This window comes from Eleutherodactylus coqui, chromosome 2 (assembly GCF_035609145.1).
Source record: "Eleutherodactylus coqui strain aEleCoq1 chromosome 2, aEleCoq1.hap1, whole genome shotgun sequence".
NCBI classification, from domain to species: domain Eukaryota; kingdom Metazoa; phylum Chordata; class Amphibia; order Anura; family Eleutherodactylidae; genus Eleutherodactylus; species Eleutherodactylus coqui.
Genome location: NC_089838.1, coordinates 253,836,031 through 253,980,209, shown reverse-complemented (window position 1 = coordinate 253,980,209; position 144,179 = coordinate 253,836,031). Strand labels below are relative to the sequence as shown.

Genomic DNA, 144,179 nt, shown 5'->3' with positions numbered 1-144,179 from the left:
ATGATTGTTATGCCATTGGCAGAAATCCATGCATTACTGCTGTGGATTTGCATTTAAATGTTCTGGAATCCATGTTGGGTTTTTGTACACGGGTTAGATCCATTGAACAAGGCAATCAATGGCACATTTCAATGCATGTCATAGGCTTCAATGATGATTTTACAATGAATAACACGTGACCAATGAAGCTTATGATTGGCACGTGACTACCACAGTTTTTTGGGGAACTGAAGTTGCGGAGGCTGAGGCTCCTGCACTGGAAGATGGAGCCACTTAAGGAGGTGTGTATGACATATTTCTTTATTTTACACCATTTCCTGTCACTAAAATTGTAGTTTTTAGACCCCTTTAAAACCCAATATGCATAAAGTCTACCAAACACGGATTTGCTAATCTTTTCAATGAAAACACCATTTTAGGTAATAAATCATTATTGAATTTTTAGCAACCAAAATTGTACAATTGAAGTGTCAAATGTTGTATTTACTGACTAAACAAGAATATCCACAGGATGTGGAGAGACAAGTTTAGCCTGTTTTTTTTTCCCCCTTCAGTGTACTTTATCATTACCCAAAGTGTACAGAAGGAGAGGACTGTGTTGTAATATAATTTTACAGATTTAGTAAAATCGTCAAATGAATTTCTTTCTGTTGTTCACTAAGTCGTTTTAAAACGCAACATGACCGACTATTAGAGGAAGCATAGGAGCTTACCGCATACTGATTTATTAAAGTATACGGACACCTTTTGAGGAGGGCAATGTTTTTCACTTAAATGCAGTTATTTGGGGCTGGCAATCATTTTTGCAATAGGGTTTCATTAAAAATGTTGCTTTGTTTGTTTTTTGCAACTTCTGCATATCATTATATACAGAAACTGCAACCTAAAGTCTGAAAATGAGATGATTAGTCAGTTTCCAACTGCTCTCTCTTCTTCTGATTATTCTTATTGACTAATGTTGTGATCATAAATTAACTACTAACGAAAGCAGAGAGATAAAGGCTGAAAACCAAGCTGCAGACTTATGGCCTTTTTACACGCGGGCGCTCCAAGCAGAGAACAGCTGGATGTAGAGGACAAGCGAGGCCACCCCGCTTGTCTTCTGCATCCTCCACTTGGAGCGCTTGGCTGTATAACAGCCGGGCGCTCTCTGAGCAGAGAACAGCTGGATGCAGAAGACAAGTGGCCCGCTTGTCTACTGCATCTTTGATTAGAGTGCAAGGTGATGCATCCAGCTGTTCTCTGCTCGGAGCGCCCTCGTGGTATGTAGAACAGAGCTGGACAGCTCTGTTCTTCATACCCCGTCTGTGTTCAGGGAGCAGGACACAGCTGAAACAATAGTATCAGCTGTATCCCGCTGTGAATCCCTGATAAGGTTCATTGTTGTCTTTCAGCATGCTAAAAGACAGCGATCAGCGACTGCTTAACGAAAGCTGCAGGATGTAAGTGCAGTTAGACACAACGGTTATCGCTCAAAAGACGGCTTTTGAGCAATAATCGTTGAGTCTAAATGGGCCTTTATTTAATCACTATTGCAGCCCAAAATACAGGCAAGTAATTAGGAGAAAAAAATTTACTTCCCGACCCCAAAAGATGTCCATAGGCGTTATCCAGATAGGTTGCTGTGTGTTATCCAGCTCCCATAGGTTGCTGTGTGTTATCCAGCTCCCATAGGAGTCTATGGAAACTCCTTCGCAGCACGCACCAAGGATAGGTCAGGTCCTATCTTTTCACACAGCACACACCTTAGATGTGAGCTTTGCAGTCACATGTCCTATCTTTGTTTGGTGCAAGTTTTTCATGCGTCTAAAATTCCTTCATGTGAACATTTCTATTGGAAACCATTGGTTCTGTTAGATGTGATGTTTTCACATGCCTATACTGTGCTAAAACCATGCCCGTGTTAATGAGGCTTAAAACACAATAAAAGGGGACTTAGGTCCAATGTCCACAGACGGTTTTTATTTATAAAATCCGCTCGTGGCCCCCGCATGGGAGATCCGTGCGTCTTGCTGCCCATAGGGATGCATTAGCATCCATAGGGCAACTAAAAGCATGCAAATGAGATTTCTTCCCCACGTAAAGAAATCGCAGCATGCTCCATTTTCCTGCGGGTCTGCCGCACAGACGGCTCCCATTGAAGCCTATGAAAGCCGTCCATATCCGTAGCACACCCGCAGCTGAATTTCTGCTCTGCTGCGGAACCACGGGAAAGCAGGAATTAAAAAAAAAATGTGCACGGCGCCGGCGTGCCGAGCACATCCGCCGGGCGGAAGAAGGAAGATCTGGCCGCGACGTAGGGGAGATACACAGCGTCCGGACAGGTAAGTAATAAGGATTTTCTTGCCTCATGTCTGCGCGAAAGGAGGGATCTGCGGCGGGATTCTGCATGGAAAATCCGTGTGGGCCCAAATTTTCCCATGGACATTAGGCCTTACTATTAATTTGCAGGCAGTGTCCGTATGAGAACCCCCGCTTGGATCTGCTCACCTATACAACTTAATGAGCATGATGACTCCTCTAATGTCTCCATGATTCCTGTCAATTAAATTTATATCAAGCAGTGGCCTGCAAGCTAGTAGGAAAGCAGACTACACTTTAGGCTGCCTTCACACGAGCGTATATACGCAGCTATTTACCTGCAGAAATACACCGGCCATCAGAAAGAATGAATTGGATTCAGCTCACCCAACGTATTTACGCGGATAAATAGCTGCGTATATACGCTCCTGTGAAAGCAGCCCGAGGGCTCCTTCACACAAGTGTATGTGTTTTAACGGTCACCTGCACATGCCGTTAAATCGTGTTAATGAAGAAATTACACAAACAAGTCCCGAGTTTAATTAGCATTTTCTCGTCCATTTACACAGCTGGGAGCGACGTATTAGCGAAAAAATACGCCACAGCCCGGAAATCCTTCGCTCTGCATGAATCCTTGGAATGACTTCAAATGCCTAAATAGAGGTACCTGCAAGTTTTTTCCTGTGTTGGGCACAGCTAAACTGTCTCCCCCCTTCCTTATTTTTCCAGCTCCCATAGGAGTCTATAGGAGCCCCCAGCATATTCCGGCCTCAAGATAGAACGAGAACTATCTTTTCCGGCGATGTGTAAAAGCGCCCGCTGGAATCAGCAGCGTATGTGCTATTTTTCCCCGCCGGGTGATTGTTTGCGCCGCAAAATCGCCTTTGTGAACAAATGCATCGGAATGTAATGTCTCAGATGGTCGCGATATTTGGCAGGGCGTGAAAACGCTTGTGTGAATAGAGCAAAAGCATGATTTTAGGTAAATAAAGTAAATGGCAGTTTTGCTAGTTCCCACACTAGCTATCCTATAAGTACAAGTTCATTGAAACATTAGTGTCCATTTAAGGTCAATGTATATATTTTATGCAAAAATATTGTGAGCGCCCTCTAGTGTTGGCCTCAGAAAACAAGAATTTTATCCTTTAACGACATGTTTTTGCAGCTAATACTGATCTCAGTTTAGGGGACTATAAAGCTATAATAATCCCTTCAAATGGCACGTTGTACATATAGGGCATGAGAAGGAGGTAGTGCCCGCACAGTGCCATACATGCATGGCATGGGGATGGTGCGGGCACGGTTTCTGACACTCTCAGCACTGATCATTGTGTATGGTGACAAGTCCTGTCTACTAGGGGAATGATCATGCCCAATAGCAAAATTATTTATACATTTCCAGGGATAATAAGAAAGACGCAGAGTGTTATTTTAAGGGGAAATACAAGTCATTCCTAAAGCAGACAAGGCAGGAGAGCTGGCATGGTCTCATTAAACAGAAGACGTACTTCTAGCAGGGCTGAGAAATTAAAAATATGCTTAATTTATAAAATCTATTCCTTAAATAAATGTGGTATTTTTCACTGTTCCCTTTAAATTCCTCATTCTCAGGCTACAATGTATGCGTGATGCAAGTGTATTAAAAATAACAGTAATTATACCAACAGGAAAATATGGCGCAGCCACATGAAAGGACAAGTGAGCTATTTTAAAAGTTGTTTTATGAGCTGTGTCATGTAGCAGATTGTCTAATACATTATGTCGCTGAAATATGCCATAAACCACATTTAAATGAAAGCAGTGTGAAGATGTCTGTCTCCAGAACATTCACTCATTATTGGTCTTGCTACAATTGTTTTCTATAAAAAGTTTGTATTGTTGTGATATTATCTGTGAATTAGTATGGTATGACTGTCTCATTCTTATATAATGTACCATTTACTAAACCCTCTCACTGCCAGACCGCTGTGCTGGGTCCAGTGTATTGAGAATGAGGGTCTGTTCCCATGTGGCAGGTTGGGTGCAGAAAGTTGTGTGACTGAAAAATCAACTCCAGACATCCAAATGTTTTTGTTTTTTTTGTCATGCAGCATGTTCATGGATATCGCATGGGGGAATTCCAATGAAAAGGGCAGTCTCGAGAATTTCTGCAACACATCGGACTGTGCGAGCCACTGTGGCCATATACAGCACAAACAGTAGTAGAATCCAATTTGCAACAAAGGGGGATGATCGTGGCACAAAAAACCCCCCATAAACCTGCAGTATGAATTTTTCAACAGGATTGGCATACAGTTACATACATCTAGTACATATGCTTGGCAGCACACTTTGTTTATGTTTGTTTATGTAACTTGGTTGACCCGATGTTCACTACACAAACATAAAAAGTTTAGGAAAACAGTTGTTGTGAAGCTTCCTGTCACCCACTCCCTCTCCATGCCGTTCTCTCTCTCCATGCTGCTTCTCTCTCTCTCCCCCTCCCTCTATGCCGCTTCTATCTCCCTCTCTATCCATGATACTTCTCTTTCCTTCTCACATTCTCTCTCCATGCTGCTTCTCTCCCCCTTCCATGCTGCTTCTCTCTCTCTCCATGCTGCTTCTCTCTCTCTCCATGTTGGTTCTCCCCCCCCCCTCTGTGCCGCTTCTCTCCCCCTCTCTCCATGCTGTTACTCTCCCTCTGCAGTCTGTGTGTCTGTGTGTCTCTCTGTATGTGTGCCTCTGTGTATCTGTGTGTGTTTGTTTCTCTCTCCGGTGCTTCTCTCTGTCTTTCCGGTGCTTCAGTCAGCAGGGATGTTCATAGTCTCGCGACGGTGAGGAAGAGTAATGTCGCGAGACTATGAACGTCACTTAGCAATGTTTGAATCTCCATAACGGCGCTCGCCGCTATGTGTAAGATGGAAAACTGTGACATGGCCAAACGGGTCACTAAATGTACCCACCTCAAATTTGGGAATCTTACGGCGGTGGTGAGGATCTAAGGAATCGAATGACACCAAAATCATCCTCCTAAGGCCTCCTGCAGACAGGCGGAAATTCCACGGTGGGATTTCCCGCAGAATTTCCGCCACATTACATAATGCAATCCTATACACACAGCCGCGATTTGTCAGCATGAAAATATGCCGAATATGTTGGTCATATATAAATAAAGATTATTATCTTTACAGAAAAGTTGATTCAGCTATGAAAATTAATACCCTAACTAAAGTGTTCTTTTAGCTATCTGTGAGTTGAATTAGATTTTCACTACTGGTCTATTACTGCTCTAGAACTTCTTTCTAGTTATCTTTGCCTTAAAACCTGAAAAAACTTATACCTAGAATTTTCCAATAATCCTATTATAGAGGTAGCCCCTTTTCATATAAAGCCAGCCGGTAAAAAAGGCCTGTGTCAATGAGCTGGAGAGCATGTAATACATGGTTGTGTTCTAAATGTTAATTTGCAATAAGAATTTATTAAAGAGTAAAAGAGCATGTATACAAGAAATGTGAAGGGAGGCTCTAGTACTCTGTTGTACAATCTCTAGCTTGGATACAAGATGGGATGCAGGTGGGCATGGAGGCTCTAGTACCCTGTTGTACCGTCTCTAGCTTGGATGCAAGATGTGATAAGGGTGGGCAAGGAGGCCTACAGGTTATGTATGGTATCCTGCGCCATATTGGTCCACATTTGCTGTAACTGAGCCTCTAGATCGTAAAAAGTTGTTGGCTGTCGAAGTTGGCTTCCAAGATGGTCCCATACATGTTCTATTGGCGATAGATCTGACAAACAGGCCACGGATGGTAATGATGTGGAGACATTCATGTGACACATTTGCTGTGTGCAGCCAAACATTATACTGCTGGAAAATACCTCTAGGTAGCCCTGTCATGAGAGACAACATGTGGCTGCAGGATGTTCTCAACATATTGCTGAGCTGTCATTGTCCCTCGTATCACCACTAGGGGTGACCAACTGTTGTATGCGATGGCCCCCCCAGAGTGCTGCCTCACAGTAAAGCTGCTCATTCCTAGGTCTCCAGACACGAACATGGTTGTTGTAGTACCCAAACTAAACCTGGATTTGTCCCTGAAGACAACCCAGTTTCACTCCATAGCAGTCCAGTTTCGTCATTCATGATACCTTGCAAACGGAGGTGACAGTTGGTGTCAGAGGCAGTACATGTAATGGGCACCGTGCGACCAAATGTCCTTCAGCCAAGCCCTTGGAATGGTTCTGACAGACACAATGGCCTTTAACAATAGTGCCACCTGTCTCTGGATGGCAGACAATTAAACAGTTTAAGCTGCTCGTGCTTGGCGGGCATTCAGACGATCCTCTCTACTGGTGGTCTATTAAAGGTGTCCTGAGCCCAAACATCTTGTGTGCATGCCCTCATCCACTGGTCCCAACACCTAAGAATCTGGTCAGAATGGCTCATCTGAGGGGCAGTTTGTCGAAAGGACCATCCAGCTTATCGCATTCTAATAATGCCTCCTCTCCCAAACTTTGTTAACTTGACAAAATTACTTTGATTGCATTTGTAGAGGCATCTACTGGTCCAGAAGCTCTACACAAGCCGAAAAAGAGGTCTACTCATTTACATATCTGCCTGAAATGTAACCGGATGCCGAGTGTTGCAACAAACAACAGCTCCTTCTAGGTGCTTAATATTTTTTTTTAGAAAGAATGTATATTCCTATTATTTCATAAGTACCCATATGTCTCCATATTTATTTATAATTACTATTTATTCATAATTACCCAAATATCTCCATATTTATTCATAGCTGCCCAAATAACTGTATTTATTCAAAATCACCAATATAGCTCCATATTTAATCAGTTATCCAGAAATTTCCATAATTATTCATAATCACTAAACATAGCAGAAATGTGCTAGCCAAAAAAGCTTTGTGGATGGCATAAGATAAGTAACAGAGAAAAATACAGAAAAAGGAAAAAAAAACTAAGTTCAGCTTACCACCCTGCTGCCAATTAGACAGACAAGGAATCCTTCACTTGCTTGAAAAAGTAAGATATATATAGAATAACGCTGGGCTGGATCTCAGGGGCAATCCACAGGAAAAGCGTGTATGGGAAATCCAGCACTGTAAAAAAGGTGGAAAACTTTATTATAGATCCATAAAACAGGTGGTGAGCCGCAGAATTTTGTTTCCACTTGTAAGATGGACTTGTATCAAACCTTAACTTCCAAGGACATGGCCTATTTTGCGCTTAAGATTTTGACCATTTTTGGGGGATTTTCAGGTCCACTTTTCAGAACCCAGAGCTTTTTTAGTTTTTGGGTACATGTAATGTATTATAGAACTTTATTACATTTTTTTGGAGGGGAGGGAGAAACCCCCCCCCATCAATTCTGTCATTGTTTTCTGTGTGTTTTTTACAGCCATAATCGTGCACTATAAATGATCAATTTTTTTCTGCGTGTTGGTATGATAACGATAATACCAAAATTAAATATTTTTTTAAACGTTTTCCACTTTTGCACAATTGGCGTCCCATAACTTTTTAATTTTTCTATCAACATTGGCTTGTTTTTTTGATCACTTTTATTGCATATTTTTTTATAAGGCAAAATGGTTTTTGCTGTGTAGGATAAATAGTGTGTTCCATTTATTGTACAAGTTGTCACAAATGCGGCAGTCCCAAAAGTGCATTTTTTTTTTCATTTTAATGTGAAAGGTGAATGTGGGCAAAAACATTTTTCGATTTCTATTTGAGACTTTTTCTTTCACGGTTTTCATTTTTTTAAAATTTCTCTGTAGGAGACTTGAGCCAACGATTGTATGTTCGCTGTGGTAATACATTGCATTAGGTCTATACTGCATTATATTATCACTATTGCTAGCTACTAGAGATGAGCGAGCATACTCGCTAAGGGCAATTACTCGAGCGAGCATTGCCCTTAGCGAGTAGCTGCCCGCTCGGAAGAAAAGATTCGGCTGCCAATGCAGGGGAGCGGTGAGTTGCGGGAGTGAGCAGGAGGGAGCGGGAGGGGAAAGAGATCTCCCCTCCGTTCCTCCCCGCTCTCCCCCCGCCCCCGATGGCACCCAAATCTTTTCTTCTGAGCGGGCAGGTACTCGCTAAGGGCAATGCTCCCTTGAGTAATTGCCCGTAGCGAGTATGCTCGCTCATCTCTACTAGCAATCTTATGCCATGGCAGACTTGGATACCAGACAATGGTGCCTGGTCGCCATGGCAATCCAACGTTCCTCTGCGATGACATTGCGGTAAGCCAATTACGTTACAAAGGGAGCTCGCTCCCTCTGTGAATCCTTTACATGCCGCAATCAACATTGATCTCGGCATGTACGAGGTTAATAGCTGGGATCAGTGTTTTCAACGATCCCCCTTGTGCAGCCGGAGGCGGGCTGTCACTTACATCCAGCTCCCTTTGCAGATGGTGCGTGCTCAGCTTCTGAGCCTATGCCATGCACAGGATGTACATTTACATCCTGCTGCCTTAAGTAGCAGGCAGCCAGGACAAAAGTTTACGTCATATAGCATTAAATTGTTAAAGGACATTAATGTATCCATTTGTTAAACATTTTTTGAATACAGGTTTTGAGATGAACAGGCTTTTGTATTCCGCACCCTAATAATCAAGTTCTTGATTTTGTGGGTCAGAGCCAAGTATCTTTGAACATGGCTTTCAGAGATAAACTTGCTACATTCTTATGAATCTCCATAGAGAGTCCTTATCAGACTTTGAATCTATACTTAATACTACTGATACAGATAAAAGTCCAAGCCCTGAATTTTATCCCCTACAATCAAGGGTTCCTGCTGTGCATCAGTTCCAAGTTCAAGTAGAAAAAGAACTTGCGTTACTAGATTCCCAGCAATGCCAATTCAAGCTTACCATTACAGAAAGGCAAGCATGAACTCGAACTGAACTGTCGACTAATCTCACATAACTACTGTATTTGACCAGCTGATAAAAGGGGCAGGATTGTAGTCCTGGATAAATTGCTTTATGAGCACAAGATCAATTTTATGTTATTTGAAACAGATACTTATCATCGATTTTTAAAAACCCTTGCATCAATTACTCTAAAAAGAGTTTACACTGTCTGACGTCTTCGGACATTCTAATTGAAGGCTGTACAGCTCCGATGTCAGAAGATGTCCGGCAGGGTATTCTTACTGTATATTGCTGGCCGCTCTGTTGTCGGGGGCCTCTCCAGCATGTCCCATACCGCAGTACTGGCTTTAGCAGGCAGATGGCGCTATTGTATAATGGCAGAAAGAGAACCCCCCCTAGGAAACCCTTATTCCAAAATTGGATTGCAAAGGGTTAAAACAATTTTCAGTAGATTCTCTGATTTGCCCTATTTTTCATGGGCTACCTGAAACACATAAGAATTCACTTCCACCCCTTTCCGACCCATCATTGCCAACAACGGCTCATTGAATGAAAAGCTATGCATGTGGCTTGACAGACTACTCCAACCATCGGTTACTGAAATGCCTGGCGTATTAAAGGCACCAAATCGTTGATAGAAACTATGGATAAACTACCATGGCAAGAACATTTTTCTTTGTTCACAATTGACATGATGTGATAAAAAGGAAGAAATAGCGACACAATATAGAAGGAGCGCACAGCCAAAATATCTCTGGTCAAGCTTTATATGGTTTGGTCGGAGGACCGTTATCGTAGACCGGTTTTAGGAGCTCGTGCTTGAATAAAGTAGTAGGAGCCAAGTCCTGATAAATGTGAATATTTGCCCCTTCCCACTGGAGCAGACCCCGTTCTCGTGCTTTTGTCAGCAACAATGCAGTGTCTGTGTAGCGCACGAGGCCACAAATCACCTCTCCTGGAGGGTGAGATGGGGCTGGTAGTGGTCTCAGAGCTCTGTGAGCCCTTTCCATATGGATCTCCTTTGCACGCTGTTGGCCCACTAGATCTGCAAAAATGGCTCCCACATTCGTGAGCAGGGCAGAATGATCACCCCCCTCAGGTAGGCCTCTGATTCTTACATTACTCCTTCTGCTCCGATTCTTCTGATCCTCCAGGAGTAGGAATGATTGATTTATTTGAGAGCGTTGCAGCATGACGTGGACCTTTAGCACGCCACAGAATTGGGCTAGTGATTGTTGGGATTACTCCACCCTTCCCCCAATCTGGCGTACATCCGCTTTAATGTCTGCTTAATTATTAACAATAGGGACTAAGGCAGAAGACAGAGTCTTTTAAAGAAATTCACGATATGGTATGAGAAACTGTACCTTTTGCTCCTTCTGTTGCAGTGTCCTCCTCAGAGTCTTCAGAAGTGTAGTTGGTCAGTTCCTCTGCCGGCGCCATCTTGGGACCACGAGGTGCAGCTGTTTCTCTCGGCTTTTTAAAGAATTTATCCATCTCTGGATGCTGTTTTGATGGTGGTGGGAGCTGGGATTGTCTTTAGATTGTGCTTCCTCATCTTATGTTGCTCAAGTAATAGCTAGGCAAGTTCAATGCCAGGAGCTCAGAGCTCACACGTCTTGCATCTACCCGGTCAGGCTCGGTGCCCCCGGAGGACTATTATCTATATACCTCCCATAACCCTTACCTTTCCTGTATTGTGTCGTAGGGGAAGGATACAGATGACTTTCTCCTCATCTGGCAGGTGGCTCTCACCAAACCTTCTGATTTTACTTCTTAACTCAACAACAATGGGGCCAATTTGGTATTTAATTTGGAACATCAGAATTTGTCCACTCCTTTTTTGGATGTGTGCCTTATCGGAGATCAAGATTTTCGCAAAGTTTTTACTAGGATATACTGAAAATTTACTGTAGGAAATACACATTTTCATAGCACTAGTTTTCGTCCTCCACACACTATTAGGCTGCATTCCCACGAACATATATCGGCTCGGTTTTCACACCCAGCCGATATACGTCGTCCTCCTCTGCAGAGGGGGGGGGGGGGGGAGGATGGCAGAGCCAGGAGCAGGAACTGAGCTCCGCCCCCTCTCTGCTTCCTCTCCGCCCCTCTGCACTATTAGCAATGGGGAGAGGCGGGACGGGGCGGGGCTAATTCTCAGAGCTTAGCCCCGTCCCCATCCCACCTCCTTTCATTGCAAATAGTGCAGAGGGGCGGAGAGGAGGCAGAGAGGGGGCAGGAGCTCAGTTCCTGCTCCTGGCTCTTCTATCCTCCCCCCCCCCCCTGCACATGAAGACAACGTATATCAGCTCGGCATGAAAACCGAGCCGATATACGTTCGTGGGAATGCAGCCTTAGGCCACCTGCACACAGGCGGATTTACATTGCTGAATTCGGGGCGGGCGTCCGCCTCCGGGTTCCACAGCACATACCACTTATAGCATGCTATGGAAAAGTGATTTTTCATGTAGACAGGTGGAAACCAATTGCAGTTTACACTCGCAGAGGAAAAATCACAGTATGCTCCATTTTTATGCAGATTCCGCGTGGACGGCTTCCATTGAAGTCAAAATAGGAGTTAAAAAAAAAAATCTGTACTGCGCATGTCTGATGGCGAGCCGCGCGGATCATCCACAGTACAGTTCGAAAGCAGGTACGCGCAGATGCCGCTGCTGCCAGAGCCAGATTCTGCTGCAGAATTCAGCATGCCGAATCCAACCCTCCCATGTGCATGCAGCCTTAAAAATCTTCCGATCCGTTAGTTCGTTATGGCCAAGCATGCGTGTTCCCTTATTTCACATTACAGTCATGAATCCCAAATTATATCTCACTTAACCAACAAGTTAAACCATAGATCCTAAAAATCTTATTGATTCTAAGTTGAGACACATTATTTGTCTGATTCTAATAGACAAATTAGTAATGTGGAATCGGTTTTCATTAGAGTTGAGTGAACATACTCTGTCGAACTTGATGCTCGTTCGAGTATTAGCATACTCGATGGTGCTCATTACTCGGACGAGCATCAAGCCGTGTTCGACCCCGTCCCAGTTTTTGGCTCCTCCCCACTGTGACGTGCCTGTTTTGGCCCCTCCCCGCCGCGACGCAGTGCGTGTCAATGGCAATGACCCGAGCAATTGGGTGCTCGCTCATCTCTATTTTTCACCTTTTCCATTTTAATGATGATGTTTGCATTATTTGTAAAAATATTCCTTTATTACAACAAGATGATCCCCTTCCCTAAATACTTATTCAAGTGTGAGATTTGTTAGGAAAAAGTACTAAGCTAACTTCTAGAAGAATCTTTTCCTTTATTTATACATTCGTTAGAACATCATGATAAAAAGTATCCGCACATATTTTCCTGTGAGATTTGCTACAAGAAGATATCGTACAACTGGCGATATTATAGTCTCTAGTTTCTATTCCCGCAGTATAACTCCTCCAGGTAATTCGCTTAGTATAAAAGGTTTTTACTCTGTGTACTCGCATTATCCAAACCAAAACATTTCATTCCCATGTTACCAATAACATCTTTAATAGAGATGAGCGAACGTACTCGTAATGAGTACTTACGCACCCGAGTACCGCCATTTTCGAGTACTTCAGTACTCGCGCGTAAAGATTCGGGGGGCGCCGGGGGGGCGGGGAGAGGCGTGGCGGTGCGGGGGGGTAGCAGCGGGGAACCGGGGGGAGCCCTCTCTCTCTCCCTCTCCCCCCCACTCCCCGCTGCAACCCCCCGCGCCGCCACGGCGCCCCCCGAATTTTTTCGCCCGAGTACGGAAGTACTCGAAAATCGCGGTATTCGGGCGAAAAAGGGGCGGGGCCGAGCACGTTCGCTCATCTCTAATCTTTAACATACATTTCTTAATTGTAATACTAATTATTCAGTGTTTCTAATAGTTCGTCCTGTTGTCTGCAATACATAGGATGTACTTCCCGCTAACTTAAAATATGTGTAAAAGAATATATATCAGCCGCTATGTACTCTAGTGATATTTCAAATAAATGCATCTTATCTGGTGCATTGTGTCACTTCCTTAACGCTCATCAGGGTGATTTATTTTCTTTTAGGGAATTCTCACTTGAACGTATTTTAATTGCAGAATTACTGATCGCTGTCCGCAAGGAGGATCCGCGGTAAAAGGCGGGCATTGAAAGGCATGTAGTTTTTAATTTTCTTTTTAATTAAACACATCAAAAAGTCCATCGTCTACAGCCAGGCCATCACATACAACCAGATCTGCTCCAACCCAACAGACAGAGAGGAACACTTATACCACCTTAAAAGGACATTTTTGTCCCTTTCCAATCCACTGTCTGACGTCTAAAGACATTCTGTTTGAAGGCTGTACAGCTCCGGTGTCGGAAGACGTCTGGCAGGGTATTCTTACTGTAGATTACTGGTCGCTCTGTTGTCGGGGGCCTCTCCAGCATGTCACATACCGCAGTACTGGCTCTAGCCAGCAGATGGCGCCATTGCATAACAACAGAATAGGAAGCCCCCTAGGAAACCCTGAATCCAAAATTGGATTGCAAAGGGTTAAACCAGGGCTACCATCCCACCTCAATTGATGACCAAATAACCAGGATACCCAGAAATCAACTACTCCAATACACAGAGAAGGAAGAAAAAGGCTATGTACCTATAGTAGTGACCTATAATTCCCAACTAGAGGTCCTAAGGAAAACCACAAACAAACTCCACCATACCCTACACAAGGATGACCGTCTGAGAATCATATTCTCGGACTCTCCGCTTCTGTGTTACAAGCAACCTCCAAATTTGAGAAACTTTCTAATCAAGAATGTATTGCCCTCTGACACACAAAAAGGAACTTATCCCTGCAATGTAAGCAGCTGTAAGACCTGCTCACATATACTGACTGCAGACAGGATACAAATCTCCAACACACAGCAGGACTATAAGATCCCGGGGACATTCACATGTTCCACGTCCAATGTTGTGTACCTGATCATGTAAATGTCCTGTTGGGGGTCTTTATGTCAGAGAAACAGGGCAAAAACTGAAAGCCAGCATGAGGTCTCATCGCCACACAATTAAAGAAAGAAAGACAGAATTACCTGTGGTGGAGCACTTTTCTAGTCACAGACACAACATAGAACAGATGGAAGTTATTATACTTAAAAGCAATTTTAAGTCCCAACAACACAGAAGAATTTGGGAATATAAGTTTATAACCATCTTTGGTACTATCAGAAACGGTATGAATCTCGGTGGGGGTGGGGGTGGGGGGTGGGAAGGGGTTAAATCAGTGCAGATTATGAGATATGAGAAACCCGGAGCAGAGGTAACACGTTGGCCTCGTGGTGACTCCCTAACATCAATTTAGAGTCCATAAGACTTTCACATTCCTTGTCACTGGACTAATTATTTACTGTTATGCTCATCCCTCTTTGGTATTTATCAACATGCTATTAAACGCATCATGTCTGTACCCTCTTATCCTGTTTTAAAATTCGCTTCAAGCGCAAATTAATCAGAGCATGCTTTTGCCCTTTTATGTGATCATGTGTATATGTTTTTATAAAACTATGTCTTTAGATCTGTTCCATTATGCCTAAGGAAGAACCCGCTGTAGGTCTGAAAGCTCGTTATAACATCATGCATTTTTGTTAGCCATTAAAAAGTATCATATCTACAAGTTTGCTTGGCTTCTCTTACTGAGAACAATCACATTTTAATTTTCCTTCACACTTGTGGGTATGAATTGCGTATTCCGCAAGCAGAAGAAAAATTGCAGCATGCTCTATTTTAGTGTATATTCTGTATGGTCCGCCTCATTGGATGTCTATAGATATGAGCGATTCGCAGCCCATATGCAATTAACATTGCGCAAATGCTTGCTGGAGGGGTGAGAGAGATCTGTTTTCCATGCGGACAATACCCTGTGCATACACATACATCTGCGTGGAAAATCGCACGTATCCCCGGTCTTCCATGATCATTCGCAATTACTTTCCACGAAGGATCGGAGGTCTTCCGCTGCGAAAATCTGCTTGCGGAATCTGACCTATTTGTGTGAGCCTGGCCTTAAAGCTATAGGTTTCAGAAAAAGTCATCTGTTCCCCAAGAGGTGGAGACGGGTTCCATAAGCTTCTCTCAAGAGAGGCTTGTTGGGTCTTGAAACTTCATACTAGATATCCTGCAGGTCTAAATGATCGCATTGACCCCATGTATATTTTATCCCCCCTCACCCTCTTTTTTCCCCTTTTTTATTTATTTAATATTTGCAACTAACCATATCAGTGATTGCATCTAACAGTCATGCTGTTTCTCTCTATCTTCTGATTATTTTCCTTCTGGCGTCAGGGTTCTACTGCTGCGCTGCATTGACACCTATTGAATCCATATTTCGGGATGTTTCCATGGCTATGCTTGCTGTGATTGCTTGTGATACTATTGTTAGTATTTATTTTCAAGTGCCCCTAATTCCAGGGTGCTGTACAAAATGGAGTTTAACTTTATTACAGTACCTATATAAGCACATTACATATATAAAACGATGACAATGGTACACATCCACTAAAGGAGTAACAAACTGATAGAGGAGAGGGAACCCTGCTGCGAGGGCTTATAGTCTACAGGGGAAGGACACAGTAGGTGGGGGTAGAAGACGCTCCTGGTGTGGTGGCAGCAGGGTTACTGTAGGTTGTAGGCTTGTCGGAAGAGATGGGTTTTCAGGTGGTTGAACGTCTGATACGTTCAGATAGCAAGTTCCAAAGTATGGCTGGGCTCACACGGCTGTAAGCATAAAGCGCTGCGGGGCTCCCGCAGCATTTTACAGCTGTGAACCCGGCTGTGACCCTGCGTACGGCAGAAAAATTGTACTGCAAGCGGTCATGCCCAGTACTCCTGTTTTTTGGGGGTTTATATGTCTTGCGCCATCGCGTAGCATTACACATATACCCCAATGTAATGGCGTATGGGCTGCGGGCATATACACGACAATAGAAAACAATGGACTCTATTTCACATATATAAACAGCAAAATAGAACATGCTGCGTTCTATTTTGCGCTAGCGGATTATGCAATTCTGACATGCTAATGTGAGCGGAACTCCGTAAGGCAGCGTTATTGATTGCCTGCGAGCTACAGCGTATCACACGGGCGTACAGAGCACGCGTAATACGCAACTCCTATATAGTCGTGTGAGCCCGGTCTAAAGGTGATGCACATGAGTAGTATGTTTCTGGTGACGATGTTCTGCTGCTACAGATGTTCAATTCGTAAAATTCATTCTTCATGATAGTTATGTTACTGATTTAATAGGTATTGAGATATTGTTTGCAAGTTATTCTAATTCTCTTAATACATGCTGGTACTGGTATATCTTGACGCCACCGGAAGCTAGGGGTGTGACAGCTGTCACCAGCTGTCACCAGGAGTGAACACCCCTGTCACGCCCCTAGCTTTGCATTGGCTCACAAGATACAGTAGTACCTTGTGAGCAGCAGGGCTGCAGGGAGGAAGGCAGTAGCGCAGAAGGGAGGCCGGGGCCTCCACTCTCCGTCCCCTGCTGTTAATCTCACCTAAATGTCCGCTCTTTGGCCGATGCAGTGGAATCTCCCCTGCGGGTTCGCCGCTCTCCGTCCCCCGCTGTCAATCAGCCCTGCCACTATGCAAACGGCCAATGTGGAAGTGGGAGCGTCACCTGGCTGTCAAGCAGCCTAACCCTGGTGTACATCCACCATTTCGGTGGCGTCAAGGTGCACCAGTACCATACATGCCTTTATGCTATTCTGCAGAACATTGCTCCCTAGTGATTGGCAGATAACTATGTTGGTTCTTTCCCTTGTCTTTGGTGTCAGGGTGCTGCTGTTGAATATTGCTCACCTGCTGAATTTATACTTCAGAATGTTTCTGTTAACCGTCATTGTTTATGGTGATTTTTTTTCTTGTCTTTTGTATATATCTGCTGGCATTATACTACAGTATTTCATCTCATATTGCTCATGATCACTTTGTTCTAAGTCCATTGACTTGGAAATACTCTATATTGTTTACACACAGTTAATATCATATCTTGATATTAACTATGCTAAGATTAACCCTTTTCAATCCACTGTCTGACGTCTTCCTACATTCTGATTGAAGCTTGTGCAGTTCCAATGTCAGAAGACATTCGACAGGGTATTCTTACCGTCTATTGCCAGCCACTCCGCTGTCTGAGCCTCTGTGGCGCACACACACTGGTTTTAGCCAGCAGATGGCACTGTTGTATAACAGCAAAAAGAGAAAGCCTTTTCGGAAACCCTGAATCCCAAATTGGATTGGAAAGGGTTAAGGGTCTGTTCACACAGAAAGGAATATTCTGCAACAGTGTTGGCAAACACGTCCTCCTGCGGAATATTCATCCACAAAATCGGTACTGCCAGTGTGCAGATTTTAGTGTACAACTGAAAATAAGTAGAATCCTGACAGTGAATCCGCATAAAAATCCATAGTTAGCAGTTTGTAGGCCACCTGCACACAGCAGGGCCGGATTCCACATGCAAAATCTGGCCGTGGGAGCAGCAGCGTGCGCGCGTACCTTTATTTTCAGTTTTCAATCTGTACTGCGGATGATCTGCACGGTGAGCCGTTGGACCTGCGCAATACAGATTTTTTTTTTAACTTCTGCATTTTTGCGTCATTGACCGAATGATGACGCAGAATCCGCAACCTTTCCACAATATGATTGCGGAAGGGCTGCAAATCAGACGCCTTCCATTGAGTTCAATAGAAGCCATCGGTGCGGAATCCCCACAAAAATGGAGCATGGTGCGATTTTTCCTCCATCTGCGGTAACCGCAATTGGTTTCCACTAGTGTGCAGGAAGAATCGATTTCCCATGGCATGCTTTGGGTGCTATTTGCTGCGGATTTGCTTTGCGGACTCCTGCCACGGATTCCGCTGTAAATATCTGTCCGGGGGCAGGAGCCCTAAATGTGGTTCAACTGTTCCTTTTTCTCTTTAATGGATTTATCATAAAGTTTTCAACATTTTATGGTGCTGGAGTTCTCATACACTTTTTGCTTTAACCTTCGAGTGGTTTAAAGTGCAGGACTTGAATGAAGAAGGCTGGGGTCAAACAGACCCCCTGGTACCACATGAGGGTTGAAAAATCTACAGCAGAGAATTGAAAATGAATGGAAATGTCATTTTTCTTAGTACAAAGTAAAGCAAACTAAATAAAAAAAGAGATACAAATGCAAAACAGGCAGACAACCCACACACAGAGTAACAAAGATGTAACCATTGTAAGAGAGCCTGCGAAAATGACAGTGCGGAGAATAGAAAGAAAGTTACAATACCAGACAAACCTCAAACTGCAGTATCCATGAGACCCAAAGTAATAAATCTACTTGCAAGTGATTGCGGGTATACAGGGTGGGAATCCTACCGCACCCGACGTGTTTCGCCACCCACTTTATATGAGGTGGTTGACAAAAACGATGCAGACCTATTATAGCATGTGAATATAATTGTCAGGGCTTATTCAGATGAGTGTATTTATCGTTAGTATTTTGGGAGCCAAAACCAGAAGTGGGTCCAAAATACGGAAGAAAGGCAAATCTTTCCATTATACTTTCTCTGCACTCCTGGTTTTAGCTCCCAAAATACTGATGTAAAATACGCTTGTCTGAATAAGCCCTCAGTAAGGGCTCATTCACACAGGCGTATTGTCACCGCATATTACGCACGTGTATTTCCTGTGCGTAACACACGCTGAATGGAGGCAATGAAAGTCTATGGACATTCATTCTTCCATTCACACCTGCGTTTGAACTGCGAGTGGACACTGCGTATGATATGCAGGAGAAATAAATTGCAGCATGCTCTATTCCTCCGCGTATCATACCACACAACCACGGGTCCTAGCCATTGAAACATCCAATTAGTGTAAGTAGTTCCATATGTGCTATTTCCCTGAGCAGGAATATGGAACATGTTTCTTACTTTTTCTGCACAACCAAACATAAAAAGCATTCATGTGAACAGACCCATTGAAATCAATGAGTTTCATTTTCTGCGTAATGCGCGAGCAAATACGCTCGTATGAATCTGCCCTAAAGTATAGTACACACCCACATTTACCCATTGAAGAACAGTGCAGAGTAATCACAGCCAAAAAAAGCATGTGACTAATTGCAAGTAGGACGCCATATGCAAACACATTATAATAACAGAAACGTATTTGCCTCTGATGCACAGCAACTCGAGTGTCCTAAAAGTCACATGACCAACGCGTCTAATGAGATGCCAACGCAAGTGCACAGTCATAAACCATGGCATGGGACATAGACCGGCTCATGCATGCGCGAAAAAAGAAATTCACAGATCAACATACTCCGATTTCGCTTGCACCACGCACTAGGAGGTCAGTGAGGCAGAGTTTGTAAAAATAAAAGACGACCATGTTGGAAACAGAGAGATATAAAATAATAGACGGTTAAAGAGGGTGCAAAAGGTTGATCACAAAATAAGTAAAGCAGGCGAGAGAATGTAGATGTAACACATTAATTCATAATTACCCAAATATCCCCATATTTATTCATCGTTACCCAAATATCTGCATTTCTTCAAAATCACCAATATACTGGAGCTCCGTGTTTATTCAGTCCGACGAAAATCTACATAATTATTCCTAGTCACCCAAAACGATCCATATTTATACATTGTCATACAAGCTTTGTCATATACTGGTTAAACCCACTGATCAGTTAGGGCTCAAACACACTGCCAGGGGCGCAACTACACTCGATAGTACGAACTGTAGCTGCGCCTGAACGAGGGAGATTTCTTTGAAAGAAGAAGCTGCAAGATAGCGGCTGCCTGATCTTCCCCGCGCCATGTGTTCACTACGTGCGGGGAAATTAGCAATGTTTTCCCGCATAGCACCGCGATGCTAAATGGGAAACAAATCGCTGCATGTTCTATCTTGCTGAGAGATCCCGCATCGCAGCCCCATTGTTCTCAACGGGGCTGGCGACACCAGCACCAGCTCCGTAGAAAGCAATGAGAAACTCCGCCATCCTCTGCCGCAGCTGACTACCGCACTGAAGGATCCTCAAAGTGATATGAGGCTGTTTTCCCGTGAAAACACCTTGCATCTCTGGGGATTTCACATGAATGGTGGGTGTCATATGGGGGCAAGATTCACAGCCCCATATTGCGCTCACCCATGTGAAGTTAGCTTTATCAAACTACTAACAACCACTTGTCAGTTAGTATGGGAGTACTTCTGATGCTCAGCCCCCTGGTGATGTCATTACATCATATATAAAACACAGAGCCTGACCAACAGAAGAAGAACACAATTAAGGCTCTTGAAAAGGGGAGGACAAAAATAACAAAATGAGAATACAACAAAGCCGTTATTATCTCAGCGGTCCTGACAGAAGACACCGACCTACTGCCACCACAGAGATCCGGTGGGCTGAAGGACCTGTAGTGACATCACTGCTGTGGGAGCAGACATTGTGCAGTCTGGTAGAAAGCACTGTATACTAGATAAACTGACAGCAGGACCTGTGATGACGTCATTAGGTGACCAGCAGGGTTGTTGATTCGGGTCTTGGGAGTCAGGTAGGAACTCAAACGTTGATCAGGGAATTATTCTGACTGCTCTTATGGAGTTGGGAAGGAACTTCTTTCTTCAAATGAGCTAAATTGGAATCTGTCTTGTTGTTTTTTTTTTGCCTTCCTCTGAATCAACAAGGGGGAGGGGGAACAGGCTGAACTAGATGGACATTGTCTTCATTCAGCCCAACATACTATGTGACATTTTGTGCAACACTCACATAGAAGTGCCTTTCTATGGGGCATAATTATTCTACGATTGCTTTCGTTCAGAAAAGTTTGTATTTTTTTGTAAAAATGTGCTACCTCTGCTCCGTCTGTTATAGCCGCGCCATAATACCACCCATCTGCTACAGTTACACAGATGGATTGTATGTGGAAAACTCCATAGCAGAAACTGTAGTGTAAACATGCCCTTAGGCTGCCTTCACACGGGCATCAAAATCACGTGAGATTTGTGCATTGCGAGACTCACAAATCTTACACAAATATGAACCCCATTCGTTTAAATTGGGTCATACACATTAGTGATGCTTTACTGCATGGCACGGCTATGCGGGAAATAAATCGCAGCATGTTCTATCTTCCTGCATGCTCTCGCATTGCACTGCCCATTGAAAGCAATGGGAGAAACCCCGCGACCCTTCTTCCCAGAAGTGATGCAAGGCTATTTTGACATGAAAACGGCTCGCATCCTTGGGAAGTCACATGTTGGGACACACAATATGGTGGCAGGATTCATGGCCTCATATTGCACTTGCCCTTGTGAAGTTAGCCTTAGGGCTTCTGCACACTGGCAAGAGCGATATCGGGATATGATTGACACCCCAATATCGCTCTCGCTATCCTTCTGAAGCCCTGGATGCTAGGCATTTTCGCATGGAAACAGCCTCCCATCCCAGCAGGGCTGAAGGAATCTCCTACTCTAGCTGTCACAGCCACGGCAGTAGATAGTGATCTTCTCCCATTGATTTCAATGGGGCCAGCGGCAGCAGCGCCGTTCCTATTGAAATCAATGGAACACAATCGCTGCAGGAATTCTGATGTTCTCCCAGCAGCAGCGCTAGCCCCATTGAAATCTATGGGAGATGATCTTGATCCTCTGCCACTGCTGTGACAACTGCAGCAGGGAAGTCCTTCAGCGCTGTGACCAATCAGAGGCTGCCTATCATAGCTGTGGCAGAAGTCCGCGATATACTTCCTATGTTTTCAATGGGGCTAGCGCTGCTGCCGCTAGCCCCATTGAAAACACTGAGCGATATCGCAGATTTCTTCTCTGCGATGCAAAGCTCTACTGAAAACTCAGAAATGAGTACGAAACCATTGAAAATCATTGTTTTCATAATCATCGCTGTTGCATCGCAGGAAAAAAATCGCTAGGGTGCCTACCCACTAGCGATATTTTTTTCAGCGCTGGGCCCATTGAAAACATAGGGAATACATTGCAGAATTCTGCCAGGGATGAAGAAATCCTCTGCCACAGCTGTGGCAGAAGTCTATGATGCTATCCCATTGCTTTTAATGAGGTCGGAGCTGCTGCAGCCTCATTGAAAGCAGTGGGTTGCAGGCAACACCCGCAGCAGTGATTTATGTGAATTCATGAATGGCTGAGCGCTGTGACCAATCACAGGCAGCGCTCAGCTCTCATTCAATGGCTGAGCGCTGACTGTGATTGGCTGAGTGCTCAGCCAATGACAACAGCGCTTTCTGGGGGTGGGGATTTTTCGATCCCCAGCCTCCAGAACACAGAAGAAGGCTGCCGTGCCGGAGAGAAGAGGCGGACGGCTCTTCTAGGTGAATATATATATATTTTTTTTTACAGCTATGGCTGATTTTCAGGGAAGGGCTTATATTTCAAGCCCTTCCCCGAAAACCATCGCTGCGGGGGTTGCCTGCAATCATCTGCTTTCAATGGGGCTACAGCAGTGCCGACTCCATTGAAAGCAATAAGATAGCATCGCGTACCTCTGCCACAGCGGTGACAGCTGTGGCAGAGGATTCTTTCATCCCTGCATGAATGAAGGAATTCTCTGCCATAGCTGTCACCACTGTGGCAGAAGTCTGCAAAGTATTCCCTGTGTTTTCAATGGGGCTGGCGCTGCTGCCGTTGATGTGCGATATCGCAGAGTTTTCTCTGCTCTGCGAGGTACTTGTTCTTGCAGCGCAATAAAAAATATTGCTAGCAGGTAGGCACCCTTAGGCCTCATGCCCACGGCCGTGTCATGCTCCGCCAGCGGAATATGCAGCGGAGTCAGACACGACGCCCCCCAAAGACTCCATACTCGCCTCTCCTGCTCCGCCGCACGAGTCCCGTCTGACGCACATGCACAATACAGCGTATGACGCACTGTTAATGGGCGATGACGCGGTGGGCGGTGAAGCGTAATCACGAGATACCTCCACTGTGCTCACAGCAGACGTATCGCGCGACAGACGGCTTCCATTGACTACAATGGAAGCCGGACACACGTTTTTTCTGTGGCAATTAGAACCTAATAGCTGCGGGATAATGCCGTGGATTTCTGCCGTGTAAAACAGCCCTTAGCGGAAAAATCTGCACCAAATGTGTCACTTTCTGCATCAAAATCTGTACCACTGGTGTGGGTTTTGATGTGGATCCGCAGCAGAATCCGCATTTTTGGGGGTTAAAGAGATGGAACATGATTTTGTCAGGTTCTGTAGATGTGAAAATCACGCCCGAAAAATGTGCCCTTTCTATGTAAAAAAAAAAAAAAGAATTTTAACTTGTCCATGCGCAAGTACGCTCTGTTTAAACCCTTAATTGAAGGGATAACGTCTGTAGTTAGAGATGAGCGAGTATACTCGCTAAAGGCAAGACGGGAGAATCGCCGCGGTTTAAGCCGCGGCGGCTTTGAAGCGGTCCGGCCGCATGCTTTTCTCTTGCGGACGGCTCTCCCATAGAGGAGAGCGCGGCCGTAACATAAATAAACAAAAAACCGACTGTAAACAGACATGCTCAATCTTGTGAAACCGCGGCTGCGGCGGCCGCAGCCGCGCTTTCAACCGGATTTACCGCAGCGGATTAGCCGTCCCGTGTGGACGAGGTTTCTGAGAAACCTCGTCCACATGGATGGCTAATCCTGAGATTAGCGGCCGCAGGTGGTTTGGCCGTGGGCAGATCTGCTGCGGCAGAACCGCGGCAAATCCGCCCTGTGTGAATGCAGCCTTAAATTTAGACATTCCTTAAAATGAAAAGATGAAGCCTGATGTGGATTCGTACAAAATCCGTAGCATTTGGATGCAGATTTGGGTGTGGATTTCCTGCTGTGGTGAATGCACACCACCTCTGCTATGTGTGACCTATATCATTATGTAATGTACTATGGCAGTCTGATCATAGAGGCTGGGACACTACGAAATACGAACATTAAAGCTACCTACACACAGCCGAGCGCGATATCAGGCAACGAAACTTGGCCCAATATATACGCAGCATTGGAAATTTGGGCAAAAATACAGAATAGGAAGACTGCGCATGACAGCGTGCATGAGATACGTGTACAGAGGTTGGGGAGGAGTGAAGAGCAATGTTCTCAGCTGATGCAGGTCCTCCTACTTCCAGGAGATTTATGAGCCACTGTGGGGGTCACCACTACAACTACTGGTGCCACTATTACTACTGAGGCCACTGTGGGGATCACTACGACTACTGGGGCCACTATTTCTAATAAGGCCACTGTGGGGGCCACTATGACTACTGGGGCCACTATTAGTACTGAGGCTACTATGGGGGCCACTATGACTACTGGGGCAACTATTTCTAATGAGGCCACTGTGGGGATCACTACGACTACTGGGGCCACTATTTCTAATGAGACCACTGTGGGGGCCACTATGACTACTGGGGCCACTATTAGTACTGAGGCTACTGTGGGGGCCACTATTGCTACTAAGGCCACTGTGGGGATCACTATGACCACTATTTCTAATGAGACCACTGTGGAGGCCACTATTACTACTGGAGCGACTATAACTACTGGGGTCACTATGACTACTGCTGCCACTATGAGAAACAACTGGGGGTATTATGACTATTGGGACCACTGTGGGGTTCACTATGCCTACTGGGGCACTATGGAGGACACTATTACTACTGGGACCACTGTGAGAGTCGCTATTACTAATGGGGCAACTAGCTGGGGCACTGTTACTACTGGAGCAACTAATGGGGGCTCTATTACTACTGGGGCTACTAGTGGGGCCACTATAACTATTGGGGATACTTAGGGCGGGGGGACTTACTATTGGGCCACTGTTATTTTTGGGGCTCTAAGGCAGGATCTTACTATTGGATATACTTATTTTGTGGAGTACTGTTACTACTGGGGCCACTGTGGTGGTCACTATGACTGCTGGTGCAACTATGGAGGACACTATTACTACTAGGGCCATTATCGGGGTCACTATGACTATTGGGGCTACTGTGGCATCACTATGAATAATAGGGCCACTGTGGGCGTCACTATGACTACTGGGGCCACTGTGAGGGTAACTATTATTGCTGGGGCAACTAATGGTGTCACTATGACTACTGGGGCCACTATGGGGGTCACTATTACTATTGGGGCCACTGATATTTTTGGGGCCACTAAGGAGAGATCTTACTACTGTGGCCAGTAAGAGAGAGACTCTGTTACTTCTGCAGTTACTAACGGGGTCACTATTACTACTAGGACCACTAAGGGAAGATCTTACTACTGGGGCCAGTAAGGGAGAGACACTGTTACTACTGCGGTCACTAACAGGGTCACTTACTACTGGGACCACTAAGGGAGGCACTTACTATTGTGGACACTATTTGGGACAAATACTTTTGGGGCCAGTAAGGGGGGCAATGTTACTACTAGAACCATTGTGGGGGTCACTATTAGTGCTGGGGCCACTATGTCTACTGGGGCCACTGGGGTCCCTATTACTATTGGGGCCACTAAGGGTGGAACTAACTATTGGGGCCACTGTTATTTTTAGGGCCACTAAAGGGAGATCTTTTGTATTGGGGATAATTATTTTTGGGGCCACTAAGGGAAGGCATCGTTACTGCTGTGGTCACTATTTGGGACAGTTACTTTTGGGCTCTTTAAGAGGGGCACTGTTACTACTGGACCACTTGGGGTCACTATTAGTGCTAGGGCCACTGGATTTGACCACATGGCTAGTGATAAGCTTTGTTAACCCTGTGTGCGCCGAGGGGCAGGCTTGTGATGCTGGCACAGGGTGGCAGCCCCCGGGCTCCTACCAGCGCTCCCTCCTCCCCTGTGCCCCTCATCAAATGATTCACTGCAACGTGGTGGAAAACCCTTCCGGGTTCCCGCCGCCTTGTTTCCTGCAGTGAGGAGCGCGGCGACACAAGATGCGAGCCGTCCTGCTGCTGCTGTGTGCCGCCCTGGGCAGCTCCATGCACCGGCGGGAGCAGGAGGACCCCCTCTCCCCGCTGGCCGCCAATGCCACCCTGCCGCCACCGCAGCGCAACGACACTGGCAGGGCGACCCTAAACAACATCGGCCAGTACATGCCCACCGTCAAGAGCGTCTTCATCTTCGTCTTCGGCTTCAGCACCTTCCTCATCGCCTGCCTCATCGTCAAGATCTTCAGGTAGGTCGCCTGCTGTCAGGGGGTGCAAACTTCTGCCCCAGGTGTTGGGGAGCCCTCTGGATCCAGCAGCAGCATGCCCTATCTTATGGCACCTGGTATGTTATGCCACACGGTGCCACCTGCATGCCAAGCTGGGAGCTCAGGGGCCACTTGCTAATGTGCTACATGCCAGGCAGTACGGAGGTGCTCAGAAGTCTGCCAACTCCTCTGTTCCTGTGGTCTAATCACCAAGGGGGCCCATAGCCTAACATGGCAGGGGTCTCAGGAGTGCCAGCTTGGGCAAAGGGGGCTCAGCATATGAGTCCTTTGGTCTCTCCTGCCTTTCGCTGGTCCTGCAGATCCTGGTGAGCTAAGACAGACTCCCATAGCAGCTGTTCTACCTGCTGTCAGTGGACTCTATTATTTTTTGGCGTTTTATTCCCCGCTGCTCACTGTACGATACAAATAACGCATTATGCTTATTCTACGGGTTGATACAAATAAGTTGATGCCAAATAAGTATCGTTTTCTTTAGGTTTTGATACTTTTGTGCAATAAAAACTTGTTTTAGAGAAAAAGTTATTTCTGTGAACTCCACATTCCGAGACTCAGAATAGTTCTTATTTTCTCGCTGCCACACGGGGGCTGTTCTTCTTTTTTTTTTTTTTTTTTTTGTTTTGCGGGACGAATCGCAGCTTTCACGATTCCCATTTTCAAGTGCACATAGTTATATATAATTATTATTTTTTTCCTTGCAGACGGATGGTCTGTATTATTGATAGGTTGTCAATATCACGTTGACTATTAGAAGGCTCTAGAGTTTAACTCTTCAGCTTCTTCCCCTTGTCTAACACACTGAACGTTGCAGCCACATATTCACACAGGCGTTTGCAGCCCCGCTCCTTACAAACCGGTCCAATTCTGCTTGTGATTTTTGTGACTTCTGAATATTTTTTTGTCTTTCTTTGTGGTGTTTTTTTATGGCCATCATGCCAAACGTGAGTTTAAAATGGATTGCTGTCGCATCATACAAGGGTAGCCATAAACCTAAATGGGTTTATATTCGTACAAAAAAATTGTACCAAAACAGAACAGGCTGCGATTTTATTTATTTTTACTTTTTTATTTATTTTTTTTTTACTTGAATTGTTTGAGTTAGAAAAAGAAAAACAAACGTGATTATAGCCATTTATTTCCATGCAATTTCGGACTGACTTTTGTTGGTACAGTATTCACATGGAACAATCCCCTGTGTGAATAGGTGTTAAACAACCAGGGTGAGTGGTTACTCTGATCTCGGCCATTACAGTGGGAGCGCAGTTAGCAATCATCACCAAGCTGCTGTGGTGATTGCATAGGTCCAGCACATGAACCGAAGAGAACAGTGTGACATGTCTACAGGTCACTTCCCAGCACTCTGCTTTAGGTGCCCATGGTAGGTCCCTTCTTTTGCATGTCTACAGGTCACTTCCCAGCACTCTGCTTTAGGTGCTCATGGCAGGTCCCTTCTTTTGCATGTCTACAGGTCACTTCCCGGCACTTTGCTTTAGGTGCTCATGGTAGGTCCCTTCTTTTGCATATCTATGTCACTTCCCAGCACTTTGCTTTAGGTGTCCATGGTAGGTCCCCTCTTTTGCATGTCTACATGTCAGTTCCCAGCACTCTGCTTTAGGTGCCCATGGTAGGTCCCTTGTTTTGCATGTCTACATGTCACTTCCCAGCACTCTGCTTTAGGTGCCCACGGTAGGTCCCTTCTTTTGCATGTCTACATGTCACTTCCTAGCACTCTGCTTTAGGTGCCCATGGTAGGTCCCCTCTTTTGCATGTCTACATGTCAGTTCCCAGCACTCTGCTTTAGGTGCCCATGGTAGGTCCCCTCTTTTGCATGTCTACATGTCAGTTCCCAGCACTCTGCTTTAGGTGCCCATGGTAGGTCCCCTCTTTTACATATCTACATGTCACTTCCCAGCACTCTGCTTTAGGTGCTCATGGTAGGTCCCCTCTTTTGCGTATCTATTTCATGCAGCCTATGTGTAAAGCAATCCATGACAAAGTTACTTCATGATACTTTGAGGGTTTAAACATTAATTTCCAGTTTATAGATATAATCTACATAAAAAGTTGAGCAACATTGTAAAAACATTCCATTATAGCCAGTCCTATACTCCAGAGCTGCTTTCACCATTCTGCTGGTTGGTATTGTAAACAGGCAACAAGTTTGTAGACAGTCATATTTCAGCTAATTCCACAATTCTAGCTGTACTCCAGTAGGATGAAAATTCCTTGCAGCCACCGAGCCAACAGGGACTGCTGCAAGAGTTTGCAGAATTGTGAATACTGCTCTGGAGTATAATGGAACTCAGGATCAATGCCGGATAAGTAATAGAATGTATTTTTAACCTTTCTCTCAACCTTCTACTTCTGCAGTCACTGATGTTGGATTTTTTGCGAATGTTCCCAATAATACAGGAATAATTGAATTTTAATGTACTTGTCCCACGATGGTCATATGAAAGTCACATGTACCTGCAACTGACAGGAGAATCCATGAATTCCTATGAAGTGCAGTCACAGATCTGACATTGATTTGCAAGAATGCTGCCTTCCAATAGGTGGCACTGCAGAAGTATTGTTCCATTGTTTCATTTGCATATTCTTAAAACTGACCCTCTGATTTCCGGACAAAATTCTTGTCTTGGGACTGGAAGGTGAGTGGCGGTATACTAGTTGCAGCTATTTTTTCTGCTGCCCCTCTGATCGGTTTTGGGGGGAGGGGTCCTATTTTCGGCTGTCCAAAGGTTCTGCAGCAATTTTCTATCTACCTAATGCACACTATGCATTGCTCTCTGATTGGCCAGTGTTGCTCACAAAAGCAGCTGTGGCCAATCGGTGAGCAGGTATAGTGTATTCGTAGTCTAAGGCTGCCTGCACACGAACGGGTCGGATTGCGTGAGCGGAAGCCCGCAGAGGAATGTAGCCATGTGCCCAGCCGGTGACTGCGTGTACCTGTCTTTTTCTTCTTTTCTCTGTACTGCGGGTGGCTGTGGCGAGCTGCCATCAGACATGCGCAGTAAAAATTTTTGAAAAAAATTGTTTATCTTTCCCGCGCCATCACTAGGCAATGACGCAGAATCCACCGCCTGTCCGCAATGTCAATTGTGGATGGGCCGTGGGACGGACGTCTTCCATTGACTTCAATAGAAGACGTCCGTGTGGACACTGTGGAGGACATCCGTGGACACAAGCAATTGGTTTCTCCAAGTGTGCAGGAAGAATCGATTTCCCATAGCATGCCATGCTATGAATTACATTTGCTGCGGATCCGCTGTGTAGACGCCGACCGTGGATTCCGCAATGCAGATCCGTTTGTGTGCAGGCGGCCTAACGTTACCAATACTCTTTGGGGATTAGGTAGTCTGAAGATTTCATCGGACATCTTGGATGGCCTAAAATAGGACTGAAATCCAAGTATCAGAGGAACAGAAGAGAGTAACTGCAGGTAAGATCTTCCCCCCTCCCTCTCTGATCTTGGAACCAAATTTTTTCCTAAAACTGGAGAGTCACTTTAAGGCAGTGTTCCCCAACTCCAGTCCTCAGGGACCGCCAACAGGTCATGTTTTCACTATTTCCTCAGTGTTGCACAGGTGATGTAATTATTGTCAGTGCCTCAGACATTGCCACAGGTGTTCTTACCATAGGAGATCCTGAAAACATGACCTGTTGGTGGTCCCTGAGGACTGGAGTTGGGGACCCCTGCTTTAAGGCATCCGGCACACTAGCGTATTTAGGTCCATGGGCTGTCCATGTTAACTCACGGACAGCACATAGACCCATTATAGCCTATGGGACTAGGCACACTAATGGTTTTCCATGCGGACCAAAGGTCCATCGCAATGTCCTTTTCTTGTTTGTACACACGGATGGGAATTAAGATAGGCCGTACAGCGACATATCTGTATTTTGGGCAGCACACACACAGGTGTCCAGTGCGAGTTGTGTCCAAGGCTCTCGGGTCCAGCTTAGACACATGACTAGTTTGACAGTAGCCTAATGGGGTATTCTGGGACTTAACTACTGATTAAATATCCTTGGGATAGGTCATCAGTAGTTGATCATAGGTCTCCTGCCGGTCGAGATCCTCATCGGACAGCTGATCGTTTGGCTTCCTGTCTGTGCAGTAGGGCCCAATGGCATCGGAAGCATAATAGCCAGCTTCACTCCCCCTGAAATGAATGGGAGAGCGGTCTCCGATTACACTTCTGGCTCCTCTTTATGGTCAGGGTTGGACGTCCTGTCCTGACTCCAACGAGGAGGCGGAAGTGTAAAAGGAGCCAGCACTCCCATTGGATTTCAGGGGGAGTGAAGTTGGCTATTACACAAACTAACGTTTGAGTTCTGTCCAATTTGCTATATGGACAAAACGCGCCCGGGAAAATAACCCATTGATTTTAGCAGGTCAAATTAAATAAGTGACTTTTCACTTGCACAATGGGAGCACAAAAATATTTCATCGCACTCGCTTGTAAATGTGATTTTTCACGCAAGTGCAATGTGATTTTTATATGTATAATTTTTTCTACATTATTCCTATTGATACATGTTATTTTTTATGGACGTGAAAATCTTGCAAACCACAATGCGTTCTTCTCACAAAACAAATCGCGCTTGCTTAGAAAATTGCTGCTTTGCAAGTGCGATTATCATTTCGAAATCACCTTCGCCCATGAAAATGCACACTGTCGACAACCGGGCCGCTGCACTGACAGCGGGCCGAGCAATCAGTTGATCGGCGGTGATCCCAAGCAGCGGAACTTTGTCGATCACTATTGATGACCCATCCTGAGGAAGTCCCAGAATACCCCTTCAATAGGACGTGTTCTGTGAAGATATTCTGCTTGCAAAGCAATAGAAAGCTAGCTATTGATTCTAGGAGTTCTTTAGTTTCCCTGCGGTGTTGCAGGAGGCAATACAATCCTATGACATCTGATAGCTGTGCCCCCTACCAGTGAGACCCCTTCCATTGTCACTGTGTTTCAATAAGATTTTTCTTCTGAAATGGGATCCTCCAAACCGGACAACCCTGTTCAGTTTGGAACCGTAGGGTTAACAGCTTTCTATAGATAGCCCCCATTCTACCCGCCTGGCTAGGTGATACAATGTATTTCCGGAGTGCTATTATGTTACTTGTCTCCACTTAAAGCTGAATGCGTTCCGATTGCCTCCATTCACCGCACAGAAGTCTTGTGATTTAGGGCTGTGCCGAGTCGAAACATCTGTTGGGTAAAGTTCCTCTAGTAACAGTGTGATCGTATCTTGTGCGCTCTGACTGATGCTTTTATTTGCCCATTGTCATGAGACGCACGCTGAATACTGTGACTTTCCTGCTATAATGTAGTGTATTCATGATCTGCCCTCGTTGACTTTCTCAGGTTATTCCCGAAGCCTTTTATGTAGCAGTGCACATGTAGAAAAGCGTTGCTGGTGCCAACTGTAGCTCATGGGCTGGCGTTATACAATGCGGCTAACATACTATTGTGTGTTTTGTGTCTTGACCAACTAGGGAGTGTGATGGGCATAGCAAGGATGCCACACCTTATTAATGGGATGGGAATATGTCTGTGCCAGTGCAGAACAGGCCGGAACAATGTGCACCCTAGCCTTACTTATACCCTTAAGAGGGCTGAAATACAAGTACCCGTATTCACTGCTTGACAAAGTCAGACTGTGATGTAATAATATACTGTTGTAAAATGTCAATGCTGATACTGTAATGTCTGAAGCTGTAATCTTTGTGCCAGCTGTATCTCCAGCACCCCTTGGTACATAGAGTTGGGGTTGGCATACACTTGTTTGAGTGGCATTGCCGTTCCTGTGTTAGTTGATGCCAATAGGAATGATGTGCCCTGTGTTTGATTTGATGGTGGATGTTGCAATACTTAGGTGCTGTGCCACAGCATGTGTAGGTGAGGTTTGTGGCGCGTCCACATAACTGTGTGTTTGGTGCTTTACGCCTGGGTGTAGCGAGTGCATAGAAGGCAGTGAGACCTGCTGTAAGGTTGGGCAGAAGTCTGGGTCTAGGCAGCCACCGAGGAACATACTTATGGACCATGGAAGACAGGGAGGCCGAGAAGTGATTGGAAAATGATGTCCATCTATTCTATGCAGGCATAACGTTATTTGCCATTCGTTTCGGGTAAAAGGCGATCGTGTATTTGTTCGCAGACCATCCCAGGGATTTCCAGACTTTCCTGCCAGACCAACAAGGGACGGAATGAGCCATGACGAAAAAATGTAAACTATTATTTACGTGGACGTTGTTTGACAGCAAATAATTTGGTCGTCATTTGCTCGTCGGCTCGTTTCAACGATTAATTGCTCCTTGGGAGAGAGATGAGTCTCGGTGAAAGAGACCCTCGGAGACGTCACTCGGCAATAGATAAACAGCAGCAGATGCTGGTGAGAGAACTACTGTAAGGGCGCAGGGGGCTGCTTATGGTGAGGAGCATCATAAGCGTCAACAAGTTTTAGTACGGTCTCGTTAAAGGTCATTGGAGATGAAGACTGGGAGAGAGTATGCGGTGACTGAAGGAGGAAAGGGTAGTGTCAGCAGGTGCGACAGGGGAGGATTAGCATCTGTATGATTTCTCCTCCTTCGGGTAAGGGTGAATGCACACGGGCAGATCTGAATTACGGAGTCCGAAGCGGGCGACCGCCTCCAGATACCGCAGCAAATACCGCCCATAGCATGCAATGCGAAAGTGATTCTTCATGGACATGAGCGGAAACCAATTGTGGATGAAAAAACGCAGCATGCTCTATTCTCCCACGGATTGCTTCCATTGAAGTAATTGGATGCCATCTGAGCTGCGCCCCGTCCGCAATTGACATTGCAGATGAGCCGTGGATTCCGCAGGAAAAGCAACAGTTTAAAAAAATCGGCACTGCGTGTGTCTAACGCCGAGCCGTGCAGACCATCCGCAGTACAGAAAGAAGAAAAAGTAAGCAAGTACACATAGACGCCACTGCTGCCAGGGCTGGCTTCCTCTGCAGGATTCCGCATGCAGAATCCGACCTGCCCGTGTGCATGCGGCCTAAGCAGTTGTGCAAGTGGCATCAGAGATAAAAAGTATAAATGCAAGGAGCTAACAAGTTGTGCTATTAAAGGGGTTGTGCAACATGTTTTTCTGCAGGAAGCAGACAGCTCCATACATTGCACTGTGGCCTGAGTTGGTACTGCAGCATGATTCAGCCTGCAGTTTCAACCTGGGCTACTGCGCAATGTACGGAGCTGTCTGCTGCCTGCAGCTGAACAGCTGGAAGCAGGACAGGAACTTTAAAGTGGAATTCTAAAAGATGCCGCATCTCAACTTGATGTTGTGGTTTTGAACTGACCAGTCTCTATTCACCTGCAATTGCATTTGGCATGCATGCTATAGGCACGCACTGGACACCCCTGGAGGCACATGGGCATAGTTATACAAGAGGCTGGTGCAACCCTGCAAACGGTGTCTAGATGGGCCATGCTGTAGTAGGGGGTAGCCTCCCTTGGACCCACAGTGGCACAGAAGGTTCAGACAAAAGCTGTCAGCTATCTTAAGGTGCAAGTTTATTTAAGCCCCTCGAGACTGTTGTTACCATTTAATAGACGGTGCCCACCAATTATGATAGAACTACTAAATTTTGTACCTCTTCTTGGGACTGTAACCATTATGCTTACTATCCACTTGAGGTGATAGTAACTGCTAAGAGCGTTGAGTCTCTGTGTGAAAATATAAGTTGTTCCTGTTTGCACCAGAAAGTGTTGGTAACATTCCACTGGGTACAGCATCCCCGTCCACAATTCAACCTTCTGTGTTACTTTAGTCACACTTGTAGTTTACTTGGAAAAGGAGGCAGTCAGTGGAGTGTGTGAAAATAGTGGAGTGGATGATTGGCTTACTGATGCCAAAGCACTGGTCATAGATGCCAGATTAATCCTTTCCAATCCACTGTCTGACGTCTGAAGAGATTATGATTTAGGGCTGTACAGCTGCAATGTTGGAAGACGTCCGTCGGAGTTCTCTTACTGTATATTGCCAGCCCCTCTGCTGTTGGAGCCTATCCAACATGTCACCTCATGCAGTACTGGCTTTAGCCAGCAGATAGCGCCGTTGTATAACCGCAGAAAAAGAGTAAGCCCCCCTAGGAAAACCAGGATACAATTTGGATTGGAAAGGGTTAAAGTAGCTCAGCATGCAGTGCTATTTGTCCTATAAAATCATGGACACCATGATGGAAATCCAACAGACCCCGCTGACTGTTGGTGTCCATCGTGTGACGGATCCTCTGCTGCCATCATATTAGTTTTTGTTTTCCTATGAGAAATGTGAACATAAATGGAAGCTCGGCCAAATTACACAAGTGTGAAGAAGCTGCCATGACATCCTCCGTAACGATTGTGCATGATAATGGCGTCATCGTTAACCATTTGCATTATTAGCTATCGTGTATATATACATATACATGCTGACCCTTGTTTTCATGTATGGTATATTGTAAGGGTAAAATTACAATTTGGCATTAATTTTGGCTTCATTTCCTGGAATTCTTCTGTTTCTTGTACCCAATCTCATGGTTTATATGTGCAGATTCCTATCCTCTGTGTATGGCTCCTAGGCGGCAGATAAAGGCAGGGTCCTGTGTGGGGTACATGGTCATACCCCCTACTTCACATACACGAGTGAAGACTGAGATGCCATGTGGGCAACACATTGGGAGAGGATAGTGTAACCTCTTCTTTAAAGACGTCAGTGTGCGTACATATGTTGTACCGCAGTCGGCTGCAGGAGGTCACAAAGTTTGGAGACTCTATTACTATTTTATTGAATTGTTATATTCGCAGCTTTAAACCGAGCTTTGGGGCAGTCTTGTCCTGATAATTGCCGGGCTGCGGATGTGTAGCCCAGCAATTAGTGCTATTACACATTAGTAGTACTAATTGCCTGCAGTTAGCACCTGCCAGCTAAGTTACTGACACTTTTCATTAACATTCCGGTTGATGGTAAGGTTACTGATGGTTGTCGGGAACGTTACAAGTGTCAGTGATGTCGCGGATAACTGTATTGTTCCTGACAATGCACAACTGTCAGTAACGTCACTTTACAGACACGCTCTGTACGAGGAGCAGAATAACAGCAGCCCCTGGCAGGGCGGATCTTATGATGGAACTAAACGGACCCCACTGATTATATAATGGGGTTTGTTGGGTTTCCAGCAGGCCATCCAGGATAAAATCGTGCTGCGCTATTTTGCCCTGTGTTTTTATTATATATCGGTGATGGATATACCGATGCTGATGTAAACGAGCCCTTACTTCATGATGCGGGGCCCACGTATAGCGCCACATCTGAAGATAAATGACTGCTGTGGATGATGTTGGAGAATGTAAATGTATTAAACTTTGACTATACGTTCTACACACGGCGCAGGGTGGATTCTTATGGTGATAAGGGGGGACTACTATCATCAGAAGGATCACTCGAATGAGAAAATGCAAATGACAGTCATTCCACGGCCACCAACAGAGTGATGAGAGATTTGCTAACTACCGTAATTGTTGGTCGTCTCTTTTCACCTCAACGAAAAAAATAGTCACCAGTTGATCAAAAGTCATCTGTGTAAAGTCAGTCGTCATTATTTGAACAACTGCACAAAAGAATTTGCCTGGAGATCCCCTCCGGGAGCGATGTTTCTGAGAACAACTCTCATTCATACGCTTCAGCGGCTTTTCTGAGCAACTGCTTGAATGCTAGCTCCTTGGGGTAAAGGTATGCAAAAAAAAAAAAAAAAATTTTTTTTTCACTTCAGTGGGCTCATTAGGCATGTTTTGGCTATGTGTGTGGTTTTTTCTTTTTTCTTTCCCTTTTTTAACTCTGAAAACCCCTTTAATTGAATCTTCGACCCCTTAGTGGCATAACTAATTTTAGCCCCAAGAGCCAGTAAATAATTTCCCTTTTTGTGTTTCAGTGGACATAACTTTATTTTTTTTCATCACTGTAGCTGTACGACACCGTTTATTTTGTGGGATGAGCTCTAGTTTTAATAGGAACCAATTTGATAATTGTAATGTTTTATAGGATGTGTTGCTATGGATATAGCGGTACCAATTATGGCTAGGGTTTTTTGTTCTTTTTGTTTTTTTTCAATATTTAAAGCCTTGTGTAAGGAAAAAAAAGTTTGTTTTTTTTGGCTTTTTTTTTTTGTAAAAATCTTAACACAGTATAGAGGAGGGATTTAGATGAGAAAGTTCTCGTCATTTCACTCCTTTTCTGGGAAAAACCCCATATATGACAATCTGAGGGCAAATATGCTCTCTTATTGATGATGGGGTGATGACATGAAGAAAAATTCATGTCATTCCTCCCCTGGGACAGGGAGACATACAGAAGAGTGACAGATTTTGCATGCAACCAACTCCTGTTCATAGGCTATATTTGGGCGTATGGATGTCAGAGGGAAATCCCTCGCCAGGATCCCCACTTTGTGCCAGGTTGGAGGGCAGTAACTTTAGTGGACTAGGCTTGTGTCCAACTGGCCAGGGACTAACCCAACTGTTTCCCAGGAGTCTTGGACTGATCCCACATTTAAAGGGACATTTCCAACTCGGCATTTCATGGCCGAGATGAAAACCCCACAGCTATTTCCTTACAACTTTGCCAGGTGTTACAGAAGCAGCCTTACGTTGCAGCCTTATGTTGCTTCTGTAACTCCCATTGAAGTGAATGGGAGTTATGGAAGCTGTGTAGTGTGCTGTGATACCCAGTTTCCTTAACTCTTGTGCTGTGCTACGCTGTTTCTGTAACTCTCTTTCACTTAAACGGGCGTTACAGAAATGGCGTAAGACTGCCGCTTTGGCTGTTTTTGTAACACGGGAACTCTGAAATGGGATAATCCATTTAAAGGGCAGCAACAGTATTGATAGATCTGCCGCTTTATGTGACTAAAACTAGAAAATGTGGCTTACATATGTGATACCATCATCCATTTGTCTGCCGTTAGATCTGCGAGGGGCGATTTATATTTGCAATGAATTCCCCTTTAAATCGATGCAGGTGCCTCAACTAACTGCATCTGATGAAGAACGCACTTTAAACTTTTTTTATGGGTCTAGAAGAGAAATTTCCAACCCCCAAAATGCTAGACAATGCCCTTCTATTAGTAAACATGTACAAGTTGGGGCTTCACATTCTCCGGCTCTTGTCTGATGATCCCGGAGGAGGGAGTATTTTATTTGTGTAGAACTCATTTGTAGGACAACAAAGCATGAAATTGCTCTTTGCTTTTGGCCACGGACCTCACCGGTTGGTGATTAGGAGTTGTTGCTTCCGCGGTTTGCAGCTGTTATATTTCACATTGTAAATGTTTCATTGTCCTAAAAACAAACAATTCTTATCTTCACGGGAAAAGTGTTTCTTCTACATCACTAGTTACAAAAGTTCCAGTTCACCTGTATTTACATTTGGGGGCAGTATGGAGTAGCAGCTCTATGTGCCACTTATGTGGCCGTCTGGTAATGCGCTACGTAAAAATGGCAGTGTTTTACTGGCATAGGAAGCTGCATATCTGTGCGTATTGCGCTTTTTTTTTCTTGTGCAGGCCTGCGCACGAACAGTGTATTTTATGCACGCAATTCTGCATCGGCTTTCTGTTTTTTTTCTTCTTTTTTTTTCTTATTTTATCAATTTCCTTCTCATGTCTCCTAGCAACTTGCATGAAAAAAAATGCCACACACGCAATGTAATTGCTCATGCACTGCATTTTGAACGTACCCATAGAAGACAATAGGGCTCTTATGTGTGGTAAAAGAGAAAATGCGGCGTTCTTTTTTTTTCTTTTTTTTTTTTTTTTTTTACGCGTGTAACATACGCAATAAATACACGCAAGTGTGAGTGGAACAATGAAAATCAACGTATCTGCATTGACTCCAAGGGAATCAAAAGTACTAATTAAGCTACACAGCCTTTTAAATCACATCGCCGGTGTGTCCTGCACCAATATGAACAGTCCTCAGCAGCACAGAAATCGGGGTAAAATGTGTAGACTTTTGGTGCAGTGACGTTTGCGCTATCACGTGCATTTTTTGAACTTGCGTTCGTCTGAAGCCGGCCTTAGCTTCCCTCTATACGCAACAATATGATCCCAATAACAAGTGCTGATCAATGAGATCAGCGTTCGTTTAACTGGCCTCACACAGGCCACGATCAGAATGATTGGGTGACGAATGATCATACATACAGTTGTTGATCCGCCCATACAGTTTCATCATGGTCGTCGGCAAATTCTCTGTTTATACAGGAAGGTGTGCTGCCAATAACAATGATTTTTGCAATTGCACAAAAGGTACGATCAACCGAGGAGCGAGCAGGTGCCGCTTCATGATCGGGTCATCCTAGCATTTGTGCCCATTCATTTGCCCTATGAAAAAGGGCTTTTAGCCAAAAACTTTATCAGTATCATGAAAGTCAGTTTATTCTGCAGCCCCCCGAGAGTAGCTGCCATTGTAACGTAAGCAAGTCTCCCCATATTATCCAGAGGATATGCCTACTACAGGATACATATGTAGTAAATGAAAGTACCACCTCTGGGACCACTACCTAGAATAGAGCAGCAGAATAAAATTAGAATACCAATCGAATTCAACAGAATCAGGAGGATGGCATAAAAATCCAACTGATGACAAAGGGGACCTCCGCTACAACGTTTGTCTATATTTTTCTGTTAACATACTGGAGGGACAAAACATAAAAAAAAGGCAACGTAAGCAAAATCTTAAATGGCTCCAAATTTCCTGTTTCTTTATCCATAGTCCTATAGTTAGACCGAACGCACACGACCGGGTCAGATCCCGCAGCAGAATCTGATCCTGTGCCTGGCCAGGGACCCCAGATTACCTGTCTGAATGCTTTTTCTTCTGTACTGCAGATTTCCAGGCCAGCGCGCCGGGGAACATGTGCAGTACAGATGTGACCACGTTGTCACTCGGTGATGGCGCGGCCTTTGTGGAAGGGCCCTGGGACGGAAGGCTTTGCATATGATTTCTGCTCGTGGGCCTGGAAACCCACTTTTACATTGCATGCTATGGTAGGCATTTGCTGTGGAATCCAGAGGCGGACGCCCTATCCGAATCTTGCAACTCAAATCCGGCTGTGTGCAAGTGGCCTAAGGGTAAGTATTCACCGGATGGATATGCTGTGGAAAAGCACCAAATCCAGACCAAATAATGTGGATTTTTTTTGCAGATTTTTCAGTGGCTCCTAAAAATAAGAGAAGTCAATGAGTTAGAAATCCTCAGATCATGGATTTTATGGCAAAAATCTGCAACAGTCCATTTCATTGCAGATTTTGACTTCACCAATGAAGTCAATGGGGAAAATCAATATCAAATTTGCAACATAAATTAATGTGTGCCACAGGCCAATGGAAGGTAGTATGTTTGTTACTAGACTTCATTAATGTATTGGAATAAGAATTATAAGAGAGAGAAAAATGTGGTACTGATTGTAGATTGACAGAGATCAGCGCCTATTCTCTGCCCCTCTATGTAATACATTCCAGGCCGCTGGAACTGCATGGTGCTGGTGCAGAGGTTGATGGAAGCCAGGATAGAGATAAAGTGGCAGATTCTCAGTGCAGAGACCCTCCTAACACTCCCTCCTCGGCCATCAAAGTGACAGCGCAACACATCAAAACTCTCTCTGAAGACTCTAATTAATCAGAGCACATAGGGATCTGACCCGTATATGTTAAATCCCCATAGGTTATATTGGTGCATGTAAAAAAAAAAAGTGAATATTTCCACGACCGTGCAAATTATAGTTTCGGAACCCTGTTTGTCAAAAGACCCTACTGTAGAAATGTCCATGGTTACTTCTTGATAGAAGCTCTAGTCCAATTTTCAGAGTATCAGTCTATGAATTGTTTGATCTTCCCTGATGAAGAAGATACATTGTAGCTATAAAGTTGCAGGTTGTGTAATCATTATTTTCCCATAGCATGGACTTTGATATAAGGTACAGACGTCTTTACTTGTAAACAGATGTGATGCTTTCTGTGCTACTGTGTAGACCCGCCATCTGTAAGACCGAAGAGGGTTAAAGCTGTGCTGTTTCATCCTGTGTTGTTGTAAACAGTAATTGCGGAGACGTCACCGGACATGAGGCCTCTCTTCTTGTCGGAGACCTCCTCTGTAACAGCAACATCATGGATTACTTAAACCAAGAATAACAACTGTGCCTCAGGAACAAACTTCTCCGCATTGTGGTTTGCAATTGGAATGAAAGCTGAAAGGGGGGAAAACACGAACACCTTATCTAAACTCCAGCCGAATTAATACAGAAATCATCAATCGGATGTAGCAGATGGGACTGTGACAACAGAATGTAATTTACTGTCGCTGTCTCTGCCGACTTTAATCATTGTACTGCTTGCATAAGGATTCCCAAGCTCCCAGTGTCAGCGTTAATTAAATTATAAGCCTTTCAAATAGTAAGGATTTGGCATTTGTTTTATTTTTATTTTGCACTATAAGAAGTGAGAGCAAAGTGAGGCTGGAGCCTAAGGAGTTATTGCGCTCTGTTGCCTTACCTTAATTGTTACTTTTGCCATAAATGTAACTGATCTAAATTCTTCAATACTTGTGAAGTATGTTTAAATAGTCACTGCACTTTGAGAGAACTTGTGCTAAAATGATAAGCAATTTGATGATTAGCAAAAGTGCATCTCATGTTATTTGCTGTGGCATGGTAGTACACAGAATAGCCTGCAGGGGTCTGTAAACAGGCCTTCTGTGTGCTAAAAATGAAAGAACACCTGTGGGTGTGGCAGGAATAAAGATAAAAGCATCATTTCCTGCCATACTCAGCGGGAAGAGGCTACTGAGGCAGCTACAGGAGCTGCAAGCCTGAGTTCAGGTGCGGACTAGACTGTGTCTGTCACGAGTCTGACAGGGAAGGACGCCCCCTAGATTTACTGGTTGTGTATAGCAACAAAGACACTAGGGATTGTCAACTTAGAAGTTATGTTGTGCTTTGGTGTATATGTAGTTTGTTGAGGTTGTAAACCCTTGCTGTGTGCAACAAAGCTGGCAGATGCCAGAGATTTAAAGAAATCCAGTTGTCCAGAGTCTCCGTGAGTGGTGCAGTTTATCTTGGGTGGAGAAGATGGCAATCCTATTTGGTGACTAATCCTCATGTTGTCACATTACCTAAAACTAAGTTTTTGTGCTGAAAAACGCTTTTTAAGCGCTGGCCATCAGGCATCTCTCTTTGTTGTAAGAGTACTTCAACAGGGGCCGATTTGCCCATGTGATTGCCCAAAAAAGCAATTACGGGGGACTGTCATCCAGTGTAAACATGAAACCCAACAGTTCCCATGTTCCCTCCATTATAGGCCTTGCCATGTGCCTTGCAAGTAGATTAAGGCCATAATGCATATGTTTCTGAACACAGGACAAACAGGGGGATCCATTGTGGGGTGCAAGTCTTCATTCATATGTGTGCTTTACAAAAAAAAAAAAACGTTTTTAAAATGACACAATTGCCAAAAAAGAGAAAATCGTAATTTTGCTACCTTACATGCTACCTTACATAGGCCCCCTGTCCACGACCGAGGCGGAATATCGCTAGCGATATTCCACTGCGGGGGGGGGGGGGGGCGGCACTGAGAGGTCTCTGAGGACCGTGGAGAATCGCGGCCATCGGAGCATTTATATCCTACAGAGAATCGCTATGATTCTCCGCTCGTAGACGCCAGCGCTGCGCTTTCCATAGCAACCCTATGGAAAGCTTCAGAGCGTGATGCGCAGGCGATTTATCGCCTGTGGATCATCGCCTGTGGACAGGCAGCCTTAGATTCATTCAAAAACTGTGGGGCCAAAATACGCAGTACACCCCTAGATGAATTTGTTCAGTTTTCAAAATGGGGTCCTTTGTGGTGGTTCTCCATCGTTTTGGACGCTCAAGGGCTCTACAAGTGTTCTGTGGGGCCTAAAACACCTTCAAGCAAAAATGTCTGTTCTGAAAGCCACCGGCTGCTCCTTTTCGTTTTGGGCCCCATTGTGTATACGGACATAAGACTAGGGCCACAATGTGTATGTTTCTGAACACAGGACAAACAGGGGTATCCATTTTGGGGTGAAATGTAAATCCTCATTTTCATGTGCACTATAGAAAAAAAATGCCTTTAAAATTACATATTTGCAAAAATATGAAATTTTATTTTTTTTCTCTTCTAAATTGCATTAACTCCTGGAAAAAACTGTGCGGTCAAAATACTTTTGACCCCCCCCCAGTGAATACATTAAGGGGTGTAGTTTTTAAAAAAGGGGTCATTTGTGGGGGTAGCTATCATTCTGACACCTATGAGCCTTTGCAGTCTTGGCTTGGTGCAGGAAAACAAAGTGTTCTTCAAAATGTTGATAATGTTAAATTTGTACGTCTCCTAAATGGTTAAAAAAACTAAAGTTTTTCAAATGTGCATCCAGAAAAAAATAAACAGATGGAAATATATATCTTGTCAAAAATTTGTACAGCATGTTTGCACATATTTGAGATTATGCAGTTGAAATTGTGAAAAAAATGACAATTTCTTTTTCAAAATGTTCCCAATTTTGGTGTTTTTAATAAATATATATCTTCTATTGGTCTATTTTCACCAGCTAAATGAAGTACAATATGTGGTGAAAAAAAAATGTAAGAATCACTTGGATATGCAAAGCCTTTATGGAGTTATTTTATGTTAAAGTGACACATGTCAGATTTCCAAAATTTGGCTTGGTCATTAAGGCGCAAACAGGCCTCGTCATTAAGGGGTTAAACCGGCAGTCTTTCATCTTTGAAAAATTGCCTGTTTATTCAGAATGCAAGCAGACAACCAGGATAAATCTCCGGCGCACTACACCTCCATTCAGAGTTCTTGTGTTAGGAGTGTAAAAGTATCCTAATTTGCCAGCAATAGTACCTTTACATGGGCTGATGGTTACCTGAATAATTGCTCAAGTTACACAGCAGCAAGTATCTTTGGCATCGCTCATAGCACTGTCAGAATGGAGGCGGATTGTCCGGAAAGTGTTCTCCCCCTCCCACCCGCCTCTATTCACAGTAAGCAATTCTCGTTCAGTCGCTGCGTGGATTTACACAGGATAATTACCATTCGAATTCTTATGGGAGCTTGAACGATTCTGATCAATGATGGTCTCATATAAAAAGGCCATTACCATATCAAAGTAATTTACCAGACATAACTGAGTAGAACACAAGACTTAGGTGTGGGTGTTATCTCATGCTGCCCATAGGAGTCTGCAGAGGGGGAAAGATGTACATGCTGCAGTGTGAGAAACTCATGCAATGTTGCTTCTTGAGCTAATAGTAGGCAATTTATTGTCTTACAACTACTGAAATCATTTCTACACTGCTCTGTACTGCTTTTTACACTGTCGTCTATGATGCTGTTATGCCTCTGTTTGCTGCATACAGTTAGGGATCAGAATCTGCAGTTTTTTTCTACATGCAGTATATAGAAAACAACGTAACGACTAGTCTATAGCCACCACCTTAGAGAAAATTGAAAATTAGGTATGCCGTCTGTAGAGAGGAAATCTGGTCACAAATGCAGGATACAGGTAATATAATGGCAGGAAATAGCGTTATTCTTCATGTGCACACATGGCAGCTTATTCTGAATATACAGGCATGCTTTTAAGTATTTTTATTTACATCTGGTAAAAAGGCTATCACTTTACTTGTATGGAATATCTAGCAAACAGTCTGAAATGCATGAAGAGAACTCACTCGGGCATTTATGGTAGACGTGGAAGGTACTGATTAAGGTAGTAAATTAGCTTTGTCTCCAGTGCTGATCACAATGGTGCAACACAATGTGATCACAAGGACAATCACACCAGTAATCTGTGTGACTGCTAGATGGTACATCATGTTGAGCGGTGGGTCACCCACTCTTTCCATGGAACTACATATGGTTGAAACTGTTGCTGTTGGCACTCCCCAGGAATTGTAGGACAGGGCTTATGCATGCAAAAAATGTCACAGGATTTCCTTTTCCTAACACCCTTTCTTTAAAAGTAAGCAAGTATCAGAAAATTTGGGCAAGTATGAGCTATACCAGAACACACTTTTTTTCTCTCTTTTTAAAGAAGTAGACCATTCTTAATGGATTATATTGCTGACATACCAATGAAGTTTGTGCATTCATGGTGTACACTCACTTTACTATGGCATTGGGGTGTCTGGACCTGCCTGGCATATGCTGGGCATCAGCAATAGTTAATGGGGTTGTCTAAGATAATTATATAGCTTTGGACCCCCTTGTGCCCTGAACTATGTGAACGCAATTTATTTACTGTGGTGCCGGAGTGCTGTTTTGACGACACAACATCTCACAGGTGACATCACTGAGCCAGAAAACCCAATGAGATCCCAAAAACCTAACGTAGAAACCCCTGACCGCTTTACAGGGCCTCCTATTGGCTGCAGTAGCCACATGGGTCCACCACCAACTGACCACTGCAGCCCGATGCAGATAGAAGACCGGAGCACCCAGCAGCAACGGAGAGGCAAATGGCATGTCTTTTACTACACATTTCAGCCCTCCACTGCCACTGATTGCCATCTTGGAAACCCTCTTTAAAGGAGTTTTCTGTTGCAAAATACTCATAATGGGTCATCGGTAGTTAATTGCTGTTCACCCACCACACTCGATTCCCAGTGATCGCTTCATCGCCGGCTGTCAGTGCAGCGTGGCGGATGTGCATCATAGGAGATGGGACCTGAAGTTACCTAGCTGGCTTCACCCTCATTGAAATCAGCAGGAGCTGGAGCAGCTATGTCACTTGCGCCTCTGGCACTGGAAATGGGTGCGGAAGTGTCATAGCTGCTCCAGCTCCTGCTGATTTCAATGGGAGTGAAACCAGCTAGGACACTTCAGGTTAGGATAGGTCATTGATATTTGTTTTGCCCGGAAAACCCCTTTAATGTTCCACATTGATGAGGAAAAATGAGAATTAAAGGGGTTGTCCCGCGCCGAAACGTTTTTTTTAATTTTTTTAACCCCCCCCCTTGTTCGGCGCGAGACAACCCCGATGCAGGGGTTAAAAAAACAAACCGCTCAGCGCTTACCTGAATCCCGGCGGTCCGGCGTCTTCATACTTACCTGCTGAAGATGGCCGCCGGGGTCTGCTCCCTCCGTGGACCGCAGCTCTTCTGTGCGGTCCATTGCCGATTCCAGCCTCCTGATTGGCTGGAATCGGCACGTGATGGGGCGGAGCTACACGGAGCCGGCATTCTGCACGAGCGGCTCCATTGAAGAGAGCAGAAGACCCGGACTGCGCAAGCGCGGCTAATTTGGCCATCGGAGGGCGAAAATTAGTCGGCTCCATGGGAACGAGGACGCTAGCAACGGAGCAGGTAAGTAAAAAACTTTTTATAACTTCTGTATGGCTCATAATTAATGCACAATGTACATTACAAAGTGCATTAATATGGCCATACAGAAGTGTATAGACCCACTTGCTGCCGCGGGACAACCCCTTTAACCATTTCTGCCAACTTGCTGGGACAGTCGTCTTGTAGCAGCGAAGCTGTTAACTTTTGGACTGCGTTCAGATCAAGTCTTGTGATGTCTAGTTAGCACGTACTTTGGCATACATGCAAAGCTGATCCCTAGTCTTCCATCAGCCTGACGTAGGCCTAAAGGTGGCCTTTTGACTTTTGCCTGGCCCATGTACGTCAGTAAACTGCAAAAATAGTGTGGAATTATGGAATAGCACTGTAAACTATGCTGTTCCATATAACTGTACTGCTATACTTTGTTTTCCTTTTTTTTTTTTTTTTTAATGATGGGAGCCTATGGGTAGCAGATGCCACTGTATTGCATCTGTCACCGGCCTCCATTTACATCTGTCAAAGAGAGGCTAAAAATGTGATGTGAACAGAAGCTTGTAAGTATGCCAGACATAAAGTATATAAGAAAGCCTCCTAGCATAAATAAAACTGAGAGGTTCCCCGTGGGACCTAAACTGCTCACTTATACTTTAACTGGGCAGCTCCTCTGGAGAGCAAGACAACTGACAGATTGTTACTTTGGCTATACTTTCACAGAAAGAGCAAAAATGCAACGTACATACAGTCAGAGAATAACCTTTCGCATTGCAACTTAAAGGAAGAGCAGATGATGTCTACCAGAGGAATAGCCACAGGGCTGCAGAGGTTGTATCTGGGCTTGGAGCTTGAAGGAGCCCAGAGAGAACATCAGTATTATAAATGCTAGGTAAGATAACCTGTTACAGATCTTACATTACAGCCCAAATGCTTTAAACTAAACTATACAACCTTTTCACAATGATAAATATGCAATAGCTGGGGGTGGGGCTCCCTTCTACATAGTTTCTTGGATTAAAAATAAAAATCTCCATAGGGCTCTATTCACACCGGCAGCATGGCTTCAATTCAAAATGAATGTGATAGCACTGTTCCAGCTGTCTGTTTATGGATTCTGGCTTGGCTTTCAGTTCCCAGTCATTGTTCCAAGGCTTGTATAAAGAGTCTAACATTGACTTGCAGGAATGCTGCCTTCAAATAGGTGGTGCTGAGCTATCATACGTCACAACCAGATAATACCCAACAGGACAAATGGCTTGTAACAGGGTGTATGAAAAAAGTTTTGGTATATGTTATATACACACTTTTTTTTTCCTTAGGTTTTAACGTGATAGTTTAACCCCTTGGTGACATCTGTGCATGTACGGAGGATGTGCGTGGGGATTGTATGTAGTGGGCTCGTGAGGCAAGCCCGTTCTATACATGGTGGGTTTAAACTGTCTTTGACACCTTACATCTGACCGCACAGCCACTATCAGACAACTCGGATCGCAGCTGTTAATAATTTAGATGCTACTGACAATTCTGACAGCAGTATTTAAATGTCCCAAAAGACTTCCCTGCATTAACATTGCGGGGGACCTTTCGAGAGTCACAGCAGTGTCTGACCGCTGTCTAGTATACTGTAGCATCCGTATACAGAACAGCTTCCGTCCTGCGTACTGTTAGAAACCTGTCGGCCCTTGTCCGACATCGGAGCTATGCAGGGAAATCTTAATGTTGGACGAGGGTCGACACAGGATTGGAAAGGGTTAATTAGTACATGAGTTTTCAACAAGTTTTTAAAATTACACCAGGTTCTTCTTGCCCACTCATTTGCTGCTGCTTGCACACTGTTTCATGCCTAAGTTCAGATTTTTTTTTTTTTGGTGGTCTTCCCCATTTTCTGCTGTTTGCAATCCACTTTCAAGGAGGCGGTGTGTAGCAAGCCTAGCATTGTGCCAGTAGTTCACTGTCCTGACTTCCCATGCTTTTTCTGGCAACGAAAAGTGAATCTTTTACATTTGGCAATGGACATGGGTTTTCAGTAGTTATTGCTCTCCTAGTGGGATTGCAGCAAAGGCTGCATGTAAAAATGTCTTTTTTTTTTTTTTGTGGTTGGATTGATTTTAGTTATAGTGCTGTTAGGAGATGTGACAGGGCGCTGCGTGATGCATTTTATATACTTGTCCGCGATCCAGCACTGTCTCCCTCTGGAGATTGTGCAGCGCTGGAAAATCTGATTTTTTTCAGAGTCCTGTGTGAGCGCATTTCTCCCATAGACTAGTATAGGATGGCCTGTACTATTAGAGATGCGGAACTCCATTCACAAAACTTTTAGATTTTTGTTTTAGCTTGAATTGTATGCATATTTATCAATATTATGTTTGTGATATTTATTTAAATGTTTTAGGATTTATGTTTTTATTTTAATTGGCTGCATGAGCAAACCTTGCACATTAAGGCCTCATGCCCGCGGCCGTGTTAGACTCCGCCAGTGGAATATCTCAGCGGAGTCTGACACGGTGCCCCACAAAGACCCCATACTCACCTCTCCGGATCCGCCGCGAGAGTCCCATCCGGTGTGCATGCGTAGTGCAGCGCTTGGCGCATATTCTCGTGATACTTCCGCTGTGCTCACATCGGAAGTATCGCGGGACGGCCGGCTTCCATTGACCACAATGGAAGCCGGCCGCTTGGTTTTCAGTGGCAAATAGAACATGCCGCGATTTCTTTCACGCTTTGGAAATCCATGGTAGAATTCTGCAGCGTGAACATTGAAAGGCAGAAAGCTATTAGGTTCAAGTGAACCTAATGGCTGCGGAATAACGCCGCAGATTTCTGCCGTGTGTCACACCGCAGAAATCCGTCCGTGGGCATTAGCCTAAAAACCCACTGGTGGCGTCTGTGTGCCATGCCCCAGATGAAGCTAACAGGCTAAACTCGAGTTGGATGGTCATTCGAACATTGCCTGTCACGTGGAACGGCAGCAGTTTTTACTTTACATGCCTGTTTTGCTATTTTGCTGCATATTTTGGACAGTCTGCGGCATTCTTTTTCTGCCCAAAAGACGGAAACCGGACAAAACCAGAAGCCTGTCCGTTTGCTTTTCATTTTTTTTGTAACCCCATAGAAATCAATGGGGAAAAAATTGATGCGTTTTTTCCGTTTTATTCAAGTTTCTCTCCTTCCAAAACGGAGCAGAGACAGAAGCCCTGAACTGAGCGCAGGTGTGAACGCAGCCTTCATCTTCCTTACATTGTTTCCTTCCAAGCTTATAATGAATAATACATGTTACATAACTTGTTACATTGCAGGATCGTAGATACAGATGTGTGGAACATTTCAGGTGTAGCAGAGTCGTATAGGTTTTACCACCATCTGGAGGGCTTGCTAAATTCTCCATAGTGTTTACAGCAGAGCCTATGGCAAGGTTGCACAACATGCTGCCTGGTCAGCACATGTAGCTATGTAATCCCGTGCGGCCCCCATGTGCTTGTTGTGTGCGGTCGCATACTTGTAGTTACCATGTCAGAACGAAAAGAAGCAGCGCACGATCAGGAGCAGGGATAGGCAAGTACTAATGGTGCACAACCCATTGTAGATTCTGGTATTTGTGTACCGCTGGGCTGTTACTGCAACACCCAGAATCTACAATGGAGGGAGCCGTAGTCATGTGTGGCTGTCTCTCTGCAGTACTAATTGGTGTGAAAGGGACTCCGTTCTCCTGATAGGTTCTACTTCCACCTAAGGGACAATTATATATTCACTCACTGCAGCAGTAGATCTGTGTTGGTCTCTCTCACTCAGCCCCTCCTTTCTCTATAGACTTCTATGGGGAGCATCTCTGTGTACATCTCTCTGTACCTCCTCCTCTTCCCCCTCAACTCTCCATAGATTTCTATGGGCAGCATGTAATTTCATCTTTCAGTGAGCTGACAGTCCTTTTGGGAAACGACGATGAGTTTTTAAAAAGATTTTCAGAGGAGGAAAGAATCCTAATTAGTGAAGAAAGAAGCATTTTTCTCTAATGGGATATTTTACAGAGGTTTTTTATTTTTTTAATATTTTCTTGAATTTCTGATTTGCACAGTGTTTTTTTTTTTTTTTTTCCCTTTTTTTAAAAAATGGTGACCATTCAATGCAAATATGCAACAAAATGTCATTTTAAGGGTGGCTTCACACAAACGTGTGCATACGCGTGTACAAAAGCACGCGTCTACGATAACCAATGCATTCCCTATGGTGTGTTCACATGTCCATGTTTTACAGGCGTGCGCCTGTAAAGATCGGACATGCGGGCACCATAGGGAATGCACGCATTGCCTTCAATGGAGCTGTGGCTGCTGCTGGCAACTCCATTGAAGGCAATGGTCTGTCAGCACCCCTTAATAGTTTTTCAGGGAAGAGCTTTAAATATAAGCTCACCCCTGAAAAACTACCATTTTAGTGTAAAATAAATATTTACCTGTCTGCCACTGCCGTGTCGCCCGCAGAATTCCCTACTGCAGCTGTAGACGGCTGCGGTAGAGGATCCAGCTGCCGGCAACCTGTAATTGTTTTTTAGGGAAGGGCTTTAAATATAAGCCCTTCCCTGAAAAACAAGGCAAACTAGTGTTAAAAAAACCCCCAAAAACACATACTCCCCTTTCTTCAGCTGCTGGGGCTGCAATTCAGTTCTTTGAGCAGCAGGGAATTAAAATCCCCGCTTGCTGAAAGAGCTGCTTCTGATTGGCTGAGGCGCTTAGCCGATCATAGGCAGCTCTCACCTATCATTCATTCAGTGAGAGCTGCCTGTGATTGGCTGAGCGCCTCAGCCAATGCGAAGCAGCTCTTTCAGCAGGCGGGGATTTTAATTCCCTGGCTGCTCAAAGAACTGCATTGCAGATCTAGTTTGCCTTGTTTTTCAGGGAAGGGGTTATATTTAAAACCCTTCCCTGAAAAACAATTACGGGGTGCCGGCAGACGATTGCCTTCAATGGAGCTGCCGGCGGCAGCTGCGGCTCCATTAAAGGAAACGCGCACCTGCATACACACGTATTTTTAGCGCGTACAAGGGTGCGCACTTATGTACGCTGAAACACACGCTCGTGTGAAGCCACCCTAAGTACTTAATCAAGTACTTAAAATGACGTCTTGCACATTTGCATTAAATAAAACTTCAGACACAAGCATTTGAGTGCAAATCTGAATTCTAGGAACACATGCTATATAAGCTGCACATTTCTGTAGTTTTATTGGTTTAAGCACCAGATTCTTTAGCTGTTTTATGCCTCTGGCACACTAGCGTATTTAGGTCTGTGTGCTGCTTGTTCTAATTCATTTGCAGCACACAGACCCATTATAGCCCATGGGGCTATGATCAGTCTGTTTTTTTTTTCACACGGACCCATTAAAAAACTCATCACATGTTCTATGCGTGTTCGTATTGTGGACGAGAATTAGGACATGCAAATGCATACAAATATGTGATCACTTCTGGTATTGGATGAGCGAGCATACTCGGTAAGGCGATTTACTCGAGAGAGCATTGCCTTCTTCGAGTAACTGCTGGCTCATCCATGAAGATACGGGGGGGGGGGGCGCGGGGGTAATTGCAGAGTTGCGGAGGGGATCAGGAGGGAGAGAGATCACTCCCCCGCGCCGCCCCCCGCCGCCCTTCCCCCTGAGTCTTCAGGGACGAGCCAGCAGTTACTCGAAAAAGTCGAGTAACTAGGTGAATCTTGTGCAATAGCTCAGGAGGGTTTAGATTACTTATAATAAACCTTTAAAATAGGCAGATGACAGGGAGTCTCATTGCTGTGACTACCAGCGATCAGCTGTGTGTAATCTATGGTTGAACTGTGCAGTAAGTGTTAAATTCCCCTGCAGTGCCATCACTGGGCAAATGAAGTATTACACGTTGCCAATTGAAACCAATAGGCTTTCCATCTAATGCATGGGTGCGCCACAATGGGAGACTCTTTTCTTAACTACTCTCAACTCCCGCTAACGGATAGATTTTTTAAAATCCATGTAACCAGTTAGCCGTCCTGATCAACACCAGTAGGCAAGTCAAACACACTGGAGATGCAGAACCGGTTGACTAGAGGTGAGTATACCAATAAGAGCACATGCTTAGTGTTATGGCCGCTGGTATAGGGGGGCACTTTGCAGGAGTCAATTATATGGACCTGCTACGAATCAATTGAATTTTAACTGCGGAAGGAAATCTCCGGCCCTGTCTAGGTTGGGGAAACGAGTGAGTGATGTTTAACTCTCGCGTACACCCTGTTCAGGATGTGCTGCCCATATTAATGAGAGAATTTGCACTATTTTCCATTGTACTGAAATATTTTGTTTTTCAATTCTCTTGCTCCTTTTTTTTTCTCCCGGATGTATTAAAGTAGTTTATTGATCTGTTCACAATTCTTTCTTATTGTTTATCCATATAACTTGTACATTAGCAGAAGCAAAAAAAAAGATAAAGTTCTCAATTTTCTTTTCTGGACACGGAACAAAGTACTCAATGCACAGCAATTTTCTGTAATTTATGTTTCTTGCTTCTGAAATGCATTGTGTTTTGGAATTTCCAGGCTGCGCAGCATTGGCAGTAATCAATGACTGCAGCTATAGAGTGATTTATATACATGCGAAGGAAGATCACTTGTCTAATTCTCTTTATGCTATTGGCTTTGAAGGTGTAAGCCACTTGAAGCCCTTTGTTGTTTTCTCCTCATTTCAGCTCTCCATAACCATAAGTGGAAGAAAGCTAATGGCATTAACACAGGTTATGTAATGTCTATGAATGTAGAATTCCGTTTAGTTTTTTTTCCTCAAACCCGATCATGCAGTAAGTTTTAGGCTTTGTTCACATTGCATTAAACTATCTCTCCCGAGGTTGTATCGGAATCCCGAAGGTGGGATATAGATGTAACCTAGGATGGCACCAAAGGCTTTCATGTTCAAACCAAAACTAATAAAGTCTATGTTTCAGCAGGTTTCTGTTCCTCCTGGCATTCATGTTGGACAGAATAATGCAGTTAACTATGCTATTCTGTCTTGCACAAATGCCGGAGAGCAACGGAAAAGCTGCCTAAATGGAGGCCTTATTGGTCCACGTTTGAGCAATGGTTCCTTTCCAATGATTCAGACAGAACCTAGAGGTTTTGCAATAAGTGGCCATTCTAAAGGAATTGGCGCAAAAATAACATTCATCCATAGTACAGAGAAAGCCAAAGGGCTCTTCTACAAATAGAAGAGCTAGGTGGTGAAAAATGCACCTGGAGTAACAAGTCCAAGGGCAAACAGGATTTTGTTTGTACATTTTCAGAAGAAGCTGGCCCATAGAACAGGTTTCACACCGGGGAAGCTGTTTCTGACCATACGGTACATTCAGGCCATACAACTGCTCCAGGGGTAATGTAGAATAACAAAAAATGTGGGAATCAGAGTAGCGCTCCTACAGACATAAGATGGGATAACAATAAAAGATACAATTGTATTGGATGGACTTACCCTGGTACTCAGTGAGGCCACTGGGGTGCCCCACCGGTACCTCCAAATCCAGAAAAGCCTATAAGAGTGGCGGTCCTCGGTCCCAATCCTAGATGGAGAGCAGCTCAGGTCTTTGTGTGCCCCTGGTGTAGGGGACCCAATGATGTGTAATCCAAGGATGAGAAAAAATGATCCAAGCGCTTCCCGGGAGAGAGGCAGGTCCACTCAAAAGTTATTTTGTCCTTTAAAGTTTTATTTGCAACGCGTTTCAGCCCTTAATGTGGGCCTTTTTCAAGCATGGATGCCTCTCTCCCGGGAAGCGCTTGAATCATTTTTTCTCATCCTTGGATTCCAGGGGAAATGTAGCATCACATGCCAGCCATTCCAGTGAATATCCAGTTATGTTGATGGGCCGTGTCTGCCAGCGGCTGAGTTGTCCTTTCTATAGTGACCATACGCCTCATGAAAAGGATTATCATTGTGAAAGAACCCCTTTGTTAGAACTGGAGATTGCAGACCTTCATCTATGTAGTAGCATAGTGGAGGTTGCACCAAGGTTCGAGCTACATTCGTGCAAATGGAGATGGGGATTTAATTAGAAATCATGGAATCCTTTGTACAGAGAAGGTAAAGGTTTCTTCTTCATCATGTATTACCATAAGGGAGGCTTGATCAATTCCATCTTCATTCTGACACTGGAGAGTAACCTATAACTAGTCAAACAGTAACCAGCAACTAAAGAAAGAGCAAGAGGTTATATAACTCATGTCAAGCCTGATGTTCACCTCCACGTGGCTTTGTATTGCGTTAGAAGATACCTGCTAAAAGCTGCAAAATTGTGATCTGTGGCTTAACCCTTAAAGGGCTTACCTATGTAATGGGTGCCAGCTTGCGGGGAGGGGGTCTCTATTGTTACTGGGGCCGCTGTGGGGGGGTCACTATTGTTACTGGGGTCGCTGTGGGGGGGTCACTATTTTTACTAGAGGCCGCTGTAGGGGAGGGGGGGTCACTATTGTTACTAGGGGCTGCTGTGGTGGGGGCACTATTGTTACTAGGGGCCGCAGTGGGGGATCACTATTGTTGCTAGGGGCTTCTGTAGGGATCACGATTACTACTGGGGCCGCTATTACTACTGAGGCCACTGGGGGGGGGGGGTTGCCATTTCTACTAATTGGATGGACATATGTATTTTTTCAGCCTAACATACTACGTTACTATGTTATCGAAAGGATCACACTCCCATTGTGCGGCCGTGGTTAGGTGAAATCGCAGCCGTTGCATGGGAACATGCCCTTATGGTATATTTGAGATTTATATATGTTTAATAATTTAATGTAGCGCACAAGGCATCATGAACTTTTTATGTGTCTCATTTATTTTCACTGATACTATATTTTTCTCCTCTTTACCCTTTAATCTGGATCTAAAAATGAGTTCAAGACAAATATGGCACAATCAGACCAGTCATTAATGTATTTATTTATTTATTTTCCTTTGTTGCCTATGTTTATTTGACCGCATGATGCTTTACAGATTACCCTGAAATGCTACATATGACTCTGAATTCATCAAAACACCCTCAGGTTAAAATTACACACTGCGGCTGGTAGTCTTGATGGCAGACTAGGCTTCATGTAAGAGAAGGAAGAGTTACATTAAAGCTGGAATTACACATAAAATGCGGCGTTTTCTAGAAGTAAAAACAAACTATGACTGACCTCTTTTATGTTGTGTTGCTTACGGCTACAGGCGTTGGTTACAGTAACTCCGCACAAAATACGCACCAACAGTTTAGTTTGTTTTTTAGTGAAAACTTTGGCATAGTTTCCTATTTTAGGCCATGTTGCCAATTTGATGTGACATGTTTGCACAAAAAATCTGCAGCATTTACAGTAGCATTTACAAAATCTCATTCTCAAGCTGCATAATGCAAAGGGTGATATCTATGGTAAAACCGCAGCATTCCTGCCCCATAAATTGCTGCGGACCTGCCGCTGAGAAAATCCGCAGCGGATCCATACATAATACCCTTTAAACCAGGGGTGTCAAACTCCTTTTTACCAAGGGCCGCATCCGCATTCTGGTTGACATCATAGGGCTGTTGGTAATTGTAAGACTGTATTTTAAAGCATATATTTAAAGAGTGGAGAACAGATGGACTAGAACAAGGTTCTAGTCCAGAAAAATTGTGGCACAAGTCCCCCAACACAGACACTTGATTTTAAACTGCCAGGTAATAAAAGAAAAGGACAAATTTGTGAAGCTAGCAGAATCTGGTGAAAGGTTCCCAAAAATGCCTTAGGGCAGAGCCTTAACCCTTTCCAATCCACTGTCTGACGTCTGAAGACATTATGATTTAAGGCTGCACAGCTGCGAAGTTGGAAGACGTCCGTTGGGGTTCTCTTACTGTATATTGCCAGCCTCCCTGCTGTCGGAGGCTATCCAACGTGTCACCTTATGCAGTACTGGCTTTAGCCAGCAGATAGCGCCATTATATTAAGGCAGGAAAAGAGTAAGCCCCCTAGGAAAACCAGGTTACAAATTGGATTCGAAAGGGTTAAATCACTGGGTTAAGCAGCAGTATAAGGCCAGGCTCACACGAACAAGTTAAACTTCACATGCGAGAGGCCTGGAGGTGTACGTGATTTGCAGGTGGTCATGCACAGTACATTTTTTTTTTCTTTTTCTTTATATTTCCCGCACTGTCACTTAGCAATGACATGGGTTGCCACTGCCCATACGCAGGGTTGCGAATGGGCTGCGGGCCAGACGCCCCCATTGACTTCAATGCTGGCCAACCCATACGGAGTCTGTGGCAAAAAAGAGCACGCTGCGATTTTTCTTCCTCTCGGAATATGCAATTGGTACCCATGAGTGTAAAGGAAAAATCAAAACTACATGCCTTTCAATTCCTGCGTTTTGCCGTAGAAAGTTCGCGTGGACAGCGATCGCGGATTCAGCAGTTAGAATGCATCTGTGTGACACCCCCCTAACAGAGCGTCCTCCCTGATCCGTGTAGCAGACTCACAGTATATGGACTGGCAGGCTGGAACAGACTGTCCTCTGCGGGATGGTAGTAAGTACAAGCCGCCTCAAGGTCCGAGCCCCGGCAAGCTGTGCTGTACTGCATGATGGGCTCAGAGGGAGAAGCAGACAAGCAAGTGCACACCAAAGGCTCCAAGGTCTGCCCTAAGGTCTTTAGTGTGACTCACGTGCCTTAAAATGTTCATTTTGCTTTGTAAAGTCCATTCTGGGTTAAATCCACGTTAGTCTTAGAAAATGCTGATTACAGCTGCAGCGCTAAACGTAGGGCTCTCTGGGCTATAGAAACACATTAAGAAGAACTACAGTTTAATGGCGCTTTCACAGACCGTTCTTTTTTTTTAAAATTAACATCGCCTTTTATAGACAAAGCCAGGAGTGCTCCAGAAAGGAGATCTATAGGTTGGTGCTTTTAGATTTCCCATTCCTTTGGAATCCACTTCTGGCTTTGGCTGTAAAAGCTGCACGAAAAAACTGTTGTGGCGGTTTTCCAAAAACCAATGTGTTTGTAAAACTAGACCTATAGTTCTATTCATATGTGTCAGGATGCCAATGAAGGGTTAAACTGGTGATTGCTAAGCGCTCCCAACATGCAGGAACCAGACTATACATGTCTGGGTGATGTATATGGGAGATCTTGCCATCTGTGGGTACAGTACAACCCTATATGGGCATTAATCTGGAGCTCTTAGAAGGGGTATTACCATTTCAGGAAGAAGTAGCAAAGCGCGGCGCTAGCTGGTGGGTGGGCCAAAAACTAGAGCACATGCACCCCTGGCCAGCAAATTTAGATGAAAGGAGTGCGCTGGTCTGCGCATCTATTTTTTTCCATAGAAAAGGCGGTTTGTTTCCCCTGCAACAAGTAGTAAACAACCAGATGGCAGAGGAATCAATATCTGTAATATCTGGAGAATGGAGCATTTTGGAAATAATGGGTGAGTGCGTTATTTTGCGCTATTGAACAAATTCCTGAAATGGAAATACCCCTTTAAGTTGGCTCTTCAGCTGTGTCAAGTCCCCTCTGATGTAGTAAAAAAAGCAATTTTTTTTGTTGTTGTATAATTTTAGAATTTCTTATGTAGCTATTCATGTTACAGAAAAATGATCCTTTTGAACATTTGTAAAGCCATAATACGGTATTACATCTATTACACTTCACTGGGATGTCTAGGGCCACCCAGTAAAATGTAATTCTGGCCTTTGCATGCTAAATATTATAGTGCAGCTCTGTCTCTACTGAAGTATATGGAAAATGCGATGGGTGGGAATTGGTGGCCCATTCACCCAATAGGCTTGGATCCCAAAGTTGGCATTTATAGCCTATTCAGTGTAGGGTGAGATCACACATAGATAAATTGTAGTATGGAACAATGCTTCTAGGGGCAAAAACACAGTGCATGGAGGACCATAATACCAGACCAGGGTATTATTGTATCTTGACGCCACCGGAAGTAGTGGTAGAGCAAAAATACAGGGAGTTTGACAGGGGGTTGCTGCCCCCTGCTCCTGATTGGCTGTCCGGCTGTCTCCCCGCCCTCCCTCTCACAGGTCCTGTAGGCACTGACGGCGGCCATGGAGGAAGGTGAGAGGCAGCGGTCGAGACTTAGGAGCATTGCTGGGCACGGGGCGACACCGTGGAGGAAGGTCATAGCGGCCGCTAGGGAGTGCAGAGTGCTGCTGTGGCGTAGAGCGCTGAGCGCCGGCTGTCGGGACTTTACATCGCTGCAGTGTGACGGATTGCTTTGCACTGCAGAGCGTTTGCAGTGGCTGTGGGGGGGGGGGGGGGTGTTCCTTAATGTCAGCGCTGGGTGTGCAGGAGCGGTGAGCGGCAGAGGAGCCCAGTTTCATTCGCGGAGCATTTTGCCGGAAAGAGAGGGGCATGACTGTATGGGCAGGAGACTTGAATGGTGCAGAGTCCCGGGGGGGTGGGGGGGGGGGGCGCGGTTTTCAATGAGCAGAGCACTTTAGCGGCAGCAGCGGCTTTGGGGTAGATGTGCAGCTGCGGTGAGCGGCTCTTATCGGCAGTGGGGCAATGCGAGGAAGGTGAGCGCCGGCGGTGGCCGTGGACCTAGGTGATTGCTGCCACTTGGCACATGTCAGCGCTGCAGTGGCACATGTGAGCAGTGCTGAGTGGCGGTGGGGCGCAGTGTGAAGAGCGGAGTAGTTTTCCAGCAGTGGCGCCCAGGTCTATGTTCCCCGACAAAAACTGTGGATAGCTTTTTGCTTTCCCTGAAGGGTTAGGTAGGGTTAGGGATTGGTGTTCGGTGAGGCTTACTTTAAAAGCTGTACCTTGTAACATGGAACCATTGACAGCTAATAAAGTAAGCCTCACCAGAACACCAATCCCTAACCCTCCAGGGAAAGCAAAATGCTATCCACACGCTGCTGCTAGGACCTTCTTATATGGGCGTTCCCACGTCAAACCCCTAGCTTCCGGTGGCATTAAGATACTATAATACCCCAGACCAGTGCAAACCGCATTGCCATGTGCATAAGCTCTGATAACGCATACATTTGTACATAGTTTACATAGATTGATCTATCAAATACAGTTGTTTGAGTAGTCTTTTTTTTGTTTTGTTTTTTCCTTTTATCCACTTTTTTTGTCAAGTAGGCAAAAAATGTCTGAATGTACCGCAACGCTCTGCATCCATATAAATGAAAGGCGGGTGGTTGTCTTTTCTCACCAGTACTGGTATTTGCCTATTTATGTGCAATTACTCCTGAACAAAATAATGCACACAGTGGAAGGTGACGGACATCTAAGTTAGATGCCATATAAGGTCTACAGCATTCCAGTAAGGTTGTAATCACACGGGCGAGTTTCATGCACGTGTTACGTCCGATAGCGATATAGACAGGACACATTGATACACATAAGTGATTTTTGTCTTGCTGCAAGTTTGAAAAATCACTGCATGTCCTATTTTTAAGGGAGTCCTCAAGAAATCGACCATTATTTCCTATCGGGTCTCTATTATCATTATTAAAATTAATCTTTATTAATCTAGTGCCAACAAAACAGGGGAGGACAGATATAAAAACCACTGTTACATGAAGTAATCAATTGATGGAAACAGTAGGGGTGAGGGTCCTGCTCCAACGGGCTTACATACTACAGATAATGGAGTGATACAGAAGGTAAAGGGTCTGGAGATGTGCATGGAGATATGCACAGTATGGCGAGCTGGAGAGTGTGGGATGCTATACACACAGACAATGGTCAGACTGTTTAGTGGCTGAATCGGTATGACTGTAGGAGGTGCAGTCACTAGGACAGGGAACATGTTATCAGGTGGAGTACATGAATGGATTCATGAATGGGTGAGTGCTGCCTCTGATTGGCTCAGCGCAGGGACCAATCAGGGGCAGCTCTCAGCTGTCATTCAGCTGAGAGCTGCCCCTAATTGGTCCCTGCGCTGAGTCAATCAGAGGCAGCACTCACTCACCCATTCATGAATTCATGAATGGGTGTGAGTGAGAGCTGCCTCTGGTGAGGGCTGTGACCAATCAGAGGCAGCTCATTCAGCAGGCGGGGATTTTAAAGCCCCGGCTGCTGAATACTACTCAGACCAGTTCAGGAGAACTGCCGGCCTGACGCGGCTGAACTCCGGCTGCAGCGAAAAGGTGAGTATACTTTTTTTTTTTTTTTTTACACATTTTAGGATGATTTTCAGGTAAGGGCTTATATTTTTAAGCCCTTCCCGAAAATTCATCCCGCGCTCGCCGGCAGCCCATTGCTTTCAATGGAGCCGGCTGTATTGCCGGCTCCATTGAATTCAATGGGCTAACATCGTTCTTCCCTGCCACAGCTGTTACAGCTGTGGCAGAGGAGAACGATCGTTATGCTGACAGTGCGGGGGGGGGGGGGGGTGTCTCACTCTTGCCACTATTGTGGCTTAATAGTGAGACCTCGGAGCCCGAAATGCAGCCCTGCATGTTGCTCCTCGCCTGCCCTATCCATTTCTGTGTTTTTTACATGACTGGTGATTTGCTAATATTTTCACAAATGAAAACCTTAGCGGAGCACCAGTCATATACAAAAATGCTCGAGTCGCCCATTGACTTCAATGGGGTTCGTTACTCGAAACGAACTCTCGAGCATCACTGAAAGTTCGACTCGAGTAACGAGCACTCGAGCATTTTGGTGCTCGCTCAGCTCTACTTCTGATATTTTTTTTCAACCACGTGAAAATTGCAAGTGCATGGATGTGATGCATTTCTTTTTGTTTGTTTTCTTTAAGCAAAAATGCATCTTGCTGGCATCCAGACTTGCCATTTTACAAGCGTGACATTCGTGTGAATGCACCCTTAATGTTCGACCTCTAGCAGGGTTATTTTATGCCTACTTTTTTTTTTCTACTTTCCCCCACAATAGAGAACTTTTACCATAAATATGTCTGTTAACTTTGTAAAAGTGGTTTCAAACGGCGTATTGCGTCCGCAAAATCTGTACGCGCAATGTGCAGAGAATAGAACCCGTTGTTTTGAATGAGTTCATTCACATTTTTGCTTCTGCGTGCACATTTTGTACACAGAAGACCACGCAGCATGCTCTGTTTTAGTGCATTTTTGCTCACCAAAGGCCCCATAGGAGACCCACGCGATTGCGCAATATGCTCCAGGGACTAATTATGTTAAATAGCCTTTTAACTCGTGTGTTCCGTAAAAAGTATAGTAAAATGCAAACGATGTTGCAATGTTCACAGCGCAAAAACGTCACGCTGTTGCATGCGTTTTCCATATACGCTCATGGGAAGCTGCCCTTAGTATGAAATTTCCTATTAAATAGGAAAAAAGGTTTTTGCCTTCTTGAGCTTTTAGCTGTACTTGGATTTCTGTTGCTCGTGACATCTTTGGGAGTTTTACATCTTCTGTAATCGTCCCAGTGACGAGATGGACGAGCTAATGAACAGATTGTCACGAACGGGACAATATTTAATCCATTTGCCCAAGGGAACATTTTTATATGCTTGATTTACACACGCTGTGTGACTACTTAACACTGGTTTTAAGAGCATTTGATTTTGCTTAAATGGCCTGGCATTTTTATGACCTAATTTAGAGAAGACGGAGATACAGAGCCTGTTGTGCAAGTGTGTTAACTATTCCGGCCCTAACTCTCTTCTCAAATCCTACCTTCAGTAATAATACATTATTTGTCTCGGGATCTAACATTGGTTTTGCATTCCTCATGAGTATATTACTATATACTGTACATTATATACTGTACAACCAATACTGAGTCCTTCTACCATGGAGGCTTGGGTAGAAAAATGGCAGAAGAAGTTCAATATTGATAAATGTAAGGTTATGCACATGGGTAGGAGAAACGGATGTCACAAATACACACTAAATGGGGTACTGCTAGGGAAAAGTGATATGGAAAAGGACCTGGGCGTACTAGTGGACTGTAGACTTAATTGCAGCAATCAATGCCAGACAGCTGCTGAAAAGGAAATAAAGTCTTGAGGTGCATTAAAAGAGATATAGGGACGAGAACATTATTCTCCCACTATATAAGGCCCTTGTCAGGCCTCACATGGAATACTGTGTACAGTTCTGGTCAGCGGTGCTCAAGAAGGATGTTGCAGTGCTTGAGGGGGTTCAAAGATGGGCAACTAAATTAATAAACTACAATACCCAGAGAGGCTATCAAAATTTGGATTATTTACTCTGGAAAAAAGACGGTTATGGGGCGACCAAATAACTATGTATAAATACATGAGGGAATGATACAAGGATCTCTCCCATGATCTGTTTATACCCAGGACTACGACGGTAACAAGAGGGCAGCCTCTATACGACGAGAGGAAAGCAGGTTTCATCACCAACAAAGAAGGGGATTCTTTACTGTAAGAGCAGTGAGACTATGGAACTCTCTGCCTGAGGACGTGGTGATGGCAAAATCCATAGAGGAGCTTAAGAGGGGACTCTTAAGTTGGAAACAGGCTGAACTAGATAGACAATGTCTCCCTTCAGCCTAGCATACTATGTTACTATGAGCATTGACTATCATTGTTGGGTTGCTATTACATGAGCTCTAGCAGCTGCCACTAATACTTGAGATTGGATATGAACTGCCAGGGAGTCCTATTGTCCTCACTGCGAGCTTGCACCTACCCCACAGTGAGGAGGAGACTGAATGAAGCGCTGGTCGAGTAAGAACGCCGACACTCCATATGCTTTCAATGGGACTGCACAGATAGCCCAGCGGCACTCAGGTATTCCCATCTGTCCATTGAAATGAATGGAGCGCTGACCATACATTATTGGCCAGTTCTCCATTTTTTTCTGATGTCACTGCGGGAAGAGAAGTAACATTCCCCCCAGCCCAGTCAGTAACAGGCAGAAGTAGACACTTGACCCAGATTCTCAAGATCAGTGATGGTCACATCAGTGAGACATCTACTGATCAGCGAGTTATGCCCTATCCTGTGGGTGCGAGATAACTTGTGATCTTGGTACAACTCCTTTTACCAAATTGGTCATAGATTTCGGTAGACAATCAAGTATGAAGATGTTGACATAAGTTGGGTTCCCTTATGGCACACTCGGCTATTCTAAAAGATCAAGAACATTATGTATGTGATTAGTTTGCAAATGCTGTATCCTTTTAAAGACAAAATGGCAACACTTGCAATAATTTCTCTTTTGCCAAAGCAAAATCATCTTTGCACTGAATTTTTGTTTTATTCTTTTAAGTTACATACATATGGGTGATTTAAAAGTTGGGCCCAACATTTTTTTTTAACTTCGACTAGCGATGTAAGTTAAATTTTGGCATGAAAAAAAAATCATGTTAAAGGTTTCCAATAGCTGTTGGTTCTCTTGAGTTGAAGCTCCCAATCCAAATAATAGAAACGTATAGGAAGAGCCCTCCATATGTGTAACAAGAGGCACGGACTATGCTCTCTCTCCACTGTTATAAATGAGGAGGCTTATGGATGGCGTTTACAGTTTTCCTGAAGCCTCCAACATTTCCACATTTTCTTCTAGAACACCAATTATAGACAAGCCCTCCTATTTTGGGTTCTAATTTGTTGGCTCGCAGCATACACTGGTACTATAAAGCTAGGCATCAACATTCCATCGATGAGGGTCCATTTGCTGTGACCCCACAAATTGTTAGAACGAGCAGTTTACCACCAATGTCTGCGGAAAGCCGATTCCTGTAGCAGTAGATTGGATTTATTGTTGTGTTTTATCAATTTACTAGTAATTACTATCCTGCATTGTGTTTGAGGTGTTTGTTGTGTAATTGTATGTTATTCATTACGAACTCCAATGTTTAGAGCTAATTATGGGCTTATTTCGTTTCACATCTAAAATTTAGTTGTTTATTCCTAGGTCTGGGAAGAGAATACGGAAAACTCGTAAATATGACATCATTACAACGCCAGCTGAGCGAGTAGAAATGGCTCCTCTCAATGAGGACAATTTTGAAGATGAAGACTCAACAGTGTTTGATGTGAAATATCGATATAGGTAAAAGACCTCATGACATTCTGATGCATTGCTACCTGCTGTAATTATTTTGGTTGGTGGAATCTTTGTGCTTCATTGTCTTTATAATGTCTCCTGTTTCTTAGCGCTTTTTCATGTAAAAGGCTTATCAACCCCTACCAGTCACATTAATATTGGAAAAACCCTCTTGAAAATGTTTTATTAAAGATTTCTAATTTTAAGTTTCAAGTAAATATAGTTGGCGCATAACTCTGTTACTCTAAATAGAGATGAGCAAGCATACTCGCTAAGGCAAACTACTCGAGCGAGTAGTGCCTTATTCGAGTACCTGTCCGCTCATCTCTAAAGATTCGGCAGCCGGTAGGGGGCGGGAAGCAGCGGGGTAGAGCGGGGAGGAACGGAGGGGAAATCTCTCACTTTCTTCCCCCCGCTCCTCCCTGCTCACTCCAGCAACTCACCTGTCACCCGCGCCGGCAGCCGAATCTTTAGAGACGATCGGGCAGCTACTCGCATAAGGCACTACTCGCTCTAGTAGTTTGCCTTAGCGAGTATGCTCGCTCATCTCTAACTCTAAATGCATTTTAACCTCCACTCTCCCCGTGTGTGTTTCAGCGGTCATAATTTATTTTTTTAATCTTTAATTCAATCTAGCAGTATGAGGCTTTATATTTTGCTGGATGAGTCGTAGTTTTTATAGGAGCATTTTGGGGTATGTATCATGTGCGTAAGTTGTATATTTCTGAATGAAATGCAAAAAAAAAAAACATTTTATCATTGCTTTTGAGATTTATTTTTTAAAAACCAGTGGAATAAAGTTATGACTATATCAAATTTATATAGTTCTTGTTATGTTTTACTACCATGATTTCCAAAAAATAAGACCCTGTCTTATAATAATTTTTGCCCCAACAGAGGCACAAGGTCTTATTTTCGGGGAAAGTTTTTAAATCCCCACCTCCAGCAAGCGATTACTCTGATTGGCTGAGCCGCGGCACTCGAGAACCAATCAGAGCCATGAATAGCTGTGATTGGTTCATCGTGCGCCACAGTGATTGGCTGAGCCGTGGCGCTCGAGAACCAGTCAAAGCAATCATTTGCTGGGGGTGGGGTTTACAAACCCCGTTACCAGCAAGCGATGTTCTGTTAGCGCTGAGAACTGCAAGCAAGCCTGCCCGGAACTGTGAAGACCAGCAGGAAGGACCTGGATGGCGCTTGCTAGGTAAGTATTGCTTTTTTTTCACATAGTGTAGCTAGGGATTATTATCAGGGTAGGGCTTATAATTCAAGACACCCACACCCCGAGAAAATCGGTGTAGGGCTTATATTAAGGGTAGGTCTTACTTTTGGGGAAACAGTACTTTTCTTTCTCTGTTCCCGTATTCCAAGGCCCACAATTTTTACTTTTTCACTTACATTGCTGTGTAAGGGTGTGATTTTTGCAGTTTTTATTGGTACCATTTTGGGGTACATATGATTCTTTTATTACTTTTTGATCCTGTTTTTGGGATGCAAAATGAACAGGTAATTGCTATTCTGGCAATTTTTTTATTCTATTTTCATTTTTTTCTTACAGTGTACTGTTAAATTTATAGTGCAGGTTGTTACAGATGCAGAGATAAGAAGGGCTTGTTCACATCTGAGTTAGGGTTCCATTAGAGCTTTCCTTCTGTCTGTTCTGGTTTTGAAATAAACATTTTTCTTTTTTCCCGATTGATATCAATAGAGCATAGAATCAAACAAAGTTTTAAAAAACACGCCAATGTTTACATTTTTTAACGGAACAAATAGGCACAGCCTGCAGCGCAATTTGTTCCATTAGAAAAATGGGATCCTAATGGGACAGAAGCAAACTGAAAGATTTCATTTTTTTTAAACCTGTTAAACAATAGGATAAAAAAAAACTAATTTTTATTTCCATTTTAATTCCATTTCTCTGCTCCAAAATCGGAGCAGAGGCAAAAAGCCTTAACAGATCTCTAAGGCCGGCTGCACACGGCTGTGACGGGCTCCACCGCGTGAATTCCGCGGCGGAGCCCGTCACGGCGCCCCCCAGACACCCCAAAGTGACCTGCGGATCCGGCGTCCTCGCTCCCGCATGACGCTTCGGCGTGACACGCCGCAGCGTCATGTGACAAGCCGGGCCACGTCACATGACACGCCCACCGCGTCACATTAAGCGGCCGGCCGCGTCATATGACGTGGCGGCGGTAGGCGATTTCACGCTATCTTCCGCTGTGCTACAGCGGAAGATAGCGTGAACGGACGGCTTCCATTGACTACAATGGAAGCCGTCCGCGCGTACACCCGCGGCAAATAGAGCATGCTGCGGGTGAGGAAGGGTGATTTCACGGTGCGGAAATCCGCTGCGGAATTACGCACCGTGAAATCTCCCGTCCTCACCCACGGCATGCTCTATTTGTCGTGGGTGTACGCGCGGACGGCTTCCATTGTAGTCAATGGAAGCCGTCCGTTCATGCTATCTTCCGCTGTAGCACAGCGGAAGATAGCGTGAAATCGCCTACCGCTGCCGCGGTGGGCGTGTTATGTGACGTGGCCGGCGTGTCACATGTCGCTGCGGCGCGTCATGCGGGAGCGAGGACGCCGGATCCGCAGGTAAGTTTGGGGTCTCTGGGGGTGCCGTGACAGGCTCCGCCGCAGAATTCACGCGGCGGAGCCCGTCACGGCTGTGTGCAGCCGGCCTTATGTGTAGTCTTTTATTTATTTATTTAATAAAACATTATGTGACAGAATAAATTACATTTTTTTCCCTGTAAAACCACTTTGGTGCCGCGTCAATAAAAAATGCGACTGAAAAACCACTGAGACACATAAACCAATGGCCACAAATCTTCCTAACCTTGACTCTTGGCTTTTAAATAAGACCTAAACCATGGCTGTAGTCCCCTTCTAGGCAGAGAGAGCCGTTAGAGTAGTGGCACCTTCCCGGACTAAACTGCAGGTACCTTTTTCTTCTAGTTCAAAACCGATGGTTGTTACTTTTTTATTATTGATCAGTTATGACTGATAATACACTGAGAAGGAATGGTTTAGCAGAATTCACTGGGGCAGAGGGAACTCAATTATCTATATAAAGCCCATTCCCGGATGAGTATCTTAAAACTTAACCTTTATTAAGAGTTTGAAATGTAAAAACTAAGGACTACAGACTAACAGAAAAACAGACAAAACAACATACCGGTATATGTTGACCAGGATAGGGACGAATATTGACTGTTATCCTTCCAAGATCATCAAGTTCACACAAAAGGAGTAGGGATCATAAAGCTCCAGATGTGTGAGGGCTCTGGTTAATAGCCAATATATAAAGCCAAGCATAGGGAACAAAGTACCAAAGGTCAGAATCCCTGGCTAGACTACCTCTATCTGATGCTATCATTCCCTGTTTACTGGATTGACCCAGTTTAGATGATATGTCCCTCCACTTTGAAGCAGTCGTAATTAATATAGACAGGACTCTCCAAAGGAGTCAGAATATGAAATAAAATCTGAGGAGGGTCAAAGAGGTTCGACGCGTTTCAGTTGGACCTCACAACTCATCAGGAACCAAAAGATCTTTGTAAATTACTATGCTCAGAGATTGCGGCACTCCTAATTGACTGCCCCCCCCCCCCCCGACTAGGGAAACTACTCTTAGGATTCTCCTAATCGACTGCCTCCCCAATAATGGAACGTAATCCTAGAGAGTAGAATCGTCCCTGCAATGTAGTCTCATCTAGCCTAAGGATGAAGCTGGTATAAATATACTAGATGCTCAAGATATGGTAGAAGCTACTACTAGATCCCTGAAACTATCTAAAAGGATCACCGAGGACCCAAGAGTCCCTGGATTCTATTCTAATCTCGATTTAGAGAGCAATCCCCTACTAACCAAAGCAGGCAAAATAAAAAAGTAAGGAGATAGAATAGAGAAGGAGTGGTTTAGAAGGGAGCCCTGTCATTATTACAGTTGGAGAACATGTCACAATGTTGGAGCACGCTTGTGGAGCACTGTCTGGACCTATGGGACCTGGTGATCATGTGACAGATCTCCTGATCATCCGGTGCTCTTCTCATGGCAGAAGAGCCATGCTTGTGGTTTCTGTCCTAGTGGAGCCTACATGCTCTGATTGGCTGTTTAGTAGCGCCTGTCTACATTACTGTGTAGTACTGCATGTTCTGTGCTGATCTTTATCTGTATCTGGATGAGCTGCTCCTTTTGTAGACCATGTGTATTGGTACAGGACCCTGAAGAAGCTCCTATCCTCAAATACAAAGCAATTTTCATTTTCTAACCACTATTTCTGGCTTCGATATATAAGTATTTGCTTTATTTGTGTTATTTACTCATCTGCTTCATCTCCATAATTTCTTCATTTCTCTCAAAACCAATAACCAGTTTTCCATAGTTATGGTCTCAAGTTTTCGACTTACAATGTTCATCCATGAACCACTAATCATTGTGACTTCAGGAATAAGTGTACGAAGCATTGAATGTTAATGGTTCCCCCATCCTGAACAGGAAACAGCTGATGGTTGAGAACAGAACATTATGTGATTTGTGGTTTCCCCTTTGACCCTCCCTTTGCACCTGATAATGTTGATATTGTTCCAGTTTTGTTTCACCCTCTCCAGTCGAAAACCGTTGATGTTTCCCTTTTTAAATCCAGCTATGTTATGTTATCAATGTGAGAATTTCTCTACAGCGCAAAGTGCAGAGGTACAAAACTAAAATATATATCCGCAGAGGTAATGTGTATTATGTCAATGGGGAAACTGCAAACCAAGAAGCATCAGAATATGCCAATGGAATAATTGTGTGTTGGTTAGGTTAAAAGTGGTGATTTCTATGGGTGCTGTATTAGGGATCCACTCAGCGGGAGGCCTAATTGGCTTTACAATGAATGGAGTACAGGTGCTGAGTCCATAAATCTCTCTGCAGTCTACATTTATGTACTGTGTACAGTATGGACTGTGGGAGGAAATCTGTTAGTTCACCCATATTATGCTTGTGTGAAAACCAGGGCCGTAGAGTCGGAGTCAGTAGAAATATAGGACATTTGGAAGTTTTGAAATGTCCTATTCATCAAAGCCCCTATTTATCAAAAACCATTGCCAAACCATAAGAAAAAAAACCATATATGAAAAAATCTTTGCGCTCATAAGAGGATTAAGGAATTGTTCATAAAATTCAATATTGCCATAATACGGCTGAAATGGCAATCCAATGTTACTTACTTAAAAGGATCAGCACTAATGAGGGTATTTTATTTAATTTCCTATATATACATCCATATGGTTCTATGAGATTTAGGGCTTATTTCCACGAGCATATATTGGCCAGTGTTTTCACGGCCCGTCGATAAACGCTTCCATCTGAGCAGTCCCCTCCCTTCCCTCCCCCTCACCAGCTCTCTGACTCCCTTCTCCAGTCCGACGTTTGCAATGGGAGGGGGCAGGACGGGGGCAGAGCTAAGCTCCGCTCTGTCACGCACACTCCCATTGCTGGCTACAGGGAAGGGGGCAGGAGCTTAGCTCCGCCCCGTTCCACCTACTCCTATTGCAAAGAGAAGCAAAGAGCCAGTGAGGGGGGACTGCTTAGATGAAAGTGTATATCGTCTGGCCATAAAAACACCGGCCGATAGACGCTCCTGTAAATAAGCCCTTAGGCTTGAGAAAGATGCAATTGGCAGCACCAAAACGCATTGCATGTATTTTTCAAAGTTTGTGTTTGTCTGTATAATTGTATCTGCCTGCATGTATCATTAAAAGGACCCTTCACAGACTGACTAAGATTATAACTTTTATTGATTTCTAATAAGAAAACACATATAGGGTACCCGAGACAAACACCAAAACCTTGATATCGCCATCTCACATAAATCTTGAGATAATAAAGAGATAACCACTATTAAATATTAGTGGGATAAGTATATCTAAGTATTCCCCAAAGGATATACCGAGGATACTTCTGATATACTTCAAAATTAGAGCAGTCCCTGGATGACAAAATAACTTCCTATTCCTGAGAGCGCTCTAGATTTAATGGGAATAGGATGGTAAATGACCATAATTGGATGTGGTCTTTAAGCCCAATAAGGACGATGTATCTATAGCAGTGGACCAACGTGTTTCTCCAGAGGCCACAGATAATCAGGGACCCAGATATCCATTTCACATGGAGTATTGTAGATCAGTACCATATCTTGATATCAGCCAGATCTGACCAACCCACAAACTTTTTCAGAAATATACTGTAAATATCCCACTATTGCTAATAGCTACTGTATCTTCTATCTAATATTTATTAGCTTTGGTCTAAATGAGATATCCTGCTGAAAGATACAGTCATTTGACCCAGACAAAATGAACACTGATCAGCCAGCAAGCCCAATTAAAAGAAAATCGTATAAACTTCAAAATGGTACCAATAAAAACTACAAGTCGCCCCACAAAAAACAGACCTGATACAGCTCTGTTGACTGAACAATAAACATACTCTGGTCCTAGAATATGGCACCACACAAATTTTTATTTTTATTTAAAAAAAAACTTAAGTGTTTATATTGCACAAAAGTGTTAGAACATGAAAGGTCTATAAACTTGGTGTAACAATAGATGAATGTGGCGGCATCAATGGGTGTGAAAAGTTTAGAAGTACTTTTATTCTCCCATAACACCAGAAAATACAGGCGACGTTTCGGTCCCCAATTGGGCCTTTGTCAAGCTCATCGCAGTGTATGCAATCACAGTTTAAATAGTGCAGGTTACATAGAAGAAACGCCCACCAATTTCCGGTCACTCCCGCAGAGTAAATGCCAAGGAAATGCATACCCAGAAATACGTATATCTATTTACAATATATAGACTTGCAGTGTCCATACATGGCCACTCCAAACATGGAATGATGTACAGGCATCTCAGTAGGGTGCAGCACCCACGCCCCAATCCGTATAGCGCGTATGCGCGGGATAACCTTGTTCTCGCGAGGAGACGCAATAGAGATGATACTGTGCCTGTGTAAAGTAAGGAGCCTCGCGTAACCATAGAGGTAGTAAACTTTATGGTAGTATAGACCAGACAGAAAGAGTCGGTAGCTTGGATCGGACACGGAGGTGGCGCATGTGCAGTGCATATATATTGCATGGAGCTGGCACAAGATTGCCAGTAGTTAAACTTAGCCTAAAGTGCAGATAGTAATGTTGTTTGGACAATATAGTACACAGAAAGAGCCAATAAGGTAATAATAGGTCATTATAAAGAATAATGGCCACAGCATTAAGAATGAATAATCAAAGTCTAAGGCTGTAAATCTAAAATATCTATTTAAAAATGTGTGTGTGTGTGTGTGTGTGTGTGTGTATATATATATATATATATATATATATATATATATATATATATATATATATATATTACACATACAAACAACATTTAGTATATAGAAAGAAATACCAGAATTTCACATAAAATGCATATCAAATATGGAAAGTGACCACAATCACCATTTATACACAGGACATAGTGAAAAATATAGTCAAGATGTTGGGGCGGCCAGATCGGTCAAACTGCATCTCACAACCTAAAAAATACACACGTAATTTAGTGGAAATACACAAAGTGCACTAAAAAATTACAAATTCTTATTCTATCCAATAAATTCAATGAATATGTCAATGTCAAGCCTAAATATGGGGCATAAATTAATATTCTAAGTTTAGTCCCCCAGGGGTCATGGTATCTAAATAATAGATCCAATAGAGCTCTCTTTTCTTCAGTTGTAACACTCTATCCCCACCCCTAGGGGACGCCAGAACATGATCTATTATCCAAAATTTCAATTGGCACACATCATGGTTCTTTTCATGGAAATGTTTAGACAAGGGTAATTCTTTGTTTTTAGTGTGAATCGTGCTCTTGTGTTTAACTATGCGGGAGCAGACCTAGATGGTGGTCTTGTCCACATAGGCAAGACCACAGGGGCAGGTAATTAAATATATCACATAGCATATCACATCTTGTATCCAAGCTAGAGGCGGTACAACAGGGCACTAGAGCCTCCATGCCCGCCTGTATCACATTTTGTATCCAAGCTAGAGGTGGTACAGCAGTGTACTAGAGCCTCCATGCTCGCCCAGATCACATCTTGTATCCAAGCTAGAGGTGGTACAGCAGTGTACTAGAGCCTCCATGCTCGCCCAGATCACATCTTGCATCCAAGCTAGAGGTGGTACAACAGGGTACTAGAGTAGAGCCTCTATGCCTGTCCGTATCGCATCTTGTATCCAAGCTAGAGGTGGTGCAACAGGGTACTGGAACCTCCATGCCCGCCCATATCACATCTTGTATCCAAGCTAGAGGTGGTGCAACAGGGTACTAGAGCCTCCATGCCCACCCGTATCACATCTTGTATCCAAGCTAGAGGCAGTACAACCAGGTACTACAGCCTCCATGCCCACCCGTATCACATCTTGTATCCAAGCTAGAGGCGGTACAACCGGGTACTACAGCCTCCATGCCCACCTGTATCACATATCGCATCCAAGCTAGAGGTGGTACAACAGGGTACTAGAGCCTCCATGCCCACCTGTATCACATCTTGTATCCAAGCTAGAGGCGGTACAACAGGGTACTAGAGCCTCCATGCTCGCCCATATCACATCTTGCATCCAAGCTAGAGGCGGTACAACAGGGTATTAGAGCCTCTATGCCCGCCTGTATCACATCTTGTATCCAAGCTAGAGGCAGTACAACAGAGTACTAGAGCCTCCATGCCTGCTCGTATCACATCTTGTATCCAAGCTAGAAGCGGTCCAATAGGGTACTAGAACGGTACTCTGAAATAACACTTGGCATACATATGTATACAGCTGTGTATATAGTTATATCAATCCCAAGAAGATAGTCTCAATACACGGATAAGAAATATATTTAAAAAATCTTTTTACCAATCGTATTTAAAATATTTTTATTTAAAATTTACAAGTTTCACAAGAGAGTGCAGCCCTCACACAAAGCCAGTACATCATCAGTCAGATATGCATTAGTGTAACGGTTGATGTCCCATATGCGTGTTACAATGTATAACCAGCATCATATCGAACTACATTAATAGTAGTCACATGTTACCACGCAAAGTAAATGAACCTACTTATACCATATAAAGCACCGACCTACATGCACACCCCGACAGTGTCTCACCCAAAAGAGGTCTTCTTTTTTTTGTATATTCCTAATCTGTGTATTGAGATCTTTTGGGGTTAACAGAATACTAGAGCCTCGATTCAAGTGTGGAGTTTTCTGCAATACGTTCTCCTTCTGCTCTGATATTGTAATCACTTATATCAACATTACAATCACACAAAGTTTTATTTGAGTCTGACAACTACTAGGTGCTTGACTTCCTTTGACAATGAGTGTATTATGCTCCTGGTTGTTATCTGTATCTAATTCCTATGCACGTTGCAAGGTGCTTATTGTGTTCTTTCTTAAGATTTTCCATTCTTCTATACAGCTTTACTACCGTCTATTCCTTAATATGGCTAGAAGTATTAAACACTTCCTTAAAGGCTAACACTGCAGGACTTTTGTCCTAAGAGATCCGCAACCTTGGGAGATTTATGAAGAGTATTCATTCGTTGCATTGAGCAGTTTTGTAAACGGCTGAGAAGCATGTTCTCCAGGAGAATGACCTGTCCTTCAGATATGACGAGGCTTTTGTTTGACCACAGGAAAAGCTTGTAGAAGTAGAAAGTGCTGCCTTTTTATTTAATGTGGAAGAAAAGAGAGAACGTTCTATTGATCTTTCTGAAGCGTTGGCTGGGCTATGTAAGTGTCTGAGCCTCTCAATCTCCCTCTGTGCTTCTGGCAGGCAGTTTGAAGTCAGAATTTGTACGACTTAAGGCATTCAGATGAGTTAGACAATGAAGCTTAAAACGCGTCGGTGCCTTTGCATTTAATGGATATATAAAATAGAATAATCTTCCAGGACAATGCTAGCTTTGCAAAAAATCCAGTTATGCAAAGGCTCATTAGCCCCATGTGCTATTTGACTCGCACTTTTAACTAGTTCAAGATCCGTCCATTTTCCCGTTTTTAATGACCACAATTTGTTTTCATTTTTTTTTTTTACGTACATGCAGGTTCGAAAGCTATGCAGGTTTTTTTTTCTTGTTCATTTATTCAAATGCAGCATTTGTTTCTGCAATTTATAGAAGGATTTCTTTTTAGGCATTTTTTTATATCTGTATTAATTTTTTTTTATGATATTGGGAAAATGTAAAAAAGAAAAAAATAAGTTCATTTTTCACATTTTTTTTTAAATAGCATAAAGTGTTGTTGAAAAACTTTTCTAAACTGTTGGCTTTCAATTACCATTCTTTAATTTTTAGAAAAGGTATAGCTTTGGGTCCTTGGGGGTGGGACAGAAGGCTGTCGTTTGGGTTCGATTGCATTCTTTGTTTTTGTTTTTATTTATTTCACACATTGTAGCTCCATAAGTTTTTTTTTTTTTAATAAAAGACAGCATTATAACTTTTTTTAAGTTCTTGTTATTGCTGACTGCTATCCACAGTTACAGGGTAAATGAAGCCTCCTGAAATGTACTTCCAAGCTGATCGGGGTCTGCTAAGCCCCAGTAGCAGCTACTTTACCAGCATCTGGCAGGAAGCGTCCTGGCTGCTTACTAAACTGCGTACAGAGACGGTCATCTCTATGGAGGGTCCTCCCCTGCTATTGCAAAAGCCGCAGACTTTACAAAAGCATTCAGTCTCTGCAGCCCTATGCAGACCGCTGCAGTGTTTAAAATATGTGTTTAAAGGCAAGTAGCATTCTTTATTTTAATGGGATTGTCTAGCATCAGGTGGTTGAGGCAGCACTGCAATAACAGACACAGCCGATGGGCAAACATATTGCTGTTTATGAAGTAAGAGCAGACCCTTTTTTTCTACTCCTGTATGAACAGGTGTAATCTTCACCCTCTTGTGCAAAGGATGATCATGTGTGTAGAGCCTCGAGTCCCTGCGGATTCATAGGCTGGTGATTCCACCTCTTAGTAGCAAGTGTGGGATACATGCATTAGAACCCTTTTAAATGGTAAATCTGCAAATCAAAGCATGTTAGAAGAGTGTGAGATATATATATATATATATATATATATATATATATATATAAGCGTTTAGAATGGTATATGCATGTATCGTTTCTTGGAATGCTTAGAATGGTGATTTTATAGCTTTTAAAACTATATATTTCCTTGTGATGTTGGGCACAAAAGATAAACTAGAACGACGCATCTATAAGAAGTTCCCATTTTAAGTGTTGTTACCCTCTATTAAGATACTGGAGTGTTTTGAGACACTTGGGATGCAGACTGTTGGGACGTCAAACAAAAGTTACTTGTTTGCGTAAGCATCGGTAATCCTCCTAATTTTTCAATTATTGTTTCAAGATGGCCTCAACTGGAGATTGAAATGTTGAGCATCTTGCCAAATGAAAATAACTTGTTTGTTTGGGTGGGAAACGAGTTTGATGTGTTGTGTAATATCGAAGAATATCTGAATATGGGCCAGACTTTTGGTTGAAGAGAATCCCACAATTGTCTGTAATAGAAAGAAATAGAAAGAAATGTAAAGCGGAATGTGAGCTCATAAAATCTTGTTTGGTTTTTTTCTTGCTATATTCCAACATATGTTTCCTATTATAGATGTACATTTTTTATTGGACCACACAGGTCAAGCACTTGGCTACATAAATGTGTTTTTGGTTGACCACTAGACTGTCCTCAGTAATGGGTATGTAGTACAGTTGGATTACTATAATCTATACTAGCTATTTCTGTTGACCTCCTTAAGATTTATGGAGCTTTGAAGTACTGATGAAGTATTCTTTTGTCTGTACTTAAAGGGGTTAAACAGGGTTTGAAAAGCATGGCTGCTTTCTTCCAAAAATGATGCACCTCTGTCCATAGTTTGTGTCTGCTATTGCTGCTCAGCCTCAGTGTCCCCCGGCGATGTGTCCTTCCTGTTGCCGACCGCGATGTCAAACACACATGGGGGGTGGGGGCCGCCGGCAAAGCCGCTTCATGGCAGTGGGGCCTTCATGATGCTGACTCCACTCAGCACTTCAACACACAGGGGGGTGCCGCATTCAGGACCGCCGGTGGGGAAGGGGCTTTTAGCTGGGGCGATGCAGGGGGGAAGGAGCGGCCAGCATGGATGGAAAATACTGCAGCAGCAGGATTACCTAAGTGGCCTCCCAGGAACTACAGCCCATCAAGCTGTCCAGCTAATCAGGTACAGGGGGCATCACTCCCCCGTCAACCTTGTCTCCACCAGTGTTTCCTGGTGACGTCAAGATACAAGCATACCGAGGTGAGCTGCAATGTCGTACGCAACCAGCGAACAGATGTGGCACTGTTCTTTGAAGAATGCAGTCTTGTTTTTTTTCCAATCATGTACAATCCCTTTAACCATATACTATTTACTACAGAATATTTCTGAAAATTTTTGCAGTGTGGCAGGGCGCATTAAAAATGGCCCTAGTTAAATAGTTAAATACTGCTGCCATGAAGATGTCTATTTGGTTTGCAAGATTGTCCTTCCCTGGACCTCTTGGTAGGTACTAACCATGGCATATTAGGAACACCTCACAAGACCTGCTATATTGGAGATGCTCTGACATAGTCCTCTAGCCATCACAATTTGATCCTTATCAAAGCCGCTCTGATACTTTTTGCTTGTTCTTTATTGTTTTCTTGCTTCCAGCACGTCAACTTCAAGAACTGACCACTTAAAGCTGAATATTTCTCATCCCTTAACAGGTGCCATCGTGATCTATGTAATTTACTTTACCTCTTCGTGGCTTAATATTGGTGATCAGGTGTATTTGAAATGATGGTCATTGTGGTTTAATCATAATGGAATGTATGTGGTTGATCACAGGGCCCGCGATATTGAGAACCCGCTTCCATGTAGGTTTTTCTTGTACATTAACACTGGTAAAACAGGCAGTATCTCATCAAAATGTCCATTTGGCCATTCAATTTCAGAAAAATAGAGTGGCAGCAAAAAAAACCTTGTGACTTTATCACTAGCTTTCCCTAATTGTATCCCATAGCTGCCATATGTTTAAGCCAAATGTTTTACACGGCGGTGCGGTTTATAACTCTTCTACATCTGCTGCATTTTTCTCCTAAGCATTTCTTACTGCTTTTTCCTCCTGAGCTAATTCCAATCGAAGGTTTTTGGACATATTAGAAGTGTGTACTTCCCTTACTGATATGTGCTTTGTTTCTTCTTCGCATACATCTAGTGTTGGCCAAGTCACTTGCACCTTTCAAGCATTGAATTGGAAACATTGTTTCAAACTTCCAACTATTTTCTATTCTCCTTAGTTATGTTTATGTGGATCCCCATAGGTCATTCTCCTAGTAAACATGAGCGTTATAGCTAACGTCTAATGGAGCCAACATGTATTGTAATAGAACACACATCTTGTGCAACAGTATCTGTATCCCTCATGCCTTGCTTCGTGTTTGGAACCTCCGCCTTTTCTATTTTCATGCCTGATGTTTTATTGGGTTGATTTGTTGCTGTGTTGCATGCTTGTCTTCCTCGTAAAAGAATCCACATGATGCTCAAATGTTGGCTCTCCCCAGTAGTAAACCATTCCGTGTTGTGTACAGGAGTTGGTTAAATCCTGCTCCATTATGCTAGAATGTTAAATGGATTTGTCAATGAATTTCACATTTTAAAAATGTCATAATGGAACGAAAATAGTTTTGTGTGTGTTTTTGGTATTTGGTTTTGTTTTTTTTTTGTCTTTATATTTTTTTGATTTTGTTTATTATTTGATGCTTTTGTCCCAAAACCGAGAGCTGTATTGTTTGTATATAAGATTGCTGTGGAAACCGCAGAAACTTCTGCCAAACCTAATGTTTATGTTGAATAATATTGTATTGCCACAAGCCGCATTAGTGTTTGTAAACTGATGACGACAGCGGTCCAGAGCCACATGACTGTGACCAAACAACCAACAGATCTTTTCAACACGGACAAGTCATCATAAGGCCACGCTTAGATGGAGGAAAACTTTTCTTTGCCAATATTTGCATGTATAACAGAAATAGGAATTTTTGGGATAATGTTTGCTGTAATTTTATATTCAACCATTTAATGGTTATAAGGGAACTTCACTGATAACCCGTCCTTTGGTCTAGTTTTCTCGCTTCTCTTATTCTGCATCTATTCATGAATGGCACTTGGATAACCAACCTCCATCCTGGTGTGTTATTCATGAACTAGTCTACCATCTACTATTTACCTTGGATTTTGTTAAAATTCTATACTTATTGTCAGATGTTCTTGTTTATTTTCATAAGATCTCAATGAGGCTGCCCTGCTGGATTTGACTTGTATTTAAAGGGGTATGTTGGGACTTATTTCATTTTTTTTTTCTGTTGATGATCAACAGGGACCCACAGCTTGGATCCCGACAATTAGCTGATCCCGGTGCCACTGTCACTGCAGTCAGGGTAGGAACCAGAATGCACTGACAATCGCACAGCAGACTGGGTTGTTTATTGCAGGTGCAGCTCCCATTGAATTCAATGGCAGCTGTGCTGCACTACCAACCTGTTCCAACCCACTATGGTCCGCACTTTCTGCTTCCTGCATTGACTGCTATGACTAGGGCCCCGGAAATCAGCTGATCGTCTGGATGCGAATGGTGGGTCCCCGTCTGTCTTCAATACAAAAAATAGAAATCCTGGAGTACCCTTTTATCCAAAACTTAAGTTATATATATTACTCTGTGTCCCAAAGCCATTGCAAGCTTTCAAATGATTGTTTTTGGAAGCAAACAAGACAGGCGCATGAAATGAATGTGAAATGAAAGACAAAGTTTCCAAGTGTTTGTTCCCAAAGTCATGAGGGTTCAAGAGATTGCTTTTTATGCAGAACCTGCTAGATATCATTCAACATGAATGATAGAATAACTTGATTTTTTTCCCCCCTGATTTTTTTTCAAAGTTCTATGTGGGCTCCATTATTGGCTCCGCAAACATCTAAGTAGTGTTCCACTTCTTGCCATCCTTGAATAAGAATATTAGGAGTAATAGCTTCCCTGATTCGCTATTAAGTGTTGAATGTTTTGATTTATGAACACTGTATACCATTTCCTTCGCATACCCCCAGGAAAAAAAATTCAGATGGGAATCGTGGGGGCTATTGCTTCCCATCTACCCCATACTAATCCAACGCCATGGAACTATCTCATTAAGTAATTCTGTAACAATCCTGGCCCTGTGTCAAACACATTTATGAACTGATTTCTTTGGACAGTGTATGTAATGTCTTCAAATGCCTTCCAACCAACTCATCACTAATGGATGGCCTTTTTCTAAGAATTTGCTAAAATTTCAGTCCTCCAGTCTGTATTGCCTTGAAAGACAATGCAAGCATAGAAATCAAACCTTCAGAAATGTTTAATAAAATGAAAATTGTAAAAAGTCTTCATTTCCAAAAACACATTGGTTAAAAAAAAAAGTGCGGAGGTGAACATGGCCTTTAAAAGGGGTCATCCGGGAACGTAGTATACTGTAAATCTTCACTCGAACTACAGTATTAAAATAGCTTACATGTTTACCCTTCCACGCTCCCTTCTGCTGTCATCTCTCCAGTCCTTGCTGAACTTCACTTGCGGGAGGGGAATGATGATGACTAGAGATGAGCAAGCACTCAAATGCTCGGGTCCGCGATACTCGAGTCGAGCTTTTCGTAAAACTCAAAGAGCTCTACTCGAGCAACGAACCCCATTGGCTACGATGGGAAACTCGAGGATTTTTGTATGTGGGACACCGGGTTCCGAGCTTTTTTTTTTTTCTTGGTCTCTCCCTCTCCCCCTCTCCCTCTCCTCCCCCTCCTTCCCCTCCTCCCCCTCCTTCCCCTCCTCCCCCTCTCCCCCTCTCTCCCTGTTATGTCCCTCTGCCAAAAACTGGGGCAGAGTCGAACACAGCTTGATGCTCGTTCGAATAATGAGAACCATCGAGTACGCTAATACTCAAACGGGCATCAAGCTCAACAGAGTACGTTCGCTCAACTCTAATGATGACCTAACACTCGGTCATGTGAGTGCCACAGCTATTCGCCAGCTCAAGGGAGCCGGTGATTGGCTGCAGCGATCACATGTCCCTTTGGTTAAGGACATTAACGCTGGCTCCCTGCACCTGGTAGTTGATCAGATAGACTGTAGCAGCGGGGAACGCCGAAGGGTGAGTATGTAATCTGTTTTAACACTGCAGGCTGAGTGAACTTTTACAGTATATTATGTTCCCAGATAACCTCTGTAAGCCTGTTTATGATCACACTACTTAAAAAGTCTCTCCTTGGGATATTCAAGGTTAAAAGTTAGGCCCCATACTAGGCGCCAGAAAGATAAGTGTGCTACAGTATCACATGTAGTACCTATCAGGTGTGTGGCGCCAGATGCTGTCGCACTAGTGTCCACATAAGCCTTATATAATGATTAATGGCAGCAGACAGAGGGTCCTACAGAATCCTGGAGTGCCGACCGCTCTTAGCCCAAACGGGGAAGAAAAGTATATAGTACAAAAAGCAATTTGAGGATGGCACTCAAACAAGATTGTTGCAGATGTACCTCCACAATTCCCAATAAGATCATACTTGCATCCAGATAGGGGTGGGGGGAGGGTGGGGCACCCCTTATTGCTTAAGGAAGATCCTGTAGGAATGAATGTACAAGGATTTATTTTAAAAGCCACAAAGCAAGCTGTTTCAGGGGTCTCTCAGACTAGCGCCACCTTTCTCAGGCTGTACATGGGGTGCATCACATATACAGCAGCAATAGATAAATACATCTATTTATGCAAAACGTACATAGACCTTTATAGACTTACATGGTCGCTACCATCTTCCTTTCAGTACCCCTGAAACTTCTATGTAAGTCTATAAATGTCTATGCACTTTTTGTATACATAGATGTATGCTCTGCTGTGTATGTGATGCACTCTATGTACAGCCTGAGGAAGGTCGCACTAGCCTGAGAGACCCCTGAAACTCGTGGGTTTTGGAATAAATCCTTACACATTCATTCCTACAAGAGTTGGTTCTTCCTTCAGCAATAGAGGGGGTGATGACTAGCCTTTCCATCCCTTTGGATGCAAGTATGATTTTATTAGAAATTTCGTAAGTACCGTATATCTGCAACAATCCTCACGTTGCTTTTTCACTGTCCCCTTGGGATGGGTTTTCCTTTCAAGTTTGATGCATCTTTTTAACCCTTTGTAATCCAATTTTGGAATCAGGGTTTTCCTAGGGGGCTTTGTCTTTCTGCCATTCTACAACGGCACCATCTGCTGGCTAGAGCCAGTACTGCAGTATGTGACATGCCAGAGAGGTCCCCGACAACAGAGCCGCCAGTAATATACAGTAAGAATACCCTGCCGGACGTCTTCCGACATCGGACCTGTACAGCCTTCAATCAGAATGTCTTTAGACGGCAGACAGTGGATTGGAAAGGGTTAACAATCGGTCTTCCTTTTTGTATCCCTAGAAGTGGCTCGGGAAATGTCCTCTCTGGCCTTGCATTAAGCATCGACCACATTCTAAATAATTAACACACAATGTCTCTTTACATAATTTATTACACTTTTCGTGTTTCTCTTTTTTAATCTTTTTGCCTTTTTCATGGCAGGTAAGAACACTTGATCTTCAGACATCACGACACAAAGAATTCCAGTGAAGCCGAAGGTCTGAAAGGAAATGTTTATCTTGAAAAAAAAAAAGAGATGAGACTACTTTTCTTCCGGCACCTTTTTCTGCAGGGAATTGACGTATACAGATGAGTTTCTCCTTAAGCTAAAAATCCATGTTCGTGTACCTGAAGACGTCAGACAAAAACGAGGAAGGAAGCATGGACTACCTTCTAACTGGATCGTTCCTTTCTGTGTGTTTGGGGGGATTTATCTGTGATAATATATATTTTTATAATACAAACCAAAGACTTTCCACTACTTTACAAAAAAAATCTAATTACTGGAAACATTCCACGGGTAAAACAAAATCCATGTCCTTTCAGGTAGCACTTGAAAAATGATTTCTCCTTTTCATTCCCAACAAAGTTACCGTAAATGTAAAAAAAAAAAAAAATGGTTCTGTCTAGATCCTCTACCAGCAGCTCTTGCGATAGTGATAATATCCACATGACACAATTTCTATATGGAGATTCTAGGAATTAAGCAGACCACCATGATGTCTACCATTGACCACCATGATGTCTACCATTGTATACACTCCAGTAACATTTCCATAAATGGAACTAACTTGGAATCGGGAGAGAACTATCCTTTTCAACAGTGTTGGCTACATTTCAGCGTGCCTTAGTGATATGTAGGTGTTGTACGTAATCTAAAAGTGGCAGATGTGTTTGGTATGATTCCTACCAATCTGAATGCACATAATTGTTCATAGCCTGACATAGCATATGGTATGGGAACATTTCATAACCTTTTCTTGTAGTTCCATTGAAAGTGAAATGTTAATTTTTTGTTTGTTTGAAACAAGCGATATTTTGCATACCATTCAGGACTGGATGAAGAATGTGCATCAGATGACTATCTTCAGTATCCTGTTGTGTTAGTGTATTGCTGCCAGTGGTGGCCTTTTTTTTTTTTAAATAGACTTTTTCATTGTAATCCAGGCAGAGGTTGTTATTAGAGACGAGCGAGTATACTCGCTAAGGGCAATTGCTCGATCGAGCATTGCTCTTAGCGAGTACCTGCCCGCTCGGGAGCAAAGATTCGGCTGCCGGTGGGGAGTGGCGGGGATGAGCGGGGAGGAACGGAGGGGAGATCTCTCTCTCTCCCCCTTGCTCCCCCCTGCTCATGGCCGCAACTCACCTGTCACCCGCGCCGGCAGCCAAACCTTTTCTTCCAAGCGAGGAGATACTCGCTAAGGACAATGCTCGATCGACCAATTGTCCTTAGCGAGTATGCTCGCTCATCTCTAGTTATGCTATGGTTTGAAAAAGAAAATGTTGGAGCCCAAATGTTTTCAAGGATTGTTCACTACGGTGTATATGGAGTCCTAATTCACATTAATATATTTGAATATGTTCTATATTAACTATATAGTACGTAATATATGTTTTCTATTCATAACTAAACCATGGTTGACAAAGTCGGTGTCCCATATAGTGATGACCTACTGCATCAGGTGTAAATGCAGCAGTGGCTTTTGAAGGTCGGAGAAGAGACCACAATTACATTGGTGTTGGGGGTATATGAGCCAAGATGTGATTTACAGACTGAAATGATTTCCAGATTAGCAGCGGCAAATAAAGATAATGCAGTGCAAGGTAAGATTTTCCAATATAAACTGCGTTTTGTGGAAAATTTAGATTTTATTGTTCCAGGCGGCTGGACTGGATTGCTGACACGCCACATTTTGAACTAAACAATTATTGAAAGCTGTGCCCACCTTGCAACAATTGCTTTTTGCAACCAACTATCTAAAGTGAAAACTGAAACAATGTTAAAACGAGTCCTTTGTGTCAACAGCTTCCATAACGAATCTCCCGTATGTCTTCATACTACCAGGCTACAAACAAATACTGCGTAGTCTCCTTTCATCAGTTTTTCCATTTTTATTCCCCCCCCCCCCCCCCCCCCCCTATTTTTGTAAAGTCGATGTAATTAGACAGATGGTCAAGATGACTGGAAGATCAGACTACTCCGTTTTGTAGCCTGTTACCATGGAAATGTATGGCAGCTGTAGACACAACAATAGGAGGTTTTTCATTAAAACTTTTTCAAACTTTCTTTATTTTTCATTTTAGTTATCTGGGAATTGAGGAAATTGACTTTTTTTTTTAATTGATCAATAAATTAGTGTTGTAATGAGTTGCATCACATAAGACCATAATTTTATGACGGGAAAGAAGTCTTTCTATGTTTTGTGCTTTTCATCAAGAGGGCAGTGTTTTTGTCAGGAAGCGAAGTATCACGCAAGCTGCACATCTGTGAAAGGGCTTGTCTACCTTCACATGACTTATTGCCGTGTAACTTTAAACTGCATGCATTGATTTGATTTCCTAGTTTCATCCTGTGCTTTTATGTATGTATTTATAATAGAAGACCTAGGACAGGCAGAAAAATACAGCAAGGGGGTGATGGAAATGACTCATTGGAGATTTCTACAGACTATATAACCGAACCTCAGAGCTTTAAAGCTACAGTTTTAATGAGAGAAGATCGGCGTTCGGTGGAATTGCATCAGACTTCTTATGGTATTGATGTCATTGCGTATAACTCTACCGTCATGATTATACCAAGATGCTAAATTCTACATTGTGTTGGCTTTAGGGGCCCGTACACCTTCTATAGCTGTCGGTCAAATGCTATTTCGGCTTACAGCTATTTCTCCCAGCTCTTACATATACATAATTGCTCAGTTTGGCCAAGCATTATTATGTTAACAGTAGGGACAGTGAAGAAAGCCACCAGCAGACGGATCTGGTGTTGGCTTTATCTCCAAGGGGACAGAAGGTCTGGTCATTGAAATTGAACGCAACTGATTCTTTGTTCACTTGGTATCTGTTGGGAGGGGTCGGGAGGCCCCCCCACACACATGCAAAAGTCATCCAATCCCATTGAAATACGCAGGTGTGGCCAACTTTAGATTGATCGAAGGATGATTTTTGTCCATTAATGATGATGTCATACAGAGTAAGCACTCAGTTTAATAAAGTTATATATAAGTGGTGGTCAGGGAGAGGAGAGCACAAAATGGTTAAAAATTAATTTCAGCCACAATGCTTTTCAGAAACGCTCATATGAAGGCTTGGATCTGGCACACATGTGTGAGTGGAGGAAGGAGTGTTTGTTCCACCTGTGTTTTTATTGGCCTTATGTTACATTCCATAGTGTTTCATCGGTGTGACCTCTTTGTAGTCTGATCATTGACCCTTATACAGTATAGCTTACCTTGGAAACCATTCCACCTTGTTCAATGGGCGACATAACAGGAAATATGGTTTGTTCAGACATTTGTAGTCAGGGAAATCTTGATATCCTGAGAATAGGACGTAAATAAACTTTAGGATATCCTTCATACACACTTTTTGCTGCCATTTCTTAACCCTAAAAACTCCATGAAAAAAAAGCCAGATTTTGTTTACTGGTATGTGCATTTTCGTAAAAATGTCAGAAAAAAAGCCAAACTGACAGCCGGATGCAATTGCAAAAAAAGGCACTGACCCAAGAAATGCCACCAAAAAGCACATTGTAGTGTATTTCATATTTCCCTACTGACTTACTGCCAATCTGGCCACAACTTTTTTGATGCCAAACGTGGCAAAAACACCTGGGAAAACGCTCTGGCAAAACCACACTTATAGTGGCTGTTTGCCAACCATAAATACGTTTTTTTTTTTGTTTTTTTTAAACTAATCCAGAGTTTTTAAGTTGGAAGAAATTAGTAGAAATGTGCTAGGATTCTATAAACCTACAGTAATCTACACTACAACTCATTAAAGGGCTATTCTGGAGACTAAGGCCTTGGTCAGACGAGCGGTTTTTCCACGCATGAATAGGCCCCTCGCTTGTGGAAAAGATCGGGTGAATTGTGTGGTGCGTGTTTTCCAGCTCCCATAGGAGTCTTTGAAAAACGTGCTCCAAAGATAGGACAGGTCCTCTCTTTGCGCGCACCACGGACCCTAGATGCGAGTAGCACTCGCATGTCCTATCTTTGCAAGTGCGAGTATTTTGCGCATCTAAAAAGCGTTCATGTAAAGATTTCTATAGGAACCCATTGGTTCTTTTAGAGGCACTCTTTTCACATGCCTATTCATGTGCGGAAAAAAACGCTTGTCTGACCGAGGCCTAAAAGTTTGTTTTTTCAAGCTTTCAGCCATCAGCTGGATGGTCGAGAACTGCACTGCTACGACCCTTACCAATCCTGAGAACGCTGGACCTGCGTTTATCCTATTGCTCAATGCAAGGTTGGTCTTCCTACTGCTGCAACTTTGCCATAAATGGACCACTTACTGCACATGTGCAGCCTTGGCTCCATTACTTTCAATGGGGATGACAGAGCTATCCGAGTACAAAGCTCTCTGTATTTCAGTGTGCCCACTTGAAATTAGTGGCCCATTCACTGTGATGTCAAGGGGACAGGGAGAAGCAACCCTGCATTGAAAAATAGGATGGGACACAGGTCCCCTGTTCTTGAGATTAGTGGGGTCCCAGCAGTTAAACTCCAGTGGATGAGTATAAACTTGAAAAAAAAAATTAATCTTCGGAATACCCCTTTTAATTTCAATGCACCACAAATAAGGCAAAATAAACCTGCCTTGTAGTCCATGTAATTTACTAATTAATTGAACCTTGATTTCCTTATATTATATCCACGGTGATTACAGTATTTATCCGCCTTAAATCCATATGCCTCACAAACTAGCTGCTTCTGTTATTTCTAAAAAATACCGACCATTTGGGTGATATATTGGCATGAATGAACTGCAGTGTAGGACCACATACTGTATTTTATGTATATGGGCATCTGGAGTTTGAATAATCTCTGTGCACCATCATTAATATTACTCTATACTTCGGTGTCTAAATAGCATTTCCTTCCCCAATCCCGATGATTTGCATACATCAGTGAGCATGCTTGTGCCTTAACTTTTCTTTTCTGTTACTTAGTTTGTCCTTGCCTAGTTAGGTGGCAGAATGACTGAATACAGGTGGCTGGGCATTAGAGCAAGCCTGAATTAAAGATGAGAACTGTTTCTCAACATAAGCACCTAACCTGCTGCTCTTCCTAACCCAAGGCTAATCCACACGGGTAGAGGAAGCAGTGATACATGTAATCATTCATGGTCTCCAGGCATAACACAGGGCACTTCAATGTCATCCTAAAACTCAATTCTGCAATATTGCTGTCCTTCTAAAAGTCACTTGCCACAATTTGTCTTTAGTTATGAGTAGGCAAAGGCTCTGACTTACTTAAGGTTCAGGGGAAATGCCTTCTTACGCAGGGTCTGGCTTGCTGTGGAGGTTTTATGATATCATATTGTTACTGAATTACTTTACAGTATTTGCTTGTAAATGGACATTAATTTTTCAGACACCTGTTTGCTTATATGATGGCTAGCGTCATAGCTAGCAAAATTGCTATTTACTTCGATTTGCCTAAAATAACGTGTTTTTTCTGAAAAATCCCTCCAAAGTGTTGGCTGCTAGGGTCTCCATTCTTCCTGTTAGTAGCAGGAAACACAATTACCTTTAAACAGGATGTACAGGAGGGGATATGAGTCCTCATGCTTATTGAAATGTATAGAGAACAGAGGGGAAGGAGTAGGAGGAAGGGGAGACACATACACAGATGTAGTGCAGATGTTAGCAGTGCTGTTTGTTCTCATGTATTTCTATTTGGTTCCTACATGATATGTTCATCTCTTTGCTGCAGACCATTAGAGAGCAGGATCTGTAGTTCTCTGTGCCTCAGTATATAGAACACTGCACAGTAGCAAGGCTTCTTCCACCAGTCCTGAAAGAATTTAAAATCAGGTCTACACCCTACAGAGGGGGAAAATGATGAAAAATACAGGACAGAAGTCCTATAATGGGCAGAAATAGGGTTATTACTCATGTACACCCAGCTTACTCTAAAATGTTAAGTACATTTTAAAAATGTTTTTTCGTGATTTCTGTCTTAAAATATAAAGAAAGAGCAAACTTTGATGCATACTTGCCATTTTAGATGACTTTTCAAAATGATCAATATTTCTAGCCATTATATAACTTGTATTCTGCATTTTTACTAGTTTTACCCTCTACAGGCTCCATCTCTAATTCTCAGTTCTCCCTGAGCTCATGAATGTAGACCAGCAGCTGTGGTGATGTCTCGCATACACTGCATGCATAAAGGAGATCCTGCTCCCTTATCCCTGTCGCTCATATAAAAATAAGCAGCAGCAGTATGGAAGGCTTTACAGAGAAGTACTGAGCAGTGTAGATGGGATTCCAGTAGCTATGAGACAGTAAACCCTTTTAGCTACAGCAGCATCTTTGTGTCTCTCTTTCTTGGCTCGACTTCCCTCCTTCCCCTTCCCTCTTCATAGACTTCTATGGGCAGCGTGTAATCTGATCTGTCAGTGAACTGTTAGTTTGTGGATTTTAGCAGTTTTTCAAAATGAGTGAACAATTTAGAAGGAGCAAAGGGGCCTGATAAGTGGAGAAAGAAGATTTTTTTTCTCTGATTAAGATATATTACAAAGTTTCTTGTACTTTTTGATTTAAGCCAAGTTTGCAGAAACGGTCACCCTTTAAATTTGTCATCTGAAGGTAGAAAGCCCCTCGAAGAGCTCAATGCCAATGATATGCTTTTCTTTGTATATTGAGTTGTGGCTTTGCTTTCTCCACAGTTGCACATTCCTATATGGGTTTCTGTTGACGTGCTGTCGGATGCATCGATAGATTAAGAGATACTGACTTAAAGGGGTTATACCACTAAATGAATTGGATAGAGGATAAGTATCGGACTGCTGGGGGTCTGACTACTTGGGAACCACTGCACTTTGATGATTGATCACACATGCACACCACCACTCCATTCATTTCAGTGAAACTTCCGGAGATGGCCAATTGCAAGCGACGCAGTGATCATGCCTCCATTCATTCAATTCCCAATTGTTGCTTTACAGTACAGTATAAATGCTCTAGCATTGATTTGAAGAAATGGGGCCATCCAATAGGTGGCGCTACAGCGGTATTGTTCCATCTCCTTATTTCTATTCATTCCGGGACACTCAGGAGCTCAGTAGTCTTGATCGCTGGGCGTCCCAGTGCTCAGACCCCGACTGATCAGATGCTTATCCCCGATCCTCTCAATAAGGGGATAAGTTAGTGATTAGTTTTGTAGGACAACCCCTTTAAATCTCATACACCTGGCTGTGCATGTGTCTCATGGAGTCCCTGTGTGTCCATAGGCTCTTCATATACTTTACATCCTCCTAGAAGCAATGCTTTTATGGCCCTATAATACAGTATTCAGTGGGGTATGCCACTATTCATTTTATCTATTGTTTCTGTTACAAATTGATTGCAGACCATTTTTAACCCCTTTTAGCACCCAACCTATAGCTTCTCTACTTGGAAAGAGTTAACCATTGGGCTAAAGGGTACTGCTCTTCCTTTCGGGGAAGTGTGTGATACTGCCAAACATCCACAAGGATGTGATTGTAATTCTTTGTTTGCTGCTATGTGATCTGTGGTGTCTTAGCCTTAGTTTTTCGTGTTCCATTTGTGTGGTTGTAGGGAAAAACAAGCTAAAAATAGAGTACAAGTACTTTGTCATTCCTTTTTGATTAGCTATTTAATGACTGCAAGACCTCATCTGTGCTTTAATTACCAGTTCATTTAAGCAAATGAAGCAAGCTGGCTGCAGACTTCCTGTGCGCCTTGTAACGGCATGTCTGTGTTTAAAGCAACAGCGTTGCTTATTTTGAGACAAGTGTAAATGAATGCCGTTGCGTTTGTCTTTTTAGCATACCAGATGTGAAGGTCCTGCCTGGCAGTTTGTGTGATCCATGATCGGCCTCCTTTATAGATGTGCCTGTCTATCGGCAGAAATCCCGTGTATGGGTTTTGTAGGGCATACCTAGTGGTTGGCTTTGTAAATTCGTCATTTGGCGAAGTTGGGTTAAGAAAAAGGATCTACATTTTATTTTTTCCTTGAGCAGCACCGCTGTTGTCCGTGGACTGTATTTGTTTGGTATTGCAGTTTATTTCAATTCATTAGAATGAGAATAAGCTGCAATACCTGACACAGCCCAAGGACCACAGTGGCGCTATTTCTTTTTTCCTTCAAGCCCTTTAAGTAAAATTCTGTCTGCTTTATTTATTTGTAAAGTGCGACACAATATCAAATATATTGTGACGCTATATAAATATACTGTGTGAGCGTAGTCCTTGGAGCGTTATTCTATAAAAAGGAATATCTGCTTTAAAATGCCTACTACCATACCACAAATAGAATGATTATATTGTTATTTTGTTTACTTCTACATAGTCTACAGTCAAAAAGACTGATCCAGCGCTATATCTCAATACTGGGGTCCTATATTTAAATAACAATAGCATACTTTAATAGGAAGACATAGATGTGCTACGTGATGGTGTGGTGCACAGGCTTCTAGGGGCCCCAGGACATGATTTCATTGTTGTGTTGTGGCCCCTGTAAGAGATCAAGTAAAACCCAATTGCAAAGTTGAAGAGTAGCATGCGAGAAGCAGAAATCCGCTTTCTGTATCTCTCCAAGTCCCGTGGGACCGGTGCTATGACTGAAGTAAGGAAAGTGTACTCCAAGTGGCCTCCTTCTGTTACAATACATACATGGAGCCATTGTTGGACCTGTGGTCATTCCAAGGACTCAGCGCTGACCGGTACCTAAATCTCCTGCAGATGATGAATAACTTCCTGGATGATCTACCCTTATCGTATCAGAAGGATTCCACTTTGATTATACCTTCAGTCATAGCAGCGGTTCCATGGAGATGCGAAAAGTGGATTTCTGCTTCTTACCTGCTACTCTTTAACTTTGGAATTGGGTTTTACGCTCTCTTCCAGGGGCCACAATACGAAATTGATATTCATGTTCTGGGGACCATAGATGTCCGTGCGTCATACCATTGTGTAGCACAACCATGCCTTCCCATTCAAGTGGGATTGTTATTTCAATATAGGACTCCAATAATGAGATGTAGCGCCGGATCAGTCTTTTTGACTGCTACCTGTAGCGCTTTTCGTTTCACAGTGATATTGGGCGAGACATTAAATTTGCCTATTGTAAACAGTGTTCTGTAGATCAGTGGAGGTCAAACCTTGTGAAGCGGGAAAATAATGGTGTTCTATATTTTACACCGGTATTTTGACAAATTAGAGAATCTCTATGCTCCCCTATCTCACAGGAAAAACAGGATGAGCTTTAGTAGGCCGCTTCCAGACATGCTTACTTTTACTCCGTATTTGGTCAGTGTTCTATGGACCTTTAGTACGGAGCGAACGTAAATCTGTGGGGGAAATTAACTAATCCTGGCATTCCCTGCGTTTGGCTTAGTACAATTTCCCTTGGCACACATTGCACTGACTACACGAAGAAACACACAACTCTCCATATATTCAGTGCGTCCCCAGCCACGTCTGACGTAGCATTTCTGGCATAATTTATGCCAGTTTTTGGCATAAATTAAACATAAATCTGTAGGTCTGAGACGGCCATGCCCCCAGACGAGCCCAGCCTGCTTTTTGAAAAAGCACTGGGGTGGCACAGAAAGGAAAGAATTTTTGCATAAATACCAGTTTGCACGAAAATTTGCCTTTTTTTTAATGAAGATAGTTTGTAAATGTGGCCCTATGTATCTATTTACAAGGCTGTATTATCCCAGCTCTGTCTGGACACCGCAGCTTGCTCTACTTTTTGTCATTTTTTTGTGTATTTGCATTGATTTGATATTTTCTGTTGGGCAAATATGGATCCATATTTACCAAGTAGAAAATAAAACCACTAACAGCAAATACAGATCAGATACTGATGGCATACGATTACAGACATGTTAGAATATGCTCATGTGAAACAGGCCATAGAGTGTATGGATATTTTTGCTCTCCTCCTTTGTAGACACTTATATAGCAGTTCCTGGTAGAGCAAAGTGTACTGTGACTCTAACTCCAGTAGATGGATAATTGAAGTGAAGTTTGAGTTGGTTCAGGCCCCAAAACATTGAAATATATGACATGATATTGTTTTAGCTGAGAATTGACAATGTTTCCATTTTGCTCTGTGCCTTCATCCTCAACTATAGCTTGTTGTCGGAGATTTGAATAACTTGGTCACTTAATTCTAGAAAGATTGCTACTTTTGTCGATGGGCAAGGTGCGGTATTGTAGCTTAGCTCCATTTAGGTTAGTGGTGCAAAGTTGCAGACACAACCTGCAGACGTGATTGATGATATTTCTAGACCAAAAAAAGTCATGTTTTTATGACCTCTGACAACCCTTTTAACACTTTTAGTAAATTAAAGAGGTTTTCCGGGCAATTAATATTGATGGCCAAACCTCCAGATAGGCCATCAATAATTAATTGTCGAGGACCCACCACTCTGGATCCACAGTCATCATCTGATCGCCGGCCCTGCTGGCTTCACTCCCATTGATATCAATGGGAACCGAAGCAGGTATTACACTTCGGCACTTCTGCCTCCAACAGGGGGCAGCCATGGAAACGTAATATCTGCCTTCAACTTCTGTTGATTTAAATGGAAGTGAAGCCAGCTAGAGCACTTCCTCTCCTGTCCCCCATGATATACGTCCGGTCCGTTGCACTGACAGCAGACCAGATGATCGCCGGAATACAAAGTGTTGGGTCCCTGCTGATTAACTATTGATTGCCTATCCTAGGTCATTAGTAGTTTTTACTAAGAAAACCCCTTTAATCTGCTTTCACTATATGCTGGATGGGTCTCTAAAGCAACTTTATTCTGATTTGTTTTGCAAAACGGTGTTCCTTTCTTGTGTGTGTTTAGAGGTGAAGGGTGGGGGGAGTTAAATAATTTAACTATAGAGTTCCATACTTGGAGTTTAATGGGATAGAGGTGGTTTATTTTTTAATTTATATAATGATAAAGTGTACATAGTGATATGTTAGAATATATTTCTAGATTTATGTTCTGTTATTTATGCTAACGGTAAACCCTTCTGACCTTCTTGTGCAGCTCCATTATGCTGTTTTGTAAACTATCTGTACATTGGAGGATGTTCTTTTTTTCAGATGTATGAAATTAAAATACAGATGTTATTGAGTATATTGAAATATATTGAGACCAGTCTCCCTTCATTGGAAACCATTTCTTTATTACATTTTATTTGAAAGGTTTTGAAGATATCCTTTGTATTTACCATGATCCATTCATGCCCTTAATAAAACCTTCTTTAGAAATGTAAATACTGTTGTTATGCTCTTTATTTCACCATCAAAACCCAAGTACTGTATATTCAGCTTTTTATAGAAATAACACGATTCATTCAGGAGAGACAAAAGAGAACACCCACAAGGTTCATCTGGGCTGCATAGCATCTGCGGTGTCATTGATCGAAGTGTCGGCTGGAGGAGGGACTACCTATTTCCCGTTGTCTGCTGAATCATGCAAACATGACATTGAATTAGAATGAAGGTGTACATTTGGAGACTCTTTAATAAGCTCAGGAATTGCATTGTAACTCGTTACTTAAATCTCTACCTTTCGGAAGATGGGCAATTTTTCAAAAACATCCTATTTTACATATATAGAATGTGTGTATGTGCCACCATAACTCATGAACGCCTGGAGAAATTTCAACCAAACTTGGTACATATATAACTCATCCGATTGGGACAAATTTGGTGGGGATAACACATCCCCACTACCCCTGTGTGTGTGTGTGTGTGGGGGGGGGGGGGAATGCCGGAATTGCACTATATATACACACACATATTTAAATTATTTTCGTGTCTAAGAAAAAATACACAGGCAACGCCAGGTAGTCAACAGCCCCACTACCCCTGGGGAGTGGGGGGGGGGTGGGAGTGATGCTGGAATTGAACTTGAGCAGATGGTTTTTATTTCACAGTCTTAGATTACACAGACGACCTACTCCTCCGCAAATACTAATATATTGCATGGACCTCCTGCTCATCAGATAATATCTTACACAGCCCACCTCCTCCTCAGCTCCAACTACCACACAGCTTTCCACCAGCACTGAGCCACTATGTACCACACAGAAATTAGCCCAGCAACCATTCTTATCAAAGCTGTCCAACAGGAAATCTGTGTTGCCCATAAAAACCAATCATAGTGCACCTTTCAATTTACCTCAGCAGTATAACAAGTGAAAGCTGAGCTGTGATTGGTTGCTACTGGCAACAAAAATTAAAGAGGAAGTCAGAGAGTTTTTGATTTTTAATTACATCAGTATTACACTGACCTCCTGTTCCTCAGATAATATCTTACACAGACAACAGCGTCCTCCTCAAATACTAATATTACACAGATGACCCCCTCCTCATATACCAATATATTACACAGACGACCTCCTTCTCATGCAGTAAGATATTACATAGACGACCTCCTCCTCATATAGTAATATATTACACAGACGACCTCTTCCTCCTCATATACTAATATATTAAATCAGTACTTTGTATATATACACACACACATTTCTTTCTGTGTTTAAAAATAAAATACACGGGCAACGCCGGGTAATCAGCTAGTCTAATATAAAAAAGCCTACAGGATTTTCCTTGCACCACACCTTGACCTCTTTGCCTGACCCTAGGTGGATAATTTTGGTGTCATTAGATTGGGACATCCTAACCACCGTCGTAAAATCCTTAAATTTGAGTTTGATACATTGAGTGACCTGTGAGGGCAGCCCAAAGTTGCAGTGTTAAGTCTATGGGCATGCACTGCTAGAGAAAGTAAACTGTTGCTAAGCAGCGCGACACGCCAGGAGGAGAGAGTGAGGCTGGTTTCACATGGGTGAAACCCCTGTGGATTTTAGGAGTTTTCATGTGAAAACAGCCTCGTATTACTAAGGGAATCCTCTCCTGCCCATGGGATTGAAGGATTTCTCCAGTAGTGGCAGAAGGGATTCCCCGGCCATGGCAGAGGATCGCGGGGCTCTTCCATTGCTTTCAATGGAAGGGGAGAGCGAGAGATATCTGTTTAAAATACCAAGCGACATTTTGAATAATCGCCTCACTAAGCAGATTTAGAAATTCACAACAACCATTTTTTCAAACTTGTTATGTTCGTGTAGCGAACATTGGGTCAATCTAGTATTAAAAATGCTGCCTGCACCTATCAACATGATTAAAGGGAACCTGTCACCATTTTTACACCTAATAACCCCCCTATACCACTTAAAAAGCAATCAAATGGACATTTACATAATTACTTTGCTAACCATTCGAAGGTTTTAGTTTTCCTGCATCACATGCAAATTATTATCAGCGATTAGTCTGTTGAGCACGCTGGACCGTCCGTGATCTTCCATAGACTTGTATCAGAGAGTGCTCCATACAGGGTTCTGAAGGGTCGGATTTTACTGTGTCACGTGCTCTTGACCATGTAACAGCACTGGATCGTAGGTAAGTCAAAAAAATACATCACCTGGCTCCCTTTCACATTCCCTAAAAGCACCATAACTTGGTTTATGGTGCAGGGAAGGCATGAAGGGTTTCCTTTTGAAGGGAGTCTTCCAGCAGTTTTAACTATACAAAGCTGCTGACAGCGCTATGTAGGAGCTGTGGAAAGCGATTTTGTCACAGCGCACCACCGCTGCTCACCTGCTTCCGGGGCGGCAGTCAGGCATCTCTGTTGTTCATACTCTGCATGCCTTTCCTCTATTCGCTCTCAGGCTTCTATCCATAGGTCTAGTGCATGCTCCCGTCCATTTTCTTAGAGTCAGCACACGCTCCCATTACTCGACCCCCTCTAATCCAGTTTTTGTACTTGCTGTATTAGGCATCCACCCCCTGGGACTATCTGTGCGTGTAACGGTCTGGGGACCCTGCAGGGCTGGCAACCTACTTGGTAGGGTTAAGAGTGAAAAACAGGGTTTCCCAGGTATTGCCACCTCAGCCCACCACTAAACTTGTGTGTCGTAAGGTGATCCACATCCACCTAACAGTTTTAAAGGGGCTTTCCAGGGAGAATACTATTGATGACCTATCCTCAGGATAGGTCATCAATAGCTGATCGGCTGAGGGTCCATTGCTTCGGTACTCTGACCGATCAGCTGAGTGGGCACATGCTGTCAGCACCGCAAATACACAGAGGTCAGAGCTGAAGCAGCGGAAGCCTCCGTGCTGACCTCTGTGTAGTGACCGGTGCTTGCAACTGCCGGCATGGCTCTCATTTTCTTAGAACTAGTTGAAGGAGTCTTCCTGCTGTGCTGTGTTCTATAAATTCTGCACAGAGCTGCAATTTTTGTTCTCTAACTGTAACAGACACAGAAACATAACATCATTATGGAGGACACTACAGCGTAGTGGTTAGTAGGGATGTGATTGCTTTAACTATAACATGATAAACAATCACTATTAACTGCAGGCACTATTAGATACAGTGCCTTGACAGCAGACTGGAAAGAAAGTTATGAGGAAGGAAGGCCCCTAGTGGCCAGCACCTTAAGAGGGCTTGTTTAGCTCAAAAATATCAATTTAGGTTAAGTAAACAGTTTTGCTAGTTATCATGCAAGCACAAGTTGTTTGAAAAGTTAATGACTGTTTAGGGTCAGATGTTGGTGCAGTCTCTGTGGATATTTTTTGGCAAACAAAGAAATGAATATACAACCTTTTTGCTATATTTTTCAAAAGCCATAAAAATGAACATTGATGATGATTATCCATTCAGTTGCATCCGACCCTCGGTCACTCTGTGGATCAATGTTCTCAATGCTTTCTTGTCCTTCACCGCTCCTTTCTTTCAGTTCCGCGATTGACGTGTTCGTGGTGGCCTTAATTGTATCTAGTCATCTTGTTCTTTGTTGCCCGGATCTTCTCTTTCCACTGACTTTGCCAAGCATCAGTACTGTTTCCAGTGAGTTAGCGCACATCACGTGGCCAAAAAAAGAGAGCCACTGTTTGATGATTTTGCTCTCTAGTGATATTTTCAGTTTGACGCGATATAACGCTACCTTGTTCGTTGTCATGGCGGTCCAAGGTATCCGTAGCATTCTCCTCCAGCACCATAGTTCAAACGCATCAATTTTCCTTCTGTCTGTTTTTCTGAGCATCCAACTTTCGCAAACATATGTAGTTATGGGAAAGACGATTACATTGACCAGTCTGGTTTTTGTTGGAATGCTAATATCCTTGCTTTTCCAGATCTTTTCCATTCCTTGCATTGCAATCCTACCAAGTGTAATCAGTCTCTTGATCTCAGGTCCAGTTTCCCCGTTGCAATCAATTTTGGATCCAAGGAAGATGAAATCTTGGACCGACTCAACTTCTTGGTTGTTAATTTTTATGTTTACTGTACCATTGCCCACCGTGGTCAGGACGTTTGCTTTCTTGCTGTTGAGATCCAGTCCCATGTACCTTTGCTTTTGCACTCGTTGGATAAGGTATAACAGGTCCCTTTCACTTTCCGCAAGCAGGGTGGTGTCATCTGCATATCGGAGGTTGCCGGTCTAAGATTTCATCTTCCTTGAATAGACATTACCTCTACTCAAATAACTAAATATTTGTTCTAAATAGTTGTGTATGACTAAAGCTTCTGAAATTTTCTAAAAGTCCACAAGTGAAATAAGGTTGACAGATATTTAAAAGTTTATTGCAAAAAGGGTCAAGCTAGAACCCTAGTGATTATTTGCTGTATCTGGATGCAAACAAGGATTGCTTAAAATACAAAAACTGTAAACTGTTACAGTGACCCTCATGCTTCCGGACAAAATTCTGTTCTGTGACCAGTTGGCCTTTACCGTGCCTTCTATCCATCGGTTTCTGTTCCCGTTATCTGTGGTCCAAGAGGGCCATTACAACCTTCAAACTACCTAATTCTCCACAGTACACTATATCTGCTCTCTAATTGGCCAACACTGATACATGGGCAGTGCTGGCTAATCAGAGAGCATTAGCTGGTTAGAATATTGCGTTGGCCATCTTGGATAGCCAGTAACTGCACTGGAAGGACAGCAGAGAACAACTGCAACTAATAGTTCTTGTTATCTCCATTTCTCTCCCACCCCACCCCCCTCCCTCCAGTCCAGGAGAGAATTTTGTCCTGAAATTGGAGGGGTGCTTTAAAGAGACTCTGCACACCACAGAACAGCATCATAAACTAAGTTATGGTGCTGTTTGGTGCGATAACGGGGAGCCGGGTGATGGATTTTTATTTTTTTTATACACTCCCGTTTTCCTTTTGCCATGCTGTGCCCAGTGAAGTTTATGCGCGGTCTTAAAATCTCACTCTTTTCAGACTGCTTTGTGTGTGCTCTCCTATATAAGTCTATGGAAGAGCACACACACAGCGGTTTGAAAAGAGTCAGAATTTCACACGGTGTCCGGATATCATCAGGGAAGCTGGTGGGTACAAAAATTACATCCCCCAGCTTCCCGTCACCTCACTGAACAGCACCATAACATAATATCTGTTGTGAAAGAGTCCCTGAAAATGTTACATTACATTATGCATTTCTGATAAACCAAAAATATTCTAGACCACATTTACTTCTCATATGGCTGCTTGTCTGCAGACAGCTCCATGCATTGCTCAGTGGCCCCGGCTGGTATTGCATGCTGAGTCCTGTTGAAGTAAATGGGACTCAAAATGCAATGCAAGCTGTGCCCACAGCAGAAAAACAGCTCCATCATACGCATAGGTACCGGCCCTGAGGAACAGTTGACTGCTGGGGGTCTAAAGGAATAGGTGACTGAGCAGTGATGACAGACTGTACTACAGATGAGCGGCTGGGCTCCAACACTTCTGGGTTAGCTGACTGAGCGTTGTGACAAGAACTTAGTGCTTGATAGCAACACTGGGTGATCAATAGTGCTACGGGGAAGCACACCGCAGACATATTAATGGGGTGAGAGGGGCCTGTAGGTCCCCTAACTTAGGGATTGGGTCGCGATTGCAACCCTTATAACTGCACCACTGCCTGCAATAGTAATCTGGTAATCTCACAATCAGCCTACTGCATGCCAACTCTTTGTTCTGGCTCACCCACAGACATCTAAATGCCCTTATAGGGTATATGGACAGGGGGGTCTTTAGGAGGAAACCCATTTTTTAAAGATAAAGTCCAACATTTAAAAAATCCCCTTTTGTGAAAAAAAAAGTTAAAAATAGTAATCCTAAAATCAACACAATTTTCAGGACAAATAAGACGCCACTTAATATAGTCATAATTGGGGTGTAATCACCTTTATATTTTATTAAATAACAATAATAATCTTTCTTTTTATTGCGCCAACATATTCTGCAACACTATCAAGCACAGGAGAACACAGACAAATACAACAATTACATGTGATATACAATCAGTTTAAAACAAAGGGGTGGGGGTAATACAGAAGGTACAGGGGGGGTGAGGCATGGAGGAACACAGGCAGTACGGGAGTTACATGTGGAAATCAGTTATTAGGAAGCAAACGGGGTGGGGTGGTGAGGAGGTACAGGGGTAGAGGTTATATGCGATAGGCAGGGTGAAAGATGTGGGGAGTCGTGGGAAGGGGCAGGGGGACGAGGTCAGGAAATTTGGTATGCCTCCCTGAAGAGGTGCATACGGCACGTCTCAAGTTTCGTGCATCGGGAATTGTCCGGATGCCTTGGGGTAAAGCGTTCCAGAGCATGGGTGCTGCTCTGGTGAAGTCCTGTAGGCGAGCATGTGAGGTTCATATTAGAGGGGTATTTAGCCTGAGTGTGTTAGCGGATCGGAGTGTGTGGGCTGGGTGGTGTACAGACAGAAAGGAAGTGATGTACGGTGGCACAGCACCATGGAGAGCTTTGTGGGTGAGGGTGAGGAGTTTAAATTTTGTTCTGCAGTGATTTTATCTGCATTTCTCTCCAAACAAATAAATTAAATGCTAATATTTATGTACACAAAACTGTACCTAAAGCAAGTAAAACTCTGTCCCAAAACCAACATTGCCCACTACTGCTACCTCAGTATACAAATTGACAATTGGAACTCTAATTAAATCCATATACACTGCTCAAAAAAAATTAAGAAAAAACTTCAGCATCACCATATAACCCCAAGTCTTGTGAACTTCAGGGCTATCAATCTGCCAGAATAGAAATCATAAGGGATTGTGAATCAAATTCACCAGCTTTGGTACAAATGGGCGACAACAAGAGCCTTGGTGAGGAAACAGCAAGACAACGCCCAAAAAGGGAATAATTTTGCGGGTGTTGCTTACAGACAATTCCTCTCTGTTCCTCTCTAGCATGAAGTGCTATCTGCAGCTAATCGGGTTGCACAGGTAATCCTGCTCCTTCAAGATGGCTCATCCCTACCTGCTGTCCGAAGAAGGTTTGTGGTGTCTCCCAGCACAGTCTCAACAGCAGGGAGCAGCTACCCATGGATTGTTACTCAAGGAGAGCTGGATGGGGTCGTAGAAGGGCATTAACCCAGCATCAGTATTTGCTACTTTGTGTAAGGAGAAGCACTGCAAAGCCCTACAAAATAACCTCCTGGTCTTCGTGTTCCTGACCAAAATATCAGAAATGGACTCCCTGAGGGTGGCATGAAGACCCAGCATCCTGTAGTGGGACCTGTACTCGCAAGCCAGCACCATACACCTCGATTGGCATTTGCTGGAGAAAACCAGAATTGGCAGCTCCGCCATTGGTGCCGTGTTCTCTTCACAGATGAGAGCAGGTTCACACTGAGCACATATGACAGACATGAGTCTGGAGACATGGGGGTTCATCAAGATCTGATGTGTCATTAAGCGCTCCCTTAATTTTTTTGAACAAAAGTGTTTCGTTAAAGGGGTTGTCCTGCAGATAAAGATATTTTTTTTTCTGCAGATGCCACCTGCAAATCAAAGCGATTAAAAGATACACTAAAACCCCTTTCTAAGCACTTTCCGCTTACCTTAATAAGCTTTTTCTTTACTTAGTAAAAAGTCTGTTCAAAGATGCCGCCGCGGGTCTTCTCCCATGGTGCACCGCGGGTCTCCCCTTCTGCCTTTTCTCCCCTTCTGCCATTTCACCCTTTCTCCCCTGACACATACTTTTCAGGCCCCGATGATGTGTCTGTGCCTCTCGTCCAGCAGCAGCGTCAGGCAACACTCACTCCGCTCTGGTATTGGAAACCAGGAAGTGAGTGTACTGCGCATGCGCCGACTGGCGGCGCGCGTCCCCTGCAAGGCTTCCAGAAGGAGCGCAGTCCCGGATTTCTTGTCGTAACCAGGAGCGACAGAGGAGCAACACAGGGGGGGGGCACCCCTACAGGTAAGTCAATAACTTCTGTTTGCATCATTTTCCATGCACAATGTATGGAAATGGGCAAACAGAAGTAATGACATGCAATGCTTCTGGCCGGACAACCCCTTTAAGTTATTTGAGCAGCGTTTCTGGAGACATCTCTTCTCCTCTGCAGAAGGTAACGTGATTGCTAGTCCGTACCTATTTTTATTTTCTGTTTTCATGCTACTACCTGAGCTACGTAATTGAGGGCTATGTCTGCTATTTCTAATACCATGATTTACAAATTATAGTCCTCTGCAGCCCGTAATATCAGGTATTATAGATGGCACGTATACAGAAAGAGGGCAGTAGTGAAATGAGTTGAAAGAGAGGCCTGAAATGAAGTAACTCTTGATAATTAAGCCTTTTTTTATCTCTCACAAAGTAGTATGCAGAAAAGAGTTCTAGCTAATGAAGCTTTAGAAAAGACCTTTAGGGATCATAGACGTTTCGTTACAAAATGGCCCTATATAGATAATTCCATTTATCAGCGCTCTAAGCGCCGGAGAATGTTCCACCAAAGGAATGTAGACTTTTTTCCTTCTCTGTAATCTTCATTCAGCATAAACATTTACTGCACATATCATTTACTACTTAATCCTTTGTGTGTGATCTATATATTTCTAATTTATTTTATTGCCTCCTCATTTCTAAGCTTCTTTCTTTGCTGAGATTTACGAACTATTAGAAAACTTAGCATGGACCTTCTAAATTAGGATTTAAAGAGATATTGCTAAAATTGACTTTCATAATCATTACCTATCCACAGGATAGGTGATAAAAGTATGATTGATGGAGGTCTCACCGGTGAGAACCCTGCCAATCCCAAGAACAGGGGTTCCTCTATCCCCCCTGTACTCCTTACCGCACCCATTGCAGTAGGAGGAGATTGAATGGAGTCGTAGTCAAGAATGCATGGTGCTGCTCTATTCATCTTTAATGGTATGGCTGGGGATAGCTGAGCGTTTGTACTCTATTACTGCACACACAACTACTAATGGGAAGAGAATTAGGAATGACACTGTGTGAGGCAATTGCCAGCAAGGCAACCAGTTAGGCTACAATTTATTTTGGGGTTCATACGGACCAATTGTCAGTGTTGAGACTCATTGTACTCTACGATTCGGCTTTTTTTGCCCTTCCTTGTTAATGTCTTTAATTAATCTGCCTTTTAATAAGGAAAAACATATTTTGGATATGTGCATATAGGATTTGTATTGACTTTGTACAGTTAGCTGAGTTGCCAGTCTTAGGGTAGATGAAAGTCTGGGGGGAATTTTTTTTGAGCCTGCACTCAAAAAAAAAACTATATATATTACACTGACAGTCTGTGTATATTCTGATCATACAGAAAGCAGCAAGATAGCAGCATATCCATATAACAAATACAGCACCAGAACTAAGCTTAGTGCATAGATAAAGCACTAGAATAAAAGGTCTTAACATAAATACAGCACCAGAACTAAGCCTAGTACATAGATAAAGCACTAGACCAAAAGGTCTTAACATAAATACAGCACCAGAACTAAGCTTAGTGCATAGATAAAGCACTAAAACAAAAGGTCTTAACATAAATACAGCACCAGTACTAAGTTTAGTACATAGATAAAGCACTAGACCAAAATATATTAACAAAAATACAACACCAGAACCAAATTCATAAACACAGCAAGAACCAACCTCGGCACATTGATACAATACCAGTACCAAGCTCCTAACATAAATACAGTAGCAGAATTAATCGATTGTGTTGTGGGAGCACCCTGGAGCATCAGCAGGAGGAGAGCCAGAGCCTGAAAGAGGATGATTCATGCAGCTCTACAAGGTGCTGCTGCACAGATGAAGATGATCATCTGCCTGAGCAAACCTAACAATGAAGATTGCACCCAACCTGCATCCACCTGGTGCCCCCTCTACAACTGGTGGCTGGCACCTTGTGCGACCACACAGGTTGCACGTAGCTAAGGCCGGTCATGTTAGACTGTAGTGTGAGGCACTTCTCTAGCGGGGGAATTTTCCCTGCCATTAGGGAGAGCTATCTGCTCTTTAATCCTATTTACACAGTTATCAATTAACATGGATTTTCCCTGCGGCTTGAAACAAAGTAAGCAACTGGCAATATATTCATATAGTATATTTATATGGTTCCTTGCTGTTTGCGTTTCTGCTTTGCTGTTTTGTGGTATGTCCTTGGGAGCTTGTTATTCATGGTGAATCTATTTAGTGTGCATTGACTTGTGATTTCTAACTATTCTCAATGAACATTTAATTTAATATAATTTATTCTTGTTCTAAGGATTTAGCTCAGTGATGTTCGTTCCCATTACCTGATTAAACCTCGTGTTTGAGAACATCACATTACTAGGAAAAGATAATTAAGGATGATCTATCATGTGACAGAGAAATACAAAAACCTTTTATTTGAAAACAGGTCTTTCTTGTGTCTCTTTGTGAATGCTTTATATAAGATACCAAGTTAAAACCTCTCATAAACCGAGTGCTAACTTTATGTAAAATACGGTAGAATGATCACTGATGTAAATGTAACCTCATTACTGTGTTGATAATGCATATGTACATTACTGTACCACTGTTTCTGGGGTACCCGCAACAAGTACTGAAAAGTAAATTAAAAACTAATATATATCTATTTTATTTCTGCTGTAGCATTCATGTATTTATGAAAAAATGTGTTAAGTAGCTGTACTTAAAGGAGTTTTCCAGGGATTAAAAAAAAAATCTGTGGGCTTAAAATAGTGGGAAATAAAGAAAAAAAATGAATATTCACTTATTCCGGCAGCTTCTTGTCCAGTGCTGGAAACCAGTCTGAACCTGGAAGAAGAGTCTGGGTGGCTATTTGACTTTGATTGTGCATATGACCTCTCAGCCAATCACAGGCTTCAGTGGCTATGGAAGAATTGCCTCTGTAGCCTGTGATTGGCTAGGTGGTCATGTGCACAATGAATGGTATGTGGCTGCCCGCCGCTTCTTCCCTATTACAAACAGCAGGTACCGGAGCTGAAGCATGGGACGAGAAGTTGCCGGAATAGGTAAGTATTCATTTTTTCTTTATTTCACGCTATTTTAAGTGAGTTCAAAATTTTTTAATGTCCTGGAAAAAAAACCTTGAATTTCCTACATTATTACATGGGTATGTTTTGTTATCAGCTTGAGAGGATCATGCACTATTATGTAGTAACCTGCAGAAAACATTCAGGGGGTTATAGTAAGAGGTCTGCTTTGTTTTCCGGATACATGCCAGTCTTGATAGTGCTGTTCATCCTCATCCGTAGAGGGCAAAGCCAATGGACAAAAGTGGCACTCTTTCTATTAAAAAAAACGGAACCTTTTTTTTTTCTAATCCCAGAAAACCGCTTTGAGTTAAATGATAAAATTATTTCTGCCACCACTAGGGGAACCTCACTGATACTGATTCATTGTGGAGTGTGATGGGAACTATAGAAACCGATATTCACTGTTCCCTTTCTAGTAACAGTTGCAGACAGCTAATAGAGTTCTCTATATGAGGATACCAGAAGAGTAACGCCAGATCCCTGGACCAACTTAAAAAATCCTGCTTCCGCCCTTGTCCTATACACTACTTTCAACCTTTATGTGATTTACCCTCTGGTCATCTCTTCTTATTTTAACCCAGTTCTGTCATATGTATCCCTGTCTTCACTTACATAAGCGGAGTGTATTTTTCAAGCTTGCCAACTCTTCTCCATTGTCCTGATAAAGAGGAGACTTCTAGAACAGGCTAATCTTCCTGGCATCGCGTCCACCTTAAAATATACTCAACGCTACCCATTTCTTCATTCTTCTTCATTCCCGAGTGCCTCACCAGTCAATGTCACAATGGCAGGGTTGGCAGCAATGCGTTGTCTGATATAGCACATGGATATGGATAGGACTGCAGGAACTGATGTAACCAGGCTTAACATGCCTCTTAGCACATTATTATTTTCTGTCAGTTTATTTACCCTTTCAGTTGCTTTACAGCGTTTGTTGTGTTAAGATAAGTGAACAATAGCTTTTTAATAACTTAAAGGGGTTGTCCCGCGCCGAAACGGCTTTTTTTTTTTTTTTCAATAGGCCCCCCGTTCGGCGCGAGACAAACACAAGGGATGGGTTAAAAAAAAAAAAAGTTTAGTACTTACCCGAATCCCCGCTCTGCGGCGACTTCTTACTTACCTTACCAAGATGGCCGCCGGGATCTTCACCCACGATGCACCGCGGGTCTTCTCCCATGGTGCACCGTGGGCTCTGTGCGGTCCATTGCCGATTCCTGCCTCCTGATTGGCTGGAATCGGCACACGTGACGGGGCGGAGCTATGCGATGACGCGTAGATGGGGGCCGAGCCATAACGCCGCTCGTGCCGAGACCCAAGAGAAGGGAGAAGACCCTTCTGCGCAAGCGTGTCTAATCGGGAGATTAGACGCTGAAATTAGATGGCACCATGGAGACGGGGACGCTAGCAACGGAGCAGGTAAGTGAATAACTTCTGTATGGCTCATATTTAATGCACGATGTATATTACAAAGTGCATTAATATGGCCATACAGAAGTGCTTACCCCCACTTGCTTTCTCGGGACAACCCCTTTAAGATAACTTGACGTAGAACGGTATTCCAGGCGTGTTAAATTTCATTATGTAAGGTAATAGGATGTACATACCATCAGGGGTGTAGTCAACATCTCATGGGGCAAATGTTCAGCTTGCCCTCACTCCCCCCCAGCTATTCTGCATGGCTACTGGCTATAGCTGCCCCCCCCCCCCCCCAAAAAAAAAAAATCAAAAACTACGTACAAACTATATATATATAATATATATGCGCAGAACGCCCATTCAGCTTCTCGAATTCCAATAATGCTCCCAAACTTTGTTCAGCTAGAGTCCATTACAGTCGTGGCGTGATTAGATGAACATAGTTTGAGAGAGGGTGCATTATTCCAATGCAAGAAGCTGGAAGGCCGTATTGGCAAATTCCCCATCACCTGGGCTGTTCTTATCAGACTGTTAGGTGTTGGGACAAGTGGATGAACGGGGGCAGGCACACAAGGTGACTGGGCTCAGGATGCTCTCAATGACCACCAGTACAGAGGATCGTTTAATAAGCACGAGTAGCCACAACAGTTTCATCATCCGCCATCCAGGGACAAGTGGCACCATTGTTACAGATACCTGTGTCTGTCGGAACCATTTGCAGGCGCTTGGCGGAAGGATATTTGGTCTCATGGCACCCAATACATGTATTGCCTTTGACATCCACCCACTGTTGCCTTCATTTGCATTGGTGTTATGTACAATGAAACTGGACTACTACGGAGTGGAACTGAGTTGTCTTCAGTGACAAAACCAGGTTTTGTTTGGGCACTGACAACGGCCATGCTCCTATCTGGAGAGCTAGGTGTGAGCACCTCAATCCTGCCTTTGCTGTGGAGTGGCACACTGCTCTCACTGCTGCTGTGATTGCCTGGGGGGGCCATCGCATACGACAGTTGGTCACCCCTAGTAGTGATACAAGGGACAATGACAGCTCAGTAATATGTGCAGCACATCCTGCAGCCATGTTTATATCCTTTCATGGCAGAGCTTCCAAGAGGCATTTTCCAACAGGATAATGCTGAGCCACACGCAGCAAAGGTGCCACAGGAATGTCTCCATTACATTGCCACACTTCCGTAAAGTGCCCGGTCACCAAATTTAATTGCCAATAGAACATGTATGGGACATTTGGGAAGCCAACTTCGACATTTTACGAGTTTGCATGATCTAGAGGCTCAGATACAGCAAATGTGGACACATAATACCATATGGAACCTGTATACCTCCATGCCCACCCGTATAACATCTTATATCCAAGCTAGAAGCAGTATAACAGGATACTAGAACATCCATGCCTGCCCGCCTGACATCTTGCATCCAAGCCGGAGGCAGTACAACAGGGTACTACAACCTCCATGCCCACCCGTATCACATCTTGCATCCAACCTAAAGGTGGTACAACAGGGTACTAGAGTCTACATGCCCGCCCGTATCACCTCTTATACTCAAGCTAGAGGCTTTACAACAGGGTACTAGAGCCTCCATGCCTGCCTGTATCACATCTTGAATCCAAGCGGTACAACAGAATACTAGAGCCTTCATGCCAGCCCGTGACATCTTGTGTCAAAGCTAGAGGCAGTACAACAGGGTACTAGAGCCTCCATGCCTACCTGTATCACCTCTTATATTCAAGGTAGAGGCAGTACAACAGGGTACTAGAGCCTCCATGCCCACCCATATCACATCTTGTAACCAAACTAGAGGTGGTACAACAGAATACTAGAGCCGCCATGCCCACCTGTATCACATCTTGTATCAAAGCTAGAGGCAGGACAACAGGCTACTAGAGCCTCCATGTCCACCTGTATCACATCTTATTTTCAAGGTAGAGGCGGTACAACAGGATACTAGAGCCTCCATGCCCACTTGTATCACATCTTGTATCCAAGCTAGAGGCGGTACAACAGGGTACTAGAGCCTCCATGCCCACCTGTATCACACCTTGTATCCAAGCTAGAGGCGGTACAACAGGGCACTAGAGCCTGCATTTAAGTGTTCAGTTTTCCGCAATAAATTATGCTTTTGCTCTGATATTGTAATCACTTATATCAATGTTACTATCACACAAATAAAGTTTCATTCGATTCTGTAAACTCCTTTTAAGTGCATTTTTGACAATGAGTTTATATACTGTGAGAACTTGGTGGTTGTCAGCTCAACAGATCGCCATCTCTCCTTCACCAGATGGATGGCAGCACACCAGGAAAGCACATCCAAGTCAGATATTTATGTAAAAGCTGGGAAAATCAGCCTCTTTACTGCAGAAGAACAGCGTTAATAACAATCTTCACACTGTTTTTAATCGTTACAGTGTACACAATACAAACACATCCCTGGCCATCTGGCCACTAAATAACATAGGCTTTGCGCCTAACTATCAAACAGGCCTACTACTTTAGCATAACTCAAAGTCCATTATCTTATACCCATCCAGGGTGCCAGTCTAAGGGCCGTCCACGCTTACCAGACTCGTGGTTCCCCCAGGTAGCAGCATGAGTTCTTCAATAGACCAATTCTTGGTCTCCAATGGACCATCATAGGCATAGACTCAAAAGTTTTTTCTGTATTGCAGACACACCCACACTTGTGTCTACTGACTAACAGGTGAAACTAACCCTTTCCCTGCCAAATATTACAGATACTGCTTTCAAGCCCCCTGGTGAACAATTCTGGTACTACACTCCTGCAATCTTATATATATATATATATATATATATATATATATACTAGCTGATATACCTGGCTTCACCCGAGGTAATTTGTTACAGGTGTTTATGTGTTGTTCGCATGGAAAATTTTATGAACTCGTGGTTACTTCAGAGGAACTGAGGAATAAAATATGTGTACACCTAGAGCAGCATTAGATTCTCCTCAGACTGCATGTACCCATGGCCGTCTGCAGGATGTGCCATTCCTTCTACCCTCTTCACTTTTTACCCTTAAAGGTAACTCCCCTTTTTTATTCAAATTTACCCCCAGGCTGGAGGTTTCAGCCCCTTCTTAGCCGTAAAGGCATGCTCCATCCCTGTAGTCCATGGCTGCTTTCTTCTGCTCAGTAAATGCACACAGAGGTGAGTTAGATTCTTTTTAGTATATACACATAGAGAAGCGTTAGATTGTCCTCAGTATATACACATAGAGGAGCATTAGATTGTTCTCAGTATATAGATGTAGAGGTGAGGTAAAGAATCCCTGAAACTAAGTCCCTCTCAAACCTCCATCAAACCTCTGTCTGTCTGAGCAGGAAGAACAATAATAAGTACATATTTTTCATGCAATGGATAAAGATTTTGTACGGCATGAAGTCTTAGCGCACAATGGCCCTTGGTGGTTTATGGAAAGGTGTTTCCAATTACATATTTTTAGTATAGCCTATGCCTCCAAGCTGCATCTCTATGGCACTGTCAGAATGCATTATAGAACTGCAATAGATAAAATAAACAGATATCACAGTAATATGCTAGAATGAGTTTCTGCCGAAGTTCATTGCAAGTCCATGGTCTTTGTCAGCTTGAGTTGTGTCTTTGTATGGGTCAGTAAACCTTCTGCAGGTTGCCCGATGTCCCTGGTTTGACACATAGCGCCCTTATGTTTTCTCCTTCCTCTGGATGGTGTCACAGTTCATTTATTTCCTCCGCTGTCATCACAGCTGTTGCTTTTTCACAGTTTCTCAAGTCCAGTTTTAAAACTGACACATCAGAGGGCAGAGCAATGTGAGTTATTCTGCAAATGATTAAAGTTCACTTGGTTGCACTAAGGGCTCAAATGGACGTACACTATTGCAAGCATATTTATCACACACGTAAAATACACAGCATACAGCAATTATGCATATACATGCATATTTGCTGCATTTGTTAAATCTCCATTGCTTATTACTATTAGGCTGCCTCCAACGGACATTGCGTTTTTTGCTCTGTGCGAGAGTGCGTAAAAAAGCAGATTTATGAAACCAATGTCTTTCAAGGGTCTCATTTACATCTGTGATGTGTTCTCTGCTGCGATGCTGTGATAGCAAAAAATCGCGGCAAGATCTATCTTTCGCTTTTTTTGCCTTTTTATGCATCTATGTTCCGATATGAGACCATCATTTGTCCAATTTGGGTGAAAAAAGGCACGACGACGCACTTTACAAAGCAGACACACATTTGCCCTATTGCTTCATTTTTCGCCTGCCCAAAAAAGCAAACACTCATGTGGAGTCAGCCTTACATACCTAAATAGGACATGCTACGTTTTTATTTAATGCGCATGAAAAGACGCAGGTGTGAGCAGCCCAATAGAAATGAATGGATTTTTAGCATTGCCTATTACACATGTTAAAAATATGCGAGTAATATGCAGGCAACATACGCTCGTGTGAGTCAGCCCGAAGACGGTAACATCTGGACACAACTCTATGATCCAGCTAAAAAGTAAAAAACAAGCGAATTATCATTTTTAAGTATGTACTTCTATGTATAACCCAAATCATTTAGCACAGACTGGTAAGCTGGTAATTATCTAATTCTTTGTAATGTGAATTGCATTCAGGCCAGAAAGTACTCATATTGATATTATGTCATGTCAAGACTGAGGGGGATTTATCTAAACTAGTGCAAAGTAAAAGCAGAAGAGATGCCCATAGCAAGTTTAAGCAGACTGCAATTGACGATCTCTCTCACCTATCCCACATGTTAGTCCTGGTCGGTGGCATTTTCTGTGATCTGTGTGGAAAATGCCGCATCATCTTCCCTGCTGTCAGTGTCATCTATAAGGTGTGCACAGTTGTCTGGCTTGTCTCTTTTGGCCCAGTGCATGCACCAAGCTTTTTCATTCCTAGCCAATCTGGATGTTTCCCTGACTATTTAGTGCACTCTCTCCCACTATTAGGTACCTTAACAATAAGTTCCATTTGGGTTCCATGAAGGTGCAGTATTGTGATTGATTCTTGGTTTAACCCATGCCTGATTTTCCTAATTTTCGATTCTTTTCCTGTCCTGATCTCAGCTTATACCTTAAAGGAGTTTTCCAGGGAGAATACTATTGACGACCTATCCTCAGGATAGGCTATCAATAGTTGATCAGCTGGGGTCCATCACTCGGGCCCTCAACTGATCAGCTAAGCAGGCACATGCTGTCAGCACAGCAAATACACAGAGGTCCAAGGTGCTGCCCTCAGAAATAGCCCAAAGTCAAATTGGTCAGTGAGTCCACACAGAGCAAGCAATTAGATCAGAGTTTCCCAAACTGTGCTCCGCAGAGCCCTTAGGGCTCCACGAGCAACAGTCAAGGGCTCCCATCGACGATCTCTGCGGTGGCGAACCTATGGCACGTGTGCCGACGGCTGCTCACCACTGTAGTGTGGCTCCCAGGCCGAAAATCACGCAGTGATGCTGATCCTGGTGCACACTCTGACACCCTCCCCTGACTCCTCTCCTCCTTAGTTCCACCGGAGAGGACTCAACTTTTCAAGTTGTCACGCAAAAAAATGGAGGACTAACATTCTGTATGGCAAGTTTCTTCGAATTCGTAGAAACTGCTCCACACTCAAAGCATATGAAGAACAGACTACGATCCTAAAAGATAGATTCACCACCAAAGGCTATCCTCCACCACTAATAGAATCTGCTTACAGAAGGGCATTGGAGAACAGGTCATCAATAAACACCAGTGAAAAGAGCAATAACAACCCCCACGAACCAAGGATTTCATTAGTTACCAAATTCAATATACAACACCAGAGCATTAAAAATATTCTTAATAAACATTGGGGCATCCTCAAAAATGACCCCTATCTAGAAAAAGAATTGCAGAAAAAACCCTTAGGTATCTTTCGAAGAAATCAATCACTGAAAAACATATTAGCACCATCTTGTCCGAGACGTCGGGGTGAGAACAAAACAGGAGTGACAAATTTCTTGAGAAGAAGTGCGGGGTGCTATAGATGTGGCTGCAACCGTTGTAAATGCTGTAAAGATATTCAAAACAGCCGAAAATCGGTTCAGCTAGATCAGGAATATATTAAAATTAAGGATTTTTTAAATTGCAATTCCACTTACATCATATACTTATTGGAATGTCCGTGTGGTTTACGTTACATTGGACTTGCCACAATTGCTTTGAGAATTAGAATCAATCATCACCGTTTTAACATATCAAAGGGTTATTTTAAAAATAGTGTGACTTAGCATTTTCGGGATGTACACGATTGTACCATATATATGCATTTCTGTCCCCTGTATTTATAGTATAGTATATAGTATGATTCCTTGATTAGTATATAAATTAATATATTAATAGCAGATAGTATTAAGCCATTTTATACACGTTGTACTGGTTTTAACATATGATTAGTATGATATTGCCACTAATTATGTTGATGTTGAGTTCTGTACTCCATGATAGCAGAGGTTTATTGCTATTTTACGGGGAGAGGGAAGGGGAGTCACATGATACAGCAGGGGCATATGTAGCATCCAACCTAGCCCATGCATGTCGTGTTATACAGCAGTGGACACGCTACCACATGTACCCCCTTACTTTCGCCGCCACCCCCCCCCTCCGCCTCGATATTCATATCCATTTCCTTTCATTATCTCTAGAGATGAGCGAGCACCAAAATGCTCGGGTGCTCGTTACTCGGAACAAACTTTTCGCGATGCTCGAGGGTTCGTTTCGAATAACGAACCCCATTGAAGTCAATGGGCGACCCGAGCATTTTTGTATTTCGCCGATGCTCGCTAAGGTTTTCATGTGTGAAAATCTGGGCAATTCAAGAAAGTGATGGGAACGACACAGCAACGGATAGGGCAGGCGAGGGGCTACGTGTTGGGCTGCATCTCAAGTTCACAGGTCCCACTATTAAGCCACAATAGCGGCAAGAGTGGGCCCCCCCCCCCCCTCCCAACAACTTTTACTTCTGAAAAGCCCTCATTAGCAATGCATACCTTAGCTAAGCACCACACTACCTCCAACAAAGCACAATCACTGCCTGCATGACACTCCACTGCCACTTCTCCTGGGTTACATGCTGACCAACCGCCCCCCCCTCCCCCCCACAGCGCACACCAAAGTGTCCCTGCGCAGCCTTCAGCTGCCCTCATGCCACACCACCCTCATGTCTATTTAGAAGTGCGTCTGCCATGAGGAGGAACCGCAAGCACACACTGCAGAGGGGTTGGCACGGCTAGGCAGCGACCCTCTTTAAAAGTGGTGGGGCGATAGCCCACAATGCTGTACAGAAGCAATGAGAAATAGAATCCTGTGCCACCGCCATCAGGAGCTGCACACGTGGGCATAGCAATGGGGAACCTATGTGCCACACACTATTCATTCTGTCAAGGTGTCTCTGCATGCCCCAGTCAGACTGGTAATATGTACCTTAACAGTAACCGCGTTGGTGGTAATGTGGTGGTGACTGCGGACCTAGTAGCGCGGTTTTATTTTGTTGGTTTTCGGAATGTGGCCAGGATTAAGTGGGCCGTGGCGGGGGGATGGTGGGGGGGCTCTCTTGTAGTGTCGGTAAAGGTGAAATTCTTGGACTGCCACCAGACGAACCAATGCAAAGGCATTTGCCAAGAATGTTTTCCCTGTTGGAGGAGGAGGGGGATGTTTTTGAGGCACTACGTGTCCTCTCCACGTGTCCGTGGTTATATGCACCTTAATAGTAACCGCGTTGGTGGGAAATGGCCTCGCCGCCATCATGTCTTTGGGAAGCCTCTGTTTCCACACCCCAGAGACATACCATTAGCAGCGGTATAGGCAGAGCCCAGAATTCGTAACATTTCAGCCGTAGCATTAGGACAGGCCCCACTAACATATCACTAGCAGCATTATAGGAGGAGCGCAGTCTTCGTTCCATGTCAGCAATAGTAGCACTCAAGACAGGCCCCAGTAACAATTCCGAAGCAGCAGTATAGCGGGAGCGCAGTCTTCGTTCCATGTCAGCAATAGTAGCACTCAAGACAGGCCCCAGTAACAATTCCGAAGCAGCAGTATAGCGGGAGCGCAGTCTTCGTTCCATGTCAGCAATAGTAGCACTCAAGACAGGCCCCAGTAACAATTCCGAAGCAGCAGTATAGCGGGAGCGCAGTCTTCGTTCCATGTCAGCAATAGTAGCACTCAAGACAGGCCCCAGTAACAATTCCGAAGCAGCAGTATAGCGGGAGCGCAGTCTTCGTTCCATGTCAGCAATAGTAGCACTCAAGACAGGCCCCAGTAACAATTCTGAAGCAGCAGTATAGTGGGAGCGCAGTCTTAGTTCCATTTCAGTAGCCTTAGTATAGCCAAGGCCCAAGTTACATTTATGTAGCTAAAGTGTAGACCAACCCCACACACACTTCTGTACCATGAGTGCAGGCGAAGAACATACAAATTGCTATGATTACACTGTAGGTGAGGGCCCCAAAAAATTGGTGTACCAACAGTACTAATGTACCTCAGTAAAAATTGGCCATGCCCAACCAAGATGGCAGGTGAAACCCATTAATCGCTTTGGTTAATGTGGCTTAAGTGGTAACAAGGCCTGGAGGCAGCCCAGTTTAACGAAAAATTGGTTCAAGTTAAAGTTTCAACGCTTTTAAGAGCATTGAAACATATAAAAATTGTTTTGAAAAATTAGATGAGTGAGCCTTGTGGCCCTAAGAAAAATTGCCCATTCAGCGTGATTACGTGAGGTTTCAGGAGGAGGAGCAGGAGGAGGAGGAGGAATATTATACACAGATTGATGAAGCAGAAATGTCCCCGTTTTGGATGGTGAGAGAGAACAATGCTTCCATCCGCGGGTGCAGCCTACGTATTGCTTACGTATCGCTGCTGTCCGCTGGTGGAGAAGAGAAGTCTGGGGAAATCCAGGCTTTGTTCATCTTGATGAGTGTTAGCCTGTTGGCACTGTCGGTTGACAGCCGGGTACGCTTATCTGTGATGATTCCCCCAGCCGCACTAAACACCCTCTCTGACAAGACGCTAGCCGCAGGACAAGCAAGCACCTCCAGGGCATACAGCGCTAGTTCAGGCCACGTGTCCAGCTTCGACACCCAGTAGTTGTAGGGGGCAGAGGCGTCACCGAGGATGGTCGTGCGATCGGCTACGTACTCCCTCACCATCCTTTTACAGTGCTCCCGCCGACTCAGCCTTGACTGGGGAGCGGTGACACAGTCTTGCTGGGGAGCCATAAAGCTGGCCAGGCCCTTAAAGACTGTTGCACTGTCTGGGCTGTACATGCTGCTCGATCTACGCACCTCCCCTGCTACCTGGCCCTCGGAACTGCGCCTTCTGCCACTAGCGCTGTCGGATGGGAATTTTACCATCAGCTTGTCCGCCAGGGTCCTGTGGTATAGCAACACTCTCGAACCCCTTTCCTCTTCGGGAATGAGACTGGGAAGGTTCTTCTTATAGCGTGGGTCGAGCAGTGTGTACACCCAGTAATCCATAGTGGCCAGAATGCGTTGAATGCGAGGGTCACGAGAAAGGCATCCTAACATGAAGTCAGCCATGTGTGCCAGGGTACCTGTACGCAACACATGGCTGTCCGCACTAGGAAGATCACTTTCAGGATCCTCCTCCTCCTCCTCCTCAGGCCATACACGCTGAAATGATGATAGGCAAGCAGCATGGGTACCGTCAGCAGTGGGCCAAGCTGTCTCTTCCCCCTCCTCCTCATCCTCCTCCTCCTCCTCCTCCTGAACGCGCTGAGATATAGACAGGAGGGTGCTCTGACTATCCAGCGACATACTGTCTTCCCCCGGCTCTGTTTCCGAGCGCAAAGCGGCTGCCTTTATGGTTTGCAGGGAACTTCTCAAGATGCATAGCAGAGGAATGGTGACGCTAATGATTGCAGCATCGCCGCTCACCACCAGGGTAGACTGATCAAAGTTTCGAAGGACCTGGCAGATGTCTGCCAACCAGGCCCACTCTTCTGAAAAGAATTGAGGAGGCTGACTCCCACTGCGCCGCCCATGTTGGAGTTGGTATTCCACTATAGCTCTACGCTGCTCATAGAGCCTAGCCAACATGTGGAGCGTAGAGTTCCACCGTGTGGGCACGTCGCACAGCAGTCGGTGCACTGGCAGATTAAAGCGATGTTGCAGGGTGCGCAGGGTGGCAGCGTCCGTGCGGGACTTGCGGAAATGTGCGCAGAGCCGGCGCACCTTTACGAGCAGGTCTGACAAGCGTGGGTAGCTTTTCAGAAAGCGCTGAACCACCAAATTAAAGACGTGGGCCAGGCATGGCACGTGCGTGAGGCTGCCGAGCTGCAGAGCCGCCACCAGGTTACGGCCGTTGTCACACACGACCATGCCCGGTTGGAGGCTCAGCGGCGCAAGCCAACGGTCGGTCTGCTCTGTCAGACCCTGCAGCAGTTCGTGGGCCGTGTGCCTCCTATCTCCTAAGCTGAGTAGTTTCAGCACGGCCTGCTGACGCTTGCCCACCGCTGTGCTGCCACGCCGCACGACACCGACTGCTGGCGACGTCCTGCTGCTGCTGACACATCTAGATTGCGAGACAGAGGTTGAGGAGGAGGAGGAGGAGGGTGCTTTAGTGGAGGAAGCATACACCGCCGAACATACCACCACCGAGCTGGGGCCCGCAATTCTGGGGGTGGGTAGGACGTGAGCGGTCCCAGGCTCTGACTCTGTCCCAGCCTCCACTAAATTCACCCAATGTGCCGTCAGGGAGATGTAGTGGCCCTGGCCGCCTGTGCTTGTCCACGTGTCCGTAGTTAAGTGGACCTTGCCACTAACCGCATTGGTGAGGGCGCGTACAATGTTGCGGGAGACGTGGTCGTGCAGGGCTGGGACGGCACATCGGGAAAAGTAGTGGCGACTGGGAACTGAGTAGCGCGGGGCCGCCGCCGCCATCATAGCTTTGAAGGACTCCGTTTCCACAACCCTATACGGCAGCATCTCAAGGCTGATAAATTTGGCTATGTGGACGGTTAACGATTGAGCGTGCGGGTGCGTGGCGGCGTACTTGCGCTTGCGCTCCAACACTTGCGCTAGCGACGGCTGGACTGTGCGGTGCGAGACATTGCTGGATGGGGCCGAGGACAGCGGAGGTGAGGGTGTGGGTGCAGGCCATGAGACGGTTGTGCCTGTGTCCTGAGAGGGGGGTTGGATCTCAGTGGCAGGTTGGGGCACAGGGGGAGAGGCAGCGGTGCAAACCGGAGGCGGTGAACGGCCTTCGTCCCACCTTGTGGGGTGCTTGGCCATCATATGTCTGCGCATGCTGGTGGTGGTGAGGCTGTTGGTGGTGGCTCCCCGGCTGATCTTGGCGCGACAAAGGTTGCACACCACTGTTCGTCGGTCATCAGGCGTCTCTGTGAAAAACTGCCAGACCTTAGAGCACCTCGGCCTCTGCAGGGTGGCATGGCGCGAGGGTGTGCTTTGGGAAACACTTGGTGGATTATTCGGTCTGGCCCTGCCTCTACCCCTGGCCACCGCACTGCCTCTTGCAACCTGCCCTGCTGATGCCCTTGCCTCCCCCTCTGAAGACCTGTCCTGAGTAGGCGTTGCACACCAGGTGGGGTCAGTCACCTCATCGTCCTGCTGCTCTTCCTCCAAATCCTCTGTGCGCTGCTCCCTTGGACTTACTGCCCTTACTACTACCTCACTGCAAGACAACTGTGTCTCATCGTCATCGTCCTCCTCACCCACAGAAACTTCTTGAGACAGTTGGCGGAAGTCCCCAGCCTCTTCCCCCGGATCCCGGGAACTTTCGAATGGTTGGGCATCAGTGACGATAAACTCCTCTGGTGGGAGAGGAACCACTGCTGCCCAATCTGAGCAGGGGCCCGAGAACAGTTCCTGGGAGTGTTCCCGCTCCTGAGCATGTGTCATTGTAGTGGAGTGAGGAGGCTGGGAGGAAGGAGGAGCAGCAGACAGAGGATTCGGATTTGCAGCAGTGGACGGCGCAGAACTGTGGCTGGACGATAGGTTGCTCGAAGCACTTTCTGCCATCCAGGACAGGACCTGCTCACACTGCTCATTTTCTAATAAACGTCTCCCGCGTGGACCCATTAATTGGGCGATGAATGTGGGGACGCCAGAAACGTGCCTCTCTCCTAATCGCGCAGCAGTCGGCTGCGACACACCTGGATCAGGAGCTCGGCCTGTGCCCACACCCTCACTTGGGCCTACGCGTCCTCGGCCACGTCCACGTCCACATCCTCTAGGCTTACCCCTACCCCTCAGCATGCTGTATTACCAGTGATTTGATTTCCCAGGCAGGAAATAAATTGGCGCAAGCCTGCAGGCCAAATATAATGTTTTCGCTTTTTTGCAAAGGGAAGGACCCACTGCGTATATTCAATGAACAATAACTTTTAGAACTGTAGTGTGGCCCTGAAAAAGTGACACACAACTTTAGTGTAGCAGAGTTATTAACTCTAGCAGAGCAGGTATTTGCCAGTCAGGAAAGACAATGGCGCAAGCCTGCAGTAAACCGTAGCTGGTTGCGTCTGATTTTTGTACGTTGTCCACGCAGCACACACGTACACGGAGACCTTAGGACTGACACAGGCAGGCCAAATATAATTTATTTTCCTTTTTTGCAAAGGGAAGGACCCACTGCGTATATTCAATGAACAATAACTTTTAGAACTGTAGTGTGGCCCTGAAAAAGTGACACACAACTTTAGTGTAGCAGAGTTATTAACTCTAGCAGAGCAGGTATTTGCCAGTCAGGAAAGACAATGGCGCAAGCCTGCAGTAAACCGTAGCTGGTTGCGTCTGATTTTTGTACGTTGTCCACGCAGCACACACATACACGGAGACCTTAGGACTGACACAGGCAGGCCAAATATAATTTATTTTCCTTTTTTGCAAAGGGAAGGACCCACTGCGTATATTCAATGAACAATAACTGTGTTGTGGCCCTGCCTACACAATTCTGTCCCTGTAGTATCAATGGAGGGTGCAATGCTCTGCACAGACGATTTTTAGAAGAAAAAATATATGCAACACTGCTAACAGCAACCAGCACAGTACTGCACACGCTTAAATTTGGCCCTAGAAAGGACCGTTGAGGTTCTTGAAGGCTACACTCACTCCTAACACTCTCCCTGCCTATGCACCACTTCTGTCCCTAATGCCGGGTGCAATGCTCTGCACTGCCGATTTTGAGAAAAAAAAACAAAAAACCACTGCTAGCAGCAGCCTGCACACAGGTAGATGTGGCCCTAAGAAGGACCTTTGGGGTTCTTGAAGCCTACACTGACTCCTAACGCTCTCCCTACAGCAGCACCAGCACGATAGTACTTTCCCTCAGCTAACTCACAAGGCATGTGTGGCGAGCCGCGGGAGGGGCCGACTTTTATACTCGGGTGACATCTGATCTTCCCAGCCACTCACTGCAGGGGGGTGGTATAGGGCTTGAACGTCACAGGGGGAAGTTGTAATGCCTTCCCTGTCTTTCAATTGGCCAGAAAAGCGCGCTAACGTCTCAGAGAGGAAACTGAAAGTAACCAGAACACCGCGTGGTGCTCGTTACGAGTAACGAGCATCCCGAACACCCTAATATTCGCACGAATATCAAGCTCGGACAAGTACGTTCGCTCATCTCTAATTATCTTCTTTTACATATTTATATATTTTTTTATAATTTCATCCAACTTTTACCAACGTATATTTATACATTTTTATACCTTACTGTTTTAAACTTCCAAGCCTTTTCAAATTGTGAAATAGCAATAAAGTTACTTTATTATACAGGAATGAAGATCCACCTGACGTCACTTGGAAGGCACGTTTACTTTCCACACCATTGGAATTGGATCTCCTCGGCATTACCTCTGTTGAATTGGACCTACAGTATATTTTCTTATCCCAAGGCGCTGTCCTGTTTCTTCTTCACAGGAAAGGACAAGGGAAGAAACGTTCCGGTCTCACACACTGACATTAGTGTGCCCCCAGAATCAGCGCTGAACAGAGAAAGAGCTGCACAGACTACAAGGAAAAGGTAAGTATATGGGTTGGGGGGCTATTATTACTAGAGCTACTGTGGGGTTAATAGTACTACTGTGGCTACTGTGTAGTTAATATTATTACTTTGGATACTGTGGGGTTAATATTACTGAAGGGGTTAATATTATTACTGTGAGGTTAGTATTACTGAGGGGGTTAATATTACTGTGGGGATAATATTACTACTGGGGCTTATGTGGGGTTATTATTATTACTGAGGGCCACTGTGGGGGCCACTATTATTACACGGGCCACTGTGGGGGTAACTATTATTACTGGTGCCACAGTGGGGGTTGCTATTACTACTGGGGCCACTGTGGGGGTTGCTATAACTACTGAGATGACTGAGGGAGACACTATTACTACTGAGGCCACTGTGGGGGATCCTATTACTACTATGGACACTGCGGGGGACACTATTACTACTGAGGCCACTGTGGGGGTCACTATTACTACCGGGGCCAATAAAGGGGACACTATTACTATCGGGGCCAATATAGGGAATGCTATTACTACTGAAGTCAATATAGGTGACGCTATTTCTATTCAGGCCAATATAGGGTACGCTATTACTACTGGGGCCAATATGGGGGACGCTATTACTACTGGGGCCAATATCGGGGACGCTGTTACTACTGGGGCCAATATAGGGGACACTGTTACTACTAGGGCCAATATAGGGGACACTGTTACTACTTTGGCTGCAATAGGGCTCACTGTTACTAATAGGGCCAATATAGGGTTAACTATTAGTATTGGGGCCACCAATACAGGGAATCCCTATAACTAATTTACAGTAGCTGTAGCAGCAAAGTAGATGAGATTTTAACAATCTTATCCACACACTGTGGGAAAAAAATCTGCACAAAACCCATTTGGATATTGACATGTGGTGCGGGATTTAATTCTGCAGCATGTTAATTTTAAATATAGTGTATATCAATTGCCCATCCAGCGCTCCAGCGTTCCTCCCTTTTTTTTTTTAAATGGCCCTGTCCTTTTTATAATGACGGAGGTAAAACTTATATGTCCTGAAAAGCCATGCTCCTATCTCCTCCCCTGATCACAACTTGGGGCTCCACGAGAAACTTTTGCTTGAAAAAGGTCTCCATGGCTGAAAAAGTTTGGGAACCACTAAATTAGATTGTAGATCATAGAATGGTAGAGTTGGCAGGGACCTCCAGGGTCATCGGGTCCAACCCTCTGCTTAGTGCAGGATTTACTAAATCATCCCAGACAGATATTTGTCCAGCCTTTGTTTGAGCACTTCCATTGAAGGAGAACTCACCACCTCCCGTGGTAACCTGTTCCACTCATTGATCATCCTCACTGTCAGCAAGTTTTTTCTAATATCTAATATATTTTCTAATTTGTGTCTCCTCCCTTTCAGTTTCATCCCATTGCTTCTAGTCTTTCCTTGTACAAATGAGAATAGGGCAGATCCCTCTGCACTGTGACAGCCCTTCAGATATTTGTAGACAGCTATTAAGTCTCCTCTCAGCCTTCTTTTTTGCAAGCTAAACATTCCCAGATCCTTTAACCGTTCCTCATAGGACATGATTTGCAGACCGCTCACCATCTTGGTAACTCTTCTCTGAACTTGCTCCAGTTTGTCTATGTCTTTTTTAAAGTGGGGTACCCAGAACTGGACACAGTATTCCAGATGAGGTCTGACTAAGGAAGAGTAGAGGGGGATAATTACCTCATATGATCTAGACTTCTCTTAATACATCCCAGAATTGTGTTTGCCTTTTTGGCTGTTGCTTCACATTGTTGACTCATGTTCAGTCTATGATGTATTAGGATACCCAAGTCTTTTTTACATGTGCTGCTTAGCACAATTCCTCCCTCATCCTTAAGATCTTATGTTTCAAATACCTATTGGAAAATGAAAACTGCAATCTGATTGGTTGGGAAACTCTTCGATTGTGCTTGCACTGCACTTTTCCATTGCTCTAGTTTTGATAAACCTCCTTAGTATTTTAAAGTTTTTGCTGTAGATTCTGTGTGAATTTTAGACTGAAAAGCCTAAAAGATACACTAATCTTGCTACCACTAGAATACCATATTGTCTACATCTCTTTTACTTTGTAGATTGTAGTACCTCATGGGCAGAGTCATCTCTCCCCTGTACCAGTCTGTCATTCATTCACTCATATTTACTGTACTTGTTTTTGCTTTTGTTATGTCTTCCAACCCTTTCCATATGTACAAATGCAATGGAATTAGTGGCACCTTAGAAGTAAATAATAATATTGGCCCCCATATATGAAAAATTAGATTGTCATCCCCATTGGGGACAGAGACTGAAGTGAGACATCTATGTATACAACACCGTGAAATATGTTGGTGCTATATAAGCAATGGGAAATAATTCCATTTTCAGTCAATGCTACATCTGTTTACTAAATGCAGACTCATCACAAAGAAATGTATAGTTGGATTTAGTTTTACTTCAGTTAAAATAAAATCTGACATTTCATAATTGTTAGTGTAAATGTAGGTGGTTTATTTTGCAGACTTGCTGCTGACAATGCATGTAAGAACAATTTTATCCTTATGAGAACATCTATATGAAGCATCTTATTGTTCTAAATAGCCAGATGGTGCAGCGCTCGACAAAAATATGAAAGGTCTCTAAAGCAAAATGATTTTTTGACAAGTGACTTGCAGTCCACTCAAGAGCAATTAAATAATGCTTAATATATGATTTGGGCTTTTTGGTACAAGTTACAGCAGTCACAAGAGCCATTATTAATGAAATGATAAACTGTTATACTTCCACATTAATCAGAAATGTTACAGTTAATAAAAAATGTTCTGCTTTAGAAACCATATAACTGCTAATGCAATTATACAGCTTGGCTCCGTTTTTCTTTACTGTAGTTCCAGTATGTTCATAAAAATACTCATTCAGATTTTTACTATGTTCTTTTTTGTCTTGTGATGCTGAATTGGTATCCAATACACACCAATAGTTGAAGGGATTCTCCAAGAATGGAAAAATACCCACTGTTTGTGCAACCATGTGAGAAACTCAACCTTAGGGCTTAGTCAGACGGGCGTTTTTTGCCGCGATTTGCGCATGCGCATGCGTCCCGCGATTTTTTAAAACCATTGCTTCGCAATGGTATCGGACACATGAGCGCTTTTTATGCGCTCGTCCGAAAAATTATAGAACAAAAAATCGCAGATCGCACCTATCTGCGATTCCTGTTCGCTTCTGTATATGCGCTCAATGGGGCCGGCGGCAGCAGCGCCGACCCCATTGAGAACATATAGAAGACAAATCATTCTTCTCTGCCACAGCTGTAACAGCTGTGGCAGAGAAGAACGATGTTTGCCCATTGAATTCAATGGAGCGGCAATACAGCCGCTCCATTGAAAGCAATGGGCTGCCGGCGTGCGCGGGGTTAATTGTCGGGAAGGGGTTAAATATATAAACCCTTCCCTGCAATTCATGCTAAAATGTGTTAAAATAAAAAAAAATTGTATACTCACCTTTCCGCTGCAGCCGCAGTCCAGCCGCGGCCGCTGTCAGTTCTCCTGAACTGCTTCTCGGCACTATTCAGCCGGCAGGGCTTTAAAATCCCCGCCTGCTGAATGATCTGCCTCTGATTGGTCACAGCCTGACCAATCAGAGGCCGGTTTCACTCACACACCCATTCATGAATTCATGAATGGGTGAGTGACTGCTGCCTCTCAGCGCTGAGCCAATCAGGGGCAGGTCTGACTCACATCCATTCATGAATTCATGAATGGGTGTGAGTGAGGCATGCCTCTGATTGGCTCAGCGCTGAGCCAATCAGGGGGCAGGTCTGACTCACACCCCCTTCACATCCACTGCAGGACGGCTGCCCGGAGCTGCAGGCAGAAGGTGAGAATGCAATTTTTTTTAATTTTAACACATTTTAGGATGGATTGCAGGTAAGGGCTTATATATTTAAGCCCTTACCGACAATTCATCCCGGGCTCGCCCGCAGCGCATTGCTTTCAATGGAGACGGCTGTATTGCCGTCTCCATTGAATGCAATGTGCTGGACAGCTCCGGCCCGTTTCTAATGAAACGCGGCTAGGAGCAGATTTTCGGGCGATTTGCGGGCGACTTGCGCGCACCGGTCACGCGATTTGCGGATGCGCATCCGTCATGCGATCCGCAAATCGCGGCAAAAAACGCCCGTCTGACTAAGGCCTTAGAATGTAAGTTGAATGCAGTTCTAGACTTGAGGGGGCAGAGGAAAGAACAGAGGTAAAGTCCAATACCACACTGTTAATACATGTTCAGCTATCTTTTCGTATGGCTGCCCTGATTGGCCTCCAGTCAAGAGCTGCATAACTCTGTCCTAGCTACATTCTACGATGGGTGTCAAACATGCTGTACCCATGGTGTTTATGTTTTCCACTCCTGGAAAGCATGTCTCCATTGATCCTTTTAAAAACCTCATAGAATATGCATCTCTAATTTTAAATACAAGTTTCGAATTCAGAATTTAAAAAAATGAATAATGTTTGGCTTAATTCGTGTGCAGGCGGAAGAATCTATTCATTTGAGTATGAGGCAAGGAGGAGACTATTCTCATTTGCACAAGGAAAGACTAGAAGCAATGGGATGAACCTGAAAGGGAGGAGACACAAATTAGATATTAGAAAAAACCTTTTTGACATTGAGGGTGATCAATGAGTGGAGCAGGTTGCCATGGGTGGTGCTGAGTTCTCCTTCAATGGAAGTGTTCAAACAAAGGCTGGACAAATATCTGTCTGGGATGACAGTGAATCCTGCACTGAGCAGGGGGTTGGAGCAGATGACCCTGGAGGTCCCTTCCAACTCTACCATTCTATCTTTTTAATGCACATTGTCCATCTGTCAACAAACTTTCGTATTTCTTCATTAAAAAATGTTTTAGGCTGAGCTACGAGCCGTGAATGCACCGCTGTCTTCACCTCTTCCATCAGACGTGAATATTCATCCTCTTAGGGCTTCTTTCAGGGGACCAAACAGGTGATAGTCCGATGGGGAAAGATCTGAACTCTAGGGAGGATGCCTTAACATCTCAAAATGACAGGCGTCTAGCTCCTTTTTCATGGCTGACACTTGTGCGACCTTCTTTGACATTTTATATGTTTTCATGCACACTTCTTTATGACAAAACACATTCTCCATACTGTGCACAAAGTCTTCAATAAATATCGGCACCAGGCACACCCTCAAACCAGAAAACATTAATTGCTGCATGCTGCCCTTCTTTCGTGCAAATCACAAGTGGGGCAACCATTTTTTCTTGCACTGCAGTCACAAATTAACTAATGTAACATGGCTATGTAGACAGCGACCTACAATGGAAAACATTGATAAGACAATGTGGCCAACAAAAGTTTTAATATAACTGGAGTGTGGATAATTTTTGACTCGCCCTTGTATATTGTACCTTGGAATTAGAGTGTGGGACATCCAGTATCTCAGGAACAATTTTGAGTGTGGCAGGAATATCATGCATGATCCAGAAGGAGAAGATGATGTCAGGCGGTTGATTGGGTATGTATAGTCAGCCTGGGGTCCCTTCAGCCGTGAGTCCAGTGCAGTGCTGCCAGTTATTTACAGGGCAGCTCGCTCTACTGTCAGAGCTGCAAGTGCAGCCCCAAAGGAATTAAGGGGTAAGTCCCGTGTGGCACAGAGTGTTAAGGCAGCAGAAATGCAGACCTAAGCTCTCGCTCACGACCTAAAGGTTGCAAGTTTAATCGCCACATGGTTCAGGTAGCCTGCTTAAGGTCGACTCAGCCTTCCATCCTTCTGAGGACAGTAAAATGAGTACCCAGCTTGGTAAGAGGGAATAAATTAGCTGAAAGCACCGCAAAATAAGTTGGCACTATACAACTAGATTTATACAAGATTTATTTTATATATTTTTTTTAAATAAAGGTACTTTGCTTGCATACATGGTGCTATAAGTACAGATAGGCAATGCTGCTGTGGTTGGATCGGCTCAATTGCAGTCACACAATTGTGATGCTATCATTAAACTCCTGGGTATGTGCCGTGTATCCACCCACATGCGACCCTATATTATGATACACTGAGACCCCGTATTGTTTTATGGGCACATGCCATTGCTTAGTAATGGCGCTCAATTTTCTGTTAGTTGGGTCATTAAGGGTCAGTATACCACAGTATAAGAGCCCACTGCATCAGTGTTCCATTGTCCTGGATAAAAAAAAAATAGAAGTACATAGAATGTTTAGTGAACCATAAGCCCTCTTTCACACAAGCACATTGTAAGACATCCATAATACGCTTTTGTAAAATAGACGTGTTACAGATGATATTACAACTGTATGTCATCAGTATTTCATCATTGTTTGATCTGCATTTGCTATCATTGGTTTTATTTTCTACTGGCCAAATACTGTTCCATATTTGCTCAATAGAAAATAATACCAATGAATGCAAATGCTGAGGCAAAAACAAAAGTAGCGCATTCTGTATTATTAAACATGATTGTAAAAACTATGGATACATAGATATAGAAATAGATACATAGGACCATGTAAATAGATACATAGATTTTCATTAGCTCCATATTATGGTCTGCAAAACTCAGAGAAAATATAGAGTAAAAATATGCTTGCCTGGAAGCTGCCTAAAACTACATTCTGTAGGGTCCAAACAAAATTCTTCTTATTAGTATTATTTTGTTGGACAAGTAAATATACCATTTGCTTAAACATAGCTGTAATATAGTAAATGAAAACCAAATCTACTCTTCACCATATACAGTATACTAGTAATTATTAGGAAATTATACTACCAGTGTTTCTGGTGGCGCTATGCGCCACACAGCTATGCTACATCCATTATGATCCCCACACATCATGCACACAGCTCTACTACATCCATCCTGACCCCACACATCACACACACAGCTTTACTACATACACCCTGACTCCCACACATTACACATACAACATATTACATACACAGGTCTGCTACATCCATCCTGATCCCCACACACATCACACACACAGCTCTACTATATCCATCCTGACACCACACATCACACACACAGCTTTACTACATCCACCCTGACTCCCACACATTACACATACAACATATTACATACACAGGTCTGCTACATCCATCCTGATCCCCACACACATCACACACACATCTCTACTATATCCATCCTGACCCCACATATCACACACCCAGCACATCACACACACAGCTCTGCTACATCCTGATTCACATGCACAGCTCTGCTACATGGTACATCCATTCTGATCCCCGCACATTTCACACACAGCTCTGCTACATCATGATTCCCAAACACACACAGCTCTGCTACATGGTACATCCATAATCATTCTCACACATCACACACACACAGCTCTACTACATCCATCCTCATCACACACACTGCACAGCACACACACAGCTCTGCTACATCCTGATTCATGCACACACAGCTCTGCTATATGGTACATCCATTATGATCCCCACACACAGCTCTACTACATCCATTTTGATCCTCACACAAGACAAACACAGGTTGGCTCCTCCCACAGGAGTGACATCACTGTAGCTCCTCACTGGATCTCTCTGGTGAGGGTAGGTCAGTGTCTTCTGTAAGGACCACTGAGTTGTGTCTGAGATAATAATGGCTTAGTTGTCTTCTCATTTTGTTATTTTTGTCCTCCCCTTTTCAAGAGCCCTAACTGTGTTGTTCTTCTGTCAGTCAGGCTCTATGTTTTATATATCCTATAGGACCCGTGATGATGTCACCAGGGGGCGGAGCATGAGAAGAACCCACATACAGTACTTTATACCAAACTGCAGAATGGCTCCTCACACAGCAGTGACACCACTGCAGGTCCTTTAGCCCACCGGATCTCTGTGGTGGCGGTAGGTCAGTGTGTTCTGTCAGGACTTCTGGGTTGTTGAGGTAATAACGGCTTAGTTGTATTCTCATTTTGTTATTTTTGTCCTCCCCTTTTCAAGAGCCCTAACTATTGTTGTTCTTCTGTTGGTCAGGCTCTGTGTTTTATATATGTTGTAGGACCTTCGATGATGTCAACAGGGGAGGAGCGATGATGTCACCAGGGGTGGAGCATGAGAAGCACTCACATACTAACTGACAAATTGTCATTAGTAGTTTGATATCTTTCAACTGCAATTACTACTAAAGTTGGCTCTAGCAACCGAGTCCCAGTATATACTTGTATAAGTTCCTGAATATTTCTCTCTAAGAAGCACAAAGGTCCTTTGATGGCAATGTCTGACAGTGCCATTCTTGAACATGATACACAGACATTCAATGTCAGGATTAGTAGTGACAGGAACATGTCATCTATATCACTAAGGACAATGCTATTTTCTTTCTGGACAAGGCAGGGGTTTTCAAGACGGACAAACATCTAGCATGAGGAACAGTAAATAAGATTGAGGAATTATAAGGCACAGATTCTAGTTGTTTCAGTCTTACGCCTTCAGCATTTGTGTGGTTTACGTGCTCAGAGAGCTACCACTCTGCTGTATTTGTAATTATGTGAAGTGTTTGCAGCTTAGCAGCAGTAGTCTGATTCCTGCCAGGTATAACTGGAAACTGCAACAGCTTAACTGATAAAAAATAATAAGCATTTTGTACCCTTTAGAAACTCCACATATAAGATTCTTAGTTCTCAGCTGACAAATAGTTCAATAATGAAAAACACAAATCTGAATCCAGTGTCAAAATCGAAACATCCTGCAAAATGTGCAGACAAAACACGGCAATTAAAATATACCCTGCGACTGTCAATGTATATAAAAATGGAAGCAGTAGATTTTAATGATGACGAGTTTTTATAGGGATGATAAATGGTTTATTGTCTTCACACAGTGAATACATCCAGGACTGTATTAGCTAGGAAATCATTTTCTGGCTTTGATAGTGTTAGTGCAGTGCGTTACTCTAAATAAAGTCCAGAGAGTCAGGAGAGGAAGGGTAAAACTCACGTTTACTTGCAACCAAGGCGCAGCGGTACATCATCCATAGATGAAGGCACATTTCTTGAAAATCAGGAAATTCACGGTTTCAGTAGTGGTTGTGACTATAATCCCTCTCAAGTGATCCTTGAACTCCTTAAGGTACTACTGTAGTTTTTTTTATGACCTTGGAGTCTTCTGAACCTCTGTACTGAACTATGTGAGGTGTTTATGTCCCTGGAGTCTGTAGATTCTTTTAACGAGCCTTTCCATCAGTTAAGCCAATCCTGTAGTATCCTCTATCCTATATGTATTGATCTAGGTGACAGAATAGCAAGTCTTTCATCTACTCAATAGTAGGCCTCCATGTCTGGTACTTTTAGGTAACTATCTGGTAACCTCTAACCAGCAACTAAACTGACCAAGATAGGTGTGTGCCTGGCTTATATAAACTATACTCCACATACTAGTATTGATCTGATTAACTATGAGTGTGAGACTAGTAACTGGTGTGATTAAGTCCAACTGTGCTGTAATACACTAAACCACTATCTGTAAAAACAATACAGTAGGCAAAATTCAAAACTCCAAAAACATTTCAAAAGCGTAAGTACATGGTATAAAAATTATTAAGCACAAATAATTATTTTCATAGAATTGTTGAGTTGGAAGGGACCTCCAGGGTCATCTGGTCCAACCCCCTGCTCAATGCAGGATTCACAAAATTATCCCAGACAGATATTTGTCAAGCCTTTGTTTGAAGACCACCCCTCTCTCTGTAGTTTTGTAGAGGGAAGCGCCTGCTCTGGACCCTTTTCTATGAGCCAAAGAAAAGTGCTGTTAAGAAGCTCTGCTAGACCCAAACAATCCATATCGTTTCTGACTGGCAATGGCTTCCAGTGGGAAAATGATCTTTTTCCTGGGCCAGACCCATGATGGTCATATTAAAGGGCTTGTCTGCGGGGAAAGAATTCATAGAATCATAGAATAGTAGAGTTGGAAGGGACCTCCAGGGTAATCGGGTCCAACCCACTACTCAGTGCAGGATGACTAAATCATCCCAGACAGATATTTGTCCAGCCATTGTTTGAAGACTTCAATTGAAGGAGAACTCACCACCTCCCGTGGTAACCTGTTCCACTCATTGATCACCTTCACTGTTAGAAAGTTTTTTCTAATATCTAATCTATGTCTCTTCCCTTTCAGTTTAATCCCATTGTTTCTAATCTTTCCTTGTGTAAATGAGAATAGGGCTGATCCCTCTGCACTGTGACAGCCCTTCAGATATTTGTAGACAGCTATTACGTCTCCTCTCAGCCTTCTTTTTTGAAAGTTAAACATTCCCAGATCCTTCAACTGTTCCTCATAGGACATGGTTGGCAGACCTCTCACCATCCTGGTAACGCTTCTCTGAACTTGCTCCAGTTTGTCAATGTCTTTTTTAAAGTGGGGTGACCAGAACTGGACACAGTATTCCAGATGAGGTCTGACTAAGTAAGAGGAGAGCGGATAATTACTTCACGTGATCTAGACTCTATGCTTCTCTTAATACATCACAGGATTGTGTTTGCCTCTTTGGCTGTTGCATCACATTGTTGACTCATGTTCAGTCTATGATCTATTAGTATACCTAAGTTTTTTTCAGATGTGCTGCTTAGCTCAATTCCTCCGTTTCTGTATGTGCGTTTTTCAGTTTTCTTGCCCAGATGTAGGACTTTGCATTTCTTCTTGTTAAATACCATTCTGTTAGTCACTGCCTACTGTTCAAGCTTGTCCAGATCTTTTTGAATCTTCTCTTTCTCTTCTCTTCTTCAGTGTTAGCCACTTCTCCTGGCTTTGTGTTGTCAGTTTCCCCTCAATTTCTACTTCTAGATCATTTATAAAAAACGTTGAACAACACTGGGCCTAGGACAGAGCCTTGTAGTGCCCCACTTGAGACATAATTCCACTTGGATGTTCAGCCATTTATGACCACTCTTTGAGTACGATTACTCAGACAGTTTTGAATCCACCTAACAGTTGCCCTGTCGATCCCATATTTGGACATTTTTTTAATAAGGATGGTATGAGATGCTTTGTCAAATGTTTTACTAAAGTCAAGATATTCTACATCTACTGAATTTCCCTGATCAACCTAGTTGGTGATTCTGTCATAGAAGGAAATCAGATTTGTCTGGCTTCTTTGTTTTAAACCCATGCCGTCTCTAGATAATTACTCCATTCTCATCCAAGTACTTGCATACATGCTGTTTAATAATTTGTTCAAAGATCTTTCCCGGTAAAGAAGTCAGGCTCACAGGCCTGTAGTTTCCAGGGTCCACCTTCTTCCCTTTTTTGAAAATATGGACAGCTTTTGCCCTACTCCAATCTCCTGGGACTTCTCCTGTTCTCCAGGAATTTTCAAAGATTACTGCGAGTGGTTTAGCAATTACCTCCGCTGCTTCCTTCAGTATCCTAGGATGTAATTCATCTGGACCTTGAGACTTCATTTAAGTTTGCTAAGTGTTTCCTCACCATCTCTCTGCTTATAGATAGCCTGCATTCTTTATTTCCCCAATAGCACAGGGAAGAAAACAGATACAAAATAGGAATTTAAAACTTTGGCCTTCTCAACAACATTTTTAACCAATTCACCATTTTTATCCTGTAAACATCCTATAGCATCTTTGACTTTTCTTTAAACATACCACCAAAATCTTGTTTTATTGCTTTTGTTCTCTATTGCAAGACTCAATTCATGATTAGCTTTAACTTTTCTGACACTTTCCCTACAGTTTCGGCAATCTGCATTATATTCTTCTTTAGATATGATACCCTCTTTCTATATGATAAACATATTTTTCTTCCTTTTTAACATGTGTGTTTGTTCTGTGTTTATCCATCCTGGTCTCTTTAAATGCTTCTCATTCTTTCTTCTTTTAGGGATTGTTAATAGAGATGAGCGAGTATACTCGCTAAGGCTAACTATTCGAGCGAGTAGTGCCTTAGTCGAGTATCTGCCTGCTCGTCTGTTAAGATTCGGCTGCCAGCGGCGGGTGGGGAGCGGCGGGGGAGAGCGGGGAGGAACGGAGGAGAGATCCCTCTCTCCCTCTCCCCCCCCCGCTCCCCCCTGCTCACCGCCGCAACTCACCTGTCACCCGCTCCGGCAGCCCAATCTTTAGAGACGATTTAATGATAAGATTTAATGATAACATGATCACTGCCTCCTAAGGTCTCAGCCACCCGTATTTCCTCAACCATTCCCTTGCTGTTGGTAAGAATTAGGTCCAAGATAGCAGATCCTCTTTTTTTCTCTTCTACCTTTTGGAAGATTAAGTTATCAGCAAAAGCGGATAAGAAGTTGTTGGACCCATTACTTTTGCATTGGAGTGAATCTCAAGAAATGTCTGGATAGTTAAAATCTCCCATGATCACTATATCGTACTTTTTTGAGAACTTGTCCATCTCATGTAGAAAGAGTTCATCCATATATTCTGCTTGTCCAGGTGGCCTACAGTTAATGCCTACAATGGTGTTCTTTCTTTTGTTCTCTCCTTGTATTCTTACCCAAACAGTTTTTACAGAACTACCAAGCTCTGAAGTTTGAATCTCGGTGGAGGTGAATGCTTTCCTAACATACAATGGAATACCTCCTTTCCTTTTTTTAGGTTTGTTTCTATTAAACAAGTAGTATTCTTCAAGCCTTGTATTCCAATCATGTGTATCATCCCACCAAGTTTCTGTGATGCCTACGACATCATATTACTTTTCCTGTGTTAGGAGCTCTAATTCTCCTTGTTTGTTTCTCAAACTCTATGCATTTGTGTAGAAACATTTTAGTTTGTGATCGGTGTCTCTTATTTCTATACTTTTCTTCAGAATTTTTGTCTTTATTCTTTCTTTCCACTTCTAATAGAAAAGTTCTAAACTGTATTCATTGGCTGATTATTTTTGCCTGACCCTTCACTTCCCTTCTCATATCGTTCTAGTTTAAAGCTCTCCTGATGAATGCAGCAAGTACCTGTCAAATATATGCTTACCTGTCTTTGTGAGGTGCAACCTGTCTCTAACAAGGAGTCCATCATAAAGGTAATTCACTCCATGACCTAGAAATCAAAATCTTTGTTGAGGGCACCGTTGATGTAGCAAGTTGTTTACCTCTAGAATCCTTTTAAATTTCCTTTTTCCATGGCCATCCACTGGAAGAATGGATAAGAAGAACACCTGTGGTGGAGTGGTGCTGGATTCTCAATATGGAATACGACACGCACTTCAACAAATATGATACAAACAAGAAACTTTATTTAAAGAACAGCACCATTAATAACACCTGTAATTATAGAAGCTATCACATGGGAGTAGAATTCATGTGGCTCCTTAGCAGAATCTCATATTATAGTCTATGCAAGAAAAAGAAGTTAACAATGGGAAATAAATTGCATGATTACGCAACATAGAAATACTATACAAATCAAAAATAAAGATCATTGCACAAGACCCATTAATCGAATAACTAAATGCATGATGGTTACAGGCATAAGCCTTAAACTGTAAGTCCCTACCAAAAAAAAAACAGTTGTGACATCCAGTATTATTAACTCTACAGAACTCCAAACTCTTGCCCAACCATCAAAGATGAAGTTGCATGAAGCTATTAAGAGAAATACCTCATACATATCACTTGTGACAGCAACTTCCTCAAGGGAGCCCAAATAGCACCAAATAATATTGTGCCACCTTTTCTGATAACAGTTATCAAAGAATAAAGCAGAACCAATCACCGCCATTGCATTGTGGAGGTGGCATTTATGAATTGGCTGAGCCGTGGCATTGATTGGCCAATTCATAAACCCCACCTCCAGAATTCGATGGTTGTGATTGGTTCTCGAGCACTGCTCAGCCAATCAATGGAGCACTGGATGAATCAATTACAGCCATCATATTGGTTCATCGACGGCTGCGTTGATTGACTGACCAGCAGTCGAGAACCAATCAGAGCCATCGCTTCAGGTAGGTTAGATTTATGAATCCGTAACCAGGAAGTGATCTTATGTGGACAGCTGAGGGCTGCAGAATGTGTGCCGGAGCTCTGGAGAGCAGCGAGAGTGATGTGGACCGTACCTGCTAGGCAATGTATTGCTTTTTCTTTAAATGTAATGCAGCTAGGACTTATTTTAAGGTCAGGTCTTATTTTGGGGAAAACAGGGTACAGGGATTCAGATCAGCCAATTAGTTATTGGTGAAAGAGTGATAGGGGTGGGCAAAGTAAGCATCTACTGCATATTGTTATGACATTGTTATCCACACACTTATACTGAAAAGTACAATGAAAAAGTGTAATGTTGTAAGGTCATTTTCACACATATATGCTTCTACCTGAATGCTGACAGAATCCAATAATATTCCTCTAGCAATGCATGGGAATGGAGTATTTGGTACACTCAAGAAAATATCCACATGGGATGATTTTTAAATCCACAGCATGTTTATTATTCTCACAGATACCATATGGATTACCCCTATTGAAATACAAAAATCTGCATCTGGCTCCAATGGCCAATCCATGGCAGAAATCCAAGTTTCAGCTTCAGATTTGTGCTGCAAATTTTCTAAGATGTCCAGAGGATTTGCCAGAATCCCTGCTGTGTGAACATGACTTTAAAATTAGGCTAATTTCTTGACATATTATTTATGACTGCATGTGCGTTCATTGATAAATCCAGAACAACAGACCACTGGCTAAAATTCTAACATTTTTTGTACGCCATTGTCTGTTTAGAGTAGAGATGCAATTTTTTTTTCTCATCCCCAACTTTTTAAATTAAAAAGTTACATTTTATAAATTTGTCTGAATTCTGGCCAAGCAGTAAGGTAGTTTTCACACTGTGTCGATGGTTCCATTTTTATACTTCATTTGGGGAGCAGTAAAGGAGAATCCACTGGCCAAATGGGTCTGTCTTATGACGAAATTGAACAGCACTGGATAGACCCCATTGACTATGATGGGTTTCATTCAGTTTCCACTCATCTGCCCATCATTTTACCTAGATAGTGCTGCAAATGACTCTAGATAGTGCTGCAAATGGTTAATAAAAATGCCATACAGCAGATAAAACTCAACAAAAAACACCAAACAAAGCAAAAATCCATAAATATTGACTAATATGTCTGCTATCATGTGTCCAACACATGCTGCACCTGACTTTCAGTTGGGTGCAATCTGTACTAGCATAGAACAACTATACTTCAGGGAGCCCAATAAAAATCACATGTGACCATAACAGTCAAAGGTCAGTAGCACCAGATAACCATTGGTGGTGAAAAAGAAAACTACAGTCCCATATTCTTTATGATCACATGCCCTAGTGGCATTTACTGAATGTTAAAGGAGTTTTCTGGGCAATTTCTATTGATGACCTATGCTCAGCCGATCAGCTGTTCAGGCGCCCGCTGTCAGTGCCACAGCACAGTGTAGAGAGATTAAAGGGCTTTTGTCATAAAAAAAATCAATACTTACCTATTCGTTCCCAGGGTGTCTTCCTGCCGCATGTTCTCCTCGCTGATCTTCTCCAGTCCACCGGGTCTCCTTCTCGCAAGCTGTCCGGATCCTCTTCTTCTTGTTTTGGAACGCCCAATCTCAGCATTCTTCTTCCTGACGGTCAGTGTAGGTTACGTCACTAGTGATGGAGCATTTACTGACCAGCAGGCAATGCAAAGCTACTGCTGAGACTGCGCATGCATGCTGTCTCACCGTAAGAGTTCATATACTATTGCATAGAGACCTTGCGCATGCGCAGTCTCGGCAATAAATCGGCATTCCCTGCTAGGCAGTGAACGCTACATCACTAGTGATGTAACCTACACTGACCTGCAGGAAGGAGACTGCAGAGAATAGACACTTCGTCACCGGAAGAAGAAGAGTCGGCCGTCTGGAGGTGAGGTGACCCGGGGGACTGCAGGTGACAAGAGAAGATCAGCGGGGAGAAGATGCGGTAAGAAGAATGATGAGGGAGGAATAGGTAAGTATAGAATTTTTTTTTCTAATGACAGAACCCTTTTAAACAGATAGCTCCAAACCCTGTGTAGTGGCCGGAACTGGTAACTACAAGTTTTGGCCACAACAGATCATCAATAGAAATTGCCCGGAAAACCCCTATAACTAAATTATTTCCGATTAATGCTTAAAATTAAAATATCACAACATTTTTGAAAATATAGGTATATATGAGCTGTAAAAAGCAACATAAATGAATTAATATGTAAAGGCTTGAAATGCCTTTTTTTGCCCTTTTTAAAACCTGTATATAGCATAATAAAACATGACAATTTCAGTCTATGAGCCATTCGTTAAAAGTCCTGGCCTTGTTAAAATAGTCACTGGGATTTTAAAATTATTTTGTATGGCCTGGAGTAGGAAATCACTTAATGAAAATGCAAAAGAAATACATTTGTACTTCAGGTGTTGCATTTAGTATTGTCTATAGATAAACTTTGTAATTCATAAACCACAAGGTAATTGAACTGACGATGATTCTTTGTCTTATGTGTGCAATGCATTGAAGTATCTATACAGCTTCAGTGTTCAGCCTCTAGGTGGCAGCATTGGAAAAGTAGGCAGCAATATTATGTACTAATAACCGTAGCATCATTAGCATTAAAGTATTGAATTAAGAAGACTACTAAAATTACTTTATTCAAGCTCAGCGTGACATACTTTCATGATATGAGACTAAGACAAGCATTAAGAATGCAGAGGGGTTTGCAGTTGTAAATGTTAAGCGGTCAATAAGGTTTTGATATTCATGCTCATTAAGTAAAGTTCTCCATTTTAACCACATTGCATATACATTGATGAGATATGTGGCTAGTATGACATGCAAAAAGCAAAGGCAAGCCTTGGTCAATCAGCACAATTGCAGATCACTAACAAAGTTATGGAGATTCCTGCAATATCGGCAAATTCAAGGGGATGCAGTAACTCTAATGAAACAAAACACCAACCTCTGTAATAATCCAGCACAGAAATCTGCAAATAAAAGGACTGCTAATTGTACACATTGCTTAATATGTGGCTAGATGTAATTTCAGAAGGTTTAAAAAAAATGAAAATTAATCTTTCCAAAAAAAACTTCCTAGAAGGAATCTTCAGGTCTTTCTGGGCCTTTAAATAGAAGTACATTTACAGTTAGCATAAATAGATTAGCTCCTAAAAAGAGGTCCTATGGTCAATTGGTGTATACACGGTAATGCTAAGTGTTGCCAATTCTGTCTGCAGTATATACTCTAAAGAACTTGTGATTGGCCAGTCACAAGCAACTAGCCCATCACTTCTTCATAGACAGCCCTAGAGAATTTGTATTGTTCAATCTACCTAAGAAGTTTGGACAGCTGCTTGTAAGTGCTCGGTGCTGGGACCCGGTTACTGTCAGCAGAATGAACCGGGTCCCATCCGGAAACATTATTGATCTTTTATCACTGCTCTCACCGTGACCCAAAACTCCTCTTTTCCCTCAGCCACCCTATTCCTCCCAGCAGCGGAGGCAAGGAGACCAGACAGAGCAATACAATTAATCATTTATATTATAATAAAAGCTTCCTGCACAACTTCAAGACCCCCTTTCTCAGCTGCACACTTTTATATGGCACATCTACCCTCCCCTGCTGTAAGTAAGTAAATAACCTCCCTCTTTCCAGCTGCAGAACCTGCCAGTCAGTCTGGTTTAACCCTTTCCAATCCAATTTTGAATGCACAGTTTCCTAAAAGGCTTTCTCTTTTTGCTGTTATCAACGGTGGCATCTGCTGGCTAAAGCCAGTGTGTGTGCGCTAGAGAGACTCCGACAGCGGAGTGGCTGGCAATAGACGGTAAGAATACCCTGTTGGACGTCTTCTGACATTGGAGCTGTACAAGCTTCAATCAGAATGTAGGAAGATGTCAGACAGTGGATTGGAAAGGGTTAAAGATTATGTAAGAAATTCAGTCCTCCAGCTTGTGGTTTACAGCTATACATTGCAAGCATGGAAGGATAATGGTTAATTTTTAATTAATTCTAATTGACAAATTATTTTTGCATAAAAATACATTAATTTAAAAAAGTATACACGAGGGGTCCTTAATAGAGATGAGCGAACCTACTCGTTTCGAGTAATTACTCGATCGAGCACCGCGATTTTCGAGTACTTCCGTACTCGGGTGAAAAGATTCGGGGGGCTCCGGGGGGCGGGGGGGGGGGCATGGCGGAGCGGGGGGTAGCAGCGGGGAACAGGGGGGAGTCCTCTCTCTCTCCCTCTCCCCCCCACTCCCTGCTGCAACCCCCCACTCACCCACGGCGCCCCCCGAATCTTTTCGCCCGAGTACGGAAGTATTCGGAAATTGCGGCACTCGGGCGAAAAAGGGGCGTGGCCGAGTAGGTTTGCTCATCTCTAGTCCTTAACTTTTAAGTAGTTGATGGGGCCGGTAGATTAGCCTAAGAACCCAAGTAAAGGGTTTTAATAGAGACAGTGCAGTAGTTCTTCAGTGATGTAAGCAGCAATCATAGCTAATTTCAAACCTATAACACTTTATGCTTGAAAAGTAAAAAAAGAGATATAGAGAGGTACAAAAACATATAAACACAGTAATATGTAGTTGTGCTCCGTAATAACTGTTATTAAGGAGAGCACTTTAACCTTATGCCCATAAAAGCTGCACACGTCTGTTGCTTCCATTTCTAGAGTCGTAGATTTTACTGAAGGAATTTCAATCTGCCCTTTCCATTCTGCGCCTCTCATATATAGCTATCACATGACACAGATGTACTCTATGTACCCCATATACAGCAGTATATACAGTACACAATATTCCAATTTCCAAACAAGTGTATAATAGTAAATATTCATAAAATATTCAGGTGGAAATTACATTTGATTTCTGAAAAGTCAACCTGTATAGAACAGTCTGTCACACGTCTTAAAGTCTATGGACAGCTTTGCATTGGATGTTTTCAATTTTATATTTTGTTCTTAAATATTTCTAAATTAACTTAATTAAGCAACTTTTGTAATAACAATTGCATGGAAAAGTAAGTTCACTCTTTGGAGTTACCTGGATTTCTTCATTGATTATTGATAAAATGTTATCTAAGTTCCAATTATAGAGAAACACAATCTAACTAAACTTATCACACGCAGACAGATGTACCATTCACGTCTTTTATTGAGTGCATTGGGTAACCATCCACAGTGCAGGGAGAAAAGGTAGGTGAATCCATGAATTTAATCCCTTAACCTTTGGGGTTTGTATGGAGGTGGATCAGTAGCCAATCCTAGTCTATACAATGCAGGTGCTGAATGTTTCTCACAGTGTGAATCCTGATTGCGCCTGTTAGCCATGTAAATGCCACTACCAGTTCTGACAGCAGCATTTAAATACCCCAAACAGCCCCCTGCAATGAGATCGCAAGGTGCCATTCGGCTGCCATTGTAGCTTGGGACCTTCTGAGGGCTTCAAGCTATGCTATGGCTAATTAGTAAAAAAAAATTATGAATTATTAGAAAAAACAAAAGGGATCAAAAGTTAAATAAATTTATAGCGAAAAAAATCTAAACAAAAGCCCAAAAAAACATTTTTGGCATCACTACATCTATAAAATTCCAATGTATCTAAGTAATGCATTATGTATCCCATACGGTGAATGCTGTCCAGAAAAAGAAATACACAACCCCAGAATTTCACTTTTTTCTTTCCAATGATTTTTATTGGTATTGTCAATAACATAACATCCAGGTGTAATTATGGTTGTGGACATCAGTATTAATTACAAATCATTATACATTCCTTTTTAGCATATGGCCCAAGTATGCAAATTTTGTACGTAAGTTTAACTGTAGCCTGTAATGCTCGGATTAGTTTATTAATATCATTGTTAACATTTGAAATAAAGAATAACATTTAACTAGTGTGTACCATTTTGATAGATATTGAACCTTTGGGTATTGATGGATGGGTGTATAAGGGGTTGAGTTTTTAGATTAACGGTGGACAATGGTTAAGCCATATGTTCCATTTGTCGGTGAAAGCATCTAGTTTCCCACCCTGGACTACTAGCAATTTTTTTGTATAAGCAGTTGTTTGAAACTATCAGTATGATATCTTCTATGGAAGACATTCTATTGCTTTTCCAGTTTCGTGCTAGCGTAAGACGGGAGGCATGAAGAACATGGCATGTGATAGCTCTGAAATTCAATGGGAGGATGTCAATGTCAAGCAGAAAAAGGGACAGGCCTGGACTACTTTTAATTTGGAGTGAAGGGGAGAGTAAATTCAAGAGACAAAACACCGAACTCTATAGACTAGAAATAAGTGGGCAGCCACTGAAAAAGTATGCCCCTACGCTGGCAGCCTCTCCCAAAGGTGAGGTGTCAGTGAAGATATGTGCAAGTCTGTCCGGGGTGTAGCACCACCTTACTAGTCATTTAAAATATTGTTAGTGGTGAGAAGCGCACGCTGTGGATTTTATAGCCCATTTTATAGCGATTTGCCAATCCCTAGTAGAGAACTGGCTAGCTTGGTCTCTTTCTCATTTTAGGACGTGCTCGGTTCTCTCCAGGAACATGTCATCTGAAAGGAGTGTATAAATTAGTTTTGTGGAGTATTGGTGGGGTTCAGTATCCGGTCTCTCAAGAACATTGGTATGTGGCCATGTGTATCTGGGTGGGAGCAGAGAAATTTCCTGATTTGGATAAAGGTGTAGAACTATGATGAGGGAACTTTGTATCTTTCTTGAAACAGTGAAAAAGGTATAAGTTGGTCGTGGTGATAAAAGTCTGTGACTGATTTGATTCCCGAGCAGGACCATGCTTCAGTGGAAAGGTTAGGACTCAGATGATTTAATGCTGAAAAAGGAATATGTGTTTTCTGATTGTTTTCCGATTCTGTGTTTTTTGTTAGACATTCTTTCCATGCAGAGAGAGATGTTGTACTGAAAGTATAGGTAGCAGTCCGGGAGAGGAAAATACTTATGGAATGACACAATATATGCCTTCCAATCCACAATTTGTGTTAAATGGAATTCTATAAGAGGCCATGTTTTGCCGGGGTGGGCGGTGCATAAAAATTTGGATTAGTCTACTAGGAATGAATTGTGGTAATTTTTCAGGTTAGGAAGGCTTAATCGTCCGTGTTCCCTGAATTTAATCATTGTATGGAAGGTGACTAGGCGTTTTGATTTTTGCCAGATGTATACATTCATTTGTTTGTGGAAAGAGGAAAAGATTGCTAATGGGATAGAATTTCACTTTGTTAATCACCCCGTGTCCAAGAAATAATGTAATAAAAAGTGATAAAAAAGTTGTAGGTATTCCAGTTTGAGCTCTCAAAAATGAGACCTCACACAACGATGCCAATGGCAAAAAAAAAAAGGTATGGCTGTCCAAAGAAGGCGGCAGAGAATAATTTTATGTTTTTCAAAATATGTTTTATTTTTTTAAAGTAGTATAGTAATAAAAAATATGTATACATTTGGTATTATCATAATCATACTGACCCATAGAATAAAGTTGTCATGTCATTTTTGCCACAGTGTGTACGCCATAAAGACCCCCCTAAAGATGGTGGAATTTCATTTTTTTCCCATTTCACTCCACTTAGAAATTTGTAAACATTTTTCAGTAGATTATATAGAACATTAAGTAGTACCATTGAAAAATACAATGCACCCTGCACAAATCAAGCCCTCTGAAGTCACATCGATGGGTAAATAAGAGTTATGATTTTGTAAAAGTGGGGAGGTAACACTGAAAACGCAAATATTAAAAATTGATTTAGTTGCTAATAGCATTTACAAATGCAACAAAGTTTAACTTGACTGTGATAATGTTTTGCAACTACTTATCTTAAGCCATTAAAAAACGATTGTTCTCTTATCTAAACACAATAAGACCCATCTAAAGGGTATTGAAAGGCCAAGTAAACTGTGGCACAGAAAGTTAACTAAAGCCCCATTTATATGGGACGATTATCACTCAAAATTTGCTCAAACTATGTGTTACATGTGCTGCTGGGATCTGTTGTACTGTGTACTCCTAGCAGCACAGCTACAGGTGTTTGAGGGTTAATATAGCTGGCTGGGTGTGGTACTTCCTGCTAGCCAATCCCCTGGGTCTGTGCTCACATATAAACCCAGCTCCTGGTCAGTCGCTGGCTGGGTCCCAGGGTGAGCAGTCATGTTACTTCTGTGTTCTGTAACTTGTTATCAGTCCTGTTCAGCTTGCTCCCACTCTGATCTGTGTATGCAAGTAGGTCTGTTGTGTCTCTCTGCTTCCAGTGTGTCAGTTGGTGGATCTCCGACACAGTCCTCTATGTCAGCTCTGTGGCTGACTGTCTATCCCTCCTGGTATGAGGACACATAGACTTGCTGTGAGTTTCATCTGTGTTTATGTGAGTCCGTGCTGGTAGAGTCCGTGCCCTGGTTGTCTGTCCTGCTGCAAGCTTGCTGTGTGATCTGTGACCTGCTGGTTCATGTCCGTTTGTACGTTTATTTCCTGTCAGTTTTCTGTCAGCTTGCTGTGTGCCCTGTGCTATGTCCTGTTCCTTATGCAAGCTTGCTGTGTGATCTGTGTCTTGCTGGTTCATGTCCGTTTGTACGTTTATATTCTGTCAATTTTGTGTAAGCTTGCTGTATGTCCTGCTATCTCTATCCTGTTCTGTTGCAGCGTTCTGTGTGAACTCTGTCCAGTTCTGCTGGACTCCTGGTTAGTGTAGGGACTAGTGATATAACCAGGAGCCGTGAAGTGGTCTGCTAGCTTTCATGTTTTGTACAGAATGTCAACTAATACCTGGTATTTATATTCAGCTTATCATCTGTTACTAGTGGTTATATTTTGTATGCTGTGTATTCTGGCTCTGTGTGTCCTGTTGTTCAGTCCCTGTCATTTGGCATGTGAATGTGTCCTGTCCTGGTGCGTGGCTCATAGGATCAGCTAGGGCCCAGATCCGAAGACCGCTGGGTTGCCCTTATTGGGGCAATGTCCCCGCTTAGGTAGGGCCACGTCATTCCCCTTGTAGTTCAGGGTAGTTTGCCTGAAACCCGTGTGAATACCGTGTGCAACCTGTGTGCATCCATCCCACCCCCCTCTTTGGTCACAATCGTGTGGGCCCTGTTCTTAGTTTTACCCACACGATCGTAACACTATGTCTTTTAAGCGATAATTGTTACGTGTAAATATTACTGTTTGCTTTTCGGCCGAGCAATGATTTTATGTTTAGTTTAAAGTCCATCACTTGGCCTGGCCAAATTCTCCACAGGAGCATTGATAACACTGCTTTCAGCTGCAGTGCCACTGCAGAACAAAAGAGCTATATGCAGATAACAGACCACCTGCTGTTATCTGCATACAGCAAAGAAAAGCTAATTTACATGCAAATGAAGCTAATAAGCTACTAATGGGCATTAGTAGCCATTAGAAGCTTATGCAAAATGATTGCTCAAACTGTCATTCTCCCTATCTTTTGAACACATTTGAGCGATCATCTTTGCATGTAAAGGGGCTTAAATGTGTTACCGTTAAACTTTACTACATCTCTTGATCCTCCTTTTGCAGCAATTACCTCCATGAACACTTCCTGTAGCCAAAATAAGATTTGCACAGCATTGAGGAGGAATTTTGGACCTTCCCTACCTAGTAATGTTTTTTTTAATCACTATTTCTGGGATTTTTTATGTGTATAGACCTGTTTAGGTTATGCCACAGCAATTCCATAGGGCTTAGATGAGGATTCTGACTTGTTCATTCCAAAACACAAATGTTCTTCTTTTTCAACTGCTCTTTAGTTCACTAACTTTACAAGAAGCAAAGAAAGCCTTGGAACTAAAGTTAGTAAGTGTGCTCAGGGGGAAGGAAAAATTAGTGTGCACAGATGGGTACAGAAAATATCTATTATGGAAATACCCAATGCACTGAGACACAGAGCATAAGATTATGGCGGGGAACAGGCATGCTGATGAGAAGCCAGCCTCTATAGCAAGTAGATGCACACTCATTGCCAAAAAAAAAATAAAGATAGAAATGTCAGCTTGCTGCAAAACTTGACGTGCAGTTATGTCTCAGGCAGATATATAAATGTTTATAGCTGTGGTATGATTAGACACTAGATTTTTCCGCCAGAGGCGGTATCAGTGCTTCACCATGTTGCCTTATAAATAGGTTCTCAGAGACTACTTTTCTGTAGTGTACCTCTTGCCAAGAAATTGTTGACTGTTAGATATGCCTCCTCGAAAGAACTCAAACATATTTTGCCTAGTTAACAGACTTTGAGAGGGGGCGAATCATTGGAATGAGAGAAGCAGGATAGTTTTTTCAATGATTTTCCCACCGTCTGAGCTGCTCAGCGGTGTTGGGAGCAGTGGTTACATGAGGAAACGCACACACGGTGAACGGGCTACTGATGGCCCAGACAGATCACCAGTAGTGGGATAGTTTGATTTGGCAACAAGCAGGTGGCATCTTCATTATAGACCCCTGTCTCTGCCTGGACATTTTCCAGGCTCTTAGTAAAAGGAAATTTGCTGTCATAGTGCCCATTACATTTCTACCTATTAACACCCCAACACCATCATCTTTGTTTGCAGTGTTGTTCTCAAAAAGCAACCTGGACTGCTACAGACTGGAACTATCTGTAGCTTCAAATCCTGATTCTGTTCGGGAGCCAACAATGGTTGTGTTCAGGTAAGCGTTTCGTGGTAAGCGCTTCAATCACATGGTAGGCACTTCAATCACGGCTTTGCTGTGGAACAACACACCACCCTAACTGCTGGTGTGATGATCTAGGAAGCTATTACATACGACAGTTGATCACTCCTAGTAGTGATATGAAGGACACTGACAGCTCAACGATATCTTCAGGATATCCTGTAGCCACATGTT

General features: G+C 43.4%; 1 protein-coding gene across 1 annotated transcript; it reads left to right on the top strand.

Moving 5' to 3' along the window:
- Positions 1-26,103: 26,103 nt before the first annotated feature.
- Positions 26,104-92,767, top strand: FAM174B (family with sequence similarity 174 member B). Its single transcript, XM_066592827.1, has 3 exons — positions 26,104-26,376; positions 63,633-63,770; positions 81,459-92,767. The coding sequence occupies exons 1-3, from the start codon at positions 26,135-26,137 to the stop codon at positions 81,460-81,462; spliced, it is 384 nt and encodes a 127-aa protein (XP_066448924.1). The 5' UTR covers positions 26,104-26,134; the 3' UTR covers positions 81,463-92,767.
- The last annotated feature ends 51,412 nt before the right edge of the window (positions 92,768-144,179 follow it).

Excerpts from the sequence above, each read along its gene's own strand:
- FAM174B (XM_066592827.1), top strand. The coding sequence starts at position 26,135 with ATGCGAGCCGTCCTGCTGCTGCTGTGTGCCGCCCTGGGCAGCTCCATG. Across the intron at positions 26,377-63,632 it reads CTCATCGTCAAGATCTTCAG|GTCTGGGAAGAGAATACGGA; the intron begins GTAGGTCGCCTG and ends GTTTATTCCTAG.